The sequence below is a fragment of the Bombina bombina genome, chromosome 1, assembly GCF_027579735.1.
Source record: "Bombina bombina isolate aBomBom1 chromosome 1, aBomBom1.pri, whole genome shotgun sequence".
Lineage (NCBI taxonomy): Eukaryota > Metazoa > Chordata > Amphibia > Anura > Bombinatoridae > Bombina > Bombina bombina.
Genome location: NC_069499.1, coordinates 972,891,344 through 973,035,522, shown reverse-complemented (window position 1 = coordinate 973,035,522; position 144,179 = coordinate 972,891,344).

Below are 144,179 nucleotides of genomic sequence, written 5' to 3'. Positions count from 1 at the left end.
ACCCCTGGAGGTGGCGGATCCCATAGGAATCAATGGGAGTCTGACCATAGCGAAAGTACAAGTTCGCTGCTGACAGACATCCCATTGATTCCTATGGGAGCTGTCTACACCTAACACCCTAACATGTACCCCGAGTCTAAACACCCCTAATCTGTCCCCCCTACACTGCCGCATCTAAATAAAATGATTAACCCCTAAACCGCCGGTCCCGGAGCCCACCGCCAGCTACTCTATACATATTAACCCCTAAACCGCCGCTCCCTGAACCCGCCGCAACCTATATTAAACTTATTAACCCCTAATCTGCCCCCCCCTACACCGTCGCCACCTATAATAAATTTATTAACCCCTATCCTGCCCCCCACTACGCCGCCGCCACTGTAATAAAATGATTAACCCCTAAACCTAAGTCTAACCCTAACCCTAACGCCCCCCTAACTTAAATATTAATTAAATAAATCTAAATAATATTTCTATTATTAACTAAGTTAATCCTATTTAAAACTAAATACTTACCTTTAAAATAAACCCTAATATAGCTACAATATAAATAATAATTATATTGTAGCTATCTTAGGATTTATTTTTATTTTACAGGCAACTTTCAATTTATTTTAACTAGGTACAATAGCTATTAAATAGCTAAAATAAACTGAAATTTACCTGTAAAATAAATCCTAACCTAAGTTATAATTACACCTAACACTACACTATACTTTAATAAATTATTCCTATTTAAAACTAAATACTTACCTGTAAAATAAACCCTAATATAGCTACAATATAAATTATAATTATATTGTAGCTATCTTAGGATTTATATTTATTTTACAGGTAACTTTGTATTTATTTTAGCTAGTTAGAATAGTTATTAAATAGTTATTAACTATTTAATAACTACCTAGCTAAAAGAAATACAAAATTACCTGTAAAATAAATCCTAACCTAAGTTACAATTAAACCTAATACTACACTATCATTAAATTAATTAAATAAACTACCTACAAATAACTACAATTAAATACAATTACATAAACTAACTAAAGTACAAAAAATAAAAAAAGCTAAGTTACAAAAAATAAAAAAATAAGTTACAAACATTTTAAAAATATTACAACAAATTTAAGCTACTTACACCTAATCTAAGCCCCCTAATAAAATAACAAACCCCCCCAAAATAAAAAAATGCCCTACCCTATTCTAAATTAAATAAAGTTCAAAGCTCTTTTACCTTACCAGCCCTTAAAAGGGCCATTTGTGGGGGCATGCCCCAAAAAGTTCAGCTCTTTTGCCTGTAAAAGAAAAATACAACCCCCCCCAACATTAAAACCCACCACCCACATACCCCTAATCTAACCAAAACCCCCCTTACAAAAACCTAACACTAATCCCCTGAAGATCATCCTACCTTGAGTCGTCTTCACTCAGCCGAGCAGTGATGGAACCGAAGTGGACATCCGGAGCGGAAGAAGTTAATCCTCCAAGCGGCGCTGAAGAAGTCTTCGATCCGGGCGATGTCATCTTCCAAGAGGCGCTGAAGAGGTCTTCTATCCGGGCGATGTCATCTTCCAAGCCGGGTCTTGAATCTTCCTCCCGCCGACGTGGAACATCCTTCTTCACCGACGGACTACGACGAATGAAGGCTCCTTTAAGGGATGTCATCCAAGATGGCGTCCCCTCAATTCCGATTGGCTGATAGGATTCTATCAGCCAATCGGAATTAAGGTAGGAAAAATCTGATTGGCTGATGGAATCAGCCAATCAGATTCAAGTTCAATCCGATTGGCTGATCCAATCAGCCAATCAGATTGAGCTCGCATTCTATTGGCTGATCGGAACAGCCAATAGAATGCGAGCTCAATCTGATTGGCTGATTCCATCAGCCAATCAGATTTTTCCTACCTTAATTCCGATTGGCTGATAGAATCCTATCAGCCAATCGGAATTGAGGGGACGCCATCTTGGATGACGTCCCTTAAAGGAGCCTTCATTCGTCGTAGTCCGTCGGTGAAGAAGGATGTTCCGCGTCGGCGGGAGGAAGATTCAAGACCCGGCTTGGAAGATGACATCGCCCGGATAGAAGACCTCTTCAGCGCCTCTTGGAAGATGACATCGCCCGGATCGAAGACTTCTTCAGCGCCGCCTGGATGATGACTTCATCGGATGGAAGATTTCTTCAGCGCCGCTTGGAGGATTAACTTCTTCCGCTCCGGATGTCCACTTCGGTTCCATCGCTGCTCGGCTGAGTGAAGACGACTCAAGGTAGGATGATCTTCAGGGGATTAGTGTTAGGTTTTTGTAAGGGGGGTTTGGGTTAGATTAGGGGTATGTGGGTGGTGGGTTTTAATGTTGGGGGGGGTTGTATTTTTCTTTTACAGGCAAAAGAGCTGAACTTTTTGGGGCATGCCCCCACAAATGGCCCTTTTAAGGGCTGGTAAGGTAAAAGAGCTTTGAACTTTATTTAATTTAGAATAGGGTAGGGCATTTTTTTATTTTGGGGGGGTTTGTTATTTTATTAGGGGGCTTAGATTAGGTGTAAGTAGCTTAAAATTGTTGTAATATTTTAAAAATGTTTGTAACTTATTTTTTTATTTTTTGTACTTTAGTTAGTTTATGTAATTGTATTTAATTGTAGTTATTTGTAGGTAGTTTATTTAATTAATTTAATGATAGTGTAGTATTAGGTTTAATTGTAACTTAGGTTAGGATTTATTTTACAGGTAATTTTGTATTTCTTTTAGCTAGGTAGTTATTAAATAGTTAATAACTATTTAATAACTATTCCAACTAGCTAAAATAAATACAAAGTTACCTGTAAAATAAATATAAATCCTAAGATAGCTACAATATAATTATAATTTATATTGTAGCTATATTAGGGTTTATTTTACAGGTAAGTATTTAGTTTTAAAAAGGAATAATTTATTAAAGTATAGTGTACAGGGAGTGCAGAATTATTAGGCAAGTTGTATTTTTGAGGATTAATTTTATTATTGAACAACAACCATGTTCTCAATGAACCCAAAAAACCCATTAATACCAAAGCTGAATAGTTTTGGAAGTAGTTTTTAGTTTGTTTTTAGTTATAGCTATTTTAGGGGGATATCTGTGTGTGCAGGTGACTATTACTGTGCATAATTATTAGGCAACTTAACAAAAAACAAATATATACCCATTTCAATTATTTATTTTTACCAGTGAAACCAATATAACATCTCAACATTCACAAATATACATTTCTGACATTCAAAAACAAAACAAAAACACATCAGTGACCAATATAGCCACCTTTCTTTGCAAGGACACTCAAAAGCCTGCCATCCATGGATTCTGTCAGTGTTTTGATCTGTTCACCATCAACATTGCGTGCAGCAGCAACCACAGCCTCCCAGACACTGTTCAGAGAGGTGTACTGTTTTCCCTCCTTGTAAATCTCACATTTGATGATGGACCACAGGTTCTCAATGGGGTTCAGATCAGGTGAACAAGGAGGCCATGTCATTAGATTTTCTTCTTTTATACCCTATCTTGCCAGCCACGCTGTGGAGTACTTGGACGCGTGTCATGGAGCATTGTCCTGCATGAAAATCATGTTTTTCTTGAAGGATGCAGACTTCTTCCTGTACCACTGCTTGAAGAAGGTGTCTTCCAGAAACTGGCAGTAGGACTGGGAGTTGAGCTTGACTCCATCCTCAACCCGAAAAGGCCCCACAAGCTCATCTTTGATGATACCAGCCCAAACCAGTACTCCACCTACACCTTGCTGGCGTCTGAGTCGGACTGGAGCTCTCTGCCCTTTACCAATCCAGCCACGGGCCCATCCATCTGGCCCATCAAGACTCACTCTCATTTCATCAGTCCATAAAACCTTAGAAAAATCAGTCTTGAGATATTTCTTGGCCCAGTCTTGACGTTTCAGCTTGTGTGTCTTGTACAGTGGTGGTCGTCTTTCAGCCTTTCTTACCTTGGCCATGTTTCTGAGTATTGCACACCTTGTGCTTTTGGGCACTCCAGTGATGTTGCAGCTCTGAAATATGGCCAAACTGGTGGCAAGTGGCATCTTGGCAGCTGCACGCTTGACTTTTCTCAGTTCATGGGCAGTTATTTTGTGCCTTGGTTTTTCCACACGCTTCTTGCGACCCTGTTGACTATTTTGAATGAAACGCTTGATTGTTCGATGATCACGCTTCAGAAGCTTTGCAATTTTAAGAGTGCTGCATCCCTCTGCAAGATATCTCACTATTTTTTACTTTTCTGAGCCTGTCAAGTCCTTCTTTTGACCAATTTTGCCAAAGGAAAGGAAGTTGCCTAATAATTATGCACACCTGATATAGGGTGTTGATGTCATTAGACCACACCCCTTCTCATTACAGAGATGCACATCACCTAATATGCTTAATTGGTAGTAGGCTTTCGAGCCTATACAGCTTGGAGTAAGACAACATGCATAAAGAGGATGATGTGGTCAAAATACTCATTTGCCTAATAATTCTGCACTCCCTGTAGTGTTAGGTGTAATTATAACTTAGGTTAGGATTTATTTTACAGGTAAATTTCAGTTTATTTTAGCTAGGTAGCTATTAAATAGTTAATAACTATTTAATAGCTATTGTACCTAGTTAAAATAAATTGAAAGTTGCCTGTAAAATAAAAATAAATCGTAAGATAGTTACAATATAATTATTATTTATATTGTAGCTATATTAGGGTTTATTTTAAAGGTAAGTATTTAGTTTTAAATAGGATTCATTTAGTTAATAATAGAAATATTATTTAGATTTATTTAATTAATATTTAAGTTAGGGGGGCGTTAGGGTTAGGGTTACACTTAGGTTTAGGGGTTAATAATTTTATTACAGTGGCGGCAGTGTAGTGGGGGGCAGGATAGGGGTTAATAAATTTATTATAGGTGGCGACGGTGTAGGGGGGGCAGGATAGGGGTTAATAAATTTAATATAGGTTGCGGCGGGTTCAGGGAGCAGCGGTTTAGGGGTTAAACTATTTATTTAGTTGCGGCGAGGTGCGGGATCAGCAGGATAGGGGTTAATAATTTTATTATAGAGGGCGACGGTATAGGGGGGGCAGGATAGGGGTTACTAGGTATACTGTAGGTGGCAGCGGTGTCCAGGAGCGGCGGTTTAGGGGTTAATACATTTATAAGAGTTGCGGCAGGGTCTAGGAGCGGCGGTTTAGGGGTTAGTAACTTTATTGAGTTGCGGGAGGCTCCGGGGGCGCCGGTATAGGGATATAACAGTGTAGTTTAGTGTGAGTGCTTAGTGACAGGCTAGCAATAAAGCTGTGAAAAAGCCGAAGAGTAGCGAGATCGGATGAGTGATAACTCTCACAGTCCACTTCTCATCGCCCCGCGGCTTTTTGACAGCTTTATTTGATAACTTAGGCGAACGTATTCAAGGTCCGCGTCGGCGATGTGAGGCGAGCTTAGGCGGGCGTATTGGGCCGGCGAAGGCTGAAAAGTAGACGGCTTGATAACTACCCCCCAATGGTATATAAGAGTATATCGTCGATCTGAAAAGGGAGGTAAGAGATGAATCTCTACGACCGATAACAGAGAACCTATGAAAAAGATCCCGTAGAAGGAGACCATTGAATTCAAATAGGCAATACTCTCCTCACATCCCTCTGACATTCACTGCACACTGAGAGGAAAACCGGGCTCCAGCCTGCTGCGAAGCGCATATCAACGTAGAATCTAGCACAAACTTACTTCACCACCTCCATGGGAGGCATAGTTTGTAAAACTGATTTGTGGGTGTGGTGAGGGGTGTATTTATAGGCATTTTGAGGCTTGGGAAACTTTGCCCCTCCTGGTAGGAATGTATATCCCATACGTCACTAGCTCATGGACTCTTGCTAATTACATGAAAGAAATACATTTCTTAAAGTGTTTATATTCCCAAATATGAAACTGACAGTCTGCAGAAGGAAATAAATGAACCTGACTCATGGCAAATATAAGTACAATACATATATTTAGAACTTTATATAATTTGCATAAAGTGCCAAACCATAGCTGAGAGTGTCTTAAGTAAATGAAAACATACTTACCAAAAGACACCCATCCACATATAGCAGATAGCCAAACCAGTACTAAAACAGTTCTTAGTAGAGGTAATGGTAAATTTGAGAGTATATCATCGATCTGAAAAGGGAGGTAGGAGATGAATCTCTACGACCGATAACAGAGAACCCATGAAAAAGACCCGCGTTAGAGAAATCATCGTATTCAATAGGTGATACTCCCTTCACGTCCCTCTGACATTGCTTTACTCTGAGAGGAATCGGGCTTCAAAAATGCTGAGAAGCGCATATCAACGTAGAAATCTTAGCACAAACTTACTTCACCACCTCCATAGGAGGCAAAGTTTGTAAAACTGAATTGTGGGTGTGGTGAGGGGTGTATTTATAGGCATTTTGAGGTTTGGGAAACTTTGCCCCTCCTGGTAGGATTGTATATCCCATATGTCATATGTCACTAGCTCATGGACTCTTGCCAATTACATGAAAGAAAATTTAGTTGCTTTAGTTTAATCACTAAAGCAATATATATATATATTTTTATTGAGGCTTAAGATAAGGCATACAAACATATTTTCAAAATTTCACAACCGTCAATATCCAATGCTTAGTATATTTCACATTGACATATACAAGAGTTCAGAGAAAATGTAGTATTATACGAAAACAAGAAACATTAGAAATTATTTGTAGTATACAGTATATCACTACTATGCCTTAAAGAAAACTAGAAGCCTTCTATATGATTCAAAAGGTCACTTTTGTAGCTTTATATATTTAAAGCAGCATGACTCTAGCAGATGGCCATATGGAATAGATGAGATCACTCTTGGATCTCAGATGGAAAACCTCAGTTTTATTTTTAATATAGAGATATTCTCTCATGCACTATATGTAAAACTTTCAAATATTATAGTGTTAAATGTAGGCTTTACCATAGCAATCTAATGGCATATGAGATATTCCTTGGTAAATATTCTACCATATATAAAACCTATATATACACATCAATTTGTCAAAGTGCAGGCCTTTTTTGGACCTGGTCACACAATGAATATAATTCTGTAACATTTGCCAAACTATAGAGCCACTTTTGGACCCTTGGTGAATGATAACAAACTAAAAGTTAAAAATCTTTAAAGATATCCTCTTTTTCGCCCTCATCTACAGTATAGGCCGCTTTTGGACCATATATAACTCTAATGCCTAATCTGAGGGGTTTTAAAGCAGCACAGGCCTCTCTTGGACCCAATTACACAGTGTATGTAATTAAAGGGACAGTCTAGTATAAATTAAGCTTTAATTATTCAAATAGGACTTTTAATTTTAATCAACTTTCCAATTCACTTTTATCATCAAATTTGCTTTTTTCTCTTGGTATTCTTAGTTTAAACTAAACATAAGTAGACTCATATGCTAATTTCTAAGCCTTTGAGGGCTGCCTCTAATCACATGCTTTTTAAATCTCTTTTCAACACAAAGAGACAGAAAGTACACGTGGGCCATATAGATAACACTGTGTTCAGGCACAGGGGGTTATTTAAGATTTAGCACAACGCAATGCTAAATTTAAGACAATAGATAGTAAACAGTCACAGTCATGTGATCAGGGGGCTGGAAGAAGGTTCCTAGATACAAGGTGACCACAGAGGTAAAAAGTATATTAATATAACTGTGTTGGTTATGCAAAACTGGGGAATGGGTTATAAAGGGATTATCTTTTAAAACAATAACAATTCTATGGTAGACTGTCCCTTTAAGGAATATATGAATTATAAATCTGTAACATTAAGCAAGCTATAGGTCCACTTTTAAGCCTTTGGTGTATGATATCAAGCTAAGAGATACTACTCTTTAAAGACTATAATATCCAGCAGTAAACTAGAGGGACAGTTTAGACCCTTGGTATATAATAACTAAAAGATAAAACTCTCTAAAGACTATGGTATCCAACAGTTATGAGATGATTATAGTTCTGTAATAGTAGGTCACATAGGAGGGCCACTTTTAGACCCTTGATAAATACTATTACTTTTGGACCATTAACTTAGAGGTATAAATACTGCATGGGTAAACAATGGGCAGAGTTATAGATTAAACTGCTAAACAGCTACGTATAGTTCTAGAAAACTAGGAGCTTGCCGCCCACATTCCAAATATAGCTGTATATCCTGTTAAACAGTTTATCAGGCCCAAAGGTAATCATTTGTATACAGAAAATTTGGGGATGAAATAAAGTGTAGCCCCTGACCTAACACTAGAAAAAGCACACAATTTTACTCAATGCCAGTCCAGGTAGCCATGTTGCCAAAAATACTGGAACATAGACAGTAAACACAGTCTTCAGATAGGTCAGAATGCCAGACCTGTATAACCAACCTGAAGGAAACCCTTTTCAGGGGAGGTTTGTATAACATATAGGTAGCATTGAACCAGATGTACCTCTTTAGATCCACAAAGCGGCAATTCAGTTCCGTCGCCATTCAGAGAGGAGTTACTCAATACCGCCAGCCTAAGCTGATCCATAAGGGATGTAGGTGGATCCGGGCAACTGTAGTACCCAGCCAGGTACACAGAGGCCCTTCCAATCTGACCATGTAGCTCAGTGTTCCGTTTCCCCACTGGTTTCACTGCAGCATCCCAGTCCCTCTTCAGAGAGTCAGCTGCATCTCCCCGGACAGGGATCAAGGTAGGAGGCAGGGATCTCTCATAGGTACTTGACTGCACGTAAGCATACTCTCTCATGGCGGGGAGCTGGGCCGCACAGATTGGTATATCGGTGCTCAGACTGACAGACTCAGCATTTTTCCTTTTCTGAAATTCAGATACTTCCACTCCAGTGCGGGTGCACTCCATGCAAGACCAAAGGCGGTCAAGTCTTGCACATTGCACGCTCAAAATCGCACATCAGGTTTTGCATAACCACATACACATCTTCCATGTTCAAGATTGCAAGCAATATTGCAGTAGAATGTCAACAAATATTTCAACGCACCCTTGGCGTTTTGATACGGCAGAGACCCAAGGGCACTCCGCCGGGGATCTATGGAGGCCGCAGCCTCAGTAAAAGCTCCGGTGTCCTGTTGCTGGCAGCTAACGTTAAAATTTTAAGATCAACATATGGAGCATGGTTAGCTTGTTTGCACTATGTGAGGTTTCATGCTAGATGGCTTCTTGTTAAGGTTTTTTATCAGGCTAAATCGCCAAGGCTGCAGCAGCACTCAAAACTGCGACCTATCATGCATGCTGGCCGGAGGTCCCCCCATATTCTTGCTTTTTTAAATAAAGTTAGCAAGAGAACGAAGAAAAATTGATAATAGGAGTAAAGTAGAAAGTTGCTTAAAATTGCATGCTCTATATGAATAGTTAAAGAAAAACATTGGGTTTAGTATCCCTTTTAAGAAGATCAAATTAATATGATAAATACAGATTTTTATAGATTGGAAAAAAAGTCTAGATTCTTAACCAGGATGTTAAGGTTTCTGGTTGTGGATTTCAGAAAATCGGCAGCAAAACAATTGTTGCATTTCACAAACTAATTGGAAAAAAATTAGAAAAAACTCTGCTTTGGCGAAATACTGTATGGTTAAACCTATTCCCCATGGGATGCACTTCATGTTACGACCTATAGGGTTTGATTTATCAATCAGGGGGGGGACATATTCGCCCCTGTCTGCCTGAGCTTTTCTCTGGCGGGCAGCAACCCGCTGCCCGAATTTAACATTACACACAAGCACAATTTTGCGCTCGCGTGGAACCCTGCCCACGCACAGCCAATAACGTGCGGGCAGGAGCCGTCAATCTCCCCTGTCACACAAGACTGGGAGATTGAAGTTCTCCACCTAAGAGGTGGAGAAGAGGGTAAGAAGCAGCAATCTGAAGACCGCTGCTTGATAAATCCCTGACTGCAGGTTCTTGTGAGAATCTGCAGTCGAAGGGAGGAGAATTGCTTGATAAATCAAGCCCATAGTTTTGCACTAAGTTCTAGCAAACTTTAAATAAAAGTTCTATGGATGTAATGATTTTAAATATAGTATTTGCAAATGGTTAACTGGATGCCCTCAAAAGTATGATACCTGAGCAAGAAAATAAATTAAAGGTGGTTACCCAGGAGTAATTTCATACTATACTTAAAACCAAAGATAATGTGGCACTATTTAAGAAGGAGTTTGATGAGCGCAAATGCAAATGCAAATTTAGGCATGATGGGCAAGATTACACGACCAACAAAGTATACCGCTGGAATAGTTGCAAGAAATGTAATACAGGGAATCTCAATATTACGAGAGTTCCAGCTCGGATACCACGTGAGTCAGACTCAGGTTCATCATTAGGTTTAGACCAATCTGCTGCTGTCACTCATACTCTGGATACCGCCCTTTTTGGAGCTGAACAACACAGCTGAAGGAGGAAGAGGAAGCAGGGCTGTTGCTGGTGGTGGAATGATGGATACAAGATCCTGATTGAGACACAGAAGGAGGTAAACATTATTTTGTCCTCCCGCACTTTAAGCATTGAGGAAATATGTGTTTTAAAGGGACAGTCTAGTCAAAATTAATTTAAACAACTTTCCAATTTACTTTTATCATCAATTTTTTTCTCTTGGTTTTCTTAGTTGAAAGCTAAGCCTAGGTTCATGTGCTAATTTCTGAGCCCTTGAAGGCCGCCTCTTATCTGAATGCATTTGACAGTTTTTCACAGCTAAGGGCGATAGTTCATGTGTGCTATATAGATAACATTGTGCTCACACATGTGGAGTTACTTATAAGTCAGCACTGATTGGCTAAAATTCAAGTCTCAAAATAACTGAAATTAGGGCACAGTCTCCAGAGGCTTAGATACAAGGTAATCACAGGGGTAAAAAACATAATTTATGTAAGAACTTACCTGATAAATTCATTTCTTTCATATTAGCAAGAGTCCATGAGCTAGTGACGTATGGGATATACATTCCTACCAGGAGGGGCAAAGTTTCCCAAACCTCAAAATGCCTATAAATACACCCCTCCCCACACCCACAAATCAGTTTAACAAATAGCCAAGAAGTGGGGTGATAAGAAAAAAGTGCAAAAGCATAAAAAATAAGGAATTGGAATAATTGTGCTTTATACAAAAAAATCATAACCACCACAAAAAGGGTGGGCCTCATGGACTCTTGCTAATATGAAAGAAATTAATTTATCAGGTAAGTTCTTACATAAATTATGTTTTCTTTCATGTAATTAGCAAGAGTCCATGAGCTAGTGACGTATGGGATAATGAATACCCAAGATGTGGATCTTCCACGCAAGAGTCACTAGAGAGGGAGGGATAAAATAAAGACAGCCAATTCCGCTGAAAAATAATCCACACCCAAAACAAAGTTTAAATCTCATAATGAAAAAAACCCTGAAATTATAAGCAGAAGAATCAAACTGAAACAGCTGCCTGAAGTACTTTTCTACCAAAAACTGCTTCAGAAGAAGAAAACACATCAAAAATGGTAGAATTTAGTAAAAGTATGCAAAGAAGACCAAGTTGCTGCTTTGCAAATCTGATCAACCGAAGCTTCATTCCTAAATGCCCAAGAAGTAGAGACTGACCTAGTCGAATGAGCTGTAATCCTTTGAGGCGGAGTTCTACCCGACTCAACATAAGCATGATGAATCAAAGACTTTAACCAAGATGCCAAAGAAATGGCAGAAGCCTTCTGACCTTTCCTAGAACCAGAAAAGATAACAAATAGACTAGAAGTCTTTCGGAAATCTTTAGTAGCTTCAACATAATATTTCAAAGCTCTAACTACATCCAAAGAATGCAACGATCTTTCCTTAGAGTTCTTAGGATTAGGACACAATGAAGGAACCACAATTTCTCTACTAATGTTGTTAGAATTCACAACCTTAGGTAAAAATTTAAATGATGTTCGCAACACCGCCTTATCCTGATGAAAAATCAGAAAAGGAGACTCACAAGAAAGAGCAGATAATTCAGAAACTCTTCTAGCAGAAGAGATGGCCAAAAGAAACAAAACTTTCCAAGAAAGTAATTTAATATCCAGCGAATGCATAGGTTCAAACGGAGGAGCTTGAAGAGCCCCCAGAATTAAATTCAAACTCCAAGGAGGAGAAATTGACTTAATAACAGGTTTTATACGAACCAAAGCCTGTACAAAACAATGAATATGAGGAAGATTAGCAATCTTTCTGTGAAAAAGAACAGAAAGAGCAGAGATTTGTCCTTTCAAGGAACTTGCAGACAAACCTTTATTCAAACCATCCTGAAGAAACTGTAAAATTCTAGGAATTCTAAAAGAATGCCAAGAAAAATGATGAGAAGAACACCAGACTCGATAATATATCTTCCTAGATACAGATTTACGAGCCTGTAACATAGTATTAATTACGGAGTCAGAGAAACCTCTATGACTGAGAATCAAGCGTTCAATCTCCATACCTTCAAATTTAAGGATTTGAGACCCTGATGGAAAAAAGGACCTTGCGATAGAAGGTCTGGTCTTAACGGAAGAGACCACGGTTGGCAAGTAGCCATCCGGACAAGATCCGCATACCAAAACCTGTGAGGCCATGCTGGAGCCACCAGCAGAACAAACGAACGTTCCTTTAGAATCTTGGAAATCACTCTTGGAAGAAGAACTAGAGGTGGAAAGATAGAGGCAGGATGATACTTCCAAGGAAGTGACAATGCATCCACTGCTTCCGCTTGAGGATCCCTGGATCTGGACAGATACCTGGGAAGCTTCTTGTTTAGATGAGAAGCCATCAGATCTATTTCTGGAAGTCCCCACATTTGAACAATCTGAAGAAATACCTCTGGGTGAAGAGACCATTCGCCCGGATGTAATGTTTGGCGACTGAGATAATCCGCTTCCCAATTGTCTATACCTGGGATATGAACCGCAGAAATTAGACAGGAGCTGGATTCCGCCCATACAAGTATTTGAGATACTTCTTTCATAGCCAGAGGACTGTGAGTCCCTCCTTGATGATTGACATATGCCACGGTTGTGACATTGTCTGTCTGAAAACAAATGAACGACTCTCTCTTTAGAAGAGGCCCCGACTGAAGAGCTCTGAAAATCGTACGGAGTTCCAAAATGTTGATTGGTAATCTCGCCTCCTGAGATTCCCAAACCCCTTGTGCTGTCAGAGACCCCCATACAGCTCCCCAACCTGTCAGACTTGCATCTGTTGAGATCACAGTCCAGGTCGGAAGAACAAAAGAAGCCCCCTGAACTAAACGATGGCGGTCTGTCCACCACGTCAGAGAGTGTCGTACAATCGGTTTTAAAGATATTAATTGTGATATCTTTGTATAATCCCTGCACCACTGGTTCAGCATACAGAGCTGAAGAGGTCGCATGTGAAAACGAGCAAAGGGGATCGCGTCCGATGCAGCAGTCATAAGACCTAGAATTTACATGCATAAGGCTACCGAAGGGAATGATTGAGACTGAAGGTTTCAACAAGCTGAAACCAATTTCAGACGTCTCTTGTCCGTCAGCGACAGAGTCATGAACACTGAATCTATCTGGAAACCTAAAAAGGTTACCCTTGTCTGAGGAATCAACAAACTCTTTGGTAAATTGATCCTCCAACCATGTTCTCGAAGAAACGATACAAGTCGATTCGTATGAGATTCTGCTAAATCTGAAGACTGAGCAAGTACCAAGATATCGTCCAAATAAGGAAATACCACAATACCCTGTTCTCTGATTACAGATAGCAGGGCACCGAGAACCTTTGTACAAATCCTTGGAGCTGTTGCTAGGCCAAACGGCAGAGCCACAAACTGGTAATGCTTGTCTAGGAAAGAGAATCTCAGAAACTGATAGTGATCTTAATGAATCAGAATATGCAGATATGCATCTTGTAAATCTATTGTAGACATATAATGCCCTTGCTGAACAAAAGGCAGAATAGTCCTTATAGTTACCATTTTGAATGTTGGTATCCTTACATAACGATTCAATATTTTTAAATCCAGAACTGGTCTGAAGGAATTCTCCTTCTTTGGTACAATGAAGAGATTTGAGTTAAACCCCAGCCCCTGTTCCAGAACTGGAACTGGCACAATTACTCCACCCAACTCTAGATCTGAAACACATTTCAGAAATGCTTGAGCCTTCACTGGATTTATTGGGACACGGGAAAGAAAAAATCTTCTTGCAGGAGGCCTTATCTTGAAGCCTATTCTGTACCCTTGTGAAACAATGTTCTGAATCCAAAGATTGTGAATCGAATTGATCCAAATTTCTTTGAAAAATCGTAATCTGCCCCCTACCAGCTGGGCTGGAATGAGGGCCGCACCTTCATGTGGACTTGGGAGCTGTCTTTGGCTTTCTAAAAGGCTTGGATTTATTCCAGACTGGAGATGGTTTCCAAACTGATACCGCTCCTGTAGGGGAAGGATCAGGCTTTTGTTCCTTATTGTGACGAAAGGAACGAAAACGATTAGCAGACCTAAATTTACCTTTAGATTTTTTATTCTGTGGTAAAAAAGTTCCTTTCCCCCCAGTAACAGTTGAAATAATAGAATCCAACTGTGAACCAAACAATTTATTACCCTGGAAATAAAGGGAAAGCAAAGTTGACTTAGAAGACATATCAGCATTCCAAGTTTTAAGCCATAAAGCTCTTCTAGCTAAAATAGCTAAAGACATATACCTGACATCAACCCTAATGATATCAAAGATGGCATCACAAATAAAATTATTAGCATGTTGAAGAAGATTAACAATGCTATGAGTATTATGGTCTGTTACTTGTTGTGCTAAAGCTTCCAACCAGAAAGTTGAAGCTGCAGTAACATCCGCCAAAGATATAGCAGGTCTAAGAAGATTACCTGAACATAAGTAAGCTTTTCTTAGAAAGGATTCAATTTTCCTATCTAAAGGATCCTTAAAGGAAGTACTATCTGCCGTAGGAATAGTAGTACGTTTAGCAAGAGTAGAGATAGCCCCATCAACCTTAGGGATTTTGTCAGATGGCACAGGATATAATTTCTTAAACCGTTTAGAAGGAGTAAATGAATTACCCAGATTATTCCATTCCCTGGAAATTACTTCAGAAATAGCATCAGGGACGGGAAAAACCTCCGGAATAACTACAGGAGGTTTAAAAACCGTATTCAAACGTTTAGATTTAGTATCAAGAGGACCAGATTCCTCTATTTCTAATGCAATTAAGACTTCTTTAAGTAAAGAACGAATAAATTCCATTTTAAATAAATATGAAGATTTATCCGTATCAATCTCTGAAACAGAATCCTCTGAACCAGAAAAATCAGAAACAGAATCAGAATGATGATGTTCATTTAAAAATTCATGTGAAAAATGAGAAGCTTTAAAAGACCTTTTACGTTTACTGGCAGGAGGAGTAACAGACATAGCCTTCTTAATAGATTTAGAAACAAAATCTCTTATGTTAACAGGAACACCCTGAATATTAGATGTTGATGGAACAGCAACAGGTAATGGAACATTACTAAAGGAAATATTATCTGCATTAACAAGTTTGTCATGACATTCATCACAAACAACAGCCGGAGGAACAGTTACCACAAGTTTACAACAAATACACTTAACTTTGGTAGATCCAGCATCAGGCAGCGATTTTCCAGAAGTAGCTTCTGATTCAGGGTCAATCTGAGACATCTTGCAATATGTAATAGAAAAAACAACATATAAAGCAAAATTGATCAAATTCCTTAAATGACAGTTTCAGAAATGGGAAAAAATGCCAATGAACAAGCTTCTAGTAACCAGAAGCAAATAAACAATGAGACTTAAATAATGTGGAGACAATAATGACGCCCATATTTTTTAGCGCCAAAAAAGACGCCCACATTATTTGGCGCCTAAATGCTTTAAGCGCCAAAAATGACGCCACATCCGGTGACGCCGACATTTTTGCTGCAAAAACGTCAAAAAAATTACGCAACTTCCGGCGACAAGTATGACGGCGGAAATGACAAAGAAAATTTTTGCGCCAAAAAAGTCAGCGCCAAAAATGACGCAATAAAAAGAAGCATTTTCAGTCCCCGCGAGCCTAACAGCCCACAGGAAAAAAAAGTCAAATTTTAAGGTAAGAAAAATTGATTATTCATATGCATTATCCCAAATAATGAAACTGACTGTCTGAAATAAGGAACGTTTAACATCCTGAATCAAGGCAAATAAATGTTTAAACACAAATATTTAGAACTTTATATAAAAGTGCCCAACCATAGCTTAGAGTGTCACAAAAATAAGACTTACTTACCCCAGGACACTTATCTACATGTAGTAGAAAACCAAACCAGTACTGAAACGAGAATCAGTAGAGGTAATGGTATATATAAGAGTATATCGTCGATCTGAAAAGGGAGGTAAGAGATGAATCTCTACGACCGATAACAGAGAACCTATGAAATAGACCCCGTAGAAGGAGATCATTGAATTCAAATAGGCAATACTCTCTTCACATCCCTCTGACATTCACTGCACACTGAGAGGAAAACCGGGCTCCAGCCTGCTGCGAAGCGCATATCAACGAAGAATCTAGCACAAACTTACTTCACCACCTCCACGGGAGGCAAAGTTTGTAAAACTGATTTGTGGTGTGGTGAGGGGTGTATTTATAGGCATTTTGAGGTTTGGGAAACTTTGCCCCTCCTGGTAGGAATGTATATCCCATACGTCACTAGCTCATGGACTCTTGCTAATTACATGAAAGAAAGTGTATTATTATAACTGTGTTGGTTACGCAAAACTGGGGAATGGGTAAGAAAGGGATTATCTATCTTTTTAAACAATACAAATTCTGGAGTAGACTGTCCCTTTAAGTATGGAACTCTCATTCTGTCCTCCAGAACTACCTGATTTATTTTCCATGCAAGTAGACCTTGCACTATTCTGCAGATTGTTAAGATTAAAGGCATTCTTTGGACATACAGATTTCAACAAATAACTGGACTCTATTTGTAAATCTAGTGATACTCTAGATGTGGTGGATTTTAATTTGCATCGTAAAAGTTACCCCTTTATAATAATTCTGCAGTAGAAGATTTTATTAATAAAAATGGTGGTGGAACAGCAGTTTAAAAAACAAGTATTATTCATTAATAAAAATGGCAATGACAAAGTAACTGATACCAGGAAGGATTTGACACCTGCTGAAAAACATAATTTATGTAAGAACTTACCTGATAAATTCATTTCTTTCATATTAACAAGAGTCCATGAGCTAGTGACGTATGGGATATACAATCCTACCAGGAGGGGCAAAGTTTCCCAAACCTTAAAATGCCTATAAATACACCCCTCACCACACCCACAAATCAGTTTAACGAATAGCCAAGAAGTGGGGTGATAAGAAAAAAAGTGCGAAGCATATAAAATAAGGAATTGGAATAATTGTGCTTTATACAAAAAAATCATAACCACCACAAAAAAGGGTGGGCCTCATGGACTCTTGTTAATATGAAAGAAATGAATTTATCAGGTAAGTTCTTACATAAATTATGTTTTCTTTCATGTAATTAACAAGAGTCCATGAGCTAGTGACGTATGGGATAATGACTACCCAAGATGTGGATCTTTCCACACAAGAGTCACTAGAGAGGGAGGGATAAAATAAAGACAGCCAATTCCTGCTGAAAATAATCCACACCCAAAATAAAGTTTAACAAAAAACATAAGCAGAAGATTCAAACTGAAACCGCTGCCTGAAGAACTTTTCTACCAAAAACTGCTTCAGAAGAAGAAAATACATCAAAATGGTAGAATTTAGTAAAAGTATGCAAAGAGGACCAAGTTGCTGCTTTGCAGATCTGGTCAACCGAAGCTTCATTCCTAAACGCCCAGGAAGTAGAAACTGACCTAGTAGAATGAGCTGTAATTCTTTGAGGCGGAATTTTACCCGACTCAACATAGGCAAGATGAATTAAAGATTTCAACCAAGATGCCAAAGAAATGGCAGAAGCTTTCTGGCCTTTCCTAGAACCGGAAAAGATAACAAATAGACTAGAAGTCTTACGGAAAGATTTCGTAGCTTCAACATAATATTTCAAAGCTCTAACAACATCCAAAGAATGCAATGATTTCTCCTTAGAATTCTTAGGATTAGGACATAATGAAGGAACCACAATTTCTCTACTAATGTTGTTGGAATTCACAACTTTAGGTAAAAATTCAAAAGAAGTTCGCAACACCGCCTTATCCTGATGAAAAATCAGAAAAGGAGACTCACACGAAAGAGCAGATAATTCAGAAACTCTTCTAGCAGAAGAGATGGCCAAAAGGAACAAAACTTTCCAAGAAAGTAATTTAATGTCCAATGAATGCATAGGTTCAAACGGAGGAGCTTGAAGAGCTCCCAAAACCAAATTCAAACTCCATGGAGGAGAAATTGACTTAATGACAGGTTTTATACGAACCAAAGCTTGTACAAAACAATGAATATCAGGAAGAATAGCAATCTTTCTGTGAAAAAGAACAGAAAGAGCGGAGATTTGTCCTTTCAAAGAACTCGCGGACAAACCCTTATCTAAACCATCCTGAAGAAACTGTAAAATTCTCGGTATTCTAAAAGAATGCCAAGAAAAATGATGAGAAAGACACCAAGAAATATAAGTCTTCCAGACTCTATAATATATCTCTCGAGATACAGATTTACGAGCCTGTAACATAGTATTAATCACGGAGTCAGAGAAACCTCTATGACCAAGAATCAAGCGTTCAATCTCCATACCTTTAAATTAAAGGATTTCAGATCCGGATGGAAAAAAGGACCTTGAGACAGAAGGTCTGGTCTTAACGGAAGAGTCCATGGTTGGCAAGATGCCATCCGGACAAGATCCGCATACCAAAACCTGTGAGGCCATGCCGGAGCTATTAGCAGAACAAACGAGCATTCCCTCAGAATCTTGGAGATTACTCTTGGAAGAAGAACTAGAGGCGGAAAGATATAGGCAGGATGATACTTCCAAGGAAGTGATAATGCATCCACTGCCTCCGCCTGAGGATCCCGGGATCTGGACAGATACCTGGGAAGTTTCTTGTTTAGATGAGAGGCCATCAGATCTATCTCTGGGAGCCCCCACATTTGAACAATCTGAAGAAATACCTCTGGGTGAAGAGACCATTCGCCCGGATGCAACGTTTGGCGACTGAGATAATCCGCTTCCCAATTGTCTACACCTGGGATATGAACCGCAGAGATTAGACAGGAGCTGGATTCCGCCCAAACCAAAATTCGAGATACTTCTTTCATAGCCAGAGGACTGTGAGTCCCTCCTTGATGATTGATGTATGCCACAGTTGTGACATTGTCTGTCTGAAAACAAATGAACGATTCTCTCTTCAGAAGAGGCCAAAACTGAAGAGCTCTGAAAACTGCACGGAGTTCCAAGATATTGATCGGTAACCTCACCTCCTGAGATTCCCAAACTCCTTGTGCCGTCAGAGATCCCCACACAGCTCCCCAACCTGTGAGACTTGCATCTGTTGAAATTACAGTCCAGGTCGGAAGAACAAAAGAAGCCCCCTGAATTAAACGATGGTGATCTGTCCACCACGTTAGAGAGTGCCGAACAATCGGTTTTAAAGATATTAATTGATATATCTTCGTGTAATCCCTGCACCATTGGTTCAGCATACAGAGCTGAAGAGGTCGCATGTGAAAACGAGCAAAGGGGATCGCGTCCGATGCAGCAGTCATAAGACCTAGAATTTCCATGCATAAGGCTACCGAAGGGAATGATTGAGACTGAAGGTTTCGACAGGCTGTAATCAATTTTAGACGTCTCTTGTCTGTTAAAGACAAAGTCATGGACACTGAATCTATCTGGAAACCCAGAAAGGTTACCCTTGTTTGAGGAATCAAAGAACTTTTTGGTAAATTGATCCTCCAACCATGATCTTGAAGAAACAACACAAGTCGATTCGTATGAGACTCTGCTAAATGTAAAGACGGAGCAAGTACCAAGATATCGTCCAAATAAGGAAATACCACAATACCCTGTTCTCTGATTACAGACAGAAGGGCACCGAGAATCTTTGTGAAAATTCTTGGAGCTGTAGCAAGGCCAAACGGTAGAGCCACAAATTGGTAATGCTTGTCTAGAAAAGAGAATCTCAGGAACTGATAATGATCTGGATGAATCGGAATATGCAGATATGCATCCTGTAAATCTATTGTGGATATATAATTCCCTTGCTGAACAAAAGGCAATATAGTCCTTACAGTTACCATCTTGAACGTTGGTATCCTTACATAACGATTCAATAATTTTAGATCCAGAACTGGTCTGAAGGAATTCTCCTTCTTTGGTACAATGAAGAGATTTGAATAAAACCCCATCCCCTGTTCCGGAACTGGAACTGGCATAATTACTCCAGCCAACTCTAGATCTGAAACACAATTCAGAAATGCTTGAGCTTTCACTGGATTTACTGGGACATGGGAAAGAAAAAATCTCTTTGCAGGAGGTCTCATCTTGAAACCAATTCTGTACCCTTCTGAAACAATGTTCTGAATCCAAAGATTGTGAACAGAACTGATCCAAATTTCTTTGAAAAAACGTAACCTGCCCCCTACCAGCTGAACTGGAATGAGGGCCGTACCTTCATGTGAACTTAGAAGCAGGCTTTGCCTTTCTAGCAGGCTTGGATTTATTCCAGACTGGAGATGGTTTCCAAACTGAAACTGCTCCTGAGGACGAAGGATCAGGCTTTTGTTCTTTGTTGAAACGAAAGGAACGAAAACGATTGTTAGCCCTGTTTTTACCTTTAGACTTTTTATCCTGTGGTAAAAAAGTTCCTTTCCCACCAGTAACAGTTGAAATAATAGAATCCAACTGAGAACCAAATAATTTGTTTCCCTGGAAAGAAATGGAAAGTAGAGTTGATTTAGAAGCCATATCAGCATTCCAAGTCTTAAGCCATAAAGCTCTTCTGGCTAAGATAGCCAGAGACATAAATCTAACATCAACTCTAATAATATCAAAAAATGGCATCACAGATGAAATTATTAGCATGCTGGAGAAGAATAATAATATCATGAGAATCACGATTTGTTACTTGTTGCGCTAGAGTTTCCAACCAAAAAGTTGAAGCTGCAGCAACATCAGCCAATGATATAGCAGGTCTAAGAAGATTACCTGAACATAGATAAGCTTTTCTTAGAAAAGATTCAATTTTTCTATCTAAAGGATCCTTAAACGAGGTACCATCTGATGTAGGAATGGTAGTACGTTTAGCAAGGGTAGAAATAGCCCCATCAACTTTAGGGATTTTGTCCCAAAATTCTAATCTGTCAGGCGGAACAGGATATAATTGCTTAAAACGTTTAGAAGGAGTAAATGAATTACCCAATCTATCCCATTCCTTAGCAATTACTGCAGAAATAGCATTAGGAACAGGAAAGACTTCTGGAATAACCGCAGGAGCTTTAAAAACCTTATCCAAACGTATAGAATTAGTATCAAGAGGACTAGAATCCTCTATTTCTAAAGCAATTAGTACTTCTTTAAGTAAAGAGCGAATAAATTCCATCTTAAATAAATATGAAGATTTATCAGCATCAATCTCTGAGACAGAATCCTCTGAACCAGAAGAGTCCAAAGAATCAGAATGATGGTGTTCATTTAAAAATTCATCTGTAGAGAGAGAAGATTTAAAAGACTTTTTACGTTTACTAGAAGGAGAAATAACAGACAAAGCCTTCTTTATGGATTCAGAAACAAAATCTCTTATGTTATCAGGAACATTCTGCACCTTAGATGTTGAGGGAACTGCAACAGGCAATGGTACATCACTAAAGGAAATATTATCTGCATTAACAAGTTTGTCATGACATTTAATACAAACAACAGCTGGAGGAATAGCTACCAAAAGTTTACAGCAGATACACTTAGCTTTGGTAGATCCAGCAGGCAGAGGTTTTCCTGTAGTATCTTCTGGCTCAGATGCAACGTGAGACATCTTGCAATATGTAAGAGAAAAAACAACATATAAAGCAAAATAGATCAAATTCCTTGTAAGACAGTTTCAGGAATGGGAAAAAAATGCCAAACATCAAGCTTCTAGCAACCAGAAGCAAATGAAAAATGAGACTGAAATAATGTGGAGACAAAAGCGACGCCCATATTTTTTGGCGCCAAAAAAGACGCCCACATTATTTGGCGCCTAAATGCTTTTGGCGCCAAAAATGACGCCACATCCGGAACGCCGACATTTTTGGCGCAAAATAACGTCAAAAAAATGACGCAACTTCCGGCGACACGTATGACGCCGGAAACGGAAATGAATTTTTGCGCCAAAAAAGTCCGCGCCAAGAATGACGCAATAAAATGAAGCATTTTCAGCCCCCGCGAGCCTAACAGCCCACAGGGAAAAAAGTCAAATTTTTGAGGTAAGAAAAATATGATAATTAAAGCATAATCCCAAATATGAAACTGACTGTCTGGAAATAAGGAAAGTTGAACATTCTGAGTCAAGGCAAATAAATGTTTGAATACATATATTTAGAACTTTATAAATAAAGTGCCCAACCATAGCTTAGAGTGTCACAGAAAATAAGACTTACTTACCTCAGGACACTCATCTACATGTTTGTAGAAAGCCAAACCAGTACTGAAACGAGAATCAGTAGAGGAAATGGTAAATATAAGAGTATATCGTCGATCTGAAAAGGGAGGTAAGAGATGAATCTCTACGACCGATAACAGAGAACCTTATGAAATAGACCCCGTAGAAGGAGATCACTGCATTCAATAGGCAATACTCTCCTCACATCCCTCTGACATTCACTGCACGCTGAGAGGAAAACCGGGCTCCAACTTGCTGCGGAGCGCATATCAACGTAGAATCTAGCACAAACTTACTTCACCACCTCCCTTGGAGGCAAAGTTTGTAAAACTGATTTGTGGGTGTGGTGAGGGGTGTATTTATAGGCATTTTAAGGTTTGGGAAACTTTGCCCCTCCTGGTAGGAATGTATATCCCATACGTCACTAGCTCATGGACTCTTGTTAATTACATGAAAGAAATGGTATTTTAAAGGATTTTGAAAGGGATACATCTTTAACGATTAAGGGCCAGCTTACAAGTGGAGCGCTATTTAGTGTTTTCACTCCCATGCAAACTGTGCATGAAGTAAAATTGTTGCATGCGTCGGGTTGCGCTCGTATTACAAGTTGAAAGTAAAAAGTTATCGCTTACACACTAACCTGATGTGCGCAAAAAGCTAATTCTCCTTAGTAGTCAATGGAGCAAAAAAAAAAGTGAAAAAATATCATTTGGGAGGAAAAAACCCACTTTATCATAGGGACACACTGTCCCTGCAGGTGAGACCAGCTTTCTTAGAGCCCATGACACTGTTGCTGTAGAGGGTAAGGGACGTATTCTTAAGGGCTTAATGACAAATGCCATACCCTGTACGGTGTCTGTCACTAAGTGGTTACAGTGGTCACATGACCATGGGCCACTTTTTTGGGCATCAGTGGGGTCCTCAGGAGTCAAGTGATTGCCCAATGAGCATTATACCAGAAAGCATTGCAGCATGTTAGTACCTTGGCTTTACTTTAACTGCCTGTCACTTTGAATGTATACACAGTAACTGTCATTTTTGCTGGATAGACTCACATGCAGGCATCCAGCAACAGCATTAGATACATGCTGATCACAGTGTGTATCTCATAAATGTAGGCACCCTACTGACCGGCATTGGATCATAGGGACACACTGTCCCTGTGGTCGCTAGCCTGGAGTGTCCTCCATTAAAACTATTACTGCAATGCCTCACTCCAGGTGAGACCAGCTTTCTCAGAGCTCATGACACAGTTGATGTAGAGGGTAAGGGACATATTCTTAAGGGCTTAATGACAAATGCTATACCCTGTATGGTGTTTGTCAGTAACCAAATAAGCAACACAGCTTGGGGGGGGGGGGGGTAATTAGATCCAGGAAACAGGTCTGGGTCAAACAATTCATGGCAGTTCAAAAAGAAAATAACCAAGCTGCTGTGTTCACAATCCTTTTAAATCTTCCTGAGACATTTGGCACAACACCTGCTGTAAGGTCACTACCGGCATCAGTACTACAAATAATGCTTTCCTTAGCTTTATTTGAAGAATAGATCAAATGTTAGGGTCCACGGGAGGATGCACCACGCTAACCTTAGCACAAATTCCTTAATCAGAAGAAATATTACCCAAGCTAAACTGGCCCGTACATGTGGTTTTCTGCTATACTTTTTCAAATTGTACCTGAAAGTCTCAGGTATTAACCTTCATTTGCTATATTCTGCATAGCAACATAAAAGTTCAACTAACAATTTCTGGCCTACCTCCTGCTTTAAGGACTTTGCTGAAATGATCAATTGATCCTGATTTACCACCTGCATCTCAGCATGACTGTGTACAAGTGCTGTCATCATTGCCCTTGTACTGTTGTACAGGAATCCTGTTGCCGAATTTGACTTCCCTATTAAAGGGTGCTTGTAAAGGTGAGCTATCTCTACAATCTGTTTCCAGCCCATACAAACATTACAGCTATTACAGTCTGACATATGCTAAATCCTAGAACAATAACTTACGCCTAGATTACGAGTTTTGCGTTAGAGGCTGTGCGGTGCAGTTTATGCTCACCGCTCACTTGCAGACAACGCTGGTATTATGGGTTTTTACAAACCCGGCGTTAGCCGCAAAATAGTGAGCGTAGAGCAAAATTTAGCTCCATATCTCACCTCAATACTAGCGCTGCTTACTTTAGCGGTGAAATGTTAAAACGTGCTCGTGCAGGATTTCCCCATAGGAATCAATGGGGGAAAGCCGGCTGAAAAAAAAACCTAACACCTGCAAAAAAGCAGCGTAAAGCTCCTAACGCAGCCATATTGATTCCTATGGGGAAACACATTTTATGTCTACACCTAACCACCTAACATGAACCCCGAGTCTAAACACCCCTAATCTTACACTTATTAACCCCTAATCTGCCGCCCCGACATCGCCGCCACCTACATTATATTATTAACCCATTATGTGCCGCTCCGGACACCGCCGCCACCTACATTATACTTATGAACCCCTAATCTGCCGCCCCCAACATTGCCGACACCTACATTATATTTATTAACCCCTACCCTGCCGCCCTCAATGTCGCCGCCACCTACCTACATTTATTAACCCCTAATCTGCCACCCCCAACGTCGCCGCCACTATAAAAAATGTATTAACCCCTAAACCTAACTAACTAAATTATTCCTATTTAAAACTAAATACTTACCTATAAAATAAACCCTAAGCTAGCTACAATATAACTAATAGTTACATTGTAGCTAGCTTAGGGTTTATTTTTATTTTACAGGCAACTTTGTATTTATTATAACTAGGTACAATAGTTATTAAATAGTTATTAACTACCTAGCTAAAATAAAGACAAATATACCTGTAAAATAAAACCTAACCTAAGTTACAATTACACCTAACACTACACTATAATTAAATTAATTACCTAAATTAAATACAATTAATTACAATTAAATTAAATTATCTAAAGAACGAAAAAAAAACCCACTAAATTACAGAAAATAATAAAGAAATTACAAGATTTTTAAACTAATTACACCTACTCTAATCCCACAAACAAAATAAAAAAGCCCCCCCCCCTAAAAAAAAAGCCCTACCCTACGCTAAATTACAAATAGCCCTTAAAAGGACCTTTTGCGGGGCATTGCCCCAAAGTAATCAGCTCTTTTACCTGTTAAAAAAAATTACAATTCCCCCCCAACATTAAAACCCACCACCCACACAACCAACCCTACTCCTAAAGCCACCCAATCCCCCCTTAAAAAACCTAACACTAACCCCTTGAAGATCACCCTACCGGGAGACGTCTTCACCCAACCGTGCAGAAGTGGACCTCCAGACGGGCAGAAGTCTTCATCCAACCTGGCAGAAGTGGTCCTCCAGACGGGCAGAAGTCTTCATCCAGACGGCATCTTCTATCTTCATCCATCCAGTACGGAGTGGATCCATCTTCAAGACATCCGACGCGGAGAATCCTCTTTATCCAACGGCCGACGACTGAATGGCTGATTGCATCAGCCAATTGGATTTTTTCTACCTTAATTCCGATTGACTGATAGAATTCTATCAGCCAATCGGAATTGAAGGGACGCCATCTTGGATGACGTCATTTAAAGGAACCTTCATTCAGTTGTCGGCCGTCGGATGAAGAGGATGCTCTGCGTCGGATGTCTTGAAGATGGACCCGCTCCGCGCCGGATGGATGAAGATAGAAGATGCCGTCTGGATGAAGACTTCTGCCCGTCTGGAGGACCACTTCTGCCCGGTAAGATGAAGACTTCTGCCCGTCTGGAGGTCCACTTCTGCCCGGTTGGGTGAAGACGTCTTCCGGTAGGGTGATCTTCAAGGGGTTAGTGTTAGTTTTTTTTAAGGGGGATTGGGTGGCTTTTAGAGTAGGGTTGGTTGTGTGGGTGGTGGGTTTTAATGTTGGGGGGGATATTGTAATTTTTTTTTACAGGTAAAAGAGCTGATTACTTTGGGGCAATGCCCTGCAAGGGCTATTTGTAATTTAGTGTAGGGCTTTTTTTTTTATTTTGGGGGGCTTTTTTATTTTGTTAGGGGGATTAGAGTAGGTGTAATTAGTTTAAAAATCTTGTAATTTCTTTATTATTTTCTGTAATTTAGTGGGGGGGTTTCATAATTTAGATAATTTTATTTAATTGTAATTAATTGTAATTAATTTAGGTAATTAATTTAATTATAGTGTAGTGTTAGGTGTAATTGTAACTTAGGTTAGGTTTTATTTTACAGGTATGTTTGTCTTAATTTTAACTAGGTACCTAGTTAAAATAAATACAAAGTTGCCTGTAAAATAAAAATAAACCCTAAGCTAGCTACAATGTAACTATTAGTTATATTGTAGCTAGTTTATGGTTTATTTTATAGGTAAGTATTTAGTTTTAATATTTTAAGTTAGGGGGTGTTAGGTTTAGACTTAGACTTAGGTTTAGGGGTTAATATATTTAATATAGTGGCGGCGACATTGGGGGTGGCAGATTAGGAGTTAATAAATGTAGGTAGGTGGCGGCGATGTTAGGGACGGCAGATTAGGGGTTAATAATATTTAACTAATGTTTGCGAGGCAAGCGTGCGGCGGTTTAGGGGTTAATATGTTTATTATAGTGGAGGCGATGTCTGGTTCGGCAGATTAGGGGTTAAAATATTTATTTTAATGTTTGCGATGTGGGGAGGCCTCGGTTTAGGGGTTAATAGGTAGTTTATGGGTGTTTAGTGTACTTTTTAGCACTTTAGTTAAGAGCTTTATGCTACGGCATTGTAGTGTAAAACTCTTAACTACTGACTTTCAAATGCGGTACCAGGCTTGACAGGAGAGGGTCTACCGCTCACTTTTGGTCAGACTCGTAATACCGGCGCTGTACAAGTCCCATTGAAAATATAGGATACGCAATTGACGTAAGTGGATTTGCGGTATTTCCAAAAAAACATAATTTATGTAAGAACTTACCTGATAAATTCATTTCTTTCATATTAGCAAGAGTCCATGAGCTAGTGACATATGGGATATACATTCCTACCAGGAGGGGCAAAGTTTCCCAAATCTCAAAATGCCTATAAATACACCCCTCACCACACCCACAAATCAGTTTAACGAATAGCCAAGAAGTGGGGTGATAAGAAAAAAAGTGCGAAAGCATAAAAAATAAGGAATTGGAATACTTGTGCTTTATACAAAAAAATCATAATCACCACAAAAAAGGGTGGGTCTCATGGACTCTTGCTAATATGAAAGAAATGAATTTATCAGGTAAGTTCTTACATAAATTATGTTTTCTTTCATGTAATTAGCAAGAGTCCATGAGCTAGTGACGTATGGGATAATAAATACCCAAGATGTGGAACTTCCACGCAAGAGTCACTAGAGAGGGAGGGATAAAATAAAGACAGCCAATTCCGCTTAAAAATAATCCACACCCCAAAACAAAGTTTAAATCTTATAATGAAAAAAACTGAAATTATAAGCAGAAGAATCAAACTGAAACAGCTGCCTGAAGTACTTTTCTACCAAAAACTGCTTCAGAAGAAGAAAACACATCAAAATGGTAGAATTTAGTAAAAGTATGCAAAGAAGACCAAGTTGCTGCTTTGCAAATCTGATCAACCGAAGCTTCATTCCTAAATGCCCAGGAAGTAGAAACTGACCTAGTCGAATGAGCCGTAATCCTTTGAGGCGGAGTTCTACCCGACTCAACATAAGCATGATGAATCAAAGACTTTAACCAAGACGCCAAAGAAATGGCAGAGGCCTTCTGACCTTTCCTAGAACCAGAAAAGATAACAAATAGACTAGAAGTCTTTCAGAAATCTTTAGTAGCTTCAACATAATATTTAAAAGCTCTTACAACATCCAAAGAATGTAATGATCTTTCCTTAGAATTCTTAGGATTAGGACACAATGAAGGAACCACAATCTCTCTACTAATGTTGTTAGAATTCACAACCTTAGGTAAAAATTTAAATGAAGTCCGCAACACAGCCTTATCCTGATGAAAAATCAGAAAAGGAGATTCACAAGAAAGAGCAGATAACTCAGAAACTCTTCTAGCAGAAGAGATGGCCAAAAGAAACAAAACTTTCCAAGAAAGTAATTTAATATCTAGAGAATGCATAGGTTCAAAAGGAGGATTTTGTAGAGCTCCCAGAACCAAATTCAAACTCCAAGGAGGAGAAATTGACTTAATGACAGGTTTGATACGAACCAAAGCCTGTACAAAACAATGAATATCAGGAAGATTAGCAATCTTTCTGTGAAACAGCACAGAAAGAGCAGAAATTTGTCCTTTCAAGGAACTGGCAGATAAACCTTTATCCAGACCATCCTGAAGAAACTGTAAAATTCTAGGAATTCTAAAAGAATGCCAGGAAAATTGATGAGAAGAACACCAAGAAATGTAAGTCTTCCAGACTCGATAATATATCTTCCTAGACACAGATTTACGAGCCTGTAACATAGTATTAATTACGGAGTCAGAGAAACCTCTATGACTAAGAATCTAGCGTTCAATCTCCATACCTTCAAATTTAATGATTTGAGATCCTGATGGAAAAATGGGCCTTGAGATAGAAGGTCTGGTCTTAACGGAAGAGTCCAAGGTTGGCAACTGGCCATCCGAACAAGATCCGCATACCAAAACCTGTGAGGCCATGCTGGAGCCACCAGCAGTACAAACGAACGCTCCTTTAGAATCTTGGAAATCGCTCTTGGAAGAAGAACTAGAGGCGGAAAGATATAGGCAGGATGATACTTCCAAGGAAGCGACAATGCATCCACTGCCTCTGCCTGAGGATCCCTGGATCTGGACAGATACCTGGGAAGTTTCTTGTTTAGATGAGAAGCCATCAGATCTATTTCTGGAAGACCCCAGATTTGAACAATCTGAAGAAATACCTCTGGGTGAAGAGACCATTCGCCCGGATGCAACGTCTGGCGACTGAGATAATCCGGTTCCCAATTGTCTATACCTGGGATGTGAACCGCAGAAATTAGACAGGAGCTGGATTCCGCCCATACAAGTATTCGAGATACTTCTTTCATCGCCAGAGGACTGTGAGTCCCCCCTTGATGATTGATATATGCCACGGTTGTTACATTGTCCGTCTGAAAACAAATGAACGATTCTCTCTTCAGAAGAGGCCACGACTGAAGAGCTCTGAAAACCGCACAGAGTTCCAAAATGTTGATTGGTAATCTCGCCTCCTGAGATTCCCAAACCCCCTGCGCTGTTAGAGACCCCCATACCGCTCCCCAACCTGTCAGACTCGCATCTGTTGAGATCACAGTCCAGGTTGGAAGAACAAAAGAAGCCCCTTGAATTAAATGATGGTGATCTGTCCACCACGTCAGAGAGTGCCTTACAATCGGATTTAAAGATATTAACTGTGATATCTTTGTATAATCCCTGCACCACTGGTTCAGCATACAGAGCTGAAGAGGTCGCATGTGAAAACGAGCAAAGGGGATCGCGTCCGATGCAGCAGTCATAAGACCTAGAATTTCCATGCATAAGGCTACCGAAGGGAATGATTGAAACCGAAGGTTTCGACAGGCTGAAATCAATTTCAGACGTCTCTTGTCCGTCAGAGACAAAGTCATGGACACTGAATCTATTTGGAAACCCAAAAAGGTTACCCTTGTCTGAGGAATCAATGAACTCTTTGGTAAATTGATCCTCCAACCATGTTCTTGAAGAACCGACACAAGTTGTTTCGTATGAAATTCTGCTAAATGTGAAGACTGAGCAAGTACCAAGATATCGTCCAAATAAGGAAATACCACAATACCCTGTTCTCTGATTACAGATAGAAGGGCACCGAGAACTTTTGAAAAAATCCTTGGAGCCGTTGCTAGGCCGAACGGCAGAGCCACAAATTGGTAATGCTTGTCTAGAAAAGAGAATCTCAGAAACTGAAAGTGATCTGGATGAATCGGAATATGCAGATATGCATCCTGCAAATCTATTGTGGACATATAATGCCCTTGCTGAACAAAAGGCAGAATAGTCCTTATAGTTACCATTTTGAATGTTGGTATCCTTACATAACGATTCAATATTTTTAAATCCAGAACTGGTCTGAAGGAATTCTCCTTCTTTGGTACAATGAAGAGATTTGAGTAAAACCCCAGCCCCTGTTCCAGAACTGGAACTGGCACAATTACTCCAGCCAACTCTAGATCTGAAACACATTTCAGAAATGCCTGAGCCTTCACTGGATTTATTGGAATGCGAGAAAGAAAAAATCTTCTTGCAGGTGGCCTTACCTTGAAACCTATTCTGTACCCTTGTGAAACAATGTTCTGAATCCAAAGACTGTGAATCGATTTGATCCAAATTTCTTTGAAAAATCGTAATCTGCCCCCTACCAGCTGCGCTGGAATGAGGGCCGCACCTTCATGTGGACTTGGGAGCTGACTTTGGCTTTCTAAAAGGCTTGGATTTATTCCAGACTGGAGACGGTTTCCAAACAGAAACCGTTCCTTTAGGGGAAGGATCAGGCTTCTGTTCCTTATTCTGACGAAAGGAACGAAAACGATTAGCAGCCCTATATTTACCCTTAGATTTTTTATCCTGAGGTAAAAAAGTTCCTTTCCCCCCAGTAACAGTTGAAATAATAGAATCCAACTGAGAACCAAACAATTTATTATCTTGAAAAGAAAGGGAAAGCAAAGTTGACTTAGAAGACATATCAGCATTCCAAGTTTTAAGCCATAAAGCTCTTCTAGCTAGAATAGCTAAAGACATATACCTGACATCAACTCTGATGATATCAAAAATGGCATTACAAATAAAGTTATTAGCATGTTGAAGAAGTTTAACAATGCTATGAGAATTATGATCTGACACCTGTTGCGCCAAAGCCTCCAACCAAAAAGTGGAAGCTGCAGCAACATCAGCCAAAGAAATAGCAGGCCTAAGAAGATTACCTGAACATAAATAAGCTTTCCTTAGAAAGGAATCAATCTTCCTATCTAAAGGATCCTTAAAGGAAGTACTATCTGCCGTAGGAATAGTAGTACGCTTAGCAAGAGTAGAGATAGCCCCATCAACTTTAGGGATTTTGTCCCAAAACTCTAATCTGTCAGATGGCACAGGATATAATTTCTTAAATCTTTTAGAAGGAGTAAAAGAATTACCCAGATTATTCCATTCCCTAGAAATTACTTCAGAAATAGCATCAGGGACAGGAAAAACTTCCGGAATAACCACAGGAGGTTTAAAAAACGAATTTAAACGCTTATTAGATTTAGTATCAAGAGGACTAGAATCCTCAATTTCTAAAGCGATTAAAACTTCTTTAAGTAAAGAACGAATAAATTCCATTTTAAATAAATATGAAGATTTATCAGTGTCAATATCTGAGACAGAATCCTCTGAACCAGAAAAATCCTCATCAGAAACAGACAAATCAGAATGATGATGTTCATTTAAAAATTCATCTGAAAAACAAAATCTCTTATATTAACAGGAACATCCTGAGTATTAGATGTTGATGGAACAGCAACAGGTAATAGAATATTACTAATGGAAATTGAATCTGCATTAACAAGTTTATCATGACATTCATCACAAACTACAGCCGGAGGAACAGATACCACAAGTTTACAACAAATACACTTAACTTTGGTAGTACCAGCATCAGGCAGCGTTTTTCCAGAAGTAGCTTCTGATCCAGGGTCAATCTGAGACATCTTGCAATATGTAAGAGAAAAAACAACATATAAAGCAAAATCTATCAAATTCCTTAAATGACAGTTTCAGGAATGAGAAAAAATGCCAATGAACAAGCCTCTAGCAACCAGAAGCAAAAGAAAAATGAGACTTAAATAATGAGAAAAAAAGGTGGAGACAAAAATGACGCCCACTTTTTTTAGCACCAAAAAAGATGCCCACATTATTGGCGCCAAAATGCTTTTGGCAGCGAGAATGACGCCACATCCGGTGACGCCGACACTTTTGGCGCAAAACGTCAAAAAAATTACGCAATCACGAACAACTTCCAGCGACAAGTATGACGCCGGAAATGACAAAGAATTTTTTTTGCGCCAAAAAAGTCTGCGCCAAGAATGACGCAATAAAATGAAGCATTTTCAGCCCCCGCGAGCCTAACAGCCCACAGAGAAAAAAGTAAATTTAAAGGTAAGAAAAAAATTGATTATTCATATGCATTATCCCAAATAATGAAACTGTCTGTCTGAAATAAGGAATATTGATCATCCTAAATCAAGGCAAATAAATGTTTAAACACATATATTTAGAACTTTTACAAAAAAGTGCCCAACCATAGCTGAGAGTGTCACAAAAAATAAGATTTACTTACCCCAGGACACTCATCTACATGTAGTAGAAAGCCAAACCAGTACTGAAACGAGAATCAGTAGAGGTAATGGTATATAAGAGTATATCGTCGATCTGAAAAGGGAGGTAAGAGATGAATCTCTACGACCGATAACAGAGAACCTATGAAAAAGATCCCGTCGAAGGAGACAATAGAATTCAAATAGGCAATACTCTCCTCACATCCCTCTGACATTCACTGCACACTGAGAGGAAAACCGGGCTCCAGCCTGCTGCGAAGCGCATATCAAAGTAGAATCTAGTACAAATTTACTTCACCACCTCCATGGGAGGCAAAGTTTGTAAAACTGATTTGTGGGTGTGGTGAGGGGTGTATTTATAGGCATTTTGAGGTTTGGGAAACTTTGCCCCTCCTGATAGGAATGTATATCCCATACGTCACTAGCTCATGGACTCTTGCTAATTACATGAAAGAAAGTGAGCGTTACACCTGTACCTGCAAGACTCGTAATACCAGCGGGCGTTAAAAAGCAGCGTTAGGACCTCTTAACGCTGCTTTTTAACCCTAACACACAACTCGTAATCTAGGCCTTAGTCTTTATTGATAAAAAAAAATGTCATTTAAATAGTCTATGATACCAAACATGAAATACATAGCAGAAGGTATCTTATTCCTCAGTGATTAACAGTGATATTTTGGACAAAACTACTGTTGATAACACTGGGGGGAGGCAAAAAAGCATATACATAAATAAATAATGAAATAAGATAGAATCAATATAACAGCAAATGTAAAACATAAAAAAATGAAACATAGATTTATAAAAGAGTTTAAGTTGCACAATATTTATATATTCTTACAGAGCATGGATAATTATAGTAATAATCTCATCAAACAAGAGCCCCACTTCAAACAGTAGGATTTCAATGGAAAAACATAATTTATGTAAGAACTTACCTGATAAATTTATTTCTTTCATATTGGCAAGAGTCCATGAGCTAGTGACGTATGGGATATACAATCCTACCAGGAAGGGCAAAGTTTCCTAAACCTCAAAATGCCTATAAATACACCCCTCACCACACCCACAATTCAGTTTAATGAATAGCCAAATAGTGGGGTGATAAAGAAAGGAGTAAAAAAGCATCAAAAAGGAATTTGGAAATAATTGTGCTTTATACAAAAAATCCTAACCACCACAAAAAAGGGTGGGTCTCATGGACTCTTGCCAATATGAAAGAAATTAATTTATCAGGTAAGTTCATACATAAATTATGTTTTCTTTCATGTAATTGGCAAGAGTCCATGAGCTAGTGACCTATGGGATAGTAATACCCAAGATGTGGAACTCCACAGAAGAGTCACTAGAGAGGGAGGGATAAAAATAATAACAGCCATTTTCCGCTGAAAAAATTAATCCACAGCCGAAAATATAAGTTTATTCTCATAAATGAAAAGAAAAAACTTAAACATAAGCAGAGGAATCACACTTAAACAGCTGCCTGAAAAACCTTTCTACCAAAAACTGCTTCCAAAGAAGCAAATACATAAAAACGGTAGAATTTAGTAAATGTATGCAAAGAAGACCAAGTTGCTGCTTTGCAAATCTGATCAGCTGAAGCTTCATTCTCAAAAGCCCACAAAGTGTAGACTGATCTAGTAGAATGAGCTGTAATTCTCTGAGGCAGGGCCTGACCCGACTCCAAATAAGCCTGATGAATCAAAAGCTTTAACCAAGATGCCAAGGAAATGGCAGAAGCCTTCTGACCTTTCATAGAACCAGAAAAGATAACAAATAGACTAGAGGTCTTCATGAAATCTCTCCAAAGAATTCTTAGGATTAGGACACAAAGAAGGAACAACAATTTCTCTATTAATGTTGTTAGAATTCACAACCTTAGGTAGAAATTTAAATGAAGTCCGCAAAACTGCCATATCCTGATGGAAAATCAGAAAAGGAGATGCACAAGAAAGAGCAGATAATTCGGAAACTCTTCTAGCAGAAGAAATGGCCAAAAGGAACAACACTTTCCAAGAAAGTAGTTTAATGACCAAAGAATGCATAGGCTCAAACGGAGGAGCCTGTAAAGCCTTCAAAACCAAATTAAGACTCCAAGGAGGAGAAATTGATTTAATGACAGGCGTGATACGGACCAGAGCCTGTACAAAACAGTGAATATCACTGTTAGCAATCTTTCTGTGAAATAAAACAAAAAGAGCAGAGATTTGTCCCTTTAAGGAACTTGCAGACAAACCTTTATCCAAACCATCCTGAAGAAACTGTAATATTCTAGGAATTCTAAAAGAATGCCAGGAAAATTTATGAGAAGATCACCATGAAATATAAGTCTTCCAAACTCGATAATAAATCTTCCTAGAAACAGATTTACGAGCATGTAACATAGTATTAATCACTGAGTCAGAGAAACCTCTATGACTAAGCACTAGGCGTTCAATTTCCATACCTTCAAATTTAATGATTTGAGATCCTGATGGAAAAACGGTCCTTGAGACAGAAGGTCTGGTCTTAAAGGAAGTGGCCAAGGTTGGCAACTGGACATCCGAACAAGATCCACATAACAAAACCTGTGAGGCCATGCTGGAGCTACCAGAAACACAAACAATTGTTCCATGATGATTTTGGAGATCACTTTTGGAATAAGAACTAGAGGCGGAAAATATAAGCAGGTTAGTAATACCAAGGAACTGCTAACGCATCCACCGCCTCCGCCTGAGGATCCCTGGACCTGGACAGGTACCTGGGAAGTTTCTTGTTTAGATGAGAAGCCATCAGATCTATTTCTAGAAGACCCCACATCTGAACAATCTGAGAAAACACATCTGGATGGAGCGACCACTCCCACGGAAGTCTGACGGCTGAGATAATCCGCTTCTCAATTGTCTACACCTGGGAAATGAACCGCAGAAATTAGACAGGAGCTGGATTCCGCCCAAGCAAGTATCATAGCTTGGGGACTGTGAGTACCACCCTGATGACTGACATATGCCACAGTTGTGATATTGTCTATCTGAAAACAAATGAACGGTTCTCTCTTCAACAGAGGCCAAACCTGAAGAGCCCTGAAAATAGCACAGAGTTCTAAAATATTGATTGGTAACCTTGCCTCTTGAGATTTCAAAACCCCTTGTGCTGTCAGAGATTCCAAGACAGCTCCCCAACCTGAAAGCCTTGCATCTGTTGTGATCACAGTCCAGGTTGGACGAACAAAAGAGGCCCCTTGAACTATATGATGGTGATCTAACCACCAAGTCAAAAGATTCAAACATTGGGATTTAAGGATATTAATTGTGATATATTTGTATAATCCCTGCTCCATTGATTCAGCATACAAAGCTGGAGAGGTCTCATATGAAAATGAGCAAAGGGGATCACGTCCGATGCTGCAGTCATGAGACCTAAAACTTCCATGCACATAGCTACTGAAGGGAATGGTTGAGACTGAAGGTTCCGTCAAGCTGAAACCAATTTTAATCATCTCTTATCTGTTAGAGACAGAGTCATGGACACTGAATCTATCTGGAAACATAAAAAGGTGACCCTTGTCTGAGGAATCAAGGAACTTTTTGGTAAATTGATCCTCCAACCATGTCTTTGAAGAAACAACACTAGTTGATTCGTGTGAGATTCTGCAGAATGTAAAGACTGAGCTAGTACCAAGATATCGTCCAAATAAGGAAACACCGCAATACCCTGTTCTCTGATTACAGAGAGTAGGGCACCGAGAACCTTTGAAAAGATTCTTGGAGCTGTCGCTAGGCCAAATGGAAGAGCGACAAATTGGTAATGCTTGTCTAGAAAAGAGAATCTCAGAAACTGATAGTGGTCTGGATGAATCGTAATATGAAGATATGCATCCTGTAAGTCTATCGTGGACATATCATGGACATATAATGCCCTTGCTGAACAAAAATCAGAATAGTCACCATTTTACAAAATGGTTCAACATTTTCAGATCCAGAACTGGCCTGCATGAATTTTCTTTCTTTGGGTCAATGAATAGATTTGAATAAAACCCCAGAACCTGTTCCTGAAACGGAGCTGGTATAATTACCCCTGAAAGCTCCAGGTCTGAAACACTTTTCAGAAAAGTCTCAGCCTTTACTGGATTTGCTGGGAAGCATGAGAGAAAAAATCTTCTCACAGGAGGTCTTACTCTGAATCCTATTCATTACCCTTGAGAGACAATACTCTGAATCCATTGATTTTGGACAGAATCTGCCCAAATGTTTTGGAAGAATCTTAATCTGACCCCTACCAGCTGAGCTGGAATGAGGGTCGCACCTTCATGCAGACTTGGGGGTTGGCTTTGGTTTCTTAAACGGTTTGGGTTTACTCCAACTTGAAGAAGGTTTCCAATTGGAACCAGATTCTTTGGGGGAAGGATTAGGTTTTTGCTCCTTATTTTGTTGAATGGAACGAAAACAGTTAGAAGCTTTAGATTTAACCTTAGGTCTTTAATCCTGAGGCAAAAAACTCCCTTCCCCCAGTGACAGTTGAAATAATCGAATCCAACTGAGAACCAAATAAATTATTACCTTGGAAAGAAAAAGATAGTAATCTAGACTTAGATATCATGTCAGCATTCCAATATTTGAGCCACAAAGCTCCTCTAGCTAAAATAGCTAAAGACATAGATTTAACATCAGTTTTGATGATATCAAAAATGGCATCACATGATTAACATGTTGAAACAAGCGAACAATGCTAGACAAATCAGGATCCATTTCCTGTTGCGCTAAACTTTCCAACCAAAAAGTTGATGCAGCTGCAACATCAGTCATAGAAATGGCAGGCCTGAGAAGATAGCCAGAATATAAATAAGCTTTCCTTAGATAAGATTCAAGTTTCCTATCTAAAGGGTCCTTAAAGGAAGTACTATCTTCCATAGGAGTAGTATTATGTTTGGCAAGAGTTGAAATAGCCCCATCAACTTTGGGAATCTTTTCCCAAAAATCCAAACTAACTGCTGGCAAAGGATACAATTTTTTAAACCTTGAAGAAGGGATAAATGAAGTACCAGGCCTATTCCATTCCTTAGAAATCATATCAGAAATAGAATCAGGAACTGGAAAAACCTCTGGAGTAACTACAGGAGGTTTATAAACAGAATTTAAACGTTTACTAGTTTTAGTATCAAGAGGACTAGTTTTCTCAATATCCAAGTAATCAACACCTATTTTAACAAGGAACGAATATACTCCATTTTAAATAAATAAGTAGATTTGTTAGTGTCAATATCTGAGGAAGGATCTTCTGAATCAGATAGATCCTCATCAGGTGAGGATAATTCAGTATGTTGTCGGTCATTTGAAATTTCATCAACTTTATGAGAATTTTTTAAAGACCTTTTACGTTTATTAGAATGCGGGATAGCAGACAAAGCCTTCTGAATCGCATCAGCAATAAAATCTTTTATATTCACAGGGATATCATTTACATTAGATGTTGAAGGAACAACAGGCATTGTACTATTACTGGTGGATACATTCTCTGCATGTAAAAGTTTATCATGACAACTATTACATACCACAGCTGGTTACAAAAAATATCTCAGGGTTACAAAAAATAATTCTAAACTTTCCCTCCCAGGGGCAGATTCCACCTCTCAAGATTATCTGCAGACCAGGTAAAAAGATAGGCATTTTTTAACTGCATTCAGGACCTTTCCTCCCCGGGAGTGATTGTTCCAGTTCCAGTAAGGGAACAGGGTCTAGGACTCTATTAAAATCTGTTCGTGGTTCTCAAACAAGAGGGAACTTTTCAACCAATTTTAGACCTAAAGTGCCTCTACAAGTTTCTCAATACACAGTCCTTAAAAATGGAAACCATTCGTTCCATTCTTCCTTTGGTCCAAGAGGGTCAGTTCATGATGGCCATAGACCTGTAGGACATGTATCTTCATGTTCCTTTCCACAGGGATCATCACAAATTTTCTCAAAGGTTCTAGGGGCTCTCTTGGCAGTGATCAGGTCTACTGTTCGGCCATCAGTGGCTCAATGCATTGCGGTAATTGGTCTGATGGTCGCTTCCATGGACATCATTCCCTTTGCTCAATTCTATTTGAGAGCTCTGCAATTATGCATGCTCAGACAATGGAATGGAGACCATTTGGATCTGTCTCAGATGATAGATATAGACCAGTCAATAAGAGACTCTCTCCTGTGGTGGCTTTCTCAGGACCACCTGTCTCAGGGCACATGCTTCCGGAGACCTTCCTGGATGATTGTGACCATGGACGCCAGCCTGCTAGGCTGGGGAGCAGTCTGGGACTCATTAAAGGCGCAGGGACTATAGACTCTGGAGGAGCCTGCTCTCCCCATAAACATCTTGGAGTTGAGAGCGATTTACAATGTTCTGATGGCTTGGCCTCAATTGTCCTTAGCCCAGTTTATCAGGTTTCAGTCGGACAACATCACTTCAGTGGCTTACATCAACCACCGGGGAGGAACTTGGAGTTCCTTAGCCATGAAGGAGGTAGCACTGATTATTCAGTGGGCGGAAGCTCACAATTGTTGTCTATCTGCCATCCACATTCCTGGCATGGACAACTGGGAAGCGGATTTCCTGAGCAGACAGACATTTTATCCCGGGAAGTGGGCTCTCCATTCGGAGGTGTTCTTCGGCTTAACTCACACTATTTCAACTTGTCAGATGGCTCCAATAGGGCTGTGTTGGCCTTTGTTAGCCCTTGTCAACTCCCTCCAAGGACTGTGATGCACTATTTCAACTTGTCAGATGGCTCCAATGGGGCTGTGTTGGCCCTTGTCAACTCCCTCCAAGGACTGTGATGCACTATTTCACCTTGTCAGATGGCTCCAATGGGGCTGTGTTGGCCTTTGTTGGCCCTTGTCAACTCCCTCCAAAGACTGTGATGCACTATTTCAACTTGTCAGATGGCTCCAATGGGGCTGTGTTGGCCTTTGTTGGCCCTTGTCAACTCCCTCCAAGGACTGTGATGCACTCTTTCACCTTGTCAGATGGCTCCAATGGGGCTGATTTATTAATATGACTTTTTTAAACGTTATCTTATTTATGTTTTATGACATCATAATAAAAAAAATGTCATTAATATATTATATATATATATTATATATAAGATCATGAGTAGCAGAGAACTGAGGTTCTAGATGTTTATTGTTGTTTGTATATATATATATATATATATATATATATATATATATATATATATGTTGTTGTTGGCTCATCCATGTGTTCATTTCTAAACTATTCATGAATTGATGCATCTTTAACAAATGATCCCAAGATTATTAAACTGAGATAATCAATGTAAATTATGAATTTGATGGAAATAGTATCCTCTCTGTGAATCCAGAATTTAATTGTTTGTATTTCATGTCCCTTTAAGTGATGCTGACCACAATTCTTAAGGAATGGATATTCATTTCTAATGTATTTTTGTCCTTTTTACATCAACATAGACATATAATATTTAAAAAAAGACTATTATTTGAATGTTGACAGCACATGTATTCCAATTTCACTTATATCTTATTGTAGTAGTCTAACAAAAGCAATCACTGAGTGTAATGCACATATTTTAGCTGATTAATATCTTTCTCTTATTATTGTTTCTCTTTAATTATCCAACGATATATTGCTATAGGTAGGCTGACCATATTTCAACTTGAATAAGTGACACATCTGATAAATACATGTCATTATGCTTTTTCCAAATAAATCTTTAAACATATCTTAAAACATCCCTGACATATGTATTTCTCATGTGTCCCTTTTTAAAGCGTAAAGATGGACACCATAGCTATATGTAACATATAATGTATAATCAATCCCGATTTTCATAATGTATCTCGTAGCATTATTTATCATTTAAAGGGACATGAAACACAATAATCTATTTTCTTAAATAATTTTCTTTCAATAAATTCTCAAATTTGCTTCAGTCTCTTTGTATCATTTGTTTAAGGAGCAGCAGGGCACTACTGGTTTCTAAATGAACACATAGGTGAACCAATGACAATCGGTATATATATGTAGCCACCAATCAGCAGTTAGAACATCATATTTTTCTGCTCTTGAGATTACCGCTAAACACATTTCATCAAAAGATTAAAATTAAATTTGAAAATGAAATTCAAATTGCAATGTCGTACATAATCGTGTAACATAAAATGCTTGCTAAATAGTTAATAATCCTCAGATTCTAATGAAATATATCCTTATTACCAACAATGGATTATATTTCATATATCACAGTATTACGTTATCTATGGTCATTCATAGATAACAATATAGCACATACTATTTTTTAAAATATAAATACGTTTCTTATTGACATGCAAAGCTGTAAAATTAGTTATTGGATTGGATGCCGCTTTTACGCGATCTCGGATGCACCTTTGATGACTGACGTTTTTACGCGATCTCGGATGCGCCATGTTGCTTAAGACGTCACATGCCAAGCTGTAAAATTAGTTCTTGGATTGGATGCCATTTTTACGCGATCTCGGGATGCGCATTTCATTGGCTGACGTTTTTACGCTATCTCGGATGCGCCATGTTGCTTAAGACGTTACATGCCAAGGTGTTAAATCTGTCTGATTGGATTACGCTGTCCCGCAATATTTGATTTTGCACGTAACCCATGTTTGCGAATGAGAAGACGAGTTTAAAACCATGACGACTATGGATTGGGTCAATCATGTACCGGTACATTGTTGAACCATATCTGATAAAGAACACAAAAATCTCTTTTGATGGCTGTCTCATTGAAGAAACGAATGAAGGCAATATGTTTTTCATGCATAATATATTTTGAGGCAAGTGCAAATCCATGAATATACTCCATCTTGTTTAATATGTTTGTCAACAATATTTTCCTTTTTCTAAATAATTACTGTGTTGTGTTGAATTTTCTACATATCTAATTCCTAAAGATGCGCTTTTGTATTTGAATCAAGTAATCAATATGCATTGAACTTTATCATATGATAAATATATGAGATGCCTACTTATTCTAGATGTTATGTCCTGATCTTTTTTCTTAAAGGGACATTATACACTCATTTTTTTCTTAGCATATATGTTTTGTAGATGATCTATTTATATAGCCCATAATTATTATTTTTTTTAAATGTATAGTTTTGCTTATTTTTAAATATCATTGCTGTGATTTTCTGACTCCTAACCAAGCCCTTAAGTTTGATGTGAATACCGTCAGCTACCTTCTCCAGCTTGCTCCTGTTTGTGTAAAGGGTCTTTATCATGGATTTTTATATCAGTATCTGGGCATCTTGTTCTTTATAGTAGTGTCTATTACATGCAGTTCTATGAAAATGAGTATATACTGTCCTTTTAATGTAAATGCTCAGTATTGTGTCATATATGACTTCCACATTGTTAATCTCTAAATATATTACTGTGAGCATATATTTATAATGTAACTCTTAAAAGGACATGAAACCAGATTCCTTATAAATGAAATGTCTTTCTTAAATAATTCCAACAATATATTGTATCTTTAATAAAATAGACTTTATTTAAAACGTCAATAGAAATATGGCATACAGGCTTAGTATCCTATTCAAATATTTTCTTGTTTGAACAAGTATGTGTAGATATACCAACAATCCCCAAGGATTAGTATATGTTAGCATATGTTCTTGTTTAAAGGGACAGTCAAGTCAAGCAAAACAGTAATGATTTAAATCTCAAAAAATGCAATTTTTAGAAAATATATCTCAAACTTTTATCACCAATTTATCTTAGTTCTCTTGGTGTTCTTAGTTGATAGCTAAACCTAGGAGGTTCATCTGCTCATTTCTTAGACCTTGAAGAGTGCATCTAATCTGAATGCATTTTGACCACTAGATGGCATTATTTTTTGTGTTTCATATAGAAAACATTGAGCTCATGCAGTATAGTTACCCTGGATTGATCAGTGATCGGCTGAAATGCTGGTCTGTCAAAAGAACAGAAATAAGTTGTCATTTTTCAGAGGCATAGATACAAGGTTAGTCACAGAAGTAAAACATGTATTTCTCTAAGTATTGTTTTTCAAAACTTGATAATGCGTAATAAGTGTTTTCTTTGTAACCAACAATAATTAATGTTATGACTGTCCCTTTAAGCTGTGTTGTTGGCATCAAAACAGTGATATGCCATCATGTATAATTGTAATGGTCATTTTGTTTGAGATTAGGGAAACAGTTTGGACATCCCAGAAACCAATCAATGTAATCAACAAGGATAGGTATGTGATGATGTGTTCTCCACACACTTGTAAAACACACTCTGCAAACAATCTGCCTCCATGGACCCGGTCCCATAGAAGCAGGTTATATACAGGGTGTGCTTCACAAGTGTAAGAAGACCACATCATCACATACCTATCCATTACACATTAAATAACTAAAAATATATTTTAAAAAATGACTTCCTCTTCCTTCCCCTCTTCCCACGAGACTGAGGCTCTGGGGGGGGGGCAACTGCCCCCTCCGACGAGTTCTCATAGGAGATGTTTGGGGAAGAGAGAAAGGAGGAGTACTGGGATCACCCAGCTGAGGAGGAGATTGAGGATGAGACGGAGGAGGGCCAGGATCAGATGGTCCAGCAGCAGATGGGGCAGCAGCAGATGGTGCGTTATGCGCCTCCCGGAGGACCTGCAATATATCCTTAAGAGTATTCAAGATCTCTCTTTGGTCTTGGCAAATCTCTCTTTGGTCTTAGCGAATATCATTAATTGCTTCCGTCAGCTGGACTCTGCTTTCCACCTGTTCCCTCTGGGAGGCACGCATCTCTTCAAGAAAATCTTTTAATATCTGCAGCTCTGCTATCTCTGCTGGTATCTCCTCCTGAGTAGCTGCTGGTGCACGGCGGGCTGCTGGTGCAGGAGGGGCTGCTGCAGGGATCTCTTCTGGAGCGGGGGCTTCTTCAGAGGATGAGGGTACAGGGATGTCTTCCATGTCTCCCAGAGGTGGCTAGTCATCTGCACCACTCTCATACCTGGGTGAAGGAGGAGCCTGGGGGTGCTTTGCTGCCTCCTCCCTGGGCTCAGACTCTGTATATTGTAATAAGAAAGAAATCGAGATATTAGCACAGTTCCAAATAAAGACGTAAATGTTGTATTTGAAAGTGTATTAATGAGGCTGCCTTTGTAATTCTATTGTAAGCATAAGCAATCAATACAATTTCTGCATTTTCAAAACCGTGTTTCTAATATCTATATGGTCAATCTAAATGTGTTTTTGCATTTGTTTTCAGTCTGTTTAAATGCACACCTAATCTGTAGACTAGATACTAATGTGATGGCTTTTCGTGAAATGCAAATTTCGCAAGGTAATTGTGAATGCGTTTACGTAATAATGTCTAAAAAAGCGTAATTGCATTAATCATATCCTTAAATACATTTTTTTTATGTAAAGAGATTATTAAATGAGCTTACCGTCAGATGAGAGTGGCAGGTTCCCGGTATCGACTCCTCCGATACCGACTATGGCCACCTCGGAGATGCTGGGACGCAGCATTTCCTCCCATTGGGAATATTCAACGATCATTTCAGGACCGCCACCGGTCCCTGTTAGATATTGGTTCTCCCTTGAGAGCTTTCTTTTTAGTTCCATTTTGCAGTCCCAGTAGCGATGCTGTATAGACTTGACATCCCTGTTATGTACTTTAGTCACCAAATGCTTAGCACCTGTAGAATCCTATATATGTTGTAATTAGTCCAATTTTACCCCACTGTTTAGTGACACTAGTAGACTCACTCTCGTTATAACTGCTTCAAATGCACGATACATTCAGGTAAGTCCTGTGACATAGGGAGTACACACTTATAAGCTTACTGTCCGGGACCCATCTCCTAAGCAAGACAACCCGGTATATTACCTGTGGTTTGTCATGGAGACTCCACTTGCTCGCGGATGCCCGGCTCTTTCTCCTTCAGCGTCTTGTGTCTCGAATCCCTCTCTGTGTGTCTGTGGTTACGTCCCAAGACGTGCTTCAGTCACATGACTAATAGTGGGGGCGTGGGGGCCAAGAAATCTCGCTCTCCGCATGTGCTCTCCTCCAATCACTCCATAGACATACTATACAAAGAAATAGAGGCACCTCCATGGTCGTGCAGTTAAGAATCTTCTTTATTTCATACTGGAACAGCAGATAGCATATACTGTCATACAGCTCAGGTTGAGATGTCTTGGGTGATTCCCAGGGACCCACTGACGCGTTTCGGCTCGCTGGCCGTAATCGTAGTCCCTGTTATGGACCCCCACTGCATTAACGGCATCCCTGATCTCCAGCCATAGTTTCCTCTTCTCCTTAGGGGTGGCCTTCTGAGCCTGCAGCCTCCTAGCCCTCTCCATATAAGCCTCTATGAGGGCCTCCTTTTCATCCATGGTATATCTTGCCTCCCTACTCAACTTGGCTTTCCCTTGTGATGTGAACCTCTGTTTCCCGGACTGTGAAGCTCTACACTGCACGCCACTGGGCCCAGCCACTTGTTCATCTTAAACAAAGTGGCTGGGTCCACCCACTGCTTCCTCTCCTCCTTCCTCTCCCCCTTCCTGTCCCCCTTCCTGTCCCGTTCCTCTCCCTCTCTGCTGCCTGACCTGCTGCCTGACCTCCTCTACAACCTCTTCTCTAAGCTGCTGCCTAATAAGCTCAAATAGCTGTGGGCTAATCTGCCCCCTATTCCCTTCTCCCGACATACTCAAATAAAAAGTGAATGTGCCCAAATGAAAGGGGGTCAAAATAAATAACAAACAGTAAAAAGGTGTGAAAGGGATATAAATAAAAGAGGGTAAGGGGTATTAAACAGACAAAAATGTAGAAAAAGACTAAAATGAGGATATGTAAACAAAATCTAACTATGGGATGGGTATGGGCTTAAAGGGAATGGGGTATGGGCTTACAGGGAATGGGGTATGGGATGAAAAGGGAATGGGGTATGGGATGAAAAGGGAAAGGGGTATGGAGTGTAGTATGAGAGGGTATGGGGTATCGAGTGTATGTATGTATTGAATGTGTTTGTGTGTAAATGTGTTTATATAAGTATTCAGAAAAACCACTCGCACACTCACCCAAACAAACTCTCGCTCACTAACGCTCTCTCACTAACTCACTATCTCACACTACCACTAACTCTCACACTAACACTAACTCACACTACCACTAACTCTCACACTAACACTAACTAACCCTCACACTAACACTAACTCACTATCTCACACTAACACTAACTCACTATCTCACACTACCACTAACTAACTCTCACACTAACACTAACTCACTATCTCATACTACCACTAACTAACTCTCATAATAACACTAACTCACTCTCTCACACTAACACTAACTCTCACAATAACAGTAACTCAATAAATCTCTCTAATCTCACAAAATCCGCCAGCAACACATGTTTCCATATGTGCAAAATCTTAATTAAAGATTATAAATTATATATATATATATATATATATATAATCATAATATATAATTATAAAATATATAATTTTAAGGCATGAGAAACCTTTATTGCCTTGTGCATAAACGTCCACATGGTCACACGAAAATGTGGTGATGGTGAGTATTGCCTGTTGGTATATACCAGGTTATAAAATTATTATTTATTATTATTCTTTAAAATAACCTCCAATTAAAATGTATATATGAAACAATTGAAATTAATATTTATTCCTAAATTCTTATATTAGTTAAATTTATATACACACTGAACTATATTTATGTAGAAACTAGATTATGAATCAATTATACATGCTTATTTTGTTACAATATTCTTTACAAAGCAAACCAAAATATATCTCTAAAATGAACCTTACTTACAATAAACACCACACATGAGAATCCCAGCACAGTCTATAATTAACCAATTAATCTGAGCTGAAATAACCTCTTTTTTAGCCACCATAAAACAAGTTTTAAAATATATCACAATAGCTACAAATAACTTAAAGGGACGCTGAACCCAAATTTTTCCTTTCATGATTCAGATAGAGCATGACATTTTAAGCAACTTTCTAATTTACTCCTATTATCACATTTTCTTCAATCTCTTGGTATCTTTATTTGAAATGCAAGAATGTAAGTTTAGATGACGGCCCATTTTTGGTGAACAACCTGGATTGTTCTTGCTGATTGGTGGATAAATTCACCAATAAAAAAGTGCTGTCCAGAGTATGAACCAAAAAAAGATTAGATGCCTTCTTTTTCAAATTAAGGCCTAGATTTGGAGTTTGGCGTTAGCCATGAAAACCAGCGTTAGAGGCCCCTAACGCTGGTTTCTTACGGACTCTGGTATTTAGAGTTCAGTTACCGACACTCAAAAATCACTCAACGCTCAAATTTCTACCGACACCTCAGACCCAGTAGTAAACATATACCGACAAAATAAACATTCACGAATAACAAAACAAATATTACACAAAGTACACTTACACTCATACAAACACTACACTATGTTTATTTTTAAGATTTGTGCATGAACGAAAAATTTGTTTCAATTTCGGTTCGGATCGATTTCGGAAAAATTCGAATGAATTCGTTTCAGATTCGTTTTGGTTTCATTCAGATTCGAATAAATTCAGCTGGATTCGGTTCGATTCGGAAATTCGGAATTTCGGTATGTGTTAGGTGGGATGTGCTGTGTATTAGACTAGTATTATGTACTGTATATAAGGTGTAACCCATAGCAGAGTGATATAACCTAATATACTATAGAATACTAGTGTAATCCATGGCCATCCGAATGTAACAAATAAATCCGAACTAATTCGGATTTATTCGGTAGATTCGGTACTACCGTAATTCGGAAATTGGAATCGATCCGAATCTCCGAATTTAACAAATTTGGCCGAATTTCGTTTCGGGACGAATCAAAAGACACATGTCTACTTTATATTAATGTTCCGTAATCTTGAATGCAAATGTTGTGTTTGTGTATGAGTGTGCAATTCTTTTTTCGTGTTGTTTTGTTCCGTGTTGCAAAATCGTAACGTATTTATGTATTCCTCATTTAGTGTAAATGTTGTGCATTCTTTTTATTTTCTGATTGTGAATGTGTAATGCGTATGTGCTATGTTGCGTGATTGTTGTTTGTACATTTGATGTGTTTTTTTGTTGTGCATTATGTGGTATACGTAATATGACAGAGCAGTGCAAATTTCTCGCGAGATCGAGTGTTAGCTGAAAAATCCGTGCTTCTTTAATTTATCATTGATCTCTATGGGAGAATGTTTAATGCTGCCATGATTATGCGTAAAAAATAAACGCAGTAGTCGTGTTACTGTGACGCGTTACGAGGTTGTTTGGAGACTCGTAATACCAATGTTATGAAAAGTGCGCAATGGAAATAAAGTACACGTAATTAACGCACCCCTCATAACGCACAACTCATAAGCTGGCTGTTTGTTTTTATAGGCACAAGAATGTTACTATGATGGCTTAATATGGTATGTACCTATCATATATCTAACAGTTTGTGGAGATTACTTCTATACTTAGGCTAGTGTGGTTATAATGCCACAGTTTGCTTTATCGGAATGCTATCTGCTTTACCTGTATGTTGTTTCATATTGTTTATCTTATGTAATATTGGTGACCTACGTGGCATACACATGCTGCAGTCCTCAGAGTCAGACGGGCTTGCCCCTTTTCCCTCAGCCGGCGAGGGACATGGGGAGATATGTGCTATGGTTCTGAGGAGGGATGGTCAGCTCAAAATTTCCCTACTCCTACACATTTAATGTTATACACCTTTTGTTTGAGCTTAGAAGAAGTAGTTCAGGCAGGTAGTATTTGACTAATTCTACATTTATATATTATACGCCTGCATGCTCCTCTCTCCATTTATTTTTTACCTGATAGATTCTCCAGATATGATATATCAGACATTCTTCCAGTATTGGGGAGGGTTTTAGTGGTGTAAGATCCATCTTGCATCAGAGTCATAGGGACCTAGCCTAAATCCTAAGGATGTAGCATATATATATATATATATATATATATATATACTCAGCAGTATATATCATTGAGAGCATTGGTAAATGTGTATCCCTAAACTTTCTTTTGCAATACCTAAACTGTACTTGGTGCAATGCCTTGGCATATGCCATTTTGCACAGTATTTAGTCATAACGACTGGTAGGTATGCTTCACTTGCTTACTCAGCTCCTACACTCCCAATGGACCCAAGTGTCTTTATTTTAGTGCCCAGAACCTTGGGAAACTGCATAAACCATTTATTTCCTAATGTGCACTATCCTATATTATAAAAGACAAGAGTTTGTCTGAAGCCGTCATGCGCAGTTCAGACAAACACTTGGCCTTAGACAGCAGCTGATCGCACTCGCACCCACCCGACTTCGCACGCGCCACCCCCTGCAGATGAAAGCAGCAGCGCGAGGACCGGGCAAAGAGCACAGCTGATCGCACGCGCACCCCTGCAGATGTAACCAGCAGCGCGAGGACCGGCAAGTGAAGGCGCAAGGAGAGAGAGAGAGAGAGAATGAGAGAGAGAATCTTATATAGGTTAGTAATATGCTTTAACTTTCACAATAAAGCCACATGCCCTCATATTGCTTAGAAAGGTGTAGAAAGCTATTTATTTAATATATAGCTTCACTCTAGCCTTATAATATCCTATTATACAAAGATGTATGGTTGAGGCGACTCTGCTGTATAGCGGGACCTTGAAAGAGGTTCTCCAGATATTCTAGGTTATTTGAGCTCTATATATTATTCACAATATATATTTTGTTGTTCATCATTACGCTGTTCTCATAATGTTGTCACTGATTTATATTTTTCATTTTGCTATGGTAACAGGTACTAATGTTCTTTATACTACAATGGTATTTATACCGTATCATTTTAAGCGGTGTTTACTTGCTGTTATACCCGCTATAAGCCATTGGACTTAACAAGGTCCTTGATATGACTAACATGTGCTACAAGTCTTACCTATATCAAAGGGTCCATAAGTGGCCTGTTAATTAGTCTGTTATGATAGCCTCTAAAATTATAAAATGAAGGTTTCAGAAATGTACTACTCATCAAATAATTTGTTCTTTACCTGTATTACTATATTGTACTGTATTATCTGAACACTTGTCATCTGTACATTAAGACATTTTCTGTATGTTTCCATATGTGCAAAATCTTAATTAAAGATTATAAATGATATATATATATATATATATATATATATATATATATATATATATATATATAATCATAATATATAATTATAAAATATATAATTTTAAGGCATGAGAAACCTTTATTGCCTTGTGCATAAACGTCCACATGGTCACACGAAAATGTGGTGATGGTGAGTATTGCCTGTTGGTATATACCAGGTTATAAAATTATCATTTATTATTATTCTTTAAAATAACCTCCAATTAAAATGTATATATGAAACAATTGAAATTAATATTTATTCCTAAATTCTTATATTAGTTAAATTTATATACACACTGAACTATATTTATGTAGAAACTAGATTATGAATTAATTATACATGCTTATTTTGTTACAATATTCTTTACAAAGCAAACCAAAATATATCTCTAAAATGAACCTTACTTACAATAAACACCACACATGAGAATCCCAGCACAGTCTATAATTAACCAATTAATCTGAGCTGAAATAACCTCTTTTTTAGCCACCATAAAACAAGTTTTAAAATATATCACAATAGCTACAAATAACTTAAAGGGACGCTGAACCCAAATTTTTCCTTTCATGATTCAGATAGAGCATGACATTTTAAGCAACTTTCTAATTTACTCCTATTACCACATTTTCTTCAATCTCTTGGTATCTTTATTTGAAATGCAAGAATGTAAGTTTAGATGACGGCCCATTTTTGGTGAACAACCTGGATTGTTCTTGCTGATTGGTGGATAAATTCACCAATAAAAAAGTGCTGTCCAGAGTATGAACCAAAAAAAGATTAGATGCCTTCTTTTTCAAATTAAGGCCTAGATTTGGAGTTTGGCGTTAGCCATGAAAACCAGCGTTAGAGGCCCCTAACGCTGGTTTCTTACGGACTCTGGTATTTAGAGTTCAGTTACCGACACTCAAAAATCACTCAACGCTCAAATTTCTACCGACACCTCAGACCCAGTAGTAAACATATACCGACAAAATAAACATTCACGAATAACAAAACAAATATTACACAAAGTACACTTACACTCATACAAACACTACACTATGTTTATTTTTAAGATTTAATAATTTTTCATCAAAATACAAATGATCAAAGTTGCGAGATCTCGGGTGTTAGAAAAAAAACTACACAAATCCATTTTCCCATTGACTTACAGTGACACACGGGAAAAGACCCTCATATACCTACATCTAACTAATAACATTATCACAAATATACACTCATCGATGCATACAAACAATATACACCACATGACATACAAAAAATATTTATTTATTACAAAAAGAACACGATTTAGTTACTTTTTCACACAAGCTCATGACGTCACTCACTTTACGAGGAAAACCAGTCTTAGAAAAAAAAAATTACCAAATTTTAGAGCCTCCATTGACTTCTATTGGGAAGACGTGCTCGTGCACGCGAAACCCACATTTCCCTAACGCACGCAAATAGCGTAGACCGAAAAACTCCAAATACCAGCGCTAGAAAATACATACTTTTATGCGTTAGACCCAGCTATGATAAATAGATCAAGAAATGACTATTTCCCTATGGTGGATTTATGGATTTTAATTATTGAATATTCACAACACCATTAAATTGTTTCAGAATTTTCTATTACATCAACTACAAATCAACATCACTAGTAACAAACATTTTGTTATCAAAATATTACATTTAAACGGACACAAAAATAATGTAAACTTTTCAGGATTCACAAACACTACACAATGGGAAACAATTCTCATTTACCTTTATTATTGCATTTCAGTTATTCAACTCATATGCTTGCAGCAACAGCATATCTACATAGGCTTAACACATGATCAGTCATGGATGCACATACATTACTTTTAACATTCACTCATACATGTGCATTCAAATAATGGGGGAAAAACACATTACATTCTCTCTAGGAATCACAAAACAGAACATATGGATTTTACTGTACTTTTAACATCATGATTCCATCACCAGAAACCATTAGGAATTACGTACAACAAGAACATCATTACACCAGATTACAGATGTCACTTTATGGGAAGGAACAACAATGCCAGACCGCTATATAGAAGTCAGCATATGTGGGACACAATCACAATATATACGTACATGTACATAACACGCATCACCCATCACGCAACCACAAAGCACACATTTAGATTTTATTCAGCACACAATAACAATGTAGCACAATACAACAACACAATGAGGATTTCAGAACTACATAGGCAGGTTAATAATATCATGACGTCATTAGAAGATTCAACCATACACATCACAGATTCACGACTGTACCGCCCCTTTCAGAACTTTAACACTCAATACTACAATACAACATATACGTAAAGAACAGTTTGGAACAGCATTATTAGGGAGATTTGAATGGGACAATTAATAAATATTGTCAGATCGCAAATCACTTATATATATAATACTACAGATGACAGCCGGAAGTTATTCAGCATTAGTGCGATTTGAAAGGGACGCATACAATATTGACATCTCGGCAATCACTTATATATACAATACTACAAATGACAGCCGGAAGTTCTTCAGTATTAGTGCGATTTGAAAGGGACGCATACAATATTGACAGCTCGGCAATCACTTATATATACAATACTACAGATGACAGCCGGAAGTTCTTCAGTATTAGTGCGATTTGAAAGGGACGCATACAATATTGACATCTCGGCAATCACTTATATATACAATACTACAAATGACAGCCGGAAGTTCTTCAGTATTAGTGCAATTTGAAAGGGACGCATACAATATTGACAGCTCGGCAATCACTTATATATACAATACTACAGATGACAGCCGGAAGTTATTCAGTATTAGTGCCATTTGAATGGGACGCATACAATATTGACTGCTCTGCAATCACTTATATATACAATACTACAGATGGCAGACGGGAAGTTCTGAATTCTTATTGCGATTTGAAAGGGACGCATACAATATTGACAGCTCGGCAATCACTTATATATACAATACTACAGATGGCAGACGGGAAGTTCGGAATTCTTATTGCGATTTTAAAGGGACGCATACAATATTGACAGCTCGGCAATCACTTATATATACAATACTACAGATGGCAGATGGGAAGTTCGGAATTATTATTGCGATTTTAAAGGGACGCATACGATATTGACAGCTCGGCAATCACTTATATATACAATACTACAGATTGCAGACGGGAAGTTCTGAATTCTTATTGCGATTTTAAAGGGACGCATACAATATTGACAGCTCGGCAATCACTTATATATACAATACTACAGATGGCAGACGGGAAGTTCGGAATTATTATTGCGATTTTAAAGGGACGCATACAATATTGACAGCTCGGCAATCACTTATATATACAATACTACAGATGGCAGACGGGAAGTTCTGAATTATTATTGCGATTTTAAAGGGACGCATACAATATTGACTGCTCGGCAATCACTCATATATATACAATACTACAGATTGCAGATGTTAATTTATCGTTTACAAACAATATTGCAGCAACATTGATCGATCACATTCGATGCACATTATACACAACTATGCACTTTCATTCATTTTAGCCTGGACGTGTGCTTGTTACTATAAGATCGCGTTTCATAAATATTGATTACGCATATGATCAAACATTACAAACATGCACTGTATGTGTGATATTTGACACTTTCACATTGAGATTCATTGTTGGAAAACAACATTTCAGCAAACAACCAAAAAACGCCCACTGTGAAAGCATTCGCGCTGCTCACATACAAACAAGTGAATACAATTAGCAATCATTACAAACTCACTACCATTGGACTAATTGTACTATAAATCCCCCAAACAACATGTCCAATGCATCACTTGTGATCCACATCAGATCAAGTGCATACCTTGTTACGCTGTTTTGAAAGATGGATGACGATGACATGGTAGACGCTGCTGGTGCTGCTATTGGCGAACTAGCTGTTGGTCGAATCAGGCAGCCTCGGCGGCTCAGACTGAGACGAAGGGGTCGTCTGGTTTGAGGTCCTCCTGTCTACAGGGTGAGACCCACCTTGGAAAACATGAGCGACTTTGAGGTTTATGATAAGTATCGGCTCAATCGCGAACAGCTCATTGGCCTTTACGATCTTCTTAAACCTCATTTGGAGCCACGTATAAGAATAAGGACTGCTGTTCCCGCCATGAGTAAGATGCTAAGCTGTCTATACGTCCTGGCCTCCGGGAGTTTTCAATCCGGAGAACTGTACATGCATGGCCTGGCTCAAGGTACATTCTCTGTGGTGTTTGATAACTTTCTGGACGCCATGGTACGTATCAGTAAGCAATACATAGGATTCCCACAGAATGATGGTGATTGGAGGCGCCTGAAGCGGGAATTCTTTGATATTGCTGAATTGCTCAATGTCTTGGGAGCCATAGATTGTACCCACATTGCGCTGCGTGCTCCAATTGATGACTTGCCCTTCAGAAATCGCAAACATTTTCATAGCCTCAACGTGCAGTATGTTTGTGACGCACGGATGAGGATTATGCATGTGTGTGCGAATTTTGGAGGGGCTAGTCATGATGCCCGCATCCTCTCTCTGTCGTCCCTGTGGAGACCGTTTGAGGAAAGACAAATGCCCCCTGGTTATCTCGTTGGTGAGTATTTGTGCACAACATGGTTAATTAGTTTGACAATTGCCACTGTAGTTTTAAAATGTTAGCGTAATGTTCAGCTATAGAATGCAATTTAACCATTTATTTTTTTCCCCCGCTAATGTCTAGTTTTAGTTCATTGCAGATATGTAGCATGTCTTACCTTAAATGCTCAGATAGAGAATGCAATGTAACCATGTAGTTTGCATTTTACACAAGGTTTGGTTTAGGAGAAATACGCATATGTAGCATGTCTTAGCTGAAATGGCAAGATATTAGCTAATGCAATTTAACCATGTCATTGTCTCTTTCCGCTAATGTCTTTTAGTTCAATGCAGATATGTAGCATGTCTTACCTTAAATGCTCAGATAGAGAATGCAATGTAACCATTTAGTTTGCATTTTACACAAGGTTTGGTTTAGGAGAAATACGCATATGTAGCATGTCTTAGTTGAAATGGCAAGATATTAGCTAATGCAATTTAACCATGTCATTGTCTCTTTCCGCTAATGTCTACTTTTAGTTCAATGCAGATATGTAGCATGTCTTACCTTAAATGCTCAGATAGAGAATGCAATGTAACCATGTAGTTTGCATTTTACACAAGGTTTGGTTTAGGAGAAATATGCATATGTAGCATGTCTTAGCTGAAATGGGAAGATATTAGCGAATGCAATTTAACCATGTCATTGTCTCTTTCCGCTAATGTCTACTTTTAGTTCAATGCAGATATGTAGCATGTCTTACCTTAAATGCTCAGATAGAGAATGCAATGTAACCATGTAGTTTGCATTTTACACAAGGTTTGGTTTAGGAGAAATATGCATATGTAGCATGTCTTAGCTGAAATGGCAAGATATTAGCGAATGCAATTTAACCATGTCATTGTCTCTTTCCGCCAATGTCTTTTAGTTCAATGCAGATATGTAGCATGTCTTACCTTAAATGCTCAGATAGAGAATGCAATGTAACCATGTAGTTTGCATTTTACACAAGGTTTGATTTAGGAGAAATACGCATATGTAGCATGTCTTAGATGAAATGGGAAGATAGAGAATAATATTGAACTAGATTAGTTTTTTTTTTAAATAAACATTTGTTAGTGGATTATCGTGTACCAAACTATTTATTGGACTCCAAATACTATTTTGAGGAGTCTGTTTGAATTATGTTCTGTTCATAATTTATAGGTGATTCTGGGTACATGAGCCGGCCTTGGCTCATTACCCCCTTGCGTAGCCCGACTGATGTGTCTGAGGAGCGCTACAATAGGGCTCATAAGAGAACCAGGGCGGTGGTTGAACGGATGTTCGGGCTCCTGAAGATGAGGTTCAGGTGCCTGGACAGGTCGGGAGGAGCCCTCCAGTACAACCCAAAGAAGGTGGCTAAGATCGTTGTAGCCTGTAGCGTCCTGCATAATATTGCACAGTGGGCTGGGATGCTGCAGGGCGTCCCGGCGCACCGAAACCTCCTCAGAGATGAGGAGGATGATCCTGTTCTAGAGGGGCCATTCCGGGACGAGGGGCTCAATGTCAGAGCAGACATCATCAACCGCCACTTTAGACGGTAAATAATAGAAGTTAGACTGGAGTATTGTCAATAGATGTGAACTCTAGGGAAATGACAAGTAGAGAATTGTGCAAACATGTTAGGATTGTTCATCAAATGCTAAAAATGTGTTTCATTTATTAATATAGGTGATGCTCTGGGCATTGGGTCCTGTAGCGAGTCTTTGCCACCTGGTTTTTAAAGAGGACATCAGATGGTAAGTATAAATGTATGGACTGTTGCTGGCATGAATTGTACACAAATACATCATATGGCATACATTTTCTAAACTAGTATTTAGTTTACACATTACTTAAAATGTAAATACTCAGAAAGGGATCCTCTAGCATAACTATCCTCTAGCATGACTATGGTTCAATGTCACACATTAGAGGTTCGTCCTGCTCAATATGACTCATCTTCACACTTGATAGAACATAACACAAGATGCTACACACGCTTAGTAAGCTAGTGACAGAAATTTATTCTGAAATGGGGGGTGGGAGAGGGGTACAGAACTAATTCACACACTTGTAGTAATTTTTATTAAACTTTTTCTGCCATTAGGGAGCTGACTTAATCTAAAGACTGAAAGGGAAGAATTAGAAGCCTGACAGTGAAGATTGCCCAGACTGACAGTGGAAAAAGCCAAGATTGAAATTGAAGTATACCAATGGGATCATGTCTGGCATTATCTTTCCAATCTGCTGACCTTGAAAACCATACAAAGACATGTTCACATGGTAAGTGCCAACTATTTGATAGAATAAGGCTGTGGAGGCATCCTATTGGAGACACTTAGATTATTTTCTAATTTTTAGATGGTATTTCACAGTCCTCTATTTTGGAAATGATGAATAACACACCTATTGAAGATCAACTGTTTACCCCTGAATTGACTTTCAAAGACCATGCATTATCCAGGTTGGTGTACCAATGCATGCTAGTTAAGAATCACAGGAAGAATGTTGAATATTAGTAGCTTACATACATTAGTCATATTTAGTTCATAATTAGATATTTAGGGATCACAATCAGACACTTAGATGATTTTACTTTTTTAGATGGTATTTCACAGTCCTCTATTTTATGAACTGATGAATAAGACACCTATTGAAGATCAACTGTCTACCCCTGAATTGACTTTCAAAGACCATGCATTATCCAGGTTGGTGTACCAATGCATGCTAGTTAAGAATCACAGGAAGAATGTTGAATATTGGTAGCTTACATACATTAGTCATACTTATTTCATAATTAGATATTTAGGGATCACAATCAGAAAAAGGAATACATATTATAGTTGATATAGAGGTATTTGAATGGACATTAAATATTACATTTATGTTCAGCATACATATATATTATTGAAATGTGATATACATTATTATGTAGAATTAGAAATTCAGATATTTAAATTTATTTTTTATTACACAATAGAATGGTGTATGTTTTTTTTTTTTAATTTAATTAATAAATATCTTGATAAAATGTTGAACAAAGTTAGAGCATAGACACAAGATGATTGTAAATGTATTTTATGAATATTTGACAACGTGTGTATTAACTTTGTTAAAAAAAAATTTTTTTATTTCAGATTGTCATCTGATGACTTCCAGGAATATTTTTTTGTTTTTGTTTCAGAAACTTTTAATTTAAATGGTAATAATAAACATTTTAGTATTAAATACACTCTTTTGAACAGATTATAATAAATATCCAGATAATCTGTCAATAAAAAACAATTTGACTCCCATGACTGGTAGTTGGCTATTTGACAAGCACATGCATAAGATCAAATAATGCATTAATTTTAGAAAATCCACTGATTCAGAGAATATTACATTAAACTATCTTTTTTTAAATTAATTGGGGAGTGAGATCCATCGATGCTTTTCTTTTGAAATTCTTAGATGTTAAAATAATTTCGGATATGTAGTCAAAATTTGACATAAATTATTTGTTTTCACTTTTAAGAAGGGGAAGTGGTTCAATTACATTAAAGTGACAGTGTTGTTGAATGTAAAATTAATTTTATAAGATCTTGTATCTTCCTTAGGTATCTCAAAACATTATTTTCTAAATTCTTTTAATTTTTACATTTATAAATGTTAGGTCATTTAACTTGATATTTTTCACAAGCTAGTTATTGGATGCCAGGTTAATCGATTTAATTTTCTAGTGGAGTCATTTAACTATAGTTATTAATATTATGTAGTTTTTAAAATCTTACCTCTTGGGTTAGACATCACATATCTATATATAATTTTCATTCCCCTTTAGTTTATTTTGACAATGTTAAATCAACATTCCAAATGTTTTGGTCCTTAAAGGGACATTCACAAAGTATATTGTGTATTGATTTTTCAATAATTCATAAAAGAATTTAAAGATATTTAGAAAGTACTATAGAATTACATTCAGTCTTTAAATATACTTTTAAAAAGATACATCAATGCACATATCTTAGTCAATTACATAAGGCATCTATGTGCAACCAACAATCAGCATCAAAATAGCCTATGTAGATATGTATTTAATCCAAGAATATATCATTACAATCTAATGATTGAATACCAAAACATATTAAGTTGTTCAAATATTATAATCTTATCCAAAATGCATACATAACATATAGCTTAATGTCCCTCTAAGCTGAAGACTCCGAAATACCTCCTTTACAATATATATTTCAGTCAGTGTGTAAAACAATCCAGAAGTTAATCTAAATTTGCTTTACTCATATGTTATACTAATTTAGCAAAAGGAAGGTGCTTAGGTTTCTGATTTTTCAAGCATTATTGTGAAATGTTTCTTTAAAGGGACATGAACTCAAAATATACTTAAAGGGAGACAGTTAAAAAATTAATGATTTATACATTCTGAATGAGTATTCTATTTTAAGCAACTTTAAAAATTGTCTCATATTATGAATGCTCCTTGTGATGTTGCTATCATTACTTTAAAAATAAGGCATTAAATAGATAATTTATTTGCTTCAGTACTCTGGACAGAACTTGGTTTTTTTGGTTGGATTAATTTATCCAACAATCATCAAGGACAACCCAGGTTTTTGGAAACAATTGTCCGTAATCTAAAATATCATTATTGATTTGCAAAGAAAGATAACAAGATAATTCTTAACATTTGAGAATCGGATTAAATTATAAAGTTGTTTAACATTTCATGCTCTGATCTGAATCACGAACGCTAAATTTGTTTGGACAGTGTCCCTTTAAGAGATTTAAAGAGTGTATTTACTTCTCTTCTTATCTTGACATACTTTGCTTGAAAAGCATATCGAGATAGGCTCAGTAGATGAAGATTGGTGGATGCACAGAGATGCCTTATGTGATTGGCTCAACCATGTGCATTTAAATTTCTTCTGTTGAGGATATCTAAATACTAAGATAAATTGAGTTACATTTTAAAGTCTAAACAATTTTCTATCTCTACAGATCATTTGATACAATTGTTTGTTTTTAATGTCTATTTAAAAATAAAGACGCCATTGCACAATAACATATATGAGCACTTCAGACAAATACAAGCTCGAGGTTTATTTACTAATAACAAACAAACCTGTAGTTTAACATTTATAAACAGATTATCCAAGTTACTGACATTATAACCTGAATTTGAACATTCAGAAATATTGCGTGGGAAACGCATCTTGAAACACCAGATTAGCATCTTTAAACATTAGAGTCTAATGTCACGCAATAGCACACAATCAATGTGCATTATAAATACATTTAATAGAGCAATATCAATACTTCACAATAAGTCAAGAAATGGATTTTATGAACAATAAAGACATACAATATTAAATGTGTATTTGTATTAAAGAAACAGACCGTTATTAAACCGAGAAATGTCTGCAACATTTAATAATGTGACAGTATTAGATTTTAAAGAGAATTTAAACATTAATATTTAACGGATCACGGATATTAAATCTGCGTCACACATATCCGCATGACAGGCCCATTAGTTACAAATAAGTCTACATGAAAAATGAAGTTACAGCACCACCAGGAGGTATGTGTATGGAAGTTGCTAAGATATGAAACATTAAGGAACGGCCAATCAGAGTTCATCACACAAACACAACTTGAGTCAGGATGGTCTCACAGACATTCTAACAATATTTCAAACTTTTATCCAATCAGATGTACAGATAACTTGTCCCATGGTGCATCTCATGTTTACTTCACCATATAAAAGTCCATTACACGTTGCCATCTTTGTCAGTTCTCTAATGCCTGCAGGCAATATATATTATTATTATTATAATACAACGCAGCAGGCATGAAACCTCCCAGGTTCACCAAGCAGGAGAGCGCTGCACTGGTCCACGCCGTCAAGGACTTTTATCCCCAGCTGTTTGGGAACAAGAGGAGGTTGACAGATGTGCCTGTTAAGAAGGCCCTCTGGGAGTCTATCACCAATGCGGTTAAATTGGTGTGTGACGTCCAGAGGAGCCAGGATCAAATCATTCGGAGATATGAGGTTGCGCTTAACAAAAAAAGTCAACCTCATAAGGGACTGGGTACAAGCCCGTAAAAGAGGGGGCCAAAGAAAGGCCCCGCGGAAACTATACCTACTCCCTTATGAGGTGACTTTATGCGAGCTCCTCAATCTCCGGGTCCCCAAAAGATTTAGATCCTCGCCATCCTCGGCCTCCTCTTCTTCCCTCCCAGCTGCGGGAACTGAAAGTCCTGACGCGGGGGACAGGGCAGCTGCTTCTCCATCCGGTGGCCTGGGAGGAGATGATGGAGAATCTGAACCAGGTAACTATCCAACTTCATATAATATCTTAATATTTGATTTATTTTTAAAAAATGTTTATATAGTCAGATACTACAGGGAGTGCAGAATTATTAGGCAAGTTGTATTTTTGAGGATTAATTTTATTATTGAACAACAACCATGTTCTCAATGAACCCAAAAAACTCATTAATATCAAAGTTGAATATTTTTGGAAGTAGTTTTTAGTTTGTTTTTAGTTTTAGCTATTTTAGGTGGATATCTGTGTGTGCAGGTGACTATTACTGTGCATAATTATTAGGCAACTTAACAAAAAACAAATATATACCCATTTCAATTATTTATTTTTACCAGTGAAACCAATATAACATCTCAACATTCACAAATATACATTTCTGACATTCAAAAACAAAACAAAAACAAATCAGTGACCAATATAGCCACCTTTCTCTGCAAGGACACTCAAAAGCCTGCCATCCATGGATTCTGTCAGTGTTTTGATCTGTTCACCATCAACATTGCGTGCAGCCAGCAACCACAGCCTCCCAGACACTGTTCAGAGAGGTGTACTGTTTTCCCTCCTTGTAAATCTCACATTTGATGATGGACCACAGGTTCTCAATGGGGTTCAGATCAGGTGAACAAGGAGGCCATGTCATTAGATTTTCTTCTTTTATACCCTTTCTTGCTAGCCACGCTGTGGAGTACTTGGACGCGTGTGATGGAGCATTGTCCTGCATGAAAATCATGTTTTTCTTGAAGGATGCATACTTCTTCCTGTACCACCGCTTGAAGAAGGTGTCTTCCAGAAACTGGCAGTAGGACTGGGAGTTGAGCTTGACTCCATCCTCAACCCGAAAAGGCCCCACAAGCTCATCTTTGATGATACCAGCCCAAACCAGTACTCCACCTCCACCTTGCTGGCGTCTGAGTCGGACTGGAGCTCTCTGCCCTTTACCAATCCAGCCACGGGCCCATCCATCTGGCCCATCAAGACTCACTCTCATTTCATCAGTCCATAAAACCTTAGAAAAATCAGTCTTGAGATATTTCTTGGCCCAGTCTTGACGTTTCAGCTTGTGTGTCTTGTTCAGTGGTGGTCGTCTTTCAGCCTTTCTTACCTTGGCCATGTCTCTGAGTATTGCACACCTTGTGCTTTTGGGCACTCCAGTGATGTTGCAGCTCTGAAATATGGCCAAACTGGTGGCAAGTGGCATCTTGGCAGCTGCACGCTTGACTTTTCTCAGTTCATGGGCAGTTATTTTGCGCCTTGGTTTTTCCACAAGCTTCTTGCGACCCTGTTGACTATTTTGAATGAAACGCTTGATTGTTCGATGATCACGCTTCAGAAGCTTTGCAATTTTAAGAGTGCTGCATCCCTCTGCAAGATATCTCACTATTTTTGACTTTTCTGAGCCTGTCAAGTCCTTCTTTTGACCCATTTTGCCAAAGGAAAGGAAGTTGCCTAATAATTATGCACACCTGATATAGGGTGTTGATGTCATTAGACCACACCCCTTCTCATTACAGAGCTGCACATCACCTAATATGCTTAATTGGTAGTAGGCTTTCGAGTCTATACAGCTTGGAGTAAGACAACATGCATAAAGAGGATGATGTGGTCAAAATACTCCTTTGCCTAATAATTCTGCACTCCCTGTAAACCTATACAGATCTCACAACATACACTACATATGATGTTTAGATATCTGATTTTAGATTAGTGACATATGAAATAGGAATGATGTTTCTTGCGCTCTACAGAATATGCGTCACAGAGCGAAAATGGAATTGCGCATACACGTTAACATGGGTTAGCTGTAAGTGGCATTGCTTTATACATGTTGGTCAAATGATGAATGCGTAATTCCGCTTGGAATCATTGCGCAATGATCGCGAAAATGGAATTGCGCATACACGTTAACATGGGTTTGCTGTAAGTGGCATTGCTTTATACATGTTGGTCAAATGACGGATGCGTAATTCTGCTTGGAATCATTGTGCAATGATCGTGAAAATGGTATTGCGCATACACGTTAACATGGGTTTGCTGTAAGTGGCATTGCTTTATACATGTTGGTCAAATGACGGATGCGTAATTCCGCTTGGAATCATTGCGCAATGATCGCGAAAATGGAATTGCGCATACACGTTAACATGGGTTTGCTGTAAGTGGCATTGCTTTACACATGTTGGTCAAAATGAAATGTGAATTATTATATATGTGAAGAATACAGTATTCTTATTTTCAATATTATACATAATAAAAAAAGAAGAATCCAAATAAATTATAACATATGCCCATCAATTGATGAGAATTAAATAACACAAAAAAATAATTTAAGCTACAGTAAACAACACAACTGATTGAAAATAAGAGTACAGGATATATTTATCATGAATAGAATTGAGGAAACAATTAACTCATGGGACTACCAAAGGATTAATAGTTTTTAATTGATTTGCTAATAATGTAAAGATTTTAAACATGGCATGATTTGTATTAACGATATCCAATCCTCATTTAATATATTACAGATCTGGATGTTGGTGCTGGATCCTCAAGGCAGGGCTTGTCACAGTATGGTATGTCTCATTTTAATTGACATTTGTCTTAGAAACATGGACAGAACATTACATACTAAATCCACATTGTTCAATATTTATATGTATCTTCAAAATGGATTTTAAAACTTTTTGCAAATAAGAATAAATAAAACAAAAAAATAGGATTACATTGTAAGACTACTCTGATTTTGTTTGGAATTTAAGATATCCCATCTATTCTGGATGTCTTAATTTTAATGTAAGATTCTTTGAATGTCCAATTTATATTCTTCCCTTGTGTATTGCTTAATCTTATTTGTATACATTTTAAAAAAATACACACAATTTTGCATATGTTTAGATTTTAAAAATATAGATTCCATTTTTGAAATTGATCACGTCATTTAAGGGACATGCCAACTAAATTTTACATAGAATTATTTTTAAACGTGATTTTATTGTTTTGTTTAAACATTTTATGAGCTACATTGGTTCAGTCTATTGTTTTAGTTCTTAAAAAAATTAATGGATTTTGGTTTAGGTTAAACAATGCATTACTGGTATTATCCGGCTGTTTTTCTATGCATAAATTGGCATATTTACAAAAGTTAAAATCATGTGTTCAGATAACAGTAGTACATAGTTTAAAAAAGTATACAATTACACATTTAGAGCTTCATGTCCCTTTAATAGATGAAAATTAAATAATTCTTAGGATATCCTTAAATAACATATTAGATTGGAATTGCATGCTCAATCCCATTCATTACATCAACATATGGAGTAGAGAATTCATTAACACCAACATTGTCAAATCAATATAATTTTATATTAAAGGGATACTGAGCTAAAATTATTAATGTTGTCATTCAGATAGAGCATGCAATATTAATCAACATTTAAATATAATACTATAATCATATGTGAAATATTCTATTGCTAAATGTATTTTAAAATCAAGAATGTACGTTTATCTGCAGCTCAATTTTGGTTGACCAACCTGGGTTTTGATTGATGATTGGTGGATACCTTCAACAAACAATATTTGTTGAATCCAATATTGCTTATCTGCCTTTAAGATTAAAATGTAGCAACATTCAAATTATAATAGGAGTCAATGTTAAATCATTTGGAACAGTTTGAACAGTGAAATCAATGATTGAAATAAATCATGTCAGTGTCCCTTTAATAAACAATAGATTCATTCATCTTTACATTCTTTGGATTAGACAATATTGATATATAATTCACATATTCACTGTTGAAGTTGCTTTATAGATATCAGCATACTCTAACAGCACCATGATTACATATTTGTACTAATCAATTTGGTTTTGTATTGTGATAAATATGTGTTGTGTCCTAAACAAGATTACTGTACATTGCACAAATGGCTCGATGTGCCACATGTCTTTGTTTATATTTGTCAACAGCTGTTATTCAAAATGTGGTTTGTGTGTATTCTTTTAAGAACATTGATCAATGGGTATATTTAGATATGCAATAGCATCGTATGAGATGAGTTTGATGTCTAATATAGTCAGAAATTAAACATATGTTCAATACATCATTTTTAACAGAATCCCCTTGATTCAATCAAGCATTTTTTTGTTTAATGACTGCTCTATTCTTCACATTTTCAAGTTGATTATTCTTAAAATTCGCTACAGATGTGATTTAGTGCTATCCCAAATGTGTTCACTAATATATATCTATACCATTCATAGAGAGAGTTGGTGTGGGGAGCCCAGAGGAATCCAGCACTGACACAGAGCCGCCTTTGTGGTCTCCTGGTAAGTCCATTGACTCATTTATATGTCATTGAAGGTGTATTGGTAATCAATATTATGAGCATGATTCTGATGAAGCATAACATTTGAAACAAACATATAATTTACTCCTCTGATTATATATTAATTTTCTTGGAATATTGAAAGATTAATAATTAAAACTTTCTTAGTCTACACCTTTGTTATTCAGAAGATGTATAGCATATGTTTGTTTCCATGTTCATTTTTGACAACAGTCATCAAGTGATACACACATGAGAAATCTTAAATGTTCTATGTACTATGCTTTTATGATTTTAAAATTAATACAAACAATACATCGAAAATCGGAATCATTGAGAATAACAAATCTAATGTCATTTGTATGCTCCATCAAAATTATGTAAATCATAACTTTGGGTGTGTATATCTTTAATGCAACATTGATGTGTGTCTTTGATCAACAGTAACATATGTTATAATATCTGATCTTAACGTGTACACAATATGTTATGTTTTACAGAGATTGATTTAACATGTGTGACGGAGGAGGAAGAGGCTGCCTTGGAGTCTGATGGTATGTGAAATATATCTATCATGTTTCCAACATGTTGCTTTATTGGAAATCATTTTATTGAAGACATTCAAAGTCTACAGCTTTTTCACTTTAAAAAGGAATATTATTTGTCTGTTCAAATACACTACTGCCCACTTTCTATATCAGGCAGCATGAAAATATGCTTGGATGTTTTTTGTTTTTTTTAATTTATAATTCATGCCATCATTATGTCACATGCATATTCCAGGCCAAAACACAATAATAATGTTATAATTGTACAGACAGTCATTGATATTCATCTGAGTGCCTATATGCATACCATATCCTCACTTCATAATTGTTTAGAAATTCAAACACACTTCTAAGTATATTGAAAACATAATCAATTTGAAATGCGTTGATTTGATTTCATGATGTATGAGATGTTAATATATTTGGATTATTTTTTTCAGATGGATCCTCCACCTCTGGTCATCTGGTTTCCGCCCCTGCCCAGTCCCCTGCCCAGTCACAGACCCCTGCCCAGGCCCAGACCCCTGCCCAGGCACAGACTCCTGCCCAGGCCCAGACCCCTGCCCAGGCCCAGACCCCTGCGGGCCCTTCCCATTTGTCATTTCCTGTCCCTCCCAAAAAACGCCCCTTCCCTGTCCCTCCCAAAACACGTCCCTTCACCCCCCTTCGCCGCTCTCCCCGTATTATGGCCCGTACAGCTGCCCAGACCCCAACTCACCACTCCCCAGCTGTACGGCCTACCCCGGAGCAGCAGCTCATCCCTCCCCAACCCAATCCCATCCCTCCCCCCTGTCTCAACCTTCATTGTCCTGGGTGTCGGATTGTCCTTCCCAGGCACAGCTGTAAGTATCATTCAAAATCCACATTATAAGATACTTAAAGGTACACTGAAGGCAAATTGTTTCTATTGTGATTCAAATAGAGCATGCAATGTTAATCAAATTTATAATTTACTACTCTTATGAATTATTCTTCATTCTCTTGCTATCTTTATTGAAACAAAGAAATGCCTAGAATTAATTTTAAATAGAAAATAATTGTGGACATCATTTCTTTATTGTTGGATGAATGTATCCATCAACCAGCAGGGACAACCAAAGTTGATAAACAAATATGGCCTGCCCTATAAACCTACATTCTTGCATTCAAAATCTAGCTAGAGAATTCTAACATTTAAAGAATATGTGTATTAATTTTTTCATATTTGTAATGTCATGCTCTATCTGAATCAGTCAATTAAATATTTAGGTTCAGTGTCCCTTTAATTTGATATCACTACATATACCAATCACCACTACTTGGATCCAACAATTTATGTACAAATGTTGATACATTATCTCTTTTCTAACCCAGTGGGAATGTAATTTCTTCAGGTTGCTATGTTTACGCAGCTTGTCCTCAACGCCAAAATGTTTAAGGATAGGTGTGCCTACCACAGTATAATTAAAATATTTAAATTGCTAATGTAAGTACAATGTAAATCCTTTAACAAGATTTGATACACTCAAGCTGTATAAGTGGATCATCGAAAACCAATTAAAGGGGACAACATGTTTGAGTAAACTGTCCCTTTAATGATTTCGGTCTGTCTGAATAACATATTTAATGTGTAAAGAATCAATTTAAACAAATTGATGTAAAGAATGATTTGTCTTTATGATGACAATGTATCTTTGCTTATTTTTTCGTCTATTGTGTAATTATCCTTAATATTTGATTTATTCTTTATTTTAGGCTGTGACTCAGCATGGCTCATGCTAGAAGGTATAGCACGAGTAGAGCAGGCCGTGTTGAGGAACGCAGCTGTCCTGAGAGGGATGAACGACACCATGCAGGCCCAGCTCCGGGTTCAGGATTTGACTCTGCGGCAGATCATGCTATTAAATTCAAGGCCTGAATCTGGAGCTGGACATGCACAGGACGATGAAGAGGATGACCAGTAAGTGGAGGATCTGGAGATGCTCCAAGGGCGCAGATAAGAATCCTCCGTCCACATGTTGATGTTTTTGTTATTGTTGCCATTTGGCCTTTTTTTAAGTTTATTGTTGTGCCTGTTGCACTCTTTTACCTTGTCATATGGCTCCAATGGGGCTATGCTGGCCCTTGGCAACTCTCTTCATGGACTGTGATGCACTCTGTTACCTTGTCATATATCTACAATGGGGCTATGCTGGCCCTTGGCAACTCTCTTCATGGACTGTGATGCACTCTGTTACCTTGTCATATGTCTCCAATGGGGCTATGCTGGCCCTTGGCAACTCTCTTCATGGACTGTGATGCACTCTGTTACCTTGTCATATGTCTCCAATGGGGCTATGCTGGCCCTTGGCAACTCTCTTCATGGACTGTGATGCACTCTGTTACCTTGTCATATGTCTCCAATGGGGCTATGCTGGCCCTTGGCAACTCTCTTCATGGACTGTGATGCACTCTGTTACCTTGTCATATGTCTCCAATGGGGCTATGCTGGCCCTTGGCAACTCTCTTCATGGACTGTGATGCACTCTGTTACCTTGTCATATATCTACAATGGGGCTATGCTGGCCCTTGGCAACTCTCTTCATGGACTGTGATGCACTCTGTTACCTTGTCATATGTCTCCAATGGGGCTATGCTGGCCCTTGGTAACTCTCTTCATGGACTGTGATGCACTCTGTTACCTTGTCATATGTCTCCAATGGGGCTATGCTGGCCCTTGGCAACTCTCTTCAAGGACTATGATGCACTCTGTTACCTTGTCATATGTCTCCAATGGGGCTATGCTGGCCCTTGGCAACTCTCTTCATGGACTGTGATGCACTCTGTTACCTTGTCATATGGCTCAAATATTCCTTATTTTTACAAGATTATTTATAAAAGTTGTTGATGTTTTCTTACATACTAATAAAAGACATGTCATTGCACGATTCTTTGTCCTCATTATTCATTTTATTGATTGAAAGCTTTAGTTTATCTGGTTGATCCTTAAAGGGACCTACCAAAAATAATGGATTTTCAAGAATCATATATGTAATACAATTGTAAATGACTTTAAGATTAACATCTCCAATGTAATTTTATTATTTGTCTTTTTATATTTTTCTAAAAGCTTTATCATTGCATGATTATGATTAGCATAGTAATTCTTTTATATATGTATATATAGATTGTTATTTGTGTATATATGTATATTTCAATTTTCACATCCATGTGTGTATTTAGAAACTCTGCATGAATTGATGCACCTTTAACAAATGATCTGAGGATTGATACAATGATATAATCCCTGTAAAGTGTTCATTTTATTGAAATAGTATTGTCTCTGTGTATCCTCTTTTTAAAAAAAAATCATGTCCCTTTAAGTGATGGTGAGCACAATTGTTAATGAATGTATTTCCATTTCTAAAGCGTTTTTGTCCTTTTTACATGAACAAGGACATATAATCTTATTAATAAACAATCTTATTGTAATGTTGACAGCACATGTATTTCATTTTCAATTCTATCTTATTGTAAAAGTGTAACCAAATAAATCTCTGTGTGTAATGCGCATATTTTAGATGATGAATATTTTTTACCAAATATGTTAACAAAATACTTCTACTCCCATATATGGCTATAGGTAGGCTGACCATATTTCAACTTGAATAAATGACACGTTTAATCAATACATGTGTCATTATTGTTATTCCAAAACAATCTAAACATATCTTAAAACATCAATGGCATATGTATTTCTCATGTGTATCTTTTAAATGTTAAAGATATACACCATAGCTATAGTTCAAGGGACAGTCAAGTCCGAAAAGATGATTCATGATTTTGTGACATTCCTAGATAGCAATCTAGACACATACTAGTTACTAAAATATAAATACGTTTCTTAGTGATATGCCAAGCTGTCAACTGAGTCCTTGTATTGGCTGCGGTTTTTCAGCGATCTCGGATGCGCCATGTTGCTTAAGACGTCACCTGCTAGGCTGTCCAATGATTCCTTGTATTGACTGACATTCTTACGTGATCAAGAATGTGCCTTTTATTGGATGACGTTTTGACGCGATCAAGGATGCGCCTTTTTTTTTGGGCGTTCTTACGTGATCAAGAATGTGCCTTTTATTGGATGGCGTTCTTACGTGATCAAGGAAGCGCCATGTTAATTAAGACGTCACATGCAAAGGTAAAAAAACGTCTGATTGTATTACGTAGTCCCGCAATATTTGTTTGTGCACGTTAAACACGTTTGTGAATTAAGCCAATTTTAGAAACCTTGCGAATATGGATTTTTTGCATCATGTTACATTGTTGACCCGTAGCTGATAAAGACCACCACATTCTCTTTTGCTGGATGTCTGGTTGAATAAACGAACGAAAGCAAAATGTTTTCATGCATATGATATTTCGAGGCAAGTGCAAATCTCTATAGTCCATGTTGTTTAATATGTTTGTCAACAATATGTTCCTTTTTCTGAAAAATGACTGTTGTGTTTAATGTTAAAGATATCTAATTCATAAATATGCGCTATTGTGTTAGAATAAAGTAATCAATATGCATTTATCTTTATCATATGCTAAATATATGATGCCGACTTCTTCTAAATGTAATTTCGTCGTATATTTTATTAAAGGTTCATTAGACACTCACATTATAAATCAATTTTTTTAATTTGGTCTCTAGTTAGATAGTCCATTGTTTAACAAATACACGTTTCATTTTGCTTCTGTTCAAATAAAATGTAAGTAATTTTCAGACTCCTCGCCAAGCCTCTAAGTTTCATGTGAGTACCATCTCCAGCTTTCTCCTGTTTTGTGTATGATGGTGTATTGTCTTGTTTTACGGTTGTAATGGGGGTTCATCTATATTTTCAATAGAGCTAACCCGATTTTCTTTGAAAGTGTTTAAAGCTTTGTAATATTGATATCAGTATATGTTAATCTTGTTGTTTCTAGTAGTGTCTATTACATACAGTTCTGTTAAAAATATAGTATACTGTCCCTTTAATGCAAATGTTGATTTTTGTATCATGTATGAGTTCCACATTGGTTAATCTCCAAATATATTATTGTTAGCATATTTTCACCCCCCACTCCTAAAAGGACTTTAAACCATATTCATTGTTAAAACAAATGTCTTTATAAAAATAAATTAAGACAATAATGTCTCTTTAAGAAAATAGACTTTATTTAACACGTCAATATAAATCTGATTTCAATATTTATTGTTTGAACAAGTACATGTAGATATACCAACAATCTTCAAATATATGTTAGCATATGTAATTTTGTTAAAGGGACAGTTTAGAAAACAAATAATGTTTTGCATTATTCTAAAAGTCAATTTTGTAATATCAATGATATCAAATGTTTCTCACCAATTAATCATTTGCCTGTGTTTATTTTAATTTGCTAGCTAAACCTATGAGGTTCGTGTGCTCATTTCTTCAAGCTTGAAGAGTGCATGAAATCATTATACAATTTGACCACTAGAGGGCATTTGGATAGCATTTGTATATGTAAAACCTTGTGCTCATACAGCATATTATTTACCATGTATTGATCATTGATATCTAAAATGTTGTTATGTCAGAACAACAAATAAGTGGTCATTTTTCATAGTCATAGATACAAGGGTAAGCACATAAGTCACACGTATTTCTCCATGTTTTGTTGTTTCCAACTTGATAATGCGTAATACAGTGTTTTCTTTGTAATCAATAATTTTCTGACTGTCCCTTTAAGCTGTGTTATTGGCATTCAAACAGTAATATGCCATCATGGATAATTGTAATGGTAATTTTGTTTGCGATTCGGGAAACAGTTTGGACATCACATCACAGAAACCAATCAATATCATGAACAAGGATAGGTATGTGATGATGTGGTTTTCACACACTTATAACCCACACTCTGCAAACAATCTGCCTCCATGGACCCGGTCCCATAGAAGTAGATTATATACAGAGTGTGGTCCACAAGTGTATGAAAACCACATCATCACATACCTATCCATTACACATTAAATAAAAAAAACATTAAACATGAAAACAAATACTTACTTCCTCTTCCTTCCCCTCTTCCCACGGGGCTGAGGCTCTGGGAGGGGCAACTGCTGACTCTGACGAGTTCTCCTTGGAGATGTTGTGGGAAGAGTGGAAGGAAGAGTACTGGGACGACCAAGGTGAGGAGGAGAAGATGGCTGAGGAGGAGAAGATGGCTGAGGAGGAGAAGATGGCTCGGCAGGAGAAGATGGCCCGGCAGGAGAAGATGGCCCGGCAGGAGAAGATGGGCCGGCAGGAGAAGATGGGCCGGCAGGAGAAGATGGCCCGGCAGGAGAAGATGGCCCAGCAGCAGGAGGCGGACCAGGAGGCAGACCAGCATGCGCCTCCCGGAAAAAATTAAACATCTCTTGGTGTAGATTAATGATTCTGTTTTGCCCTTGTTCTATTCTATTAAGTATGTTTATTATTTGGTTTTGGCCTTCAATTATTTGGTTTTGTCCATCAAGAATTCGAGTTCGGCCTTCTATATTTTGTATCCGGGAGTTACGCATCTGGTCTATGCAGTCTAGTAGAACCCGCACCTCTGCTATTTCCTCTTGTTGTGCTTGGCGGGGTACCCGTGCACGGCGGTGTGCGGGGCCTTGAGGGGCCTCTGGTTCCGCGGCCTCCTCCTCTGCTTTCGGGGCCTCTTCATCTGCTTCCGTGCCCTCTTCGTCACGGGGGGCCTCTTCCCTCCGAAGTGGAAATTCCTCCCCACCACTCTCATCCCGGGGAGATGGAGGAGGCTGTATTTGTTGTGCTGCCTCCTCCCCAGACTCTGTATATTTAAAAAAAATAAAAATGTATATATTAGCATATTTCCAAATGAAGCTTTAAATGACTTATCTTACGATACAATTACAAATGCAGAATCATTAATCCACTTTTAAATCTAACAATCAATACGATTTCCGCATTTTCTAAACCGTGTTTGTGATATCTCTGGACAATCTGAATGTTTTAGCGTTTGTTTTCAGTCTGTTTAAATGCACACCTAACCTATAGCCTAGATACTGATGTAACCGCAAAGTAATTGTGAATGCGTGTAAACAGCGTAATAGCATTAATCTGATCCTTAAAGGGACATGAAACCCAATGTTTTATCTTTCATGATTTAGAAGCATACATTTATAATCAACTTTCTAATGTACTTTTCTTATCTAATTAGCTTCATTCCCTGGATATTTTTTGCTGAAAAGCATATCTAAATATGCTTAGATGCTGATTGTTAGCTGAATATAGCTGCCTCCTGTGATTGGTTCACCGTGTGCATGGCTAGTTCTTCATTAAAATATATCTCAAGAATGATTCAAATTAGGTAATATAAGTACATTTGAATGTTTTGTCAAATTGTATTCTCTACCTCAATCATGAAAGTAAAGGTTTGCGTATAGTGTCCCTTGAAATACATTTGTATGTGAATTTATTCTTCAATGAGCTTACCATCAGATGAGAATGGCAGGTTCCCGGTATCAATTCCTCCGATACCGACTACATCCACCTCGGAGATGCTGGGCCGCAACATTTCCTCCCATCGGCAGTACTCGATTTCCAGGGCAGGGCCGCCACCGGTTCCTGCGGAATGTCGGGCCTCCAGGTTTAACTTTTTCTTGAGATCCATCTTACAGTCCCGGTAGCGATGTTTTATAGAGTCCATATCTCTGTTCCGGCCACCCACTGCATTGACTGCATTCCTTATCTCATGCCAGAGCTTCCTCTTCTCAGTCGGGGTGGTCTTCTGGTGCTGCAGCCTCCTATACCTGGCCATATAGGCCTCTACGAGGGGCTCCTTCTCCTCCATCGAAAACCTCGCCTCCCTAGTCGCCTTGGCCTTCCCCTGTGACAATGCCCTCTGTTTCCCGGACTGTGAAGCCCTACTCTGTCCGCCACTGGGCCCAGCCACTTGTTCATCTTGAACCAAGTGGCTGGGTCCACCCACCGCTTCCACCCCAGCTTCCTGCCCCCCTTCCTGCCCTGTTCCTCTCCCCCTCCCTCTCCTCCCCCCTGCCTGCCCTCCATCTGTTCCCTAAACTAAACCCCAAATAATCAAACAAAAAGTGAGTGTGATGAAATGAAAGGGGGTCAAAATAAAGAACTAAAAAGACAAAAGTGCTGAAAGTGTGAGAGGGATCTAAAAAAACAAAGAGGGTAAGGAGTATTTAAATAAACCAAAAGAAGAAGAAGACTAAAAGGAGGATATGTAAACTAAATGTAACTAGGGGATGGGTATGGGATGGGTATGGGGTATGGGATAAGAGTAAATGGGATGAAAGGGAATGGGACTACAGGGAATGGGGTATGGAGTGTAGTATGAGGGGGTATGGAGTGTATGTAGTGTTATTTATAAGTGTATGTATGTATTGAATGTGTTTGCGTGTAAATGTGTTAAGTGTACAGAAAAATCACTCGCTCGCTAACTCACACTACTACTAATTCTCACTAACACACTACTACTAATTCTCACTAACTCACACTCCCACTAACTCTCAATAACTCACACTACCACTAACTCACGCTCCCACTAACTGACTCACACTACCACTAACTCTCACTAACAACTCCCACTACCAATAACTCACTCACGCTCCCACTAACTCCCACTCACTCACGATAACACTAACAACTGACTCTCTCACACTAACACTAACTCACTCATAATAATGCACAAACTCTCTAATCTTAAACCTCCAATCTCCAAAGACCCACCAGCAACACAGTCAAAGAAGCCATGCTTGTGTGGTGCTTATATACCATGTGTAAATGTTTAATGATGTACCAATTTCCGTTGTAAATTGTGTTCAGGTGTGCTTTATTAGCAATTAATATTAGTGCAATGTGTATTAGTTGTGTGAATTTGCGCATGCTCATTTTGAGTTAGTATTTGTGGAATGTGTAGAATGTGATGATGTCATAGTGGTTGTTTTCTCTAACATTGTCCAATAGTATTCTGTTTAAATGTGAATTTGCGATGGTGTGTTATTAGTGAAGTGTTGTATATGTATGTTTGTCCTAATATATAGTGATATTGAATGCGATTATTTTGCTAGTGTATGTATAGATTTTTTATTCCTTGTTGTTATTTTGCGAATTTCCGCATCTTAAAGTATATGCGTATTCCCTGTATTAAATTTTATTAAAAATCCCCCCGCTTGTGAATGTGTAATGCTTCTGTGCTTTGTTGAGTGATTGTTGTTGTGACATTTGCGGCGTGTTATTGTTGTGCATGATGTGGTATGCGTCATATGACCGAGCTGTGCGTATTTCTCGCGAGATCGAGTGTTAGGTGAAAAAAGAGGTTTTTTTGCTTTTCCATTGATCTCTATGGGAGACTGTCTAACGCGGGCAGGATTCCGCGTGTGACATACACGCGTTAGGAGCATCGTTAGATGGTCTTTTTTGTACTCTAAATACCGGAGTCAAACAATGCCGTGCGTTAGACATAAACCACGCGTAGCGTTAGCAGCCCATCTACCGCCAAACTCCAAATCTAGCCGAAAGATAGCAAGAGAACAAAGAAACATTTATAATAGGAGTAAATTAGAAAGTTGCTTAACATTTCATGCTCTATCTGAATCACAAAAGAAAAACATTGGGTTCAGTGTCCCTTTAATAACTACCAGAGATTTAACCACAATAACCAATTTATGTACAATTCTAAGAGAGTTCACAATAATAAAACTGATTTTATAAATCTGGAGTGCCAAATCCTGTCTAGCAAATAAATTACTTAGCACTAAATATGACTGGTTCTAACTTACACAGGACTATGGATATAAATTTAAAATACCAAATACGCCCTTTAAATAACCAGCTGCAATCTAACTATAGCTATAGAATATCTTGGATTTAAATATTATATATATATATATATATATATATATATATATATATAGTGGAACAAAAGGAAGGTCCGGACAGGGAGCTCAAAGCAAAAGTGGATATTTATTAGCAACAGAATAAAAGCTTCTAAGATGTATATACAAGGCAAATGGCTATGATGGACAGCAGAAAAGGGGCTGGGGTGGGCGTCTATATATATATATATACAATCGCGTATACTTTACAAAATAACCAAATGAATGTTCAGCTTCTTCTTGTAGGTCATATAAGAAAGGATTTTTCCACTATTGTAAGGATACAGGTCTCAAATTGTTATCTTCCTTTGTCCAAGAAAGTGTCCCAAAATTGCAGAGAGGTACTTAGCACAAACCTGTGTGTTTCTCTCTCATTCAACCGTTATAGTTCTTTGAGTCTGTCCCTTGTCTAGTGTGTGTGGCAACCTTTATCAGATAAACCACTCCTTTTTTTAATCATTCCTACAGAATTGGATAGGCCCTTACTGATGCTTGTCTGTGATTGCCCCTCAGATCTGAACACCTCATAGGCTATTTGGGAAATGCCTCCCTGAGCAGACAAATACCTTTTGGTTACAATACCATTTTTGAAATATTGGTGGCAGCAGACAACCAGAAATGCAGTCTCACCATCAATACTGCTAACAGTACATGCAGATTCTTATATATATTTTATTGTATATTTAATATACTCACTATTTTCTGATATTAATAAATTATATGTTCAGTACATATGGTAACATCTAATATTGTTGAAAATGTACAATTTGAGATTAAACAATGCAATTCAGATTGTAAAGGATTAAATAACAATTATAATAATCCCACTTTAAAATATGTAACATATTTATATTTTTCTTTCTTGTCTTCCAGACATCTAAGGGACAAATTGGTATATATATGCTGAGTCTAATAAATAACAATGCAGTCAATTTAAAATGTCCAATTTTAATAACCTATTTCTTTATATCTTTCAGGCATCTAATAAGTACATATATAATTGGTATTTTAAATAATAGCCTATGTTTTCTACACTCAAAAAGAAATATACAGATATGAAATATTAATCTATATGGGATAGTAATCCAATGTAGATATAATTATATGAAAATGACATATGTTTGCTGATCTCAAGGTATGTATGTCATAGTAAGATAATAACTGAGAAAGTAATTGAATCCATGATGAAGGTATTGTAATCATTTTAAATCGTTCATAGAAAATATGAATTTTGGTCTTAAAATGATCAGAGGAAATGACACTGTGCGGACCATATATGAAACATATGATTTATTAATACAAGAGATTATAATATGTTGGAAATAATCACTTTATAAGGATGTATTGAATTGTAGCAAAAACTGGTATGACAGCCAAACGAATTGACTGTTTAAAACACATGCAAACCCAAATAGAAAATCAATGCTCAGCTCCGTTAGAGCCAATCCAAAATCTTGTGGGAATGATTAAAGAAACGGGGGAGGAATTCTTTATGCTTGGAATAAAGGTCCAGACAGCTCACTGCACAAAAGGGAGACAGACTAAAAGAAGCATTAACTTTTGGAGAGAAAATACATAGGCTTTGGTGCCAAGCATATTCTCTGCCATTTTTGTGGATACTTTCTTGAACAAAGGAAGATTAACAATTCTTGAAGTCTATACCTGTGCACATTGTGAGTAAACCCTTCATAGACGACCCACAAGAAACTCTGGAATATGAAACATTGATTTGCTTATTTGGGTAAAGTATATAATTTGATATTTTAAAGCAAATACATTCATTATTAATACAACTAATTGCAGTTAGATTTAAAAGGGCACATTGTATTTTAGCTTGCATTCATAATCCTGTGTGGTTTAAAACTACTCATTAATGCTAAGTAATTTATCTTTGCAAATATATAAATATATTTTAGAATTTGTCTTAATTGTAGATCATTTAGAATTCATTTCAACTCAGAAAAATTGGCATAGGAGTTGGTTGTTTGTACAAATAATATTTACAATTTCTGATGTTTTAAATTGGAGTTATATAGGATCAATTATGTCTAAATAGCTTAAGTATATTTGTCTGGAAATTAACAAACCATACCTTGGCATCTCATTGTGATATTTTAATGCAACTCTGATGTGGGAGATTATTGTGAGTAAAGTTAATTCTAAAGGTATATTTGGTTTGCTTTGTAAAGAATATTGTAACAGTTTACGCTTGTATAGTTTGATTCATAATCTGGTTCCTATAGATATAATTCAATGTGTCTATACATTTTAACTAATATAAACAATTTAGGAATTTACATTAATAAATTGTTTTGTATAAGCATTTTATTGGGGGTTTGTTTTAAAGAATAATTATTAAATATATTGTATTATAACCCGGCCATATACTGACATATTATTTGGAGGCCCACTGCTGAGATATTATTAATATTTATCACACTGATATCATATATTTGTAGTAAATATAAATTATTATTGGCAAAAAAAACTTTTTATTAATTTTTCAAAAATTAATTTTTAATTTTTTTTTTTATTTTTTTGTAATTTTTCATATCTCAAAATTGATATTAATATTTTTGAAAATATTTTTTTTCTTCTTATTGGTCAAAATTATATTAGCACTTTAATTTAACTAAATACTAAGCCAATATAATAATGTCTCTTACCAGAAGTGAATCAATTAATTCTATACATAGTGTTGAAATATGTCCCCCAAGGTTGCCCCTCACTCAGGGGGATGTCCTTAAGATGGACATTAAGATAGGCCACATTAAAAAGTGGTGTAATATTGCGAGTGATTTAAATGATTATATGGATATGCTTGCAATTAAGGCTAAAAATATTGCTATTGATGATAGAAGGTGGAATGAAAAAAGTGAATTATTTCAAGAAATATTAAAAATGAATCAATGCAAAAATCTAAAAAAACGGGAAATGCATTATTGACGAAATGTCGCTATACCTCATAGAGAAGGAATTGCAATTACAGGGGCTAGAAGATAGTATTCTCTCCTCATGCAGATGCAAAGAGAATTTAAATATAGCCAAAAATAAAATTAATGAGTTTGCCCAAGACATGGCCGCCTTGGATAAGCATAACCTTAATTTACTAGCCAAAATACAAGAGTTAAATAAACAACTCGCACAAAGCCAGAGAGAATTAAGTGGTTTAAAAAGGCTGTATCATCATAATGAAAACCCCCTCTATTAGCAATGAGGATAATGCAGATAATTCTAACTCCCTTAAAGATTACATCAGGAATGAACTGCAGAAATGTAGGGAAGAATTTAAACACATAACCCCTATTGGGTCAGAAGTACATTTCCCAAATAGACATTCACCTCATGATATAAATTCAGGGAACTGCTATAACTCAGCTGAGGAGGGGGAGGGCATCTCTAGTAGTGAGTCAGAGGGCAAAGCTAGCTACCCAAATAGCCCACATAGTGCTAATGTACATAGGGGGTCTCCCCATAGTGAATATAGGGCAGATAAGAGATGCTCCAGCCACAAAAATAAGGCTCCTAGGAAAGCCCTAGATACGTTTAATATGGTATATGACACCCCTAAAATAATTAAATTTTTAAGTTATGCAGTACCTAAGTTCTCCAACAAGGGAACCAATTCTATAATTGACCACTTAGAGACCTATGAAAATGCTTTATCCATAATGAATGTCACAAGTGAGCAGTCAAAAATTTACTTTCTGCCCTGGGTATTTGAAGGTAAATATCACAAATTCTTTGCTTCACTAAAGGATATGAATATTCATTCCTGGAATGAAACAAAAAGACAGTGCAGAAAAGAATTCGGACAATATCGAACTGCAGCGAAAATAGCTGTATACGGTTTAAAATGTAGTGCGAATCAAAGCCCTATAGAATTGCTTTCTGTACTGAAAAGTGCGTACCGTATGGCCGAAGACTACCCCATACTTGAAAGCCCAGAATTTGTGAATTTATTTTTCGAAGCATTGCCCGCGCACATCAAAGTTAATTTAGCTAGAGATTTTGATGAGCACTGCTCATTGGACTGGCTGACCAAAGAGAGTACAAAGTTATACTCTATTCAGCAGTCCGGTGAACAGGGGGTTAAAAGAGATGAATGCCCACAAAATAATTGGTATCCCCGTAAAAATAAATACCAAAAGTGGCGAAAATACTCTCAGGGTAACCAGACGCCCCAAGTAAATAGTGCTCCCCAAAATATTAACGCTGAACAAGTTCAACCCCAAAGACAACCACGTCAAAATAGGAACAATAGCTATGATTCTGAGTGATCCCAAGGATCCAGGAATCAATACCCTGAGACATAAAACAATTGGTCCATGGGTAAAGATAGCTTGTCCATTCAAGTGGGCCAACTCAATATGCAAGTTAGTCAATTAGGTACGCTATTTACTATGCCAGAGGGACTATTTATAATTCAGTCTATTTATCCCTTCAGCTCAGAGGAAGGCATCTGTAAAATTGAAGAAGCCTCTCTAGTATTTGATCAGCCAATCAAAGCGCAAGAATACCCCAATACCCAGAGTCATGGGGGCCAAATTATAATCAAGGGGATCTCACCTCTAGGTTGGAAGAAGCCTATGAAATAGGACAGCCTGAATTTTTTCCAGGATTTCAGCAAATAGTCGAAGAGCAAATATCTTTAGCTAATGGCTGTTCCAGTGATGATGAACGCCAACAGCTACGAGAACACTTGATGGAGTACAAGGATATTTTTGCTAGGGATTCTTATGACTGTGGGACTATAGACTTGCACATTGCAAGAATCCAAACAGATCCCAATGTACCACCTGTCTTTGTTAAACAATACAGACTTTCTTTAGCCTCATATGATTCTCTTGCAGAAATCATAAGGAACCTGGAAGAAAGAGGTATTATCAGACAGGTGCACAGCTCTTATAACAATCCTATCCTAGGTGTTCTCAAGCCCAATGGACAATGGGGTTTGTGTGCTGATTTAAGACAGCTAAACAAATGAGTATACGTCTGGCTGGCCTGTGTCATATATTGACCAGTGCCTAGCACAGATGCAGGGATCTAAAATATTCACTGCCATTGATTGTGCACAGGGATATTGGACCATAAAGGTACATGAAGAGGGCCAGTATAAGCTTGCATTCTCGTTCCAAAAGATCCAGTATGCATTCCAGAGATTCCCATTTGGATACATAAATTCAGGACATGAATTTGCGGTATTCATGCATAAGGCAATGCCTGATGCACTGGAAAGGGGGACCTTATCATATGTTGATGATGTTTTAATCAAAAGCACAGACTTTGAAAAACACATTGCAGAACTTAAACACGTCCTCAGCCAACTTAAAAGGGCAACTGTCAAATTATCCCTACAAAAAGCTCAATGGTGCCGCACTCGTGTAAACTTCTTGGGACATGAAGTTACTTCTGAAGGGCTAAATCCTCAGAAGAAAAAGGTGTAAGCTATAGTAAATTCTAAAAACCCAACTAACTTAAAGGAATTGAGATCATTCCTGGGTATGACGAATTATTCTCGCAAATGTATTGATAATTATGCAGAATTAGCTAAACCACTGCTACTTCTTCTAAAGAAGGATGTGAGATGGCACTGGAGTGAGACTCAAGAGACAGAGAAGAAATTTCTTCCATCTTGGAAAGGTCCTTTTGACGTTACTGACAAAATATCTTGTCGCCTATAAAATTAGGATCCCTAAAAATGATACTTTTATGGATAAATGGGTCCATATTAATCAGTTGCGAGCATGCCATCCTAGGTCTCAACTACAAGTCATAGAGGGAGAATGAAATATCATATCCCCAAATACATTATACATATTGTAGTTTAAAGATAAGCTAATGAGCATAAGGGCTCAAAAATAACGGACTCTCTTCATAGAAGACTGTCTATGATGCCTGCTGTCAACATCCTCACCAAGTACCACTGACTTTAAGCCAATTCCAATACATGTGTCCTACAGCCATTGAAAAGTGGAAAGGGAAATTATGTAAGGATATCTGTAAATGTTATTAAATTATATATATATATATATATATATATATATATATATATATTATTTAATATATATATGGTTGTGTACATCAAATAATTCATTTTATTTGTAAAACCCCAGATGAAACTGGTTACAGCAGTTGTATTTACTCTACCAAATCATTCTTGGCTGTGTAAATCAACCCCCCTCTCTCATTCATAAATGAAATTGTTTGCATAGTTATCTCAAAAAGAACAAAGAAATAAACATTTGTTTCAATTAGAAAAAGGCAAGTTATTTCAAAGAGAAGCATATGCCAAGAGACATGATGTCTGAGGATTTCTTTTGATGAATTATCAGATTCAGAAAGGCCAGTTTGGTAGAAATAACTAAGTGTCACCTAGGTGTTAAATTGCCCCTGCCGTGTTGAATCCACAAATTCTTGACGTTACATCTAGATGAAAAAAAAATAGCTAAGCAGAGACACATGTTTTGCATTATAACTTGTAGATTAATTTTTGAATCACAACTTATGTTTAAATCTCAAACATTAAATATATGCCTTAGGCTGTGTTAAATGTCTATATATGGATCTGGGGAAATGCAATTCAGATTGTAAAGAATTAAATAACAATTGTAATAATCCCACTTTAAAATATGTAACATATTTATATATTTTTTTTCTTGTCTTCCAGACATCTAAGGGACAAATTGGGATTTATATGCTGAGTCTAATAAATAACAATACAGTCAATTTAAAAATTCCAATTTTAATAACCTATTTCTTTATATCTTTCAGGCATCTAATAAGTACATATATGATTGGAATTTTAAATAATATCCTATGTTTTATACACTCAAAAAGAAATATTCAGATATGAAATATTAATCTATATGGGATAGTAATCCAATGTAGATATAATTATATGAAAATGACATATGTTTGCTGATCTCAAGGTATGTATGTCATATTAAGATAATAACTGAGAAAGTAATTGAATCCATGATGAAGGTATTATAATCATTTTAAATCGTTCATAGAAAATATGAATTTTAGACGCATTTTAATATATTATAAGTGGAATATCTTCACGTTTGGTCTTAAAATGATCAGAGGAAATGACACTGTGCAGACCATATATGAAACATATGATTTATTAATACAAGAGATTATAATATGTTGGAAATAATCACTTTATAAGGATGTATTGAATTGTAGCAAAAATGGATAGTAAGACTATATTTCTGGTTGTTTGCTGCCCCCAAGGGGATTAAAACTGGTATGACAGCCAAACGAATTGACTATTTAAAACACATGCAAACCCAAATAGACAATCAATGCTCAGCTCCGTTAGGGCCAATCCAAAATCTTGTGTGAATGATTAAAGAAACGGGGGGAGGAATTCTTTATGCTTGGAATAGAGGTCCAGACAGCTCACTGCACAAAAGGGAGACAGACTAAAAGAATCATTAACTTTTGGAGAGAAAATAGACTATACAACATAGGCTTTGGTGCCAAGCATATTCTCTGCCATTTTTGGGGACACTTTCTTGAAAAAAGGAAGATTAACAATTCTTGAAATCTATACCTGTGCACATTGTGAGCAAACACTTCATAGGAGTTGTTTGTTTGTACAAATAATATATACAATTTCTGATGTTTTAAATTGGAGTTATATAGGATCAATTGTGGCTAAATAGCTTAAGTATATTTTTCTGGAAATTAACAAACCATACCTTGGCATCTCATTGTGATATTTTAATGCAACTCTGATTTGAGAGATTATTGTGAGTAAAGTTAATTCTAAAGGTATATTTGGTTTGCTTTGTAAAGAATATTGTAACAGTTTATGCTTGTATAGTTTGATTCATAATCTGGTTCCTATAGATATAATTCAATGTGTCTATACATTTTAACTAATATAAAGAATTTAGGAATTTACATTAATAAATTGTTTTGTATATGCATTTTATTGGGGGTTTGTTTTAAAGAATAATTATTAAATATATTGTATTATAACCCAGGCATATACTGACATTTACCTCTAAATTGGATCATCTTGGGAATCATCTGTGAAAGTGCAAATATGGGAGGGGTGAAATTGACAAAGTAATTATGTCCTTTCCTATGGAAACTCAACTCCAAATTTTACACCCTCTGAGACATTCCATCAAATTTATGTCCTTGACTCTTGAAACCTCTTGGAATCCTACAGAGTGGAACATTTTGATTTGATAGTGTGTGTTTTTTTGTTTTGTTTTTCACAGCCTTTTGTTTTCATTGCTTGGTTATTTTTGTCAGGGTACCTGTAAGTAACATTAAATAAGCTACAGATATATAATAGATATTTGATATTTCATTTTGTAGCTAAAAATCCAATGTGATATGAGATGGTCTTGGCTGGGTGAGACACCCCCCTTTTTCCTGATTACAATACATCCAAATGAGAACAAAGGAATGGAACATTTGGTCTAGTTAAGTTCAGGCAGTCATTTCAAAGAAAGGCAAGTTATTTCAAAGAGAAGCATATGCCAAAAGACGTGATCATTTAACACCATGAGACACTGGAATTCCTTTGAAGCCTAATGGTATGCAAGAGCTAAATATCTCCTGCCGATTGAAATACACGAAATATCCCACTTTCCAGATGTAGTAAAAACTTACGGCTAGATTATGAGTCTTGCGTTATGAGTAAAAAAGCAGTGTTAAGCCTCATAACGCTGCTTTTTTTTTTTACTACCGCTGCAATTACGAGTCTTGTAGGTACAGCTGTCCCGCACACTTTTTTGGCCTTACCGCAAATCAACTTACGCAATTTGCATATAGTCTTTTTTCAATGGGACTTCCATTACGCCGGTATTACAAGCTTTCTTTTTTGAGGTCAAAAAGTGAGCGGTACAGCCTATCCCGCAAGATTCGTAATGCATTCTAAAGTCAGTAATTATGAGTTTTACACTACAAAGTCGTAGCATAAAACTCATAACTAAAGTGTTAAAAAGTAAACTAACACCCATAAACTACCAATTAACCCCAAAACCGAGGCCCTCCCACATCGCAAACACTAAAATAAAATTATTAACCCCTAATCTGCCGCTCCTGACATCACCACCACTATAATAAACATATTAACCCCTAAACTGCCGCACTCCCGCCTTGCAAACATTAGTTAAATATTATTAACCCCTAATCTGCTGTCCCTTACATCACCGCCACCTACCTGCATTTATTAACCCCTAAACTGCCATCCCCAACGTCGCCGCCACTATACTATATTTATTAACCCCTAAACCTGTCTAACCCTAACACCCCCTAACTTAAATATAATTAAAATAAATCTAAATAAAACCTACTATTAATAACTAAATAGTTCCTATTTAAAACTAAATACTTACCTGTAAAGTAAACCCTAAGCTAGCTACAATATAACTAATAGTTACATTGTAACTAGCTTAGGGTTTATTTTTATTTTACTGGCAAGTTTGTATTTATTTTAACTAGGTAGAATAGTTACTAAATAGTTATTAACTATTTACTAACTACCTAGTTAAAATAAATATAAATTTACCTGTAAAATAAAACCTAACCGGGGAACTTCCGGGCAGCGGCCATAACAGGTTGCACTTCTGCAAGCTGCTCCAGCCACCCAGTATAATCCCTTTAATATCACCCTTTATATGCAGCATCTAACCTAGAGCCTAACATACTATATATCTGCTAAAGGAAAGCTATTTAATGAGACCATTTTTATTGGAATGGCTGCTGGCTTCAGAGCCCGGAGCTTTATCTGAAGTTTGTGGCCTTCAACACCAGCCACGTGAAATACCCCCCGGCAGGATGCTTTATGGCCCCTGTCGTTAGTAAGCACCAGGAGTGTGTGCTGTTTCTAGCCGTTTACAATTTGCCTTCCTTTGTCACCGCACAATACAGAAGAATTGTCAAGAGGACTTGCCTGCTCACCTAGTGATCACAACTTGCTTTTAATAGTGGCCTATCTGAGCTATCTATCGCAAATGGAGGGCTTACAAAGATGGGAATCTCAAATAACCCAGCTCATTGATGACCACTATCGGTACCTGGAGAGAGAACTGGGCAATTTGCTCATAGAGGCTCTGTACAATAAGCAGACGATACCGAAGACCAATGACCAACTTTCAAGGAGTTCAGCTGGAACCCCCTTAATATGTGAAGCTGGGTCTACCGACATGGAGGGTCGCAACTTCTGTTGTCGCAAAGTGTTTGCTAGCGAGGTCTCCAGCACACTCTTGCCCTCCTCAAATTACCTGCCAAAAAGACCCGCTACTCCAGGCTCAGAGGTACCTGATACAATCACAGTTTCTGCAAGGGAGCAATCCGTGAGGAAAGAAAAGATTGGGGATATATGCCTTCCAGACCCAATAAGGGAGAAAGCTCCTTCCTGCACATCCAGCAATACAGCTTTAGCCCCTATGGACAATCGGAACTTGGCCAGATCTGCTAGGCTGAAACTACAGTATCTGAAGGGAGAGTCTACCTGTATGCGTTTACTTTCAGCCTGGAGTATACACAGGGGCATGCCGCACTTAGAAGCACATGTGGAAATGCGCATCAATCAGCTCTATGAGGTATCGTTGTCTCCCATGCTGTGTAGGGCGCAAACTTTATGTACAGTCACTTTCGATCCCCTGGAGCTAAAATAAATCTAAATAAAACCTACTATTAATAACTAAATAGTTCCTATTTAAAACTAAATACTTACCTGTAAAGTAAACCCTAAGCTAGTTACAATATAACTAATAGTTACATTGTAGCTAGCTTAGGGTTTATTTTTATTTTACTGGCAAGTTTGTATTTATTTTAACTAGGTAGAATAGTTACTAAATAGTTATTAACTATTTACTAACTACCTAGTTAAAATAAATATAAATTTACCTGTAAAATAAAACCTAACCGGGGAACTTCCGGGCAGCGGCCATAACAGGTCGCACTTCTGCAAGCTGCTCCAGCCACCCAGTATAATCCCTTTAATATCACCCTTTATATGCAGCATCTAACCTAGAGCCTAACATACTATATATCTGCTAAAGGAAAGCTATTTAATGAGACCATTTTTATTGGAATGGCTGCTGGCTTCAGAGCCCGGAGCTTTATCTGAAGTTTGTGGCCTTCAACACCAGCCACGTGAAATACCCCCCGGCAGGATGCTTTATGGCCCCTGTCGTTAGTAAGCACCAGGAGTGTGTGCTGTTTCTAGCCGTTTACAATTTGCCTTCCTTTGTCACCGCACAATACAGAAGAATTGTCAAGAGGACTTGCCTGCTCACCTAGTGATCACAACTTGCTTTTAATAGCGGCCTATCTGAGCTATCTATCGCAAATGGAGGGCTTACAAAGATGGGAATCTCAAATAACCCAGCTCATTGATGACCACTATCGGTACCTGGAGAGAGAACTGGGCAATTTGCTCATAGAGGCTCTGTACAATAAGCAGACGATACCGAAGACCAATGACCAACTTTCAAGGAGTTCAGCTGGAACCCCCTTAATATGTGAAGCTGGGTCTACCGACATGGAGGGTCGCAACTTCTGTTGTCGCAAAGTGTTTGCTAGCGAGGTCTCCAGCACACTCTTGCCCTCCTCAAATTACCTGCCAAAAAGACCCGCTACTCCAGACTCAGAGGTACCTGATACAATCACAGTTTCTGCAAGGGAGCAATCCGTGAGGAAAGAAAAGATTGGGGATATATGCCTTCCAGACCCAATAGGGGAGAAAGCTCCTTCCTGCACATCCAGCAATACAGCTTTAGCCCCTATGGACAATCGGAACTTGGCCAGATCTGCTAGGCTGAAACTACAGTATCTGAAGGGAGAGTCTACCTGTATGCGTTTACTTTCAGCCTGGAGTATACACAGGGGCATGCCGCACTTAGAAGCACATGTGGAAATGCGCATCAATCAGCTCTATGAGGTATCGTTGTCTCCCATGCTGTGTAGGGCGCAAACTTTATGTACAGTCACTTTCGATCCCCTGGAGCTAGCCCTAACAAAAACCGGCAATGTGCTTGTGGAACATGGGGAGAACTACCGCATCGGAATAGGCTAAGCGCAAGTATGCTATTATGGAGATTTAGTGCAGAGCATATTTAGCGCAAAGGTCATGGTCGCTGTAGCTTCTGATTTAACTTTTCTATTCTTTTTTTAAAACCCTGTTATTCAAGGCTTTCAGCAGCGTCATTCTGGACTGACTTTAGTTGTATTTGAACACTTTTTCGGCAAGTTATTAATGACAATTCTATTATTGAGTAAGGTATGCTGAATGTTTCATGTGGGGAAATAGGTTGGCATTATTTACAAGTTTTCTTCCTGTTTTGTACACTATGGCTCACAGGGTACGCCACCATTAGGTCTCCCTTCTCAGCCTAGTCCCCACATGTGGTAAGCCTCTCTCAGTTTGCAAGATGGCTCATCTAAAATTTCCCATTGTTTGGCCAGCTAGTTTAAAATTGCTAACTACGCACTCTATGGTGACTCAGCTGTCAGCGGCCGAGATAGCAGGGTTAGCCATGTTGGTTTTTTCTACAAACCTTGACATTGCGTGGGGGCATATATTTGCAGATTAGCCACATTCTTGTCTCACATATAGAGTTAGATTATTATAGCCTGCCATGGATTTATGTTACTGCCTGGCCTCTGTTAAGCAAATTGAATAGCTCCTACTAGGTATTAGGCTTGCACACTTTATATTCATATTATGTTTCATACAAACAGGGAAATGGTGTTTTTTATGTCTGAGAGCTAACCAAGAATTCTTATATTGACAGCATTAATATGGTTACATGCTACTGTTATTATTGTACTAATAGGAAGAACTTGTTATAACTCTAAATAGCTAGCCTAACTGGCCCGGTGGCTGCTTGTGATCATGTCACTTAAACCCAAATCTATTATTTATTTTTGGTAACTGGCCTGCATGTAATCCCACCAGCCTCCTTCCCAAAATCTTTTTAATTTAGTTATGTATGTATAGTTCACTGACTCCTATTAAGCTGGCACTAATGACGCTGTGATACTGGATGATTATTACTTAGCCTCCATAATACCTATAAAAATATATATCTCCATCCCATGTTCCAGGGCCTCCCCCCTCCTTGCTACATATCAGACCCTACACAGCATTGGATTTTATAATCCTCCAACCTGGTGGCTGTGATCTCATCTACCTACACATAGCTGTGCCCTCAACTACCTAACTTTTAGAATCCATAGCAGGTGTCATAACCGTGTGCACTACAGAATAAGGTAGTAAGCTTGCAGATTTTATAATTCACATTTTATTTCATTCCAACTGGGAGATGGTGTTTTGCATTTGTAAGTTAACTAAGTATTATTGTTTTGACAGAATGGATATGTTTGCATTCTACTGTTATAATTGTACTAATAAGAACTACTCATTATAACTCTGTATTGCTAGCTTAACTAACCCGGGGGCAGTTGTGGCCACGTCACTTAAAACCACGTCTATTTTTATTTAGGGTAACTGTCCTACATTTATCCTCACCAGCCTTCTCCCCAAAACCTGTTTAACTCAGTTATGTATATATAGTTCACTGATCCGCATTAGGTTGATATTAATGGCAGCTAGGACCTGGATGACTACTACTTAGTCTTCATAATGCCTATAAAACTATTTACATTCCAAGCTCCAGAGCCTCTTCCCTCTTTGTTACCTAGCAGACCCTGCACAATGTTGGACCTTATAACCCTCCAACCTGGTGGCTGCAACCTCATTTGCCTACGCATAGTTGTGCCCTCAATTATCTAGCTTTTCGAATTAATAAGCAGGAGTCATAACCGTTTGCACTACAAAATATTTACACCAGTGTTTTCATTTGAGATTCAGGAGTTTTCTCTTCTACCTAAGCATACCTTCCCATATTATCATTATCTATCTATTTGAGGTCCATGAGTGGCCTCTGGCATACCTAGGAAGGTTCACAATTTATTAGAAAGGTCATATATGTGCTATGATTTTGTTATGTTTATTCATACTGTCCAATCTTTATGGCAATACCTTAGGTCCTTGCGCATGTTACAAAATGTTATAAAAACGAGGTTTATCACTGAGATCCATAAGTGGTCTCCTTTGTTTATAATTACCTTCTCTAGCTTTTATACTTCCCTTTACTTATAGAGGTCTAAGAGTGACCTTTAGTATCATTTTGAAGGTTTCTAGATGTTTGGCATCCTATCTATATAATGCCTACATGGTGTGTAAACTATTGGCTTTATGTTTCTTTTCCTTTTACTGTTTACACCTCTTGTAAAACTGAAGCCTTATTTTATGTGATGTAAGAATTGTTCGGTTTTTTTTTTTATAATGATGTATGCCTTTAAATAAACCTCAATAAAAAAAAAAAAATCTAAAATAAAAATAAAAAAATAAAACCTAACCTAAGTTACACTAATACCTAACACTACACTACAATTAAATAAATTACCTAAATTAAATACAATTAAATAAATTAAATACAATTACCTAAATTACAAAAAACCCCCACTAAATTACACAAAATAAAAAACAAATTACAAGATATTTAAACTAATTACACCTAATCTAATAGCCCTATCAAAATAAAAAAAGCCCCCCCCCAAAATAAAAAACCCTAGCCTAAACTAAACTACCAATAGCCCTTAAAAGGGCCTTTTGCAGGGCATTGCCCCAAAGAAATCAGCTCTTTTACCTGAAAAAAAAAATACAAACAACCCCCCAACAGTAAAACCCACCACCCACACAACCAAACCCCCCAAATAAAACCCTAACTAAAAAAACCTAAGCTCAACCTAATGGATGGGCATTGCCCATAAAAGGGCATTTAGCTCTATTGGGGCCCAAAGCCCTAATCTAAAAATAAAACCCACCAATAAACCCTTAAAAAAACCTAACACTAACCCCTGAAGATCCACTTACAGTTTTCAAGATCCGACATCCATCCTCAACGAAGCCGGGAGAAGTCCTCATCGAAGAGGCAAGAAGTCCTCAACAAAGCCAGGAGTAGTCTTCATCCTAGCCGGGAGAAGTGGTCCTCCAGACGGCATCTTCTATCTTCATCCATCCGGCACGGAGCGGCTCCATCTTCAAGACATCCGGCGCGGAGTGGCTCCATCTTCAAGACATCCGGCGCGGAGCATCCTCTTCCAACAAAGTCTTCTTTCAGAATGAATGTCTCTTTAAGTGACGTCATCCAAGATGGCGTCCCTTAGATTCCGATTGGCTGATAGAATTCTATCAGCCAACCGGAATTAAGGTTGAAAAAATCCTATTGGCTGATGCAATCAGCCAATAGGATTGAACTTCAATCCTATTGGCTGATTCAATCAGCCAATACGATTGAGCTTGCATTCTATTGGCTGTTCCAATCAGCCAATAGAATGCGAGCTCAATCCTATTGTTCCAATCAGCCAATAGAATATGAGCTCAATCCTATTGACTGATTGGATCAGCCAATAGGATTGAAGTTCAAAAACTGCAAAATTGTGGGCTAACTTTTTGCTGAGTTTTTTGGCTGACAAACTGCTGCCTTGCGATCCAGTCTATTATAAAGCAAAGCAGCCTGGGCCTAATTTTTATTCATCTTGCAAAAATTACCTCTTTTAATTTATGAAGTGAAATTGGATTTATCAGAGGAACCCTGGAAATATTGATTTGCTTATTTGGTGACGTATGACTGTTCTATATTGTTAATTTTTAAATCAAAGGTATTTGGTAACTATAACTAAATTGCAGTTAGAAATTTTAAAAGGCCCCTTTGTATTTTAGCTTGCATTCATAGTCCTGTGTAGTCTTAACTAGTCATTAATGCTAAGTAATTTATCTTTGCAAATATATAAATATAATTTAGAATTTGTCTAAATTGTAGATAATTAAGAATTCATTTCAGCTCAGATAAATTGGCATAGGAGTTGGTTGTTTGCACAAATAATATATACAATTCCTGATGTTTAATTGTGGCTGAGTAGCTGATTGTACTGTCTGAATGTTAGTGGCTCATATCTTGGTATCTCATTGTGGTATTTTAATGCAATTCAATTGTGAATAAGGTTAATTCTAAAGTTAAAATTTGGTTTGCTTTGTAAAAAATATTGTAACAGTTTAAATATTGTATAGTTTGATTCATATCTGGTTTTCTATAAATATAATTCAATGTGTCTATAAATTGTAACTAATATAAAGAAATGAGGATTTTACATTAATTTTATTGTTTTGTATATGCATTGTATTGGGGGTTTGTTTAAAGAATAATTATTGAATATATTGTATTATAATCTGGCCATATACTGACATTTTACATTTTAACATTGGGTTCATATGAAAGATTAGTTTATTCAACTCATAGATATTGATTTAACTAAACATTAGTACAATGTGCAAATTATATTTTAAGTTTTTTTGGTCATCAACTGTATTCTGTTATAATGTATTTGATGTGTTGTTTGACAATTCTGTAATAATATCCCCTTTGTTAATCGTAAATAAAAAATAAATAAAAACATTATGTAAATGCAGCTACCTAATCCCATTAAAAGCCAAATAGCAGTCACCATGATAAGTATATGAAACAAGTGCTGGACCTAATGAGTTGAGGAGTTATACAGGGCACTCTAGGTTACTGCGCAGAGTAGGGACCCGGGTTTGATGGGAGGCCTCATCCTCAAAAATTAGCTCCAGATTGGCAGCTATCCCAGAAATAATGGTATTGTTAAGATCTGCTAAACTGAACATCAGATGGGAGTTACAGAAAGCGATTATATAGATACAAAACTTGGAAGCTGGAGCAGCAAACAACAATACGAACAGTCATGGCCGCCACCCGGCTCAGGATACTTTTGACAAATAGACTGCTTTTGTAGTCATCTGTATTTTATGTACTAACTATATACAGCTCAAGCTTCTTTTTGTTGAATAAGAATCTATAAGACATGTATTTGTGTCTTGTTGTATTCATGTTTCTTTATACAATATTTAGTGAAAGATAGTTTATGGAACTCTTAATTCAATTATAATTTTTGGAATTTGTCTATTTGAAAATTATAAATACATTCTTTTTTATTTAATTAGTTGGTGAGAGTCCACAAGCTATTACTCCTGGGATTCAACTTCTGGCCACTAGAAGGAGGCAAAGATTCCCAAAGCTCTCAGAGCACCTAATCCCTCTCACCTTTAAGGTATTCTAATCCTCCTGTTGTCTAGTCAATATGATGTACACAGCACTGGATGTGTTCTTAACTTTTCTGCAGCCAGTATGCATAGCAAAATGGGTGTATCTAAGGTAAGTGCAGCCATTTCTTGCACTCACCTTGCCCACAGGCTATTAGTAGGTACACTATGCATCATAACTAGGGGACATACACATGGAACAGACTAATTCCACCTTTAATACTTTGACTTTTCATACTTAGCCTTGTAATTATGAAAACTTTATTATGTGTTAATAGCTGCTATTTAATATTCAGCCAATTCCCCCAGGAGTTACATCTTAATGCAACCTTATACCCTCTGTTATATAGACAGTAAAAGGGATGTTGGCACTGTGAGTGGGATGTTTTTTTGTGAACTGAATTAGCACAGCAGTTAGTAACTGGGCTATTTCCCTCTCTTTTTTTAATTCCTGAACTGCTTCATTGTTTTTGAGTGCAACAGACACTTTTCAAATGTTTTATTACTGAAGGGTAAGATATTTTTATGAATAATTATGCCAGGCTAAATTTTTATGCTTGCATTATTATGTTTATTTACTTTTGTTACACAAGGAGGTTTTTCCTGTAATACTTATTTCACAAGCTTGTCTGTCTCATATATCTCTGATTTTATTCTACAAGGTCCCGTTACATTGTTTCTAATAATTTTATTTACCATTTTTACATGTATTTACAATAAAGATACAATTTGGTGGTTGTCTTCATTTATTTTATTTGTCTGTTTGTGTATTCTTTCATGAAGTATGCTGAAATTTGCCCCCAATACCTTACATTATTCTTTAGAGGGTATGTCCACTGATAACAATTTTATTTTCTATTTTGCAGGATTGTTTCCAGTTCAGTTTTGCAGTACCTGAATGGATCACATTAGGCATTTTAACAGTCTAATGCTGCTCTTGCTCCAAATTAATCTGTCCTCCCTCTGTTTCTCCAATATGTGGAAGTGCTTCAGGTTCTGCTCCGGGATTTAAAGGTTTGTGTACTCTGTAGTTGTGGCGGCTATGCCTCCTCCAAATATGCACAAAAGGTCTATGTTTAAAAGTTATACTTAAGTTATATTATCAGGTTCTTCTGCATCATCAAAGATCAGACCACTTTAGGATGAAAAATAGAACAAATAGTCCCTTTCCATTCCTTTTGTCAATTCAGGAACCAAAAATCTTCCTCCTCTTCACAATGACCTGAATCTTCCAAATCTTGCTGGAAGTTTAATCCAGTTAGAACAAGGCCAAGCATTCTATGAGCCTTCTTCCTCCTCCAAATCAGCATGAAGGTATTGCCCCAATCCAGATTCTTTTCTGGTAGGGGGCAGATTATGTCTTTTTTTGGAAGGCCTATTGCAGTCTGCCCAAGATCTCTGGGTTCTAAATATAGTTTCCCTGAATAGGTTTCAAGACCTTTTTGAGGAAGGTGTCTTCTGTCTTGTGTTCGAATGGACTTTATGAATATTATCAGCTGTAGTTTAACTTTTTGGAACAAGGCCGATGATTTTATTCCATCCTTTTCCATTCACAAAAAAGAGGGAGTTTTCAGACAAATTCTGGACTAAATGATTTTAATCAAATTTCTCAGTGTTTCTATTTTCAAAATAGTAACAATCTGGACAATTCTACCCCTTATTCAGCAGGGTCAATTTATGTAAATGTTTAATTTGAAGGGTGCCTTCCTCCCTTCCTATTCCTAGACCATCTCCAGCTTCTAAGATTTGCCTTTTAGGACAAACTTTTTCAGTTTGTGACTCTTCCGTTTGATCGATCTACATTTCATACCAACATTCTACTGTTGTTTTCTTTGCAGATGTGGTTGGAGAATTTAGTTTGAAAGAGTTCTCTTTCTCATTTATAAAGAGTCTCTTTTCTAGGGGTCATTATAGACTTAGTAATTATGCAGCTTTCTCTAACTGATCAGAAATCAAAGTAACAGTCAATTTGCTCACAACTACACTAAATTTCCAACCCATCTTTAGCTAAATGTATGGAAGTGTTAGGTCTGATACATTCCAGCATCAAATGTTATTCCTTTTGCACTTTTCTATATGAGACTTCATAAACTTTGCATGCTTTGACAATGGTGAACTCAGCTATCTCATAGACTCCTAAGGGAGTCTTCAGTGAGGCAATCTCTGTCCCGGTGGATAGTTTTCCAAACTATTTTTCTGTGGTGTCCTTTATTTGCCCAACTTGGAATAAAATGTCTGCAGATACAATTTTCTGGGTTTTGGATTTAGTCTGGAGGTCCAGAAGAGCACAGGAGTTTGGTTTCCTCAGGAGACAAGGTTACCAATAGTTATCTAAGACTCTTTAGGTCCATTCAGACCTGTCATCTTCTGAAAAGATACATGTATACAAGTTTTAATTCAGACGATGTTAGCTCTGTAGCTTATATCCATCATCAAGGAGGAACTTGCAGTTCTTTAGGAATAATTTAGGAAGTCTCAAGCTTTTGTGATTGGACGCAGAAAATGATTCTATATTTCGCATTCCAGGAAGGAAATCTGGAAATCAGGATATAGTCGGTGTCTAATCCAATTTCTCTAATTTTGTTTTTTTACAAGCTTTTCAGGTTTCTCTTTTTGAGACTGCATGCTTTGGACATATAGGGGCCTATCTATCAAGCTCTGAATGGAGCTTGATGCCCCGTGTTTCTGGCGAGCCTGCAGGCTCACCAGAAACAGCGGTTATGAAGCAGCGGTCACAAAGAACGCTGCTCCATAACCTGTCCGCCTGCTCTGAGCAGGCGGACAGACATCGCCGGAAATCAACCTGATCGAGTACGATCGGGTTGATTGACACCCCCTGCTTGCGGCCCATTGGCCGTGAGTCTGCAGGGGGTGGCGATGCACCAGCAGCTCTTGTGAACTGCTGGTGCAATGCTGAATACGGCAAGCATATTGCTCGCCGTATTCAGTGAGGTCTGGCGGACCTGATCCGCACTGTTGGATCAGGTCCGCCAGACTTTCTTAAATAGGGGCCTTAGCCTCTGTTTTGGAAGTTTTTTTATTAATATCTTATGCTAGAAAACATTCCAATTTTTCTAATCTCGTCAAAATTAAACTTTCATTATTCAGATAGAGCATTTAATTTTAAACAACTTTCCAATTTACTTCCATTAACAAAATGTGCACAGTCATTTTTATATTTAAACTTTTTGAGTCACCAGCTCCTACTAAGCATGTGCAAGAATTCACAGCATATATACGTATTTGCATTTGTGATTGGCTGATGGCTGTCACATGGTACGTGTATGCAGTTGTGATTGGCTGTTGGTTGTCACATGGTACAGGGGGAGTGGAAATAGACATAACTTTTAAAATTCTCAGAAAAAAAATCTACTACTCATTTGAAGTTCAGACTAAGGGCTCGATGATATATTGCTCGCCAGCTCAAACCTTCTTTTTCTCGCTGACACTCGCAGGGCTGCCCCGGTGCAATGATCGTAAAAAAGGGGCAGTCCCTGCGAGTTGCGAGATGACTCCTATTAAAAGTAATGGAGCTCGCTGGATAGGGAAACTTTGTGAAGTTAGCAGAGAGCAGGGGGAGCACTTTAAAATTAAAATCCTGCAGCCAATATAACTCGCATTACTCTGCTTATAGCATCTTACATTCGCCTATATGTTCGAATGCATTTGTTTTTCTATTGGGGTTATAAGTGTTCGTATTGTTTTGACAAAAGCTTGTCACCTTTTAGTTGCCGAGAAAAAACTGTGATATCTGCAGTGCAAAAATCTTTATAGAATTACGCTGGGATTAGTGAGACATTGTCATATACGCCCATGGAACGCCCATGTTCAGCCCATTTTACGAAAAAGCAACAATTTATAAATTCAAATTTCCGTGTGATTTTTGCACATCCAGTGTACTACAATTACGATTTACGCTGTGAATATTTAATTTGATTTATTCCTGTGTAAATTAGATACTAATTTTAAATTTTTGTTAACATACGATTTTTGGTGAAGAATTTTGTTACGATTTTTGATGTACCTTAACAATACAATTTTTCCATGCTTATTTTTGTGTGAATGATTCAAATATTTGTTTTGTATAATGTTTAAAATACGAATTTTGTTGTGCACATTTCATATGAAAATGCAGTATACGCCCCTTAGCGAGACACCCTGTTTTCAGGGTAAAAAATGGCTTTAGATCATTCCACAAGGGAAATAGAAGGACTGGCGAGCATTCTTTAATAATCTCGCCAGCCCAGAGAGCTTTCAATCATTGAGCCCTAAGTGCTATTGCATTGTCTTGTTATCTTGAATTTGTTGATTAAGCAAATCTACTGTGTTGATTTTTTTTGTATATCATCAATCAGGAGATTATAGCCCCCTCCTTGTCCTAATCCAAATAATTAATTTGATGGTCTTTAATTCAATGTAGATGTTGTAAGAGAATTAGAATTCTATTTTTAAATTTCAAAGGTTTTTAAACAATCCTTTAATTTGTCCCTTGGTTCAAGTAAAAGTCAGAGGGCCTTTCTGGCTAAATCTCCTGATTACCAAGGTTTACATGCAGGCAGGATAGTCTTTTCAAAAATACATATTGCCTTTTTTCTAGATCAGTTTCTTCTTCTTGGATTTTCAAGAATGAGGATTATATTTCATAAATTTGCAATATAAGGAGAGTCTACTGCATCATTCCTTACTGTTGGGAAATACTGAACCTGGCCACCAGCAGGAGGCAAAGACACCCCAGCAGAAGGCTCAAATACCTCTCCCACTTCCCCTATCCCCCAGTAATTCTTTGCCTTTCGTCACAGGAGGATGGCAGAGAAGTGTCAGATTTTGGAGTTGTTCCTCAGGAGGTGTATCTGCCCTTCGATATGGGACTGGAGTTTTAAGTAGTCTTGTCAGCCTCTCAGTGAGAACATTGACAAAAGTTAGAGTCTGGAGATGCAGGGAGAGTCTTTCTGCGAACCAATCTAGACTGCCTGCTAACAGCTCCTTAAGCAATCAGTGTTGACTTGTTTCACTGCCTGCTTTTTCTTCACTCAAGTCCATGTCACAAACGATGCTACAAGACTGTCACACTTGAGAGGCTGTGTTTCTGTTCCACAGCATGGATTCTGGTAAGATCATTTTCATTTTTACATACGTTGAAAACGCTGAAGACAGGGACACAGTGACTCCTTTTTTTAGAATCTTGGGTTAATATCTCCTAAGGGAGGTTATTGAACAGTAGGGATTAATCAAATGTGATACTTTGATTTTATGCTGCTTTATGTGTGAGATTTATTGGGCTCATAGACTGTTTATTATGCGGTATTGGAACACACAGGTTTTTACTTTCACTTTGAACGCTGCGCAGCCTGTAGCTTGGCACGCTTTTTCTCATAGCAGGGGCGGTCCTGCCTTGCGCACCACGTGACCGGGAATGGTCACACTTTCGTTTTCTCTTTCCTGACTGAGCTAGCTGTCAGAGAAGACGCTTGTTTCTCTGTTTGCCTGGGTCTAGGAGGTGGTGAGTGCCCCAGTCATTGGGAGTATAAAGGTGCTGTTTTTGTGAGAAATAAAAAGATTGTTTATTCTGTGTCCTACTGTTATTAGCGCAAGCTATGGAGGATTCTGATATTCTTGAGGGTACTCCCTCTATTCCTAATAGTAATACCTATCAGCTAGATTACGAGTTGTGCGTTTGTGTTTTAGCGCTGAAAAAATAGTAATTTCAGCGTTAAAACAGCACTGCAGCCATTACAAGTCTTGTCGGTATAGCTGTACCGCAAGCCTTTTAGCCTGTAACACAACTTCAGTCCCACACACGTAAAAATTACGTTTTTTCATGGGACTTCCATAGCGCTGCCATTACGAGTTTTGCGGTGAGGCTAAAAGCTTGCGTTGCAGCCTATACCGTCAAGATCCGTTTCGCAATCTAAAAGCAGTAGTTATGAGTTTTACGCTACAAAACGGTTACATTAAACTCATAACTAAACTTCTACAAAGTACACTAACACCCATAAACTACCTATTAACCCCTAAACCGAGGCCCTCCTGCATCGCAAACACTATAAAATGTATTAACCCCTAATCTGCCGCTCCCGACATCGCCGCCACTATTAAAAATTATTAACCCCTATTCCGCTGCTCCCCGACATCGCCGCCACTATACTAAAGTTATTAACCCTAAACCGCCGCCCTCCTGCATCGCAAACACTATTTAAATATTATTAACCCCTAATCTGCCGTCCGTACACATCGCCCCCACTATACTAAAGTTAACCCTTAATTCCGCTGCCACTATAATAAACCTATTAACCCCCAAACTAAAAGCCCCATTGCAATAAACTAATTTAAACTAGTAACCCCTAAACCTAACCCTAACACCCCTTAACTTTAACATAATTAAAATAGAGCTAAATCAAAGTTACAATTATTAACTAACTACCTATTTAAAACTAAATACATACTTACCTGTGAAATAAAACCTAAGCTAGCTACAATATAACTAATAGTTATATTGTAGCTAGCTTAGGTATTATTTTTATTTCACAGGTAAGTTTGTATTAATTGTAACTAGGTAGACAGGTTAGTAAATAGTTATTAACTATTTACTAACTACCTAGTAAAAATAAATACAAACTTACACCTGTGAAATAAAACCTAAGCTGCCTTACACTAAAACCTAACATTACAAAAATAAAAAGCCTACCATTACAAAAATAAAAAACACTAAAATTACAAAAAAAAACAAAACACTACAATTACAAAAAAATAACAAACGAAATTATCCAATATAATAAAAAATATTCCCATTCTAATACCATTTAAAAACAAACAAACCCCACCCCAAAATAAAAAATAATAATCTAAAAAAACTACCAATGGCCCTTAAAAGGGCCTTTTTGTGCCCGAAAGTTATCAGCTCTTTTGCTACAAAAGCAAAAACACACCCCCTAACAGTATACAAACCCCCACCCCTGAAAAATAAAACTAAAGTGAAACCTAATCTACCCATTGCCCTGAAAAGGGCATTTGTATGGGCATTGGCCTTAAAAGAGCATTTAGCTCTCTTTCCTGCCCTTAAAAGGGCATTCAGCTCTTTTATGAAATGCCCAAGCCCTAACCTAAAAATAAAAACCCACCCCAAAACGAAAAAAACATAATTTATGTAAGAACTTACCTGATAAATTAATTTCTTTCATATTGGCACGAGTCCATGAGCTAGTGACGTATGGGATATACAATCCTACCAGGAGGAGCAAAGTTTCCCAAACCTCAAAGCGCCTATAAATACACCCCTCACCACACCCACAATTCAGTTTAACGAATAGCCAAGTAGTGGGGTGATAAAGAAAGGAGTAAAAAGCATCAACAAAGGAATCTGGAAATAATTGTGCTTTATACAAAAAAATCATAACCACCATAAAAAAGGGTGGGCCTCATGTACTCTTGCCAATGTGAAAGAAATTAATTTATCAGGTAAGTTCTTACATAAATTATGTTTTCTTTCATGTAATTGGCAAGAGTTCATGAGCTAGTGACGTATAGGATATCAAATACCCAAGATGTGGAACTCCACGCAAGAGTCACTAGAGAGGGAGGGATACAAATAAACAACAGCCATATGCTGGAAAATGAATCCACAACCCAAAATATAAGTTATTCTCATGAAGAAAAGAAAAACTTAAAACATCAGCAGAAGAATCAAACTGAAACAGCTGCCTGAAGAACTTTTCTACCAAAAACTGCTTCTGAAGAAGCAAATACATAAAAACGGTAGAATTTAGTAAATGTATGCAGAGGACCAAGTTGCCACTTTGCAAATCTGATCAACTGAAGCTTCATTCTTAAAAGCCCATGGAGTGGAGACTGATCTAGTAGAATGAGCTGTAATCCTCTGAGGCGGGGCCTGACCCAACTCCAAATAAGTTTGAAGAATCAAAAGCTTTAACCAAGAAGCCAAGGAAATAGCAGAAGCCTTCTGACCTTTCCTAGAACCAGAGAATATAACAAATAGACAAGAAGTCTTTCTGAAATCTTTAGTAGCTTCAACATAATATTTCAAAGCTCTCACCACATCCAAAGAATATAAGGATTTTTCCAAAGAATTCTTAGGATTAGGATACAAGGAAGGGACAACAATTTCTCTACTAATATTGTTAGAATTCACAACCTTAGGTAAGAACTTAAATGAAGTCCGCAAAACCGCCTTATCCTGATGAAAAATTAGAAAAGGAGATTCACAAGAAAGAGTAGAAAGCTCAGAAACTCTTCTAGCAGAAGAGATGGCCAAAAGGAACAACACTTTCCAAGAAAGTAGTTTAATGTCCAAAGATTGCATAGGCTCAAATGGAGGAGCCTGTAACGCCCTCAAAACCAAATTAAGACTCCAAGGAGGATAAATTGATTTAATGACAGGCTTAATACGAACTAAAGCCTGTACAAAACAGTGAACATGAGGAAGAGAAGCATTCTTTCTGTGAAATAAAACAGAAAGAGCAGAGATTTGTCCCTTCAAAGTACTTGCAGACAAACCTTTATCCAAACCATCCTGAAGAAACTGTAAAATTCTAGGAATTCTAAAAGAATGCCAAGAGAATTTATGAGAAGAACACCATGAAATGAAAGTCTTCCAAACTCGATAATAAATCTTCCTAGGGACAGATTTACAAGCTTGTAACATAGTATTAATTACTGAGTCAGAGAAACCTCTATGACTTAGCACTAAGCGTTCAATTTCTATACCTTTAAATTGAATGATTTGAGATCCTGATGGAAAAACGGACCTTGAGACAGTAGGTCTGGCCTTAACGGAAGTGGCCAAGGTTGGCAACTGGACATCCAAACAAGATCCGCATACCAAAACCTGTGGGGCCATGCTGGAGCCACCAGCAACACAAATGATTGTTCCATGATGATTTTGGAGATCACTCTTGGAAGAAGAACTAGAGGCGGGAAGATATAAGCAGGTTGATAACACCAAGGAAGTGTTAGCGCATCCACTGCTTCCGCCTGAAAATTCCTGGACCTGGACAGGTATCTGGGAAGTTTCTTGTTTAGATGAGAAGTCATCAGATCTACTTCTGGAAGACCCCACATCTGAACAATCTGAGAAAACACATCCGGATGGAGAGACCACTCCCCTGGATGTAAAGTCTGACGGCTGAGGTAATCCGCCTCCCAATTGTTTACACCTGGGATTTGAACTGCAGAAATTAGACAGGAGCTGGATTCTGCCCAAACAAGTATTCAAGATACTTCTTTCATAGCTTGGGGACTGTGAGTCCCACCCTGATGATTGACATATGCCACCGTTGTAATATTGTCTGTCTGAAAACAAATGAATGGTTCTCTCTTTAACAGAGGCCAAAACTGAAGAGCTCTGAGAATTGCACAGAGTTCTAAAATACTGATTGGTAATCTCGCCTCTTGAGATTTCCAAACCCCTTGTGCTGTCAGAGATCCCCAGGCAGCTCCCCAACCTGAAAGACTCCCATCTGTTGTGATCACAGTCCAGGTTGGCCGAACAAAAGAGGCCCATTGAACTAAACGCTGGTTATTTAACCACCACGTCAGAGAGTGTCACCACCTCCATAGGAGGCAAAGCTTGTAAAACTGAATTGTGGGTGTGGTGAGGGATGTATTTATAGGCACTTTGAGGTTTGGGAAACCTTGCCCCTCCTGGTAGGATTGTATATCCCATACATCACTAGCTCATGAACTCTTGCCAATTACATGAAAGAAAATACATTACATAAAATAAACAAATGATCAAAAATAATAAAAGTATTCCTATTCTATTACCCATTTAAAAAAGAAACCCACCCCAAAATAAAAAATCTAATCTAGAATAAACTACCAATAGCCCTTAAAAGGGCCTTTTGTAGAGCATTGCTTTAAGTTAAACAGCTCTTTTACCTGAAAAAAAAAATACAAGGACCCATTAACATTACAAACTCCCAACCCCCCAAAATAAAAAAGAAATATCTCAAAAAAACCTAAGCTAACCATTGCCCTGAAAATGGCATTTGTATGGGAATTTAGCTCTTTTAAGAATTGCCCATCCCTAAACTAAAAAAAAAAAAAAAGAAGACTTCTCGCCGCCTGGATGGACCCATTAACATTACAAACTCCCAACCCCCCAAACCCACGAAATAAAAAAGAACTATCTAAAAAAACCTAAGCTAACTATTGCCCTGAAAAGGGCATTTGTATGGGCATTTAACTCTTAAGAATTGCCCATCCCTAAACTAAAAATAAAAAATGAAGACTTCTCGCCGCCTGGATGAGGACTTCGCCACCTGGATGAAGATCGTTCAAGCGGGACTTCAAAAACTGTAAGTGGATCTTCGGGGGTTTGTGGGTTTTTTTTAGTTTAGGGATGGGCAATTCTTAAAAGAGCTAAATGTCCTTTTCAGGGCAATGCAAAAAAGATAAATGCCATTTTAAGGGCAATGCCCATACAAATGCCCTTTTCAGGGCAATGGTTAGCTTAGGTTTTTTTAGATAGTTTTTTTTTTTTTTTTAAATATTCTTTTATTGAGGATTATTAGAAAAGAACATACATAAAGAGCAAAATAAAATTCAGTTGCATGAAATACAATACAATATTACTGTGACTGAATGAGTGGACCAAAATAGGAACAGCAGTAATATATGAACAAGTTTAATCCGCCAACATGTTTTGCAACACCAGCCGTATAGCAAAACAAAAACTATAACATAGATATAACTGAAATCCTCTTTTTATAATTTTTATATAACATAACAGAAGTAGCTATTATTCTGGACCTTTTGGGTCACATAAACTCTAAGGCCTAGATTTAGAGTTGGGCGGTAGTCGTCAAAGCCAGCGTTAGAGGCTCCTAACGCTGGTTTTTACCGCCCTCTGGTATTTGGAGCCAGTCATTAAAGGGTCTAACGCTCACTTTCCAGCCGTGACTTTTCCATACCGCAGATCCCCTTACGTCAATTGCGTATCCTATCTTTTCAATGGGATCTTTCTAACGCCGGTATTTAGAGTCGTGGCTAAAGTGAGCGTTAGAAATCTAACGACAAAACTCCAGCCGCAGAAAAAAAAACAGGAGTTAAGAGCTTTCTGGGCTAACGCCGGTTTATAAAGCTCTTAACTACTGTGCTCTAAAGTACACTAACACCTATAAACTACCAATGTACCCCTAAACCGAGGTCCCCCCACATCACCGCCACTTTATTAAATTTTTTAACCCCTAATCTGCCGTCCGCACGCCGCCGCAAGGTACGTTATACTTATGTACCCCTAATCTGCTGCCCCTAACACCGCCGACCCCTATATTATATTTATTACCCCTAATCTGCCCCCCTCAACGTCACCTCCACCTGCCTACACTTATTAACCCCTAATCTGCCGACCGGACCGCGCCGCTATTATAATAAAGTTATTAACCCCTAATCCGCCTCACTCCCGCCTCAATAACCCTATAATAAATAGTATTAACCCCTAATCTGCCCTCCCTAACATCGCCGACACCTAACTTCAAACATTAACCTCTAATCTGCCGACCGGAGCTCACCGCTATTCTAATAAATTTTTTAACCCCTAAAGCTAAGTCTAACCCTAACACCCCCCTAAGTTAAATATAATTTAAATCTAACGAAATAAATTAACTATTATTAAATAAATTATTCCTATTTAAAGCTAAATACTGTAATACTGTAATTACCTGTAAAATAAACCCTAATATAGCTACAATATAAATTATAATTATATTGTAGCTATTTTAGGATTTATATTTATTTTACAGGTAACTTTGTAATTATTTTAACCAGGTACAATAGCTATTAAATAGTTAATAACTATTTAATAGTTACCTAGTTAAAATAATTACAAAATTACCTGTAAAATAAATCCTAACCTAAGTTACAATTAAACCTAACACTACAGTATCAATAAATTAATTAAATACAATACCTACAAATAAATACATTTAAATAAACTAACTAAAGTACAAAAAATAAAAAAGAACTAAGTTACAAAAAATAAAAAAATATTTACAAACATAAGAAAAATATTACAACAATTTTAAACTAATTACACCTACTCTAAGCCCCCTAATAAAATAACAAAGACCCCCAAAATAAAAAAATGCCCTACCCTATTCTAAATTACAAAAGTTCAAAGCTCTTTTACCTTACCAGCCCTTAAAAGGGCCCTTTGCAGGGCATGCCCCAAAGAATTCAGCTCTTTTGCCTGTAAAAAAAAACATACAATACCCCCCCAACATTACAACCCACCACCCACATACCTCTAATCTAACCCAAACCCCCCTTAAATAAACCTAACCGGCTCCATCTTGAAGACCTCCACCGCGGACCCATCTTCTTCTTCCGACGACTTCCCAACGAATGACGGTTCCTTTAAGGGACGTCATCCAAGATGGCGTCCCTCGAATTCCGATTGGCTGATAGGATTCTATCAGCCAATTGGAATTAAGGTAGGAAAATTCTGATTGGCTGATGGAATCAGCCAATCAGAATCAAGTTCAATCCGATTGGCTGATCCGATCAGCCAATCAGATTGAGCTCGCATTCTATTGGCTGATCGGAACAGCCAATAGAATGTGAGCTCAATCTGATTGGCTGATTGAATCAGCCAATCGGATTGAACTTGATTCTGATTGGCTGATTCCATCAGCCAATCAGAATTTTCCTACCTTAATTCCGATTGGCTGATAGAATCCTATCAGCCAATCGGAATTCGAGGGACGCCATCTTGGATGACGTCCCTTAAAGGAACCGTCATTCGTCGGGAAGTCGTCGGAAGAAGAAGATGGGTACGCGGTGGAGGTCTTCAAGATGGAGCCGGTCCTCATCGGATGAAGATAGAAGATGCCGCTTGGAAGAAGATGGTTGCCGGTCCGGATCTACTCTTCTTCCCGGATAGGATGAAGACTTTGGAGCCTCTTCTGGACTTCTTCAGCCTTCGCTTGATAGAAGACTTCAGCCTGATGATGGATGTCTAGCCCCCGCTTGGGCTTGGATGAAGATTTCGGAGCCTGGAACGATCGGTGATACCTGGCATGGTGAAGACAAGGTAGGAAGATCTTCAGGGGCTTAGTGTTAGGTTTATTTAAGGGGGGTTTGGGTTAGATTAGGGGTAAGTGTGTGGTGGGTTGTAATGTTGGGGGGGGGTATTGTATGTTTTTTTTTACAGGCTAAAGAGCTGAATTCTTTGGGGCATGCCCCGCAAAGGGCCCTGTTCAGGGCTGGTAAGGTAAAAGAGCTTTGAACTTTTGTAATTTAGAATAGGGTAGGGCATTTTTTTATTTTGGGGGTCTTTGTTATTTTATTAGGGGGCTTAGAGTAGGTGTAATTAGTTTAAAATTGTTGTAATTTTTTTCTAATGTTTGTAAATATTTTTTTATTTTTTGTAACTTAGTTCTTTTTTATTTTTTGTACTTTAGTTAGTTTATTTAATTGTATTTATTTGTAGGAATTGTATTTCATTTATTTATTGATAGTGTAGTGTTAGGTTTAATTGTAGATAATTGTAGGTATTTTATTTAATTTATTTATTGATAGTGTAGTGTTAGGTTTAATTGTAACTTAGGTTTGGATTTATTTTACAGGTAATTTTGTAATTATTTTAACTAGGTAGCTATTAAATAGTTATTAACTATTTAATAGCTATTGTACCTGGTTAAAATAAATACAAAGTTGCCTGTAAAATAAATATTAATCCTAAAATAGCTACAATATAATTATAATTTATATTGTAGCTATATTAGGGTTTATTTTACAGGTAAGTATTTAGATTTAAATAGGAATAATTTATTTAATAAGAGTTAATTTATTTCGTTAGATAAAAATTATATTTAACTTAGGGGGGTGTTAGTGTTAGGGTTAGACTTAGCTTTAGGGGTTAATACATTTATTATAGTAGCGGTGAGCTCCGATCAGCAGATTAGGGGTTAATTATTGTAGGTAGCTGGCGTCGACGTTGTGGGGGGCAGATTAGGGGTTAATAAATTTAAATTAAGGGTCGGCGGTGTTAGGGGCAGCAGATTAGGGGTACATAACTATAATGTATGTTGCGGCGGTGTAGGGAGCGGCAGATTAGGGGTTAATAATAATATGCAGGTGTCAGCGATAGCGGGGGCGGCAGATTAGGGGTTAATAAGTGTAAGGTTAGGGGTGTTTAGACTCGGGGTACATGTTAGAGTGTTAGGTGCAGACGTAGGAAGTGTTTCCCCATAGAAAACAATGGGGCTGCGTTAGGAGCTGAACGCTGCTTTTTTGCAGGTGTTAGGTTTTTTTTCAGCTCAAACAGCCCCATTGTTTTCTATGGGGGAATCGTGCATGAGCACGTTTTTTAAGCTGGCCGCGTCCGTAAGCACCGCTGGTATCTAGAGTTGCAGTGGCGTTAACTTATGCTCTACGCTCCCTTTTTGGAGCCTAACGCACTGAAAACCCAGCCATTCTGTGAACTCTAAATACCAGTGGTATTTAAAAGGTGCGGGAGAAAAAAAGCACGCGTAGCTAATGCACCCCTTTGGCTGCCAAACTCTAAATCTAGCCGTAATGAAGCTGTGTAGCTACAAGGAGGGCCCATTTAGATAGATATACCTGGAACGTCTTGTTCTACTGGTTTCATATCAGGAGGGAATTAGGGAAAAAGGGGGAGTGGGAGAGAAAAAAAAAAGGGGGGGAGGGGAAGATTGCATGAGAATAAGTCTAGATTTAGCGTCAGAGTGGGGAGAGGCCTAGAGAAATCTAATGCCAATCAAGATCGTTCCATTCACGCCAAATTTCATGGTATAGATCAACCATGTTTAGGGATCTGAAGACGTATTCTTCCATGTTTTTTATGAAGTTCACAATGTCTCTTACTTTATTTAATGTCGGGGGGGAAGACTGTTTCCAATCTTAGATATTTTTTTTTATTTTGTGGGTTTGGGGGGGTTTGTAATGTTAGTGGGTCTTTGTATTTTTTTTTTTCAGGTAAAAGAGCTGTTTAACTTAGGGCAATGCACTACAAAAGGCCCTTTTAAGGGCTATTGGTAGTTTTATTCTAGATTAGGATTTTTATTTTGGGGTGTTTTTTAAAAAAAAAATGGGTATTAGAATAGGAATAATTTTTATTATTTTTGATAATTTGTTTGTTATTTTGTCTAATGTATTTTTTTTCCGTTTTGGGGTGGGTTTTTATTTTAATTTCACAGGTAAGTTTGTATTTATTTTAACTAGATAGTAAATAGTTAATATCTATTTACTAACTAGTCTACCTAGTTAAAATAAATACCTGTGAAATTAAAATAAAACCTAAGCTAGCTACAATATAACGGCTAGATTTAGAGTTGGGTGGTAGCTGTGAAAACCAGCGTTAGAGGCTCCTAACGCTGGTTTTTACCGCCCTCTGGTATTTGGAGTCAGTCAGGAAAGGGTCTAACGCTCACTTTGCAGCCACAACTTTTCCATACTGCAGATCCCCCTACGCCATTTGCGTATCCTATCTTTTCAATGGGATCTTTCTAACGCCGGTATTTAGAGTCGTGGCTGAAGTGAGCGTTAGAAATCTAACAACAAAACTCCAGCCGCAGAAAAAAGTCAGTAGTTAAGAGCTTTCTGGGCTAACGCCGGTTTATAATACTCTTAACTACTGTGCTCTAAAGTACACTAACACCCATAAACTACCTATGTACCCCTAAACCGAGGTCCCCCCACATTGCCGCCACTCTATTAAATTTTTTTAACCCCTAATCTGCCGACCGCACGCCGCTGCCACCTACGTTATCCCTATGAACCCCTAATCTGCTGCCCCTAACACCGCCGACCCCTATATTATATTTATTAACCCCTAATCTGCCCCCCTCAATGTCGCCTCCACCTGCCTACACTTATTAACCCCTAATCTGCCGACCGCACGCCGCTGCCACCTACTTATCCCTATGAACCCCTAATCTGCAGCCCCTAACACCGCCGACCCCTATATTTATTAACCCCTAATATGCCGCCCCCAACGTCGCCGCTACCTACCTACACTTATTAACCACTAATCTGCCGACCGGACCGCGCCGCTATTATAATAAAGTTATTAACCCCTAATCCGCCTCACTCCCGCCTCAATAACCCTATAATAAATAGTATTAACCCCTAATCTGCCCTCCCTAACATCGCCGACACCTAACTTCAAGTATTAACCCCTAATCTGCCGATCGGAGCTCACCGCTACTCTAATACATTTTTTAACCCCTAAAGCTAATTCTAACCCTAACACCCCCCTAAATTAAATATAATTTTATTCTAACGAAATAAATTAACTCTTATTAAATAACTTATTCCTATTTAAAGCTAAATACTTACCTGTAAAATAAACCCTAATATAGCTACAATATAAATTATAATTATATTGTAGCTATTTTAGGATTAATATTTATTTTACAGGCAACTTTGTATTTATTTTAACCAGGTACAATAGCTATTAAATAGTTAATAACTATTTAATAGTTACCTAGTTAAAATAATTACAAAATTACCTGTAAAATAAATCCTAACCTAAGTTACAATTAAACCTAACACTACACTATCAATAAATTAATTAAATAAACTACCTACAATTATCTACAATTAAACCTAACACTACACTATCAATAAATTAATTAAATACAATACCTACAAATAAATACAATTAAATAAACTAACTAAAGTACAAAAAATAAAAAAGAACTAAGTTACAAAAAATAAAAAAATATTTACAAACATTAGAAAAATATTACAACAATTTTAAACTAATTACACCTACTCTAAGCCCCCTAATAAAATAACAAAGACCCCCAAAATAAAAAAATGCCCTACCCTATTCTAAAATTAAAATAGAAAAGCTCTTTTACCTTACCAGCCCTGAAAAGGGCCCTTTGCGGGGCATGCCCCAAAGAATTCAGCTCTTTTGCCTGAAAAAAAAACCATACAATACCCCCCCCACCAACATTACAACCCACCACCCACATACCCCTAATAGGATTCTATCAGCCAATCGGAATTAAGGTAGGAAAATTCTGATTGGCTGATGGAATCAGCCAATCAGAATCAAGTTCAATCCGATTGGCTGATCCGATCAGCCAATCAGATTGAGCTCGCATTCTATTGGCTGATCGGAACAGCCAATAGAATGCGAGCTCAATCTGTTTGGCTGATCAGATCAGCCAATCGGATTGAACTAGAATCTGATTGGCTGATTCCATCAGCCAATCAGAATTTTCCTACCTTAATTCCGATTGGCTGATAGAATCCTATCAGCCAATCGGAATTCGACGGACGCCATCTTGGATGATGTCATTTAAAGGAACCGTCATTCGGCGAGTAGGCGTCGGTAGAAGAGGATGTTCCGCGTCGGCTGGAAGATGATGGCTCCGGAAGAAAGAAGATTCTGCTTCATAGAAGACTTCATCCCGATGATGGACTTCTTCAGCGCCCGCTTGGATCAAGACTTCAGCCCGATGATGGATTTCTTCAGCCGCCGCTTGGATCCAGACTTCAGCCCGAGGATGGACGTCACTCTTCAGCCCCCCGCTTGGGCTTGGATCAAGACTTCGGACCCTCTTCTGGACCGATCGTTGAACCTGGCATGGTGAAGACAAGGTAGGGAGATCTTCAGGGGCTTAGTGTTAGGTTTATTTAAGGGGGGTTTGGGTTAGATTAGGGGTATGTGGGTGGTGGGTTGTAATGTTGGGGGGGGTATTGTATGTTTTTTTTTTTACAGGTAAAACAGCTGAATTCTTTGGAGCATGCCCCGCAAAGGGCCCTTTTCAGGGCTGGTAAGGTGAAAGAGCTTTTCTATTTTAATTTTAGAATAGGGTAGGGCATTTTTTTATTTTGGGGGTCTTTGTTATTTTATTAGGGGGCTTACAGTAGGTGTAATTAGATTAAAATTGTTGTAATATTGTTCTAATGTTTGTAAATATTTTTTTTTTGTAACATTTCTTTTTTGTACTTTAGTTAGTTTATTTAATTGTATTTATTTGTAGGTATTGTATTTAATTAATTTATTGCTAGTGTAGTGTTAGGTTTAATTGTAGATAATTGTAGGTAGTTTATTTAATTTATTTATTGATAGTGTAGTGTTAGGTTTAATTGTAACTTAGGTTAGGATTTATTTTACAGGTAATTTTGTAATTATTTTAACTAGATAACTATTAAATAGTTATTAACTATTTAATAGCTTTTGTACCTGGTTAATATAATTACAAAGTTGCCTGTAAAATAAATATTAATCCTAAAATAGCTACAATATAATTATAATTTATATTGTAGCTATATTAGGGTTTATTTTACAGGTAAGTATTTAGCTTTAAATAGGAATAATTTATTTAATAATAGTTAATTTATTTGGTTAGATTTAAATTATATTTAAGTTAGGGGGGGTGTTAGGGTTAGAGTTAGACTTAGCTTTAGGGGTTAATACATTTATTATAGTAGAGGTGAGATCCGGACTGCAGATTAGGGATTAATTATTGTAGGTAGGTGGAGGCGACATTGTGGGGGCAGATTAGGGGTTAATAAATATAATATAGGGGTCGGCGTTGTTAGGGGCAGCAGATTAGGGGTACATAGGTATAATGTAGCTGGCGGCGGTGTACGGAGTGGCAGATTAGGGGTTAATAATAATATGCAGCTGTCAGCGATAGCGGGGGCGGCAGATTAGGGGTTAATAAATATAACAGTGGTCGGCGATGTTAGGGGCAGCAGATTAGGGGTACATAGGGATAACATAGCTGGCGGCGGTATACGGAGCGGTAGATTAGGGGTTAAAAAAACATAATTTATGCTTACCTGATAAATTCCTTTCTCCTGTAGTGTAGTCAGTCCACGGGTCATCCATTACTTATGGGATATTAACTCCTCCCTAACAGGAAGTGCAAGAGGATCACCCAAGCAGAGCTGCTATATAGCTCCTCCCCTCTACGTCATACCCAGTCATTCGACCGAAAACCAAACGAGAAAGGAGAAACTATAGGGTGCAGTGGTGACTGGAGTATAATTTAAAATTTAGACCTGCCATAAAAAACAGGGCAGGCCGTGGACTGACTACACTACAGGAGAAAGGAATTTATCAGGTAAGCATAAATTATGTTTTCTCCTGTTAAGTGTAGTCAGTCCACGGGTCATCCATTACTTATGGGATACCAATACCAAAGCTTAAAGTACACGGATGACGGGAGGGACAGGCAGGATCTTTACACGGAAGGAACCACTGCCTGAAGAACCTTTCTCCCAAAAACAGCCTCAGAAGAAGCAAAAGTGTCAAATTTGTAAAATTTGGAAAAAGTATGAAGAGAAGACCAAGTTGCAGCCTTGCAAATCTGTTCAACAGAGGCCTCATTCTTAAAGGCCCACGTGGAAGCCACAGCTCTAGTGGAATGAGCTGTAATTCTTTCAGGAGGCTGCTGTCCAGCAGTCTCATAGGCTAAACGTATTATGCTACGAAGCCAGAAAGAGAGGGAGGTAGCAGAAGCTTTCTGAACTCTCCTCTGTCCAGAATAAACGACAAACAGGGAAGAAGTTTGGCGAAAATCTTTAGTTGCCTGTAAATAAAATTTTAGGGCACGGACTACGTCCAGATTGTGTAGAAGTCGTTCCTTCTTTGAAGAAGGGTTAGGACACAATGAAGGAACAACAATCTCTTGATTGATATTCCTATTAGTGACTACCTTAGGTAAGAACCCAGGTTTAGTACGCAGAACTACCTTGTCTGAATGAAAAATTAGATAAGGAGAATCACAATGTAAGGCCGATAACTCAGAGACTCTTCGAGCCGAGGAAATAGCCATTAAAAACAGAACTTTCCAAGATAACAGCTTGATATCAATGGAGTGAAGGGGTTCAAACGGAACACCCTGTAAAACGTTAAGAACTAAGTTTAAGCTCCACGGTGGAGCAACAGTCTTAAACACAGGCTTAATCCTGCCCAAAGCCTGACAAAAGGCCTGAACGTCTGGAGCTTCTGACAGACATTTGTGCAAAAGGATTGACAGAGCTGAGATCTGTCCCTTTAAAGAACTAGCAGATAAACCCTTTTCTAAACCTTCTTGTAGAAAAGACAATATCCTAGGAATCCTAACCTTACTCCATGAGTAACTCTTGGATTCGCACCAATGTAAGTATTTACGCCATATTTTATGGTAAATTTTCCTGGTAACAGGTTTCCTAGCCTGTATTAAGGTATCAATTACTGACTCCGAAAATCCACGCTTTGATAAAATCAAGCGTTCAATCTCCATGCAGTCAGCTTCAGAGAAATTAGATTTTGATGTTTGAAAGGACCCTGAACTAGAAGGTCCTGTCTCAGAGGCAGAGACCATGGTGGACAGGACGACATGTCCACTAGATCTGCATACCAGGTCCTGCGTGGCCACGCAGGCGCTATTAGAATCACCGATGCTCTCTCCTGTTTGATCCTGGCAATCAATCGAGGAAGCATCGGGAAGGGTGGAAACACATAAGCCATCTTGAAGTTCCAAGGTGCTGTCAGAGCATCTATCAGAACCGCTCCCGGGTCCCTGGACCTGGACCCGTAACAAGGAAGCTTGGCGTTCTGGCGAGACGCCATGAGATCCATATCTGGTTTGCCCCAATGCCGAAGTATTTGGGCAAAGACCTCCGGATGAAGTTCCCACTCCCCCGGATGAAAAGTCTGGCGACTTAGGAAATCCACCTCCCAGTTCTCCACGCCTGGGATGTGGATCGCTGATAGGTGGCAAGAGTGAGACTCTGCCCAGAGAATTATCTTTGAGACTTCCATCATCGCTAGGGAACTCCTTGTCCCTCCTTGATGGTTGATGTAAGCCACAGTCGTGATGTTGTCCGACTGAAATCTGATGAACCTCAGAGATGCTAGCTGAGGCCAAGCTAGAAGGGCATTGAAAACTGCTCTTAATTCCAGAATGTTTATGGGAAGGAGACTCTCCTCCTGAGTCCATGATCCCTGAGACTTCAGGGAATTCCAGACAGCTCCCCAACCTAGCAGGCTGGCGTCTGTTGTTACAATCGTCCAATCTGGTCTGCTGAAGGGCATCCCCTTGGACAGGTGTGGCCGAGAGAGCCACCATAGAAGAGAATTTCTGGTCTCCTGATCCAGATTCAGCATAGGGGACAAATCTGAGTAATCCCCATTCCACTGACTTAGCATGCACAACTGCAGTGGTCTGAGATGCAGGCGTGCAAAGGGAACTATGTCCATTGCCGCTACCATTAAACCGATTACCTCCATGCATTGAGCCACTGACGGGTGTGGAATGGAATGAAGGACACGGCAAGCATTTAGGAGTTTTGTTAACCTGTCCTCTGTCAGGTAAATTTTCATTTCTACCGAATCTATAAGAGTCCCTAAGAAGGGAACTCTTGTGAGTGGCAATAGAGAACTCTTTCCTTCGTTCACCTTCCACCCATGTGACCTTAGAAATGCCAGTACTAACTCTGTATGAGACTTGGCAGCTTGGAAACTTGATGCTTGTATCAGAATGTCGTCTAGGTACGGAGCTACCGATATTCCTCGCGGTCTTAGTACCGCCAGAAGAGAACCCAGAACCTTTGTGAAGATTCTTGGAGCAGTAGCTAACCCGAAGGGAAGAGCTACAAACTGGTAATGCCTGTCTAGAAAGGCAAACCTTAGATACCGGTAATGATCCTTGTGAATCGGTATGTGAAGGTACGCATCCTTTAAATCCACTGTGGTCATGTACTGACCCTTTTGGATCATGTGTAAGATTGTCCGAATAGTTTCCATTTTGAACGATGGAACTCTTAGGAATTTGTTTAGGATCTTTAAGTCCAAGATTGGTCTGAAGGTTCCTTCTTTCTTGGGAACCACAAACAGATTTGAGTAAAACCCTTGTCCGTGTTCTGACCGCGGAACCGGGTGGATCACTCCCATTAGTAAAAGATTTTGTACACAGCGTAGAAACGCCTCTTTCTTTATCTGGTTTGTTGACAACCTTGAAAGATGAAATCTCCCTTTTGGAGGAGAAGCTTTGAAGTCCAGAAGATATCCCTGAGATATGATCTCTAACGCCCAGGGATCCTAGACATCTCTTGCCCAAGCCTGGGCGAAGAGAGAAAGTCTGCCCCCCACTAGATCCGTTTCCAGATCGGGGGCCCTCACTTCATGCTGTCTTAGGGGCAGCAGCAGGTTTTCTGGCCTGTTTGCCCTTGTTCCAGGTCTGGTTAGGTTTCCAGCCCTGTCTGTAGCGAGCAACAGTTCCTTCCTGTTTTGGAGCGGAGGAAGTTGATGCTGCTCCTGCCTTGAAGTTGCGAAAGGCACGAAAATTAGACTGTCTAGCCCTTGGTTTGGCTCTGTCTTGAGGTAGGGCATGTCCCTTACCTCCAGTAATGTCAGTGATAATTTCTTTCAAACCGGGCCCGAATAAGGTCTGCCCCTTGAAAGGTATGTTAAGCAATTTAGATTTAGAAGTCACATCAGCTGACCAGGATTTAAGCCACAGCGCTCTGCGCGCCTGAATGGCGAATCCGGAGTTCTTAGCCGTAAGTTTAGTTAAATGTACTACGGCATCAGAAATAAATGAATTAGCTAGCTTAAGGACTCTAAGCTTGTCTGTAATCTCATCCAATGTAGCTGAGCTAATGGTCTCTTCCAGAGACTCAAACCAGAATGCCGCCGCAGCCGTGACAGGCGCAATGCATGCAAGGGGTTGCAATATAAAACCTTGTTGAACAAACATTTTCTTAAGGTAACCCTCTAACTTTTTATCCATTGGATCTGAAAAAGCACAGCTATCCTCCACCGGGATAGTGGTACGCTTAGCTAAAGTAGAAACTGCTCCCTCCACCTTAGGGACCGTCTGCCATAAGTCCCGTGTGGTGGCGTCTATTGGAAACATTTTTCTAAATATAGGAGGGGGTGAGAAAGGCACACCGGGTCTATCCCACTCCTTGTTAACAATTTCTGTAAGCCTCTTAGGTATAGGAAAAACGTCAGTACACGTCGGTACCGCAAAATATTTATCCAGCCTACATATTTTCTCTGGGATTGCAACCGTGTTACAATCATTCAAAGCCGCTAATACCTCCCCTAGTAACACACGGAGGTTCTCAAGCTTAAATTTAAAATTTGAAATGTCTGAATCCAGTTTATTTGGATCAGATCCGTCACCCACAGAATGAAGCTCTCCGTCTTCATGTTCTGCAAATTGTGACGCAGTATCAGACATGGCCCTAGTATTTTCAGCGCACTCTGTTCTCACTCCAGAGTGGTCGCGTTTACCCCTAAGTTCTGGCAATTTAGATAAAACTTCAGTCATAACATTAGCCATGTCTTGCAAGGTGATTTGTAATGGCCGCCCTGATATACTTGGCGTCACAATATCACGCACCGCCTGAGCGGGAGATGCAGGTACTGACACGTGAGGAGAGTTAGTCGGCATAACTTCCCCCTCGTTGTCTGGTGAAATTTTCTTTACATGTACAGATTGGCTTTTACTTAAAGTAGCATCAATGCAATTAGTACACAAATTTCTATTGGGCTCCACATTGGCCTTTGAACATATTGCACAAAGAGATTCCTCTGTGTCAGACATGTTTAAACAAACTAGCAATTAAAACAGCAAGCTTGGAAATACTTTTCAAATAAATTTACAAGCAATACAAAAAAACGTTACTGTGCCTTTAAGAAGCACACAAAAAACTGTCACAGTTGAAATAACATGAACCGGATTAGTTATAGAAACCAAATTTTCACATTAAATTTATTAATTTAGCAAAGGATTGCACCCACTAGCAAATGGCTGATTAACCCCTTAATACCAAAAAAACGGATAACAATAAAATATATACGTTTTTATCACAGTCAAAGCACAGTCTCACAGGTCTGCTGTGAGTGATTACCTCCCTCAAAACTAGTTTTGGAGACCCCTGAGCTCTGTAGAGACGTCCTGGATCATGCAGGGAGAACAGGAAGACTTGTGACTGAATTTTTACTGCGCAGTAAAAGCGCCAAAATAGGCCCCTCCCACTCATACTACAACAGTGGGCAAGCTCAGTAAACTGATTTTATTCAAAACAAACGACAGCCATGTGGAAAATAATGCCCAAATAAATTTTCACCAAGTACCTCAGAGAAAAAACGATTAACATGCCAGTAAACGTTTTAAATATAAGTATATGAGATGTTAATAAAAAGCCTGTTGCTAGTCGCTTTCACTGCAGAGAGGCTATAAGTTATATATATACAGTATTTTCTTAGTGAAGTGCCATTCCCCAGAAATACTTCAGTGCAAGCATACACACATATCAGCCTGATACCAGTTACTACTACTGCATTTAAGGCTGTACTTACATTACACCGGTATTAGCAGTATTTTCTCAGTCAATTCCATTCCTTAGAAAATAATATACTGCAACATACCTCCTTGCAGGTGAACCCTGCCCGCTGTCCCCTGTTCTGAAGTTACCTCGCTCCTCAGAATGGCCGAGAACAGCAAATGGATCTTAGTTACATCCGCTAAGATCATACACAACTCAGGTAGATTCTTCTTCTAATGCTGCCTGAGAAAAAACAACACACTCCGGTGCTGTTTAAAATAACAAACTTTTGATTGAAGAAATAAAAACAAATTTTAATAACCACAGTCCTCTCACACATCCTATCTATTAGTTCGGTGCAAGAGAATGACTGGGTATGACGTAGAGGGGAGGAGCTATATAGCAGCTCTGCTTGGGTGATCCTCTTGCACTTCCTGTTAGGGAGGAGTTAATATCCCATAAGTAATGGATGACCCGTGGACTGACTACACTTAACAGGAGAAAAATATGCAGGTGTCAGCGATAGCGGGGGCGGCAGATTAGGGGTTAAGAAGTGTAAGGTTAGGGGTGTTTAGACTCGGGGTACATGTTAGAGTGTTAGGTGCAGACGTAGGAAGTGTTTCCCCATAGAAAACAATGGTGCTGCGTTAGGAGCTGAACGCTGCTTTTTTGCAGGTGTTAGTTTTTTTTTCAACTCAAATGGCCCCATTGTTTTCTATGGGGGAATCGTGCACGAGCACGTTTTTGAAGCTGGCCGCGTCCGTAAGCAACGCTGATATTTAGAGTTGCAGTGGCGGTAAATTATGCTCTACGCTCCCTTTTTGGAGCCTAACGCAGCCATTCTGTGAACTCTAAATACCAGCGGTATTTAAAAGGTGCGGGGGAAAAAAAGCACGCGTAGCTAACGCACCCCTTTGGCCGCAGAACTCTAAATCTAGCCGTAACTTAGTTATATTGTAGCTAGCTTAGGTTTTATGTCACAGGTAAGTTTTGTATTGTTTAGTTAATAATTGTAAGTTTAATTTAGCTCTATTTTAATTATGTTAAAGTTAGGGGGTGTTAGGTTTAAGGGTTAATACAGTTTAATTTAGGTTTTTGCGATGTGGGGGGCTGGCGGTTTAGGGTTTAATTGGTTTATTTAGTTCTAGTGATGTGGGAGGTCAGAGGTTTAGGGGTTAATAACTTTATTTAGTTGCGGCGATGTAGGGGAGCGGAGGAATAGGGGTTAATAGATTTATTATAGTGTGGGCGATGTTGGGGTGCAAGGGAATAGGGTTTAATAACTTTAGTATAGTGGCGGCGACATCGGGAGCGGCAGATTAGGGTTAATAGTTTTATTTACGTGGCGGCAATATCAGGAGAGGCAGATTAGGGTTAATAACATTATGTAGGTGGCGGCGATGTCGGGGGCAGCAGAGTAGGGGTGTTTATATGTGGGGTTTATGTTAGGGTGTTAGGTTTAAACGTTACTTTTTTTCCCCTCATAGACATCAATGGGGCTGCGTTACAGAGCTTTAGGCTTTTTTTTAGCCCGCTCTCCCCATTGATGTCTATGGGGAAAGCATGCACGAGCACATTAAAACAGCGCTTGTATTTTGTGCGGTATGGAGATTAAAAGCACCATATTGCACGCACAAGCCGGCTGTTTCAAAACTTGTAATGGCTGCGCTATAGAGGGTTAAATAATGCAACTTTTGTTGCATTTGTTAATTTCCCTATAGCGCACGTAACTCGTAATCTAGGTGTATGTGAAGAGGCCTTGGTATGCCCGCCCTCTTAATTATGTTCCATTTGCATCAACAAGGTTATTATGTCTAAGAAGGTTAACCCCTTTAGTATTACTTAGCTGTCCACCTCTGAGGACTCGCCATCCAGTGAGGTGCATACCCATCAGTCATCTCCATCATCTCATGCAGCTTCCTGTAGTATGCCTGATCCTCCCGAACTCTCAACTGGAGTTGTTGGGTTCCATCCCTAAGATGGATAGCACTATCTCCACGCTAGCCAAGCGTACTACTATCCCACTTGAGGACAGCTTGTCATTCAGAGAACCGATGGATAAGAAAATGGAAACTTTTATCAGAAAACTTTTTCAGCATACGGGATACTTGTTTCACCCGGCAGCAGCTGTTGCCTCGGTTGCTGGAGCCTACTGGTGCGACTCCCTAACTCCCTAGCGGATTCAATCGAGGTGGAGGATCCCCTCAACGTTATCCAAGAAAGAATTAAAGCCTTGAGAATTGCTAATTCTTTTATCTGTGATGCAAACATGCCAATTATTTGCCTGAATGCTAAGATTTCTGGTTTCTTAGTACAGACCCGTTGGGCGCTCTGGCTGAAGTCCTGGTCTGCCGACATGACTTCTAAGTCTAGACTACTTTCCCTTCCCTTTAAGGGAAATATTTTATTTAGTCCAGGCCTGGACTCCATTATCTCCTCAGTTACAGGGGGCAAGGGTGCTTTCCTACCGCAGGAAAAAAAAGAACAAGTCTAAGGGCCAAAGTTCAAATTTTTGTTCCTTTCATCAACAGTCCTCCTCTAAGTCCAAGCAAACCAAGAGCACTTGGAACCCGGCTCAATCCTGGAATAAATCGAAGCAGAACACGAAGCTCGCCAAGACCAAGTCGGCATGAAGGGGCGGCCCCCAATCCAGCGCTGGATCATTTAGGGGGCAGACTGTTGCTGTTTTCAGACGCTTGGTTCAGGGACGTGCAGGATCCATGGGTCCTGGAGGTCAAAGCTCAGGGATACAAGATAGGTTTTAAATCTCATCCACCCATGGGCAGAGTTCTCTTCTCAACCCTGTCTTCAGAAAAGAGGGAAGCGTGCGGGATCTGTCCTCCTTAGGGGTCATTGTCCCGGTTCCTATCGCAGAAAGAGGTTTGGTATACTATTCAAACCTGTTCGTGGACCTAAAGGGCTTAAACAAATTTCTAAATGTCCCCTCGTTCATGATGGAGACAATAAGGTCTATCCTTCCTTTAGTTCAGGAAGGACAGTTCATGACCACTATAGATCTGAAGGATGCCTACCTTCATGTTCCAATCCACAAGGACCACTTCCCGCTCCTAAGGTTTGCGTACCTGGATCAGCACTTCCAGTTCATTGCACTTCTTTTTGGTCTAGCTACTGCTCCAAGAATCTTTACAAAGGTTCTAGGGGCTCTCCTGGCTGTCTCCAGAACCCGAGGTATAGCAGTAGCTCCCTACTTGGAAGACATTCTGGTTCAAGCACCATCTTTTCATCTGGCGGAGGACCATTCGGTATCTCTTCTCTCTCTTCTTCCATCTCATGGATGGAAAATAAACTTAGAAAAGAAGTTTTCTATTGGAGCCGTGAGTTGCCTTAATGGTGGGATGGATTTTTACCCCTTTTGAAAACTAACTACACGGCAAAATTATCTGGCCCACGGTCCTGAATATTTGGACGGTATATAACCTATGGTAATAATATGTCTGGAGGACGTAAGAGCTAGAATGTTTTCTCTTGATTTGTTCAGGACTTTTTACTATACTTGGCAGATTCCTGTATGACAGGACGTTACTACAGCTCTTATATATAAAACTGCTTACTCTGATCATGTTACTTGATACCTGTGTTTGTAATATTTATATCTGTGGTTGCAACACTGTGTACAGTTGGTAATTTTGAGACCCGCTTTGGGGGAACTGAACATAGATCCTATCATACAATTTATAGTTCATGGCACAGGATACTATTTCAATATAGTGGTGTCCTCTGAAATAGGAGTTGTTTGGTACCCCTTGGTCCACTTTTACTTTTATAGAGCAGTGTTTTATCTATGTGCTTACGTATATACAGGGAGTGCAGAATTATTAGGCAAGTTGTATTTTTGAGGATTAATTTTATTATTGAACAACAACCATGTTCTCAATGAACCCAAAAAACTAATTAATATAAAAGCTGAATAGTTTTGGAAGTAGTTTTTAGTTTGTTTTTGGTTATAGCTATTTTAGGGGGATATCTGTGTGTGCAGGTGACTATTACTGTGCATAATCATTAGGCAACTTAACAAAAAACAAATATATACCCATTTCAATTATTTATTTTTACCAGTGAAACCAATATAACATCTCAACATTCACAAATATACATTTCTGACATTCAAAAACAAAACAAAAACAATCAGTGAGCAATATAGCCACCTTTCTTTGCAAGGACACTCAAAAGCCTGCCATCCATGGATTCTGTCAGTGTTTTGATCTGTTCACCATCAACATTGCGTGCAGCAGCAACCACAGCCTCCCAGACACTGTTCAGAGAGGTGTACTGTTTTCCCTCCTTGTAAATCTCACATTTTATGATGGACCACAGGTTCTCAATGGGGTTCAGATCAGGTGAACAAGGAGGCCATGTCATTAGATTTTCTTCTTTTATACCCTTTCTTGCCAGCCACGCTGTGGAGTACTTGGACGCGTGTGATGGAGCATTGTCCTGCATGAAAATCATGTTTTTCTTGAAGGATGCAGACTTCTTCCTGTACCACTGCTTGAAGAAGGTGTCTTCCAGAAACTGGCAGTAGGACTGGGAGTTGAGCTTGACTCCATCCTCAACCCGAAAAGGCCCCACAAGCTCATCTTTGATGATACCAGCCCAAACCAGTACTCCACCTCCACCTTGCTGGCATCTGAGTCGGACTGGAGCTCTCTGCCCTTTACCAATCCAGCCACGGGCCCATCCATCTGGCCCATCAAGACTCACTCTCATTTCATCAGTCCATAAAACCTTAGAAAAATCAGTCTTGAGATATTTCTTAGCCCAGTCTTGACGTTTCAGCTTGTGTGTCTTGTTCAGTGGTGGTCGTCTTTCAGCCTTTCTTACCTTGGCCATGTATCTGAGTATTGCACACCTTGTGCTTTTGGGCACTCCAGTGATGTTGCAGCTCTGAAATATGGCCAAACTGGTGGCAAGTGGCATCTTGGCAGCTGCACGCTTGACTTTTCTCAGTTCATGGGCAGTTATTTTGCGCCTTGGTTTTTCCACACGCTTCTTGCGACCCTGTTGACTATTTTGAATGAAACGCTTGATTGTTCGATGATCACGCTTCAGAAGCTTTGCAATTTTAAGAGTGCTGCATCCCTCTGCAAGATATCTCACTATTTTTGACTTTTCTGAGCCTGTCAAGTCCTTCTTTTGACCCATTTTGCCAAAGGAAAGGAAGTTGCCTAATAATTATGCACACCTGATATAGGGTGTTGATGTCATTAGACCACACCCCTTCTCATTACAGAGATGCACATCACCTAATATGCTTAATTGGTAGTAGGCTTTCGAGCCTATACAGCTTGGAGTAAGACAACATGCATAAAGAGGATGATGTGATCAAAATACTCATTTGCCTAATAATTCTGCACTCCCTGTATGTATGTATATATATATATATATATATATATATATATATATGTGTATATATATATATATATATATATATATATATATATATACGCATTGTTTACCTGACTTAGTTGCAATATTAATTGCTAGTGATCACATACCCTTTTTAGAGGTGGTGCTTTTTACAAACATAGATCCTCATGGCTCACTATGATGGCAGATTTGTGCTACTTTGCATAGCCATCCTCTAGTGGAGGTGTTGTTTGATAAAGGTAACTTAGCACTGTGAACATTTGCTCGCAATCACAAACTTGTGGTTCAAGACTATAAGGCATAACGCTACTGTGTACTAATTTGTTTAGGTTCTTTTGCATAGCTATATTTTTAGCGGAATTCCAACCTGTTGTATACATCCATGAACAATACTGCACTGTGCAAAATACCAAATATTTAATTTTGGCTGGGTTATTTGAACCATTTATAAATAAAACAAAGTGCTGAAATCCCTGTCTTGTGTGTAGTTACTTATGTACGTTTCTACAATTTCTCTCTTTAATTTTGGTCTATATGATTGTTTAAGGGACTGCACTATTATCCTTCTTAAAAGGTTTTTTTCCTAAGTCAAATTGTGATACTTAGGTTATCTAACAATTGCTATTTTTAAGCCTGTCTCCCCTAAAATTCTTTTATTAAACTTAGAAAAGAGTTCTCTTATTCCAAGCACCAGGGTAGAATTCATGGGTACTACAATATACTCAATATCCATGAGGTTATTTCTAACAGACCAGAGACGTTGCAAGCTAGCTTCGGCATCTCTTGCACTACGGACCTCCTTAAGGCCATCTGTGACTCAGTGTATGGAGGAAATTGGTTAATTGGTCTCATGGTGTCCAGCATGGACATAATTCCCTTTGCCAGGTTCCGTCTCAGACCGTTACAGCTGTGCATGCTGAGGCAGTGGAATGGCGATCATTCGGATCTGTCTCAACAGATTTCCATGGACAGCCAGTCAAGAGAATCGCTCTCTTGGTGGCTCTGCCCAGATCATCTGTGACATCCTTTCTAAGAAAATCCTGGGAGATTGTGACTACGGACACGAGTCTATCAGGATGGGGAGCTGTTTGGGGTGCCAAGAGCCTGTGGTCTCAGGAGGAACACTCCCTCCCGATCAACATTCTGGAACTTCAAACAATCTACAATGCTCTGAAGGCTTGGCCTCTTCTGGGTTTGTCCCGGTTTATCAGATTCCAATCAGACAATATAACCTCAGTGGCGTACATCAACCATCGGGGGGGGGACGGGGACGAGAAGCTCCCTAGCAATGAGGGAAGTATGTCGGATTCTGGAGTGGGAGGAGGCTCACAAATGTTCGCTTTCAGCAATCTACATTCCGGGTGTGGACAACTGGGAAGCAGATTTTTTCAGCAGACAATCCTTTCATCCGGGGGAATGGTCTCTCCATCCCAAAGTGTTTGCAGAGATATGCAACATGTGGGGGACGCCAGAGATAGATCTCATGGTGTCTCATCTCAATACCAAGCTACCCAGATATGGGTTGAGGTCCAGAGATCCTCAGGCGGAGCGAATAGATGCATTAGCAGTGCCTTGGAGGTTCAGTCTAATCTACCTTTTCCCGCCATTACCACTCCTTCCTCGGGTAGTGGCCCGCATCAAGCAGGAGTCAGTAATACTGATTGCTCTATCGTGGCCGCGAAGGATGTGGTTCCCGGATCTAGTGAGGATGTCATCTTCTCCTGTATGGAGGTTACCTTGTTGCAGGGATCTGCTGGAACAAAGTCCCTTTGTTCATCAAAATTTAGATTCTCTGAGGCTGACTGCGTGGAGATTGAACACTTAGTCCTTGCCAAGAGAGGGTGTTCTGAGAGTTATTGATACTCTCATTCAAGCTCGTAAGCCGGTTACTCGTCGCATCTATCATAAGGTGTGGAGAACCTACTTATTCTGGTGTGAAGAGCATGGATTTCCCTGGCATAAAGTTAAGGTTGCCAGGATTGTATTATTTTTCCAGGATGGACTGGAGAAGGGTCTTTCGGCCAGTTCCCTGAGGGGACAGATTTCGGCCCTGTCTGTTTTACTGCACAAGAAGCTCTTGGAGCTTCCAGATGTTGTCTTTTGTTAAGGCTCTGATTAGGATCAGACCTGTGTTCAGATCTTTGGCTCCTCCTTGGAGTCTGAATCTGGTTCTTAAGGTTTTGCAACGGGCTCCGTTTGAGCCTATGCATGAAATTGACATTAAGTTGTTGTCCTGGAAGGTTCTTTTTCTACTGGGTATTGCTTCTGCGCGCAGAGTTTCTGAGATTGCTGCTTTGCAATGTGAGCCTCCTTATCTGGTGTTCCACTCTGATAAGGCTGTCCTACGTACTAAGTTAGGGTTTCTCCCTAAGGTTGTGTCAGACCGCAACATCAATCAAGAGATTGTGGTTTCTTCCTTGTGTCCTAATCCTTTTTCGAAAGAACGTTAACTTCATAATTTGAACATGGTTCGTGCCTTGAAGTTTTATCTTCAGGCTTCTAAGGATTTTAGACAAACTTCTTCCTTGTTTGTTGCCTATTCTGGGAAGCTTAAGGGTCAGAAGGTCTCTTTGATTTCCTTATCTTTTTGGTTGAGGAGTGTTATCCGCTTAGCTAATGAGACAGTGGGACATAAACCTCCTCAGAGAATTATGGCTTATTCCACTAGAGCAGTGGCTTCCTCTTGGGCCTTTAAGAACGAGGCCTCTATGGATCAGATTTGTAAGGCGGCTACCTGGTCCTCCTTACATACTTTTTCTAAATTTTACAAGTTTGATGTTTTTGCTTCAGCTGAAGCAGCCTTCTGTAGAAAGGGTTTACAGGCTGTGGTGCCCTCAGATTAGGGTCTGCCTCTCTTTTTGTCCCTCCCATTATAGTTCAGTGTCCTCTAGAGCTTGGGTATAACTTTCCCAACAGTAAGGAATGATGCAGTGGACTCTCCTTATATTAAGAAGGAAAACATAAATTATGCTTACCAGATAATTTAATTTCCTTCTGTATAAGGAGAGTCCACGGCTACCGCCCGTGTTCTCCGATGGGCAGCCCTCTGTTCCTTGTTCCCTTGGTAGAATGGCTGGGGGATAGGAGAAGTGGGAGCGGTATTTGAGCCTTTGGCTGGGGTGTCATTGCCTTCTCCTGGTGGCCAGGTTAAGTACTTCCCAACAGTAAGGAATGATTCCTTGGACTCTACTTATACAGAAGGAAATTAAATAATCTGGTAAGCATAATTTATGTATTTCTAAATTCTACCACTTTGATGTATTTGATAGGAAAGTCCTTCAGGCAGCAGTATCTGGTAATTAGATGCCTTCCTTAAGAAAGGTTTGTCCCACCCAAAAACTTGTTGACTCCACAGCTTGGGGATTAGTTCCCAGGAGTAATGGCTCATGTACTCTCAACACCTTATGAGAGAAAACAAAATGTATGCTTACCTGATAAATTAATTTCTTTCTTGGTGGTGAGAGTCCACAAGACCCGCCCATTATAATTTTTTACGTAATTATTTTTTTCTGCAGCAGTTCTAGATTGTACCTCATTTCCCTACTTTGAGTATAGCCAAAAAAAGAGAAGTAGGAAATGACAGACTAGAATACTAGAGAGGTGAGAGGAATTAAGTGCTCTGAGAGCTTTGGGAATCTTTGCCTCCTCCTAGTGGCTAGGAGTTGAATCCCATGAGTAATAGTTTGTGGACCATGAAACAAATTAATTTATCAGCTAAGCATACAATTAGTTTTTTTCTAAAGAACTGTAGCAAACATACTTATTAAGGTATTTTAGTGAACAAAGAAATAGAAATTAGTACATCTCTAATTTCAAACAAACTATAACAAACTAAACAAAAAAACAAATGTAGTATAAAAACACTGTGCACAAATTGTAAATACACTATATAGTCCTTATGTTAACCCTTTATAGGGAAAAAGGAAGTTGTCTCTTCAAGACTGGGCTTCCTCCAGAATGACCTCAAAGAAATGAAGAATTGATAGTGAAGTTCTATTATCAACAGAGTGCAACCCAAGAAAGATAGTTTCTCACACTTTGCGGAGCTTTAACTAATTGCCTAGTGGAAGAGCATTGTTGCATCTATCACTGTAACTTCAAGTAGAAAACATAAATTATGCTAACCTGATATTTTAATTTCCATCGTTACGAGGAGAGTCCACTGCTTCATTCATTACTTGTGGGAAAATACAGAACCTGGGCACCAAGAGGAGGCAAAGACACCCCAGCCAAAGGCTTAAATACCTCCCCCCACTCCCCTCATCCCCCCAGTCATTCTGCCAAGGGAACAAGGAACAGCAGGAGGAATATCAGGGTATAAAATGGAGAACCGGACGGGAGCCGTGGAATCTCCTCGTAACGATGGAAAAGAAATTATCAGGTAAGCATAATTTATGTTTTCCATCTAATACGAGGAGAGTCCACTGCTTCATTCATTACTTGTGGGAAACAAATACCCAATCTCTAGAGGACACTAAATGAAAAATGGAAGGGTAAAAAGGAGGGGGACCCTATTCTTAGGGCACCACAGCCTGCAAAACATTTCTCCCAAAAGCTGCGTCAGCTGAAGCAAAAACGTCAAATTTGTAAAAGTATGTAAGGAGGACCAGGTAGCTGCCTTACAAATCTGCTCCATAGAGGCCTCATTCTTAAAGACCCAAGAAGAAGCCACAGCTCTAGTTGAGTGAGCCGTAATCCTCTGAGGAGGCTTATGTCCTGCTGTTTCATAAGCTAAACTAATCATGCTCCTCAGCCAAAAGGATAAGGAAGTAGCAGAAGCCTTCTGCCCCTTGCACTTCCCCAAATAGACAACAAACAAAGCTGAAGCTTGTCTGAAATCCTTTGTAGTTTGAAGATAGAATTTCAAGGCTCGAACCACATCCAAGTTATGAAGTAACCGTTCCTTTGAAGAAGAAGGTTTAGGACACAAAGAAGGAACCACAATTTCCTGTTTAATGTTGCGATCAGACACAACCTTAGGGAGAAATCCCAGTCCAGTGTGAAGGACAGCCTTATCTGCATGGAAAACCAGGTAGGGAGGCTCATATTGCAAGGCTGCTAATTCAGAGACTCTGCGTGCCGAAGCAATGGCCAGTAGAAAAAGACCCTTCTAAGACATTAATGTCAAGAGAATGCATAGGCTCAAACGGGGGCCCCTGGAAAACCTTCGGACCCAAATTCAAACTCCAAGGAGGAGCAGAATGTCTAAACACAGGTCTGATTCTGGACAGAGCCTGAACAAAAGACTGAATATCAGGAAGCTCAGCAAGCTTTTTGTGTAACAGCACCGATAGAGCTGAAATCTGTCCCCTTAAGGAACCGGTGGCAAGTCCCTTCTCCGGACTGTCCTGGAGGAAGAAAAGAATTCTGGATACCCTGACCTTATGCCAGGAATATCGACAAAATTCACACCAGAGTAAGTAGATCCTCCACACCTTATGATAGATGTGACGGGTGACCGGCTTTCTGGCTTGAATAAGAGTATCAATCACCCTCTCAGAAAATCCTCTTCTGGCTAAGACTAAGTGTTAAATCTCCACGCAGTCAGCCTCAGAGAATCTAGATTCCAATGCACAAAGGGGCCCTGTACCAGAAGATCCCTGCGACAGGGCAACCTCCATGGAGGAGAGGATGACATCCCCACTAGATCCGCAAACCACGTCCTCTGCAGCCACGACAGAGCAATCAGAATAGTTGATGCTTGCTCCTGTTTGATGCGTGCCACTACACGAGGTAGAAGTGGTAACAGTGGAAATATCTACACTAGGTTGAATCCCCAAGGCACTGCTAAGGCATCTATCAGTTTTGCCTGGGGATCCCTGGACCGTGACCCATATCTGGGTAGCTTGAAGTTGAGACTAAACACCATGAGATCTATCTCCGGAGTCCCCCAACTGTTACAAATCTCTGCAAACACTTCAGGGTGAAGAGACCATTTCCCCGGATGAAAAAATTGTCTGCTGAGAAAGTCCGCTTCCCAGTTGTCCACACCCAGGATGTGGATCGCTGATAGCGAGCAGTCGTGGGCCTCCACCCACTCCAGAATTTGAGATACTTCCCTCATGACTAGGGAGCTTCTCATTCCTCCTGGTGGTTGATGTAAGCCACTGAGGAAATGTTGTCCGACTGGAATCTGATGAACTTGGATGAACCCAGGAGAGGCCAAGCCTGCAGAATATTGAAGATTGCCCAAAGTTCCAGGATGTTGATTGAGAGAAGAGACTCCTTCCGATTCCCCCTGCCCTATGCCTTCCTGGCACTCCAAACCGCTCCACACCCTGAGAGACTTGCACCCACAGTCACAATCCCCCAAGATAGTCTGAGGAAGGATGTCCCCTGGGACAGCCGGTCTGGACAGAGCCACCAAGAGAGACTCCCTCGACCCATTGTCCAGAGAGATCAGTTGGGACAGGTCCGAATGATCGCCATTCCACTCCCTCAGTAAGCACAGCTGAAGACGCCGGAGATGGAATCTGGCAAATGGAATGACATCTAAAGTGGATACCATAACCCCAGTCACCTCTATGCACCGTGCCACTGATGGCCTTGCGGAGGATTGAAGGGCAAGACAGCTGGAGACAATCTTGCAATGTCTGTTGTCTGTTAGGAATATCTTCATGGCAATGGAGTCTATTATCGTGCCCAGGAACTCTACTCTGGTACTGAGAACAAGATAACTCTTTCCTGAGTTTACTTTCCATCCATGAGATTGCAGAAGAAGAGCACTCAATTGGCCAGCTGGCAGGATGGAGGCTGAACCAGAATGTCGTCCATATAAAGGAGCCACAGCTTTCCCTCTGGATCTCGCCACCGCAAGGAGAGCTCCCAGAACCTTCGTAAAGATGTCTCAACCAAACCTCCGCGAAAAAAGAGAGTCTGCCCCCTACCAGATCTAGAGACGGATCGGGAGCCACCCCTTCATGACGATTTTGTCATGGCGGGCTTCTTGCTCTGCTTGCCTTTATTCCAAGACTGAGAGGGTTTCCAAGATCCCTTGGACTGCTCGGGCTTCGCGGCAGGTTGCTGTCGCTGGAACTTGTCCGAATAAAAGGGACGAAAATTAGGACCCTTAGGTTTATTCTTCTTATCCTGCAGTAGAAAGGCACCCTTGCCCCCTGTGACTGTGGATATAATAGAGTCCAGGCCTGTACTGAAAAGAATATTTTCTTTAAATGGAAGGGAAAGCAATCTAGATTTGGACGTCATGTCAGCAGACCACGACTTCAACCACAGGGCCCTCCGGGCCAGAACAGAAAAGGCTGATGTCTTGGCATTCAAGCGAATAATCTGCATATTAGCATCACAAATAAACAAATTAACTACCCTCAGGGCCTTAATTCTTTCATTTATCTCATCAAGGGAAGTCTCCACCTCGATCATTGCTGACAGAGAGTTGCACCAATAGGTAGCGGCTCCCGCAACAGCAGTTGCCAGCTGAAACATTTTTCTTAACAGGGTCTCTAATTTCTTATCCATGGGTTCCTTAAACGACGAACTATCCTCAAGCGGGATAGTGCTGCGTTTAGCGAGCGTGGAGATAGCTCCATCCACTTTAGGGACAGATTCCCACAATTCTAGCTGAATCTGGAATGTGACGAAAGGCAAAGAATGACTGGGGGATGAGGGGAGTGGGGGAGATATTTAAGCCTTTGGCTGGGGTGTCTTTGCCTCCTCCTGGTGGCCAGGTTCTGTATTTCCCACAAGTAATGAATAAAGCCGTGGACTCTTTTCGTATTAGATGGAAATCAAATGAAGGATCTGGTTAAATTTATTTTTATTAAAACATTAAAATCAAGGACATAACAACCACTGGAGACTAGGCACACCAAATCCAAAACAAAATTATGTTATTTGTATGTACATGTGTATCATTATACATTGACAAGCAAGAAAACATAACCAATCATAATTCCCCAACCCCACATGCATTCAGGGCCCTTTATCACCTCTAGGAGTATCTTTAAATGAGATGCAGCACCATGCAAAATCAAGTGAAATTAAGGTTCACACATGTGGTCATCCACATTTGACAATGATAGTTTGTAAGGATATCTTGTGTGATCAAAGCCCATTATACAGGCTCATCATCATCACCATATATAGCAAATAAATTTACATATACCCTCAAATATAAGTGATATAGAACAAAAAAAATAGATTTATGTTTATCCCCCACAAGCTTCATGACTAGTGGCCACTTAGAAGTAACTTCAAGCTAGGTATGCTGCAAGGGAACCCTTTGTGTCATATCAGATAAATAACTCTGCACAGATGTTACAGAACTAAATAATGATGGAGTTGCAAATTAGAAATGTTGTCAATGTTTGTGATTGGTTGTGGAGTCAATAGGGGTGTGATGCATTGTAAAAATAATGCAAATGCTCCATGTTGGATTTTAGTGTTTTTGTGTATTGGTTTGTTTTTTTATGCTAAACAGCTATTATTGGTTGTTAAAATTGCTTTCATGGTGAAATGGAAAATAAAAAATTGTGGGAATTATCAACCTGGGCTGTGTTAAACACTGCAAGATTGTGATTGCTTTGATAAAAAAAAAAATTACAATAATCAGCCAATACTGTTTTTTTTCAGGCAGAAAATTTGTGAGATCAGGCACTGATGTTGGATGAGAAGGCTCGCAATCAATGCCAATTCATCCCAGAGGTTTTGAGGTCAGGGCTCTGTGCAGGTCACTCAACTTGTTAATCCATGTCTTCATTGACCTTAATGGAACAGGCAAAGGTCTCCTCCAAACTGTTGCCACAAAGTAAAATGCACCCAATTGTCTAAAATGTCTTTGTATCCTGCAGCATTAAGATGACCCTTCACTGAAATGAACAGGCCTAGACCAAACCTTGAAAAACAGCTCAGATCACTATCCCTCATCCATCAAACTTTACAGTAAGCTCTATGCATTCCTGTAGGTGGCATTCTCCTGGCATCCACCTCATCCAGATTCTTCCATCAGACTGCCAGATACTGAAGTGTGATTTACCTCACTCTACAGAAGACATTTCCATTATTACAGAGTTCCATGGTGGAGTGCTTTACAATACCCCAGTCGAGGCTTGGCAATGCAGATGCTGATTTGAGGCTTGTGTGCAGCTGCTTGGTCATGGAAATCCTTTCATGAAACTCCTTGTATTGATGTTGTTTCCAGAGGCTGTTTGGAACTCTATAGTGAAATATTGAACAGATAATAGGTGTGATATACACTTGAGCACTTTGCAGCCCTGTTCTGTGAGTTTGCATGGTCTACCTCTTCGTGGCTAGGCTGTTGTTGCTCCTAGACGCTTCCACTTAAAAAGAACTGTCAAAAATTAAATGATTGTGTGTTAATATTAGTTCCAAGAGGTCCCCTTCAAAAAGCTACTTCTCATACATTATATATTCTACTTTGCATTAAAGGGGCCTGAAACCCAAAATTTATCTTTCATGATTTAGGTAGAACATACAATTTTAAACAACTTCCCAGTTTATTGCTATTATCAAATTTGCTTCATGTTCTTGGTATGCTTAGTTGAAGGAGCAGCTAAGCACTACTGGTATCTAACTGAACACATGGGTGAGCCAATGATAATCGGTATAACTATGCAGCCACCAATCCGCAGCTAGAACCTAGGTTCTTTGCTGCACTGGAGGTTTCTTAGATAAACCTTTCAGTAAAGGATAACAAGAGGAGGAAGCAAATGAAATGATAGTAGTAAATTAGAAAGTGGTTTAGAAATTGTATGTTCTACCTAAATCATGAAAGAAAATGTTGGGGTTTCATGTCCCTTTAAGGAATTTTTAATATTAGAAATACTGACTTGAAGAGGGATAACTGTGTATAAAATTATTACACCAAGTATCTAAAAACATAATTTATGTAAGAACTTACCTGATAAATTACGGCTAGTTTACGAGTTTTGCGTTAGAGGCTATGCAGTGCTAACGAACAGTTTTCCCTCACCGCTCACTTACCTACAACGCTGGTATTACTGGTTTTCAGAAACCCATCGTTAAAAGACAACAAGTGAGCGTTGAGCAAAATTTTGCTCATTACCGCACTCCGATACTAGCGCTGCTTAAGTCAGCGGTGAGCTGGTCATACGTGCTCGTGCACGATTTCCCCATAGGAATCAACGGGGAGAGCCAGCTGAAAAAAAACATAATTTATGTAAGAACTTACCTGATAAATTCATTTCTTTCATATTAGCAAGAGTCCATGAGCTAGTGACGTATGGGATATACATTCCTACCAGGAGGGGCAAAGTTTCCCAAACCTTAAAATGCCTATAAATACACCCCTCACCACACCCACAATTCAGTTTAACGAATAGCCAAGAAGTGGGGTGATAAGAAAAAAGTGCGAAAGCATATAAAATAAGGAATTGGAATAATTGTGCTTTATACAAAAAAATCATAACCACCACAAAAAAGGGCGGGCCTCATGGACTCTTGCTAATATGAAAGAAATGAATTTATCAGGTAAGTTCTTACATAAATTATGTTTTCTTTCATGTAATTAGCAAGAGTCCATGAGCTAGTGACGTATGGGATAATGACTACCCAAGATGTGGATCTTTCCACACAAGAGTCACTAGAGAGGGAGGGATAAAATAAAGACAGCCAATTCCTGCTGAAAATAATCCACACCCAAAATAAAGTTTAATGAAAAACATAAGCAGAAGATTCAAACTGAAACCGCTGCCTGAAGTACTTTTCTACCAAAAACTGCTTCAGAAGAAGAAAATACAACAAAATGGTAGAATTTGGTAAAAGTATGCAAAGAGAACCAAGTTGCCACTTTGCAAATCTGATCAACCGAAGCTTCATTCCTAAACGCCCAGGAAGTAGAAACTGACCTAGTAGAATGAGCTGTAATCCTATGAGGCGGAGTCTTACCCGACTCAAAATAGGCAAGATGAAATAAAGATTTCAACCAAGATGCCAAAGAAATGGCAGAAGTTTTCTGGCCTTTCTAAAACCGGAAAAGATAACAAATAAACCAGAAGTCTTTCGGAAAGACTTAATAGCTTCAACATAATATTTCAAAGCTCTAATAACATCCAAAGAATGCAACGATTTCTCCTTAGAATTCTTAGGATTAGGACATAATGAAGGAACCACAATGTCTCTACTAATGTTGTTGGAATTCACAACTTAGGTAAAAATTCAAAAGAAGTTCGCAACACCGCCTTATCCTGATGAAAAATCAGAAAAGGAGACTCACAAGAAAGAGCAGATAATTCAGAAACTCTTCTGGCAGAAGAGATGGCCAAAAAGAAACAAAACTTTCCAAGAAAGTAATTTAATATCCAATGAATGCATAGGTTCAAATGGAGGAGCTTGAAGAGCCCCCAGAACCAAATTCAAACTCCAAGGAGGAGAAATTGACTTAATGACAGGCTTTATACGAACCAAAGCTTGTACAAAACAATGAATATCAGGAAGAATAGCAATCTTTCTGTGAAAAAGAACAGAAAGAGCAGAGATTTGACCTTTCAAGGAACTTGCGGACAAACCCTTATCTAAACCATCCTGAAGAAATTGTAATATTCTCGGTATTCTAAAAGAATGCCAAGAAAAATGATGAGAAAGACACCAAGAAATATAAGTCTTCCAGACTCTATAATATATCTCTCTGGATACAGATTTACGAGCCTGTAACATAGTATTAATCACAGAGTCAGAGAAACCTCTTTGACCAAGAATCAAGCGTTCAATCTCCATACCTTTAAATTTAAGGATTTCAGATCCTGATGGAAAAAAGGACCTTGAGACAAAAGGTCTGGTCTTAACGGAAGAGTCCACGGTTGGCAAGAGGCCATCCGGACAAGATCCTCATACCAAAACCTGTGAGGCCATGCCGGAGCTACCAGCAGAACAAACGAGCATTCCTTCAGAATCTTGGAGATTACTCTTGGAAGAAGAACTAGAGGCGGAAAGATATAGGCAGGATGATACTTCCAAGGAAGTGAAAATGCATCCACTGCCTCCGCCTGAGGATCCCGGGATCTGGACAGATACCTGGGAAGTTTCTTGTTTAGATGAGAAGCCATCAGATCTATTTCTGGAAGTTCCCACATTTGAACAATCTGAAGAAATACCTCTGGGTGAAGAGACCATTCGCCCGGATGCAACGTTTGGCGACTGAGATAATCCGCTTTCCAATTGTCCATACCTGGGATATAAACCGCAGAGATTAGACAGGAGCTGGATTCCGCCCAAACCAAAATTCGAGATACTTCTTTCATAGCCAGAGGACTGTGAGTCCCTCCTTGATGATTGATGTATGCCACAGTTGTGACATTGTCTTATCTGAAAACAAATGAACAACTCTCTCTTCGGAAGAGGCCAAGACTGAAGAGCTCTGAAAATTGCACGGAGTTCCAAAATATTGATCGGAAATCTCACCTCCTGAGATTCCCAAACCCCTTGTGCCGTCAGATACCCCCACACAGCTCCCCAACCTGTAAAACTAGCATCTGTTGAGATTATAGTCCAGGTCGGAAGAACAAAGAAGCCCCCTGAACTAAACGATGGTGATCTGTCCACCATGTCAGAGAGTGTCGAAAAATCGGTTTAAAGATATTAATTGAGATATCTTTGAGTAATCCCTGCACCATTGGTTCAGCATACAGAGCTGAAGAGGTCGCATGTGAAAACGAGCAAAGGAGATCGCATCTGATGCGGCAGTCCTAAGACCCAACATTTCCATGCATAAGGCTACCAAAGGGAATGATTGTGACTGAAGGTTTTGACAAGCTGATATCAATGTTAAACTTCTCTTGTCTGACAAGGACAGAGTCATGGACACTGAATTTATCTAGAAACCTAAAAAGGTTACCCTTGTCTGAGGAATCAATGAACTGATTGGTAAATTGATCCTCCAACCATGAACTTGAAGAAACAACACAAGTCGATTCGTATGAGATTCTACGAAAATGAGAAGACTGAGCAAGTACCAAGATATCGTCCAAATAAGGAAATACCAAAACCCTATTCTCTGATTACAGAAAGAAGGGCACCGAGAACCTTTGAAAAAAATTCTTGGAACTGAGGCTAGGCCAAACGGTAGAGCCACAAAACTGGTAATGCTTGTCTAAAAAGAGAATCTCAGACACTAAAAGTAATCTGGATGAATCGGAATATGCAGATACACATCCTGTAAATCTATTGTAGACATATAATGCCCTTGCTAAACAAAAGGCAGGATAGTCCTACAGTAACCATCTTGAATGTTGGTATCCTAACATAACGATTCAATAATGATAGATCCAGAACTGGTCTGAAGGAATTGACCTTCTTTGGTACAATGAAGAGATAAAATAAAACCCCAGCCCCTGTTCCAGAACTGGAACTGGCATAAATACTCCAGCCAACTCTAGATCTGAAACACATTTCAGAAATGCTGAGCCTTGCTGTGTTAACTGGGACACGGGAAAGAAAAGAATCTCTTAGCAGGAGGCCTTAACTTGAAGCCAATTCTGTACCTTTCTGAAACAATGTTTCTGAAACCAGAGATTAAGAACGGAATTGATCCAAATTTCTTTGAAGAAAACGTAATCTGCCCCATACCAGCTGAGCTGGAATAAGGGCCGCACCTTCATAGGTACTTAGGAGCTGGCTATAGGTTTCTATAAAGCTCGGATATATTCCAAACTGGAAATAGTTTCCAAACTGATACCGCTCCTGAGGATGAAGGATCAGGCTTTTGTTCCTTGTTGTGAGGAAAGGAACGAAATGATTATTTACCCTGGAAAGAAAGGGAAAGCAAAGTTGACTTAGAAGACATGTCAGCATTCCAAGTTTAATCCATAAAGCTTTTCTAGCTAAAATAGCTAGAGACATATACCTGACATCAACTCTAATGATATCAAAAGATGGTATCACCAATAAAATTATTAGCATGTTATAGAATAATAATAATGCTATAAAATTATGATCTGTTACTTGTTGCGCTAAAGCTTCTAACCAAAAAGTTGAAGCTGCAGCAACATCCGCTAAAAATATAGCAGGTCTAAGAAGATTACCTGAACATAAGTAAGCTTTTCTTAGAAAGGATTCAATTTTCCTATCTAAAGGATCCTTAAATGAAGTACTATCTGCCATAGGAATAGTAGTACATTAGCAGGAGTAGAGACAGCCCCATAACCTTAGGGATTTTTGTCCCAAAAAACTCTAATCTGTCAGATGGCACAGGATATAATTTGCTTAAACGTCTAGAAGGAGTAAATAAATTACCCGAATTATTCCATTCCCTGGAAATTACTTCAGAAATAGCATCAGGGAGATAAAACACTTCTGGAATAACTACCTTATTTAAACGTTTACATTTAGTATCAAGAGGACCAGAATCCTCTATTTCTAATGCAAATAACACTTCTTTAAGTAAAGAACGAATAAATTCCATCTTGAACAAATACAAAGATTTATCAGCATCAAAATGATGATGTTCATTTAAAAATTCATCTGAAAAAAAAAAGAGAAGTTTTAAAAGACTTTTATGTATACTAGAAGGAGAAATAACAGACATAGCCTTCTTAATGGATTTAAAATAAATAAAATCTCTTATGTTATCAGGAACACTCTGAAAATTAGATGTTGACGGAACAGCAACAGGTAATGTAACAGTACTAAAGGAAATTTTATCTGCATTAATAAGTTTGACATGACATGCAATACAAATAACAGCTGGAGAAACAGATACCAAAAGTTTATAGCAGACTTAGCTTGGTAGCTCCAGCACTGTGCAGTGATTTTCCTGTAGTAACTTCTGACTCAGTTGCAACGTGGAACATCTTGCAATATGTAAAAGAAAAAAACAACATATAAAGCAAAATTGATCAAATTCCTTAAATGACAGTTTCAGGAATGGGAAAAAAATGCCAGTGAACAAGCTTCTAGCAACCAGAAGCAATAAATAATGAGACTTAAATAATGTGGAGACAAAAATGACGCCCATATTTTTTAGCGCCAAAAAAAAAGACGCCCACATTATTTGGCGCCTAAATGCTTTTGGCGCCAAAAATGACGCCACATCCGGAACGCCGACATCTTTGGCGCAAAATAACGTCAAAGAATGACGCAACTTCCGGTGACACGTATGACGCCGGAAACGGAAATAGAATTTTTGCGCCAAAAAAGTCCGCGCCAAGAATGACGCAATAAAATGAAGCATTTTCAGCCCCCGCGAGCCTAACAGCCCACAGGGAAAAAGTCAAATTTTAAGGTAAAATATGTTAAATTAAAATGCATTATCCCAAATATGAAACTGACTGTCTGAAAATAAGGAAAGTTGAACATTCTGAGTCAAGGCAAATAAATGTTTGAATACATATATTTAGAACTTTATAAACAAAGTGCCCAACCATAGCTAGGAGTGTCACAGAAAATAAGACTTACTTACCCCAGGACACTCATCTACATATAGCAGATAGCCAAACCAGTACTGAAACGAGAATCAGCAGAGGTAATGGTATATATAAGAGTATATCGTCGATCTGAAAAGGGAGGTAAGAGATGAATCTCTACGACCGATAACAGAGAACCTATGAAATAGACCCCTTAGAAGGAGATCACTGCATTCAAATAGGCAATACTCTCCTCACATCCCTCTGACATTCACTGCACGCTGAGAGGAAAACCGGGCTCCAACTTGCTGCGGAGCGCATATCAACGTAGAATCTAGCACAAACTTACTTCACCACCTCCATCGGAGGCAAAGTTTGTAAAACTGAATTGTGGGTGTGGTGAGGGGTGTATTTATAGGCATTTTAAGGTTTGGGAAACTTTGCCCCTCCTGGTAGGAATGTATATCCCATACGTCACTAGCTCATGGACTCTTGCTAATTACATGAAAGAAAGTCTAACACCTGCAAAAAAGCAGCGTAAAACTCAGTAACGCAGCCCCATTGATTCCTATGGGGAAATAAAAGTTATGTCTACACCTAACACCCTAACATGAACCCCGAGTCTAAACACCCCTAATCTTACACTTATTAACCCCTAATTTGCCGCCCCTGACATCGCCGACACCTACATTATATCATTAACCCCTAATCTGCCGCTCCGGACACCGTCACCACCTACATTATATTTATTAACCACTAATCTGCTGCCGCCAACATCGCCGACACCTACATTATATTTATTAACCCCTAATCTGCCTTCCCCAAGGTCGCTGCAACCTACCTACACTTAATAACCCCTAATCTGCTGCCCCTAACGTCGCCGCCACTATAATAAACATATTAACCCCTAAACTGCCACACTCCCGCCTCGCAAACATTAGTTAAATATTATTAACCCATAATTTGCCGTCCCTAACATCACCGCCACCTACCTACATTTATTAACCCCTAATCTGCCGCCCCCAATGTCGCCGTCACTATATTAAAGTAATTAACCCCTAAACCTAAGTCTAACTCTAAACCTAACACCCCCTAACTTAAATATAATTTAAATAAATCTAAATAAATATTCCTATCATTAACTAAATTATTCCTATTTAAAACTAAATACTTACCTATAAAATAAACCCTAAGCTAGCTACAATATAACTAATAGTTACATTGTAGCTAGCTTAGGGTTTATTTTTATTTTACAGGCAAGTTTGTATTTATTTTAACTAGGTAGAATAGTTACTAAATAGTTATTAACTATTTAATAACTACCTAGCCAAAATAAATACAAATTTACCTGTAAAATAAAACCTAACCTAAGTTACAATAACACCTAACACTACAATATAATTAAATAAATTAACTAAATGAAATACAATTACCTAAATTAAATTAGCTAAAGTAAAAAAAACCACTAAATTACAGAAAATAAACAAATTACAGATATTTAAACTAATTACACCTAATCTAATAGCCCTATTAAAATAAAAAAGCCCCCCCAAAATAAAAAACCCTAGCCTAAACTAAACTACCAATAGCCCTTAAAAGGGCCTTTTGCGGGGCCTTGCCCCAAAATAATCAGCTCTTTTACCTGTAAAAAAAAAAATACAAACAGCCCCCCCCAACAGTAAAACCCACCACCCATACAACCAACCCCCCAAATAAAATACTAGCTAAAAAAACCTAAGCTCCCCATTGCCCTGAAAAGGGCATTTGGATTGGCATCGCCCTTAAAAGGGCAGTTAGCTCTTTTGCCGCCCAAACTCTAACCTAAGAATAAAACCCACCCAATACACCCTTAAAAAAAACTAAAACTAACCCCCTGAAGATCAACTTACCGGGAGACGTCTTCACCCAAGCCGGGCGAAGTGGTCCTCCAGACGGGCAGAAGTCTTCATCCAGACGGCGTAGAGTGGGTCCATCTTCAAGACATCCGACGCGGAGCATCCTCTTCTGGCGACGACTAAAGCTGAATGAAGGTACCTTTAAGTGACGTCATCCAAGATGGCGTCCCTTAGATTCCGATTTACTGATAGAATTCTATCAGCCAATCGGAATTAAGGTAGAAAAAAATCCTATTGGCTGATCCAATTAGCCAATAGGATTGAGCTCGCATTCTATTGACTTATATTTAAGTTAGGGGGTGTTAGGTTTAGGGTTAGACTTAGGTTTAGGGGCAGTGACATTGGGGGCGGCAGATTGGGGTTAATAATATTTAACTAATGTTTGCGAGGCGGGAGTGCGGCGGTTTAGGGGTTAATATGTTAATTATAGTGGCGACAGATTAGGTGTTAAAAAGTGTAGGTAGGTTGCGACGACATTGGGGAAGGCAGATTAGGGGTTAATAAATATAATGTAGGTGGCGGCGATGTTGGGGGCAGCAGATTAGGGGCTCATAAATATAATGTAGGTGGCGGCGGTGTCCGAAGCGGCAGTTAGGGGTTAAAATTTTTATTTTAGTGTTTGCGATGCGGGAGGGCCTCGGTTTAGTGGTTAATAGGTAGTTTATGGGTGTTAGTGTACTTTTTAGCACTTTAGTTATGAGTTTTATGTTACGGCGTTGTACCATAAAACTCTTAACTATTGACTTTTAAATGCGTTAGGACTCTTGACAGGTTAGGGTGTACCGCTCACTTTTTGGCCTCCCAGGACAGACTCGTAATACCGGCGCTATAGAAAAAAGACTTTACGAAATTTACGTAAGTCGTTTTGCGGTAAGGCCAAAGAAGTGTGCGGTGACCCTAAACCTTCAAGGCTCGTAATACCAGTGGGAGTAAAAAAGCAGCGTTAGGACCTCTTAATGCTGCTTTTTTACCCTAACGCACAACTCGTAATCTAGCCGTTAATTTCTTTCATAATGGTAAGAGTCCATGAGCTAGTGATGTATATACATTCCTACCAGGAGGGCGCAAAGTTTCCCAAACCACAAAATGCCTATAAATACACCTCCCACCACATTCACACCTTAGTTTAACGTATAGCCAAGTAGTGAGGTGTAAAAAAAGCATACAAAAAAGAGGAGCTGGAAAATAATATTGTGCTTTTATACAAAAAAAAAAAATAAACACCAAAAACAGGGTGGGCCTCATGGACTCTTGCCATTATGAAAGAAATTAATCAGGTAAGTTCTTATATAAATTATGTTTTCTTTCATGTAAATGGCAAGAGTACATGAGCTAGTTACGTATGGGATAAAATACCCAAGATGTGGAAGTCCATAGAAGAGTCACTAGAGAGGCAGGGATCAAATAAAAACAACTATTTCCGCTGAGAAATTAAATCCATAAAATAAGTTCTTCTTATAAACAGAAGAATCAAACTGAGACAACTGCCTGAAGAACTTTTCTACCAAAGATTGCTTCAGAAGAAGCAAATACATCGAAATGGTAAAATTTAGTAAAATGTATGCAAAGAAGACCAAGTTGCTGCTTTGCAAATCTGATCAACGGAAGCTTCATTCTTAAAAGCCCACGAAGTGGCAACTGATCTAGTAGAATGAGCTGTAATTCTCTGAGGCGGAGACTGCCACGCCACCAAGTAAACCTTGTAAATCAAAAGCTTTAACCAAGATGCCAAAGAAATAGCAGAGGCTTTCTGACCTTTCCTAGAACCAGAAAAGACAACAAATAGACTAGAAGTCTTCCTGAAATCTTTAGTAGCCTCAATATAGTATTTCAAAGCTCTTACCACATCCAAAGAGTGTAACGATTTCTCAAGAGAATTCTTAGGATTCTGACACAAGGAAGGAACAACAATTTCCCTACTAATGTTGTTAGAATTCACAACCTTAGGAAAAATTTTAAACAAAGTTCGCAAAACAGCTTTATCCTGATGGAAAATCAGAAAGGAGACTCACAAGAGATTAGACAATTCAGAAACTCTTCTAGCAGAAGAGATTGGATATTAAACTGCTTTCTTGCAAAGCATTGTTATGTTTGGCTAAGAATGCATAGGCTCAAAAGGAGGAGCCTGCAAAACCTTCAAAACCAAATTAAGACTCAAAGGAGGAGAAATAGATTTAATAACAGGCTTGATACGGACCAAATCCTGAACAAAACAGTGAATAGCAAGAATTTTAGCAATCTTTCTATGAAATAAAACTGAAGGGACAAATCTCTGCTCTTTCTAAGTACTTGCAGACAAACCTTTATCCAAACCGTCCTGAAGAAACTGTAAAATTCTAGGAATTCCAAAAGAATGCCAAGAGAATTTATGAGAAGAACACAAAAAATAAAGGTTTTCCAAACTCGATAATAAATCTTCCTTGAAACAGACTTACAAGCCTGCAACATAGTATTAATCACTGAGTTAGAGAAACCTCTATGACTAAGCACTAAGCGTTCAATTTCCATACCTTCAAATTTAGCGATTTAAGATCCTAATGGAAAAACAGCCCTTGAGACAGAAGGTCTGGCCTTAAAGGAAGTGGCCAAGGTTGACAACTGGACATCCGGACAAGATCCGCATACCAAAACCTGTGAGGCCATGCTGGTGCTATCAGAAACACATGTGATTGTTCCATTATGACCTTGGAGATCACCCTTGGAAGAAGAAGAACTAGAGGCGGAAAAATATAAGCAAGTTGGTAAGACCAAGGAACTGCTAATGCATCCACCATCTCCGCCTGAGGATCCCTGGACCTGGAAAGGTATCTGGGAAGTTTCTTGTTTAGATAGTAAGCCATCAGATCTATTTCTGGAAGACCCCACATCTGTACAATCTGAAAAAGCACATCTGGATGCAGAGACCACTCCCCCGGATGTAAAGTCTGACGGCTGAGATAATCCATTTCCCAATTGTCTACACCTGGGATATGAATTGCAGAAATTAGACAAGAGTTGGATTCCACCCAAGAAAGTATCCGTGATACTTCTTTCATTGCTAAAGGACTGCGAGTCCCTCCCTGATGATTGACATATTCCACAGTTGTGATATTGTCTGTCTGAAATTGAATGAAAAGTTCTCTCTTTAATAGAGGGCAAGCCTGAAGAGCCCTGAAAATAGCACAGAGTTCTAAGATATTGATTGGCAACCTCGCCTCTAGAGGATTCCAAACCCCTTGTGCTGTCAGAGACCCCCAGACAGCTCCCCAACCTAAAAGACTTGCATCTGTTGAGACTACAGTCCAGGAAGGAAGAACTAAAGAGGCCCCTTGAACAATACGATGATGGTCTAACCACCAAGTCTGAGAGAGTAGAATGCTGGGATTTAAGAATATCAATTGTGATATTCGAGTATAATCCCTGCACCATTGATTCAGCATGCAAAGCTGCAGAGGTCTCATAAAGGGGATCGCGTCCGATGCTGCAGTCATGAGACCTAAATCTTCCATGCACATAGCCACTGAAGGGAATGATCGAGACTGAAGGTTTTGACAGGCTGAAACCAATTTCAATTGTCTCTTGTCTGTTAAAGACAGAGTCATGGACACTGAATCTATCTGAAAACCTAAAAAAGGTGACTCTTGTCTGAGGAATCAAGAAACTATTTGGTAAATTGATCCTCATACCATGTCTTTGAAGAAACAACACTAGTTGATGTGTGAGATTCTGCTAAATGAAAAGATTGAGCCAGTACCAAGATATCATCCAAAAAAGGAAACACTGCAATACCCTGCTTGAGCCGTTGCTAGGCCAAATGGAAGAGCGACAAATTGGTTATGCTTGTCTAGAAAAGAGAATCTCAGAAACCGATAGTGATCTGGATGAATCGGAATGTGAAGATAAGCGTCCTGTAAGTCTATTGTGGACATGTAATGACCTTGCTGAACAAAAGACAGAATAGTCCTTATAGTCACCATCTTGAAAGTTGGGACCCTTACAAAACGATTAAAAAACTTCAGATCCAGAACTGGTCTGAATGAATGTTCTTTCTTTAGGACAATGAATAGATTTGAATAAAAACCCAGACCCTGTTCCTGAGGCGGAACTGGTATAATCACCCCTGAAAGCTCCAGGTGTGAAACACACTTCAGAAAAGCCTGAGCTTTCACAGGATTTGTTGGAACGTGAGAGAGAAAGAATATTCTCACAGGAGGTCTTATTCTGAAACCTATTCGATAACCTTGAGAGACAATGCTCTGAATCCACTGATTCTGAACAGAATCTGCCCAAATGTTTTGAAATAATTTC